Below are 144,179 nucleotides of genomic sequence, written 5' to 3'. Positions count from 1 at the left end.
AGACCTTCTGTTACGACAATTACCCACTTAATTTAAATGATAAAGCACCAACTAGGGAATGGAAGGCAATGAACTCATTAAGTGTTCCACCGGTTGAAAATACAGTTGTAAATAGTGTAGAACAAACTAAAATTGAGCCACTTATGTCAATGAAAAAATTGAGATAGGAGCAAAAATGGGACTTAACCTAATTTTACTGGAATTTACAGCTCTTCTCAGAAATCAGCAGAAGACACCAGGCAATCCCCAAACACTAACCAGACATAGACACTCACACCATCTCTGGACTTGCCTTCCTGATTCAGCTACACTCATCCAGATAAGAAAGACCACTAGGCAACCAATCAGCTTAAAAAGCCAAATAACTTACTTAATACATAAAAATCTTTTAGTCTATGAGCAACTCCGGAATTCATTACTCCCATAGCCTTGAGTTACCTCACTTTCAAGTAGAAACCCTTGCAATGAACTCATCTTTCTGCTTTGTTTATTTAGTGTGCAGAGCTTGGTTTTTTGACATCATGGGTCAAAGCTTCTCTCAATGAACTTATATACTTTCATCTTAATTGGGTGGGTAGATGAACAATAAACAAAAATGTTGTGTATCAAAGTGATTATGGTTGTAGAGAGCTTTACAATTTTAAATAGGATGATTGAGTAGCCACTTTAGTATGCAAAGTCTGGGAAGACCTCTCTGAGTAGGCAGTAAAAATCAAACTGAGATCTGAAGATAAAAAATAAGCAACAATGCACAATTCAGGGGGGAAGGTTTTTTTTCCAAGCAGAGGGCCCTGAAGTACAGTGGGGAAGTCAGAAAGTGGCAGATGAGGTAGGTGAAAAGGCAGAGTAAGCCATATAGTTCTTTGTAATCAAGCATAGGAGTGCGGATTTAATTCTCCAAGCAAAGAAGAAACTATTGGCAGATTTTAAGAAGAGAAGCAACCTAATCTAGATTATGCTTTTTTGTCATTTTTTGTATTGTTTTGTTTAATCATTCTGGAAGCTGTGTAGAGAATGGATTTTGGAGGTGAGGCCAAGGTGGAGGAGGGGAGCCATTGAGGGGTAAAGCCAATTGGAAAGCAGTAGTCAGGTCCATAGGTAACTTCTGCTCAGACTGAGATAGTGTATGGAGAGAAGATGAATCCAATTGTGAAAGGTGAGTGAAAAGAACATGCTGATCCATTGGATGGAGGGAAAGTTAAGGAAGGAAAGGTGTAAATTCATTTCAAAATACCTTATCAGATTTTGTGGTCTTTAGAAATCTTTGTAATGTCTTACAGTTTCCTTATTAATTAATGAATTAAACTCTGACATCTGTTCATTTTTTTATTTGTGTGTTTGCATACAAAACTATTTGTGACTTGACCTTTTTAAAATAACTACTCTTTAATGGATGGGACGGAATCCATTAAAGTTGCAGAGTGAATGGAAAATGAGTAGGGGCAACAGGTGTATACAACTCTTTAAAGAAGTTTGGGATAGGACTAATAAACAGTGATGAAAGGAGACTTGACTTGGGGTGGTGAACACACAATATAGTGTACAGATGACGTGTTGGAGAATTGTGTGCCTAAACTTGATTACAGGTAATTTTGTTAACCAGTGTCACCCCCAATATCTTCAATTTAAAATATAAATAAAGCAGTTTGGATGAGAGGTCATGTTCCTCCATTACCCCATTAGTGAGGGAGCAGTTACATAGCTCTGGGGACCTAGCCAATCTCCACTGCATGCAATCTCAGTGCAACCCTCAGACTAGGTGCCCCGTCGTTCCAGATAGATCCCTTTAAGGAGGCCAAAGCCATGGGTCATTATTAGCTGATGTCTCACTGGCTCCATGCAAGCCCCACTGCCGTTGATACAGCGCTGTCCCCTTCTCAAACTAGCTTCGGGATCTGAGCAGTGTGACGTCAATACCAGTAGAAAGTGTGCATGGCCTAACGTCAGTGCTACACTCCAGCCGGCTACGCAGTCTAGTGTTTCTTTGGCTCCCGCCAGGCTCTAGGTGTTGAAGACGGGTAAGCATGATGTCATCTCTCTGTATGGACAGGGGCAGAGCTCAATCGCCCCACCCTCAGCCCCTTTCTTTGGTTCTTGGGCCCCCGCAGGTGTGAGGGGAGGTCTGGGTAGTGTGTGTGTGGTTCATGCGCTATTTGTAGGTTTTCTTTGGACTTCTTGTTCTTCTGCCCTGAATCCTCACAAAACTCAATGTAGATGGTATTCAGCTTTTAAAATTGAAGGACCAAAGGTTCAGAGCAGTTCAATTTGCACAAGATTACACAGCAGAGCTGCATTCCAGATAGTCTATTAATTCTAAAAGGAATATAACCATATTTTATGAAATGTTTGAGGTGATTCACGTAAAGCACCTTACATCCTACTTACCTGTGGTGGGTCTGTCCACGGACCTCGGAAAAGCAACCAATTCTGATTTCTAACTAGGTGCGCAGCACCTCAGCACAAAAGAGAAACAGTTTGTATACCTAGCAAAAGGTCTGGAGTCCAGATTGCAGATTTTATCCAGCAAAAGGTGAGAAAATGCAGGTGTCTCAGCAGCGTCCTGCTAATCACTCACGTAGGTACACATCCAAACATGCGCCTTACCCTTTTGTTTTCGGTGGCGGTGGTGGTGGTGGTGGTGTTCACTGGCATCATTACCCTTCCTACACTCATCCAGGCTGAAAATCTCTTAGTCGAACAGCTCTTTCACGCTCTGCACATCTGATTAGTCACTGACTCCCGTCTCCTTTTCTTTCCTGTTCTCTAATTCCACTAGATAAGGCTTCATTAAATGACTTCTAACTTACTCCGACGAATGGATTCATTTGTCCAATTAATATTTATTGATGTTTAATCATTCAGCATCACCTTCATGGCACGTAATAGGATTGTGCTTCCTGGCCTGAATCAATGAGATAGCAGTGGGTGTGATGGGTTACCTCCAGACACAGCATGTACTTGCCGCTTTGAGGCGTTCCAGAGCTCTTTTCCAGCAATAGGCAACTTTCCCATGTCAAATGTTCAGAAATAGCCAAGGAAAACCAATGAATTACTGGTAAAAATTTATTGTGAACACACTAAAAAGACAGCTTGCAAGGCTGGAGCACTCAACCCAAAACATGGGAGGAGGCTCAGAGGTAAGCAGTTTGCATAGTGAAAAAGGGTGTCTTCACAGTGACTGGTAATTAAGTGACATTAATGACTAAACTGGTTTTATCTGCTCAGGGGCTGGTTTTGGTTTACTTTTGATTTTAACATGATAAGGTGGCAACTTCCTCAGTGGGCACCCTGGTTACCATAAGTAGACCCCCTTCCCCAACCAGGCAAGGCATCCTAGTTCTAACAATGCCCCTCAGTGGTGACGTGAAGTGCCCACTGGAGTACCCTGACTTCCGTTCTTTTACATGTTCTTGCTTCTTCCCCTAAGCTCCTTGACTTCCAATATAATTCGTCATTCATCTCCTTCATTGGGAGCCGTCTTAGATGATAGCTCAGCTAAACTGTTAAATATTTTTAAAGAATATATTCACTGCCAATGTTGACATGATGTCAATTTAACTCTGCACCTAACCCTGACATGACATTCACATGTAAAAGAAACCTGCCAGGCATTTACCCAAATGAACAAGAAAATGGGAATTCTGTCTTTATCCATGTAGAAAAAATAGTCCCATTCATATTGTCTGTATTATGACACTTACCAGCAAGCCCCCAGCTGTCCTCCCTGGAAGGAATTTCTGAACATGCCCAGGTCTGTGTGTCCTGTGTCCTCTGCAGAAGTCTCTTATTTCACTCTCTTCCTCTGGCTTTCTCTTTTTGCTGTCCACTTCTCATGGAGGTGTTCAACAAACACCTGCAGGCAGTGGCCTTTGTGAGCACACCACTGCAGGTGCCAAGGGGACTAGCTCCTGGGGCCCGATGCTGACCTTCCTCGCCACCACCTGGACCAGTACCATGTAGAACAGTCTCATAGTTTCCCATGAAAAGAGAGCCTTCTTCTTTAGGTTCTCAGCTCCCAGTTGCTTAAAAGTAATGCAAAAGGAGGAAAAGCACTTCTCCTCAAAAATAAGCACCAGTTTTTAGACACAGAACAATCCCAATCCTTACAAGAAAATAAACTCTCCGATCAGTTTGCTGATGAGTTCTGAGTACAGAGTCAGTTTTACCAAGGCGAAAATAGAGGTCATTTGGAGAATGTGCAGTCCTTTGCCCTCTACACATCCAAGAACAACCTTAGCACCCTTCTCTCCTACCAGCTTCTCTCCAGCTGTTGCATGGGCTTTGGCAGTTCTAATGCCTTCTTATTACTCTTCGGAGCCAATAAAGCAAGTAATTCGCTCTTGATAGCTGACACTAGTCACTATTCTCTGGTCTAAGCTCCCCCATACCCGTGGCTCTTGGTACAGTTAATGAACTCAGCTTCATCCTATGGCTTGATGGGAAACTGCTTATCTTCTGTTCAAACACAGGCATATGTATAGTATGGACTTCCGTGCATTCACATGAAAACTCACAAAGATGCAACTAAGATATTTAGCTAAATTGTCACAAAAAATAATCTACATAGCTTGTCTCTGTGGCCTTAAAATATTTATGCTATCGAGCACTTTCAAATTAATACACTAAAATACTATATTCAGAGGGAAATAAAAGGCTGAGCAAACCCCGCCTATTGACCCATGATGAACATAAGGCGCGAGAAAGAGCAACTTCTTCTGTCTTGAGGCCCAGACTCTTGGGGTTGTTGGTTACCTCAACATAAGCTAGCCTCTTCTGATTGATAAGTACTTACAGTAGTCAGCAAAAACAAATTTGGTTTCTATAGCAGAGGTATCTCTGCAAAATACAGAAGTGATTATGCTCCCATCTCTGCTTTAACACTTTAATATCTTCCCACTCTTTGAAGAATAAAGTCCAAACTCGGTGTGGCATTCTAGGCCCTTCACCATTTGCCTCCAAAGTGCACTTCTATTTTCCCTCTCCCGTCTGTTTTATGATCCAGCCAAGCTGTACTCCTGGCTATTCACAGGCTTAATCCATATGCTTTCAAACCCCTGCCTGAACCTTCATCCATGCCATACCTTCAACCTGGGATGCTCTTCATCCATGATTACATATCATGGTTCACTACGCTGTGCTTGTTAAATACTTCATGCCACCTTCTACTAACCCTTTTAGAACGCTCATACAATCTTGGTTATATGTTTCAGTCATTGTCTTCCTCCAGGGCAATAAACTGCTTGAGAAGTCATCTTATTCACCATTGGGTCAGGGATGTATAAGGACTTGAATATTTGTTAAATGAATGGATGACTTATTGAATCCTTCAAGGCTCATTAGGAATACTGTCAATTCCATGTATTAGTTTTCTATTACTGCTGTAACAAATTACCACACAATTAATGGCTTAAAATAATACAAATGTAAAGTTCTGTAGATATTGGCAGGGCCGTATTCCTTTCCAGAGGGTCTAGGGGAGAATCTGTCTCCTTGCTTTTTTGAGCCAGTAGAGGCTGCCCACATTTCTTGGCTTATGATCCTCCCATTCCATCTTCAAAGCCAGTGGTGTGGCACCTCTCTGAGCATTTTTTCATAGTCACTCCCCCTCTAACTGGTAACTCAGCCAGGAAGGTTTCTCCAGTTTGGAGGATTCATGTAACTAGATTAGGGTCCCCTGGATAATTCAGGCTAATCTTCCCATCTCAACACACCTAACTTAATCATTTTTCCTTTTGCCATGTAAGGTGACATCCAGGGATTAAAACAAGGACATCTTAGGGGGATCATTATTCTGCCTACCACATTCTAGTCTTTTCTTTTTCCTCATTCCAGCTTGGCATTTACCCTTCAACATCAGCCAAATGATGTCTTCCCTGAAAAGCATCAGGGATGTCCTAGAAGTAGAAAAACCATATATGGTCCAAACGTAGACACTTTGGAGAGTGAAAGGAGTACTATTAACATTTATATCAGGCAACAGGTATACACTGCACTAACCAGACACGGCAGAATGAAACTGTAATGGAACCCAGGCCCAGCTTCCTGCCGTAATGAAAGCCAAACTCATGAGACAGATGCAAGTAAAGGAAAGTGGTTTATTCAGATGCCAGCAATCTGGAAGATGGGGACCCTTGTCCCAAAGCCCATCTTAACATCTCAGTGCCTGCAGAGGTTTTTATAAGGAGGGAAAGGGAAAGCAGAACAAAGAGATCAAGGGAGGAGATTGGAAAGTTCTCTACATGCAGACGAGCACAGTTCATTTTGATAAGGCAAATGATGGTTCAGGGTGAGTCATCATGGTTTAGTCATCCTGGCTTCATGTCATCCTGGCTTCACGTCATCCTGATTCCATGTCATCCTGACTCCACAGTTAAAGGTCAGCGAGTCTTCCAGAGCTGAGATGACTGAAGGTCAGAGTCTGTATCTTTTTAAGTTAGTCCCTAGGATTCTTACATAGACATGCTGTTTATCTACAAGCCACATATTAGAGTCAGCATTTACAGAAACGATGTCAAAAGAATGGTAGGGCAGATTACAATTCCCCATTGTTACAATCCTCCCATTGTAAAATGGGTGTGTGACCTGTTTCAACCTGAGTTGGAGCAACAGTATCATGGACCTCTACCCTCTAGCCTAGTCTCTTAGAGAGAAATCAAGGAAGCATTGGGAAGCTTTACTTTCCTTGGAAAATATGTGCTTTAGGCTGGAGATGGGACACTTTATCTGGCTCAACAGGCAAAATAGGATCTTTTTCTCCACTGCTTTTACAATATAAAAATAACAATATAAAACAATATAATATTTATATTAGAAACATTAGGCTTTTATCTATGATATATATTATAAATATTAACTCATAATTTGACATTTGTCTTCAGTTTTGCTTATGATGAAGCCTCCTTTAGCAGGTAGTTCCAATACACCTCATAGCCTCATGACAAAAGATGAAAATTCAAGGTCAGGAAACTAGAAATCTGCTCATCTTGTTCTTGTAAAGGGGTGAATTTTCAGCTTTGGAGAGAAAGGAATAAATAAACAGAAGGAAGGATCCCCTGGATTTTCCTTTATCTGATCAAGGCTTCCATTTCAAAGTTTGCTAATCCTAGACCATACATAAGCCAAAAGAAATTTCAGGAAATCATTTTGTGATCTTAGTATACAAATAAGTATACTTAGTAAAAAAACTGGAGAAACCTTCCTGGCTGAGTTACCAGTTAGAGGGGGAGTGTTTACTCAAGGTTAGTTACTACTTTTCAGTTGCAAATTGGTGACTTTCCAATTCTATCATGCCTTCCAGTTTTCTGTATAAAAAAAAATTCCTTTTTCCCACCCCTACCTTTTCTTTCCATTTTGTACTCTTATATTTTTAATGATATTCATTAAATGGACTTACAGTTTTTGTTTTTATTTATTCAATGTATTACCATTCATGACCATCATTTTTTTTTTTCTTTTTGACTGAGCTCAGCAATGGTTTTGACTGAGTTTAACAGTGGCTTCATTAGGTGAATGCTTGAAAGTATTCAGCATTAAACTTGATTTACTTCACATTAACATGAGTGAGTACATTATTAGCAAATCTTAAATATTCCAAATCAATCAACTTGAAGTACAGAAGGCCTGCTCTGAAGTAACTTTTCTGAAGTTACAAAAAGACTGGAAGAGCCTATGACTTGTATTTGGGTCTCTAGCCAACAATCACAATGTCCTCACTGGTGAACTCATATGAGGGAACCTCAGGGCTGAGAGGCGCACGCCCCTTCCACATCCTGCCGGTCGCATCATAACGGCACCCACAGCAAGGGCAGTAAGAGCCACCAAAATCTCTTGCATTTGCAATGGCACACAGCAAGCTGAGTGCAGGCACATATCAAAATGACCCACTCAGGTGCAGGTTTCTTTATTCCTCAGTTGTGCTGTGGGTCCCTCAGCTGAGACATGCACTGCAGCTTTCAGGTCAACTTCCTTCTTGGTTCTTTGATGCACAAACAGGTTTGCCCCTGTATTGGAAAGCCACGGTCTTGCCTTCTGGGATATCGGCTAACTTGTTGTTTTAACCAGTCTCCTGTGGAAGAACATTTAGGTTATTTCCAGTATTTTGCTGTTACAAAGAATGCCGCAGTAATTAAACGTGCACATAGCTCATTTCAAATTCCTACAAGTAAGAATGCCAGACTAAGAGGTAAATGCAAATATATCTTTCTTAGATACATATGCCCAGCTCTCCACAGAGTTTGTACCGTTTTGTATCTCCGCCAGCACTGGATAGGACTGTCTCAATATCTTATCAAACTTATACATTTTTACAAACATGATAGATGAGAGATGGTATCTAAATGTAGCATTAATTTGTATTTTGCTAATAGTGAAGAAGATTTTTTCACTTGTTTAAGGATCATTTAAATAGCATTTATTGTGAACTGTGTGCATGTCTTTTGTACATTTTTCTATAGCATTTTCATTTTTTTAATTTTGTCTTATGTTTTCTTCTACTAGAAACATAAGAACTTTACTTATGATATACAGCCATCCCTCAGTATCCAAAGGGGATTGGTTTCAGGATCCCCTGCAGATACCAAAATCCAAAGATATACAAGTCCCTTAAGTAAAATGGTATAGTATTTGCATATAGCCTATGTATATCCTTCTGTATACTTTAAATCACCTCTATATTACTTATAACACCTAATACAATCTAAGTGCTACGTAACTAGTTATTATACTGTTTTGGTTAGAGGATAAATAACATGAAAAAAGTCTCTAAATGTTCAATACAGAGAAACCATCTTTGGCCTAAATACATAGTATACATCAGCAACCATGTAACTTTTTCCACAGATTTTCCATCAGTTGGCGGGTATCCACCAAGTGGAATCTAGAATCTGCGATACAGAAAGCTGGCTGAGTATTGCAGATATTAACTTCCAGTTTGTTATTTGTCTTTTCACTTTGTTTAAAATGTTTGCCACAATTTGTTTTTCTTATAGTCTAATTTATCACTACTTTCTTCTATTGTGTTTGGATTTTGAGTCATAGTTAGGCAGAAGCTGTTATAAATCCTGACATGAAGTTTTCCCTAAGTGACCTGAAATCTACAAACATATCCACTTATTCTGAGGTCTTCAACACATAATGCTGTAGTCCTCAGGCATCTAATGACTAAAAGTTTTTACATCTCTTTTTTCTTTCTTTTTAAAGAATGTACTTAGAATAATCTGATGTTGACCTCTTAGAAAACAGTTTACTATCCTATGGGGAGAAAATCCTACACCTAATACAGTGTATTTATTAGGTTTTCTGCCAATATTTGCTAAATGAAGAGATAAATACGGTGGAGGAGAAATACAGTCATGAAGATGTTTGTTGCTGAATTAGTACATAAAAAATTGGCTGCAATCTAAAAAGCCAATAGTAGAAAAATGATTAAATAAGCTATGATATATTGCTTCATTAAAATGTTATAGTACTGAAAAATGATGAACCTGAAAGATACATAATGGTATGGTAGCAGGGATATCCAACCTTTTGGTGTCTCTGGGCCACACTGGGAGAAGAAGAGTTGTCTTAGGCCACACATTAGATACATAGAGACACATAATCACAAAAAAATCTCATAATGTTTTAAGTGAATTTATGATTTTGTGTTGGGCCACATTCATAACCATCCTGAGCCACATGTGCCCCATGAGCCACAGGTAGGACACCTCTGTAGGTAAAGATACGTATATTTACTGTGATGTGTCATTTGCCCATTTGTGATATAGATTAAAAAGCAAATTACTAAATTATCAGGAAAAAAAGATCTATTGAATACATAGACACATTGAAGAAAAATGGACTGGAAGAAAATGTAGTAAAATGCTAATAGGGAATTGTATATCCCTATTTTTCAAATTTTCTGCTTCTGATAAAAAACTAAATTTTGATAAATATTCATTCTCTGACTCCTCGCTGTTCTTAGACTGAATTCAGTGAGAGGAAGTCATTTAAAAATTTAAGAGAATTAAACCTTTACACAGAGGTACAGTATAAAAAGCTGACCAAACAACTGATTATAGGAACGTGATTATATACAAAGACCACCGTAAATGCTTTTCACAATTTTAGATGGCTGTGTTGCTTTGAGTCTCAGATATCTTTTCAGTAATTGGGAATATTTTGAGTATGTCAGCTATCCTGCATGTGGTACAACATTGATTATTTTCCATTAATGTCTCAGTTTGATCACTATCAAGTCAACTGGTCTACTCAACTGTGGAGCATCGTCCAGCGAGAAATCTCCAGCACAAAACTTCGCAAACCACTTTTGACATGTTTGATCAGTCACAGCTCCTTCTCCATACACTGCACAAATCTTTTTTTACATTTCAGTTGTGTTTTCACCTTTCTTGAAATAATAAAGCATAACATGGCAAAAAATGTTGCATCTTCTCTTCCATCTTCAATATTAAAATAGCTACGCAACAATTCACCAACTTTGATAAGTTTTTTAAATGCACGATGACATGACAGCTGTCACAATACAATCTAACAAAATTGTTTTGAATGAAATTAAAGGCAACCAAATGCTACTGGAGCCATCGTACAGGTAAACCGAATGAACTTTTTGGCCAAACAAATATTGCCCTGTAGAGTTAATGTGAGTGTTAAATAATACCTATAAATTCTTAGAACAGAACATGGCCTCTAAAGAGGGTTTAATACATACAAGTTGTTTTGTTTTTTGTTTCTGGGTTATTTTTCTTAGATTATAAAAACTTGGTTACAATGCCCTCACGTGTCTGTCTTTGCAACATTTCTGATTTATAAAAGTATTTATTACTTTAGATCAATGCAGTTGAAATGACAGTTGTAAGACTATGCATTGTCCACTCATGTTTTATGTAGACCATGAAGATTAAAAAGCTCTTTTGAAAATAATGTTTTTCCTTGAATATAAAAATGACATACATTCACTATACAAAGTTTGGGAAGTACTGAGAACAATAAGGAATTTTCCCCACCTATAATAAAACCACCCACATATTTTGGTATGTTTTATATTTTCTATGTAAGTTTATATATGTGTGTGTATAGGTATGTAGGGTTGGTTTTTACAAACTAGGATCAGTGTATGTTTTTTTACAGAAGATTACATTATAGTGTATCATTTGATTTAAAACAATAGAAGAAAGGTAATTATGTAAATAATGGGGGTGATCCTTTGGAAAACAGAGAATATCTTGTCACCACAATCTCTCACATTTGCCATTAACAGGAACTATACAGTAGGTACATTGAACACGAGTAGAAAAATTATTTAAAGTGAAAATCCAACCTAATTTGCACACAATGCCACCTTACATTCAGCTTGAACAGAGATGTATGAAAATCAGTTGTACAAAGAAGTGTTTCTTTAACATAATTATGAGAATTGTTGACTTAAGAAACGTCCAAACCTGTAGAGAAATTTTATAAGATTTTATCTGAGCCAAACTGATGACAGCGCCAGGGAGCAAGATCTCAAATGCTCCAGAAAATGAGTTTTGCAGCTTCTTTTCTGCATTTGGAAGTGATGAGGAAAGGTAAGGAGGATGACGTGAAGGTGGGAGAAAGCAAGGTGGAGGCCTGGATTATAGGATAATTAACAAGATTATGTGCTTTCTTGAGGGTGATTACCTTTAATTCAGTAGTGTGCTAATCTAGATGCACAAAAATAATTGACAAGCCTTCCTTCAGGAAAAGATAAACCTTTTACTAAAGAAGTTATATGTTTGGGGTATGACTACTCACTGCAACCTGCCCATTTAGGAATTTATGATCAGACCGCCCTGTGAAGTTACTTTCCATAGAGCTCCTTTTTCATCCATAATATATTGATGCTTTCTGGAACCATAGTTCTCTGTAGGAGAAGAGAGTACAAATTGGGAATGGGGAAGATAAGGAAAACTCCTATGGTGTAGATTCAACTTGGAGCTATAAGTATTTTTAAAAATATATATCCCTTTGCTTTTACTCCTGAATGGGCCCATAAACAGGGACATCTCAGCAACAATAAGCACAGCTAGCATCATTATTTGATTTCTAAATACTATTCCACAAAGAAAGAACTGGGGTTTCTTGGAGAAATGGTTAATTTCAGGTCTGAGGCAGCCAAGTAGGAAAAGTATAAGGTGACTCCATATTCTCTCAAACAAGGAATTACTCAAAGACTAATAGGGACATATCAACAAAACACAGTAGCTGGTCTGAAGGGGCTTCCCCTGGGCAAATTTGGGACAGTTTGAGCATCAAAAAGAAGAACGACAGAAATAAGATTACAATAGTGTCAGTAATAACACAGATTCCAGGAATTTTCCCCACCCCCCAAAGACAGCATTCTGATTAATAGGTGTGGGAGGGCATTTAAGGATTACATTTTTAAGCAGCTTGCAGGTCATGCTGACACCGCTGATCTGAAGACCTCAGTTTGAGTAATAATGGACTATAAAACTTGGGATTTAAAATATATCTGTGAATAGAGAGAGAAAATGAAGACAGATACAGAGAAAGCTCTTCTTTACAGAGGAATGTCAGCTGATCTATGTACAAGAAAAAACAAGCTTGGAAAAATCACCATTTTGCAGTTCCCAGTATAATAGCTGATTCAGGAAAGGCTCATCAGTGGATGCCAAAAGCATTAAGAGAAAGGGTTTTGGGGAACAGGTTATTCATCAGTTTCAAAATATCCTACTTATATCAAATTACTTATTAAGAACAGAGGTGAAAGTTTTATTTTTACTTGGGGGCAATGTAGTGGACCTTACCATGATGGAAGTGATCAAATTGCACATCATCCATAACAGGCAAACAGACACTAAGTGCCTCCTAATGGATGCAGTGGGAAGTACACCGTTGCCTGTAAAATATTCTGGCATAAATGTGGAACCTGAATTTAACCATGAAGAAACAATCAGACAAATCCAGACTTGGAACATTCTTTAAATTACCTAGCCTGATCTCTTCAAAATTTCTAGGTCATGAAAAACCAGTAAAAGGCAGAAGAAATACCCTAAATTAAAAGTGGCATAAACAAATGCAGTAGATCAAATAAATTCTATAAATAAATTCTACTTGGGGGGAATTTGATTATGGACTATTAGATGACATTTAATTAATGCTTAAAATTTTATGTGTAATAATGATACTGTGGTTACGTAAAAGAATGTCCATTTTAAGGAGATGGATGATTAAGTACTTAGGTGTGAATCAGGATGATTGCAATTGTATGTGTGGAGAGAGAAGAAAGAGTTTGCGTGAACATGTTAAAATTGTTATAATTGGTGAATTTAAGTGAAAAGCTCACCAGTATTAATGTTACTCTTTTTTCAAGTTTTCTGAAGGTTTGTAATTTTAAAAATATCTTTGCCAATATATCTCCTTGGGCAAAGGAAACAAAGGCAAAAATAAACAAATGGGACTATGTAAAACTAAAAATCTTTTGCACAGCAAAAGATACCATCAATAAACAAAAAGGAAACCCAGTGAATGGGAGAACATATTTGTCAATGATATATCTGATAAGAGGTTAATCTTCAAAATGTATAAAGAACTTATACAACTCAAGACCAGGAAGACAAAACACAATTTAAAAATAGGCAATGGAACTGAATAGACTCTTCTCCAAAGAGGACATACAGATAGCCAATAGACATATGAAAAAATGCTCAATGTTACTAATCATCATAGAAATGCAAATTAAAACCACAATGAGATATAACCTCACACCTGTCAGAATGACTGTCATCAATAAATCAACAACAAGTGCTGGTGAAGATGTGGAGAAAAAGGACTGTTGGTGGGAAAGTAGACTGGTGCAGCCACTGTGGAAAACTGAATGGAGTTTTCTCAAAAAATTAAAAATGGAACTGCCTTCTGACCTAGCAATTCCACTTCTGAGAAGATATCCTAAGAAACTAGAAACTCTAATTCAAAAGAATATATGCACCCCTATACTCATTGCAGCATTATTTACAGTAGCCAAGATCTGGAAACAGCCACTAGTACATGAGTAGATGAAAAAGCTATGGTACATTTACACAATGGAATACTATTCAGCAGTTAAAAAAAAATCTTACCTTTTGCAACAGCATGGATGGACACAGAGATTATTCTGCTACGTGAAATCAGTCAGTCAGAGAAGAAATACCATATGATCTCACATATGTGTGGAATCTAATGAACAAACTAAACTGATGACAAAGGCATGGATACACGGAACAGACTGACAGATGTCAGAGGGGTGGGGAGTTGGAGGGCTGGATGAAAGGAGGTGAAGGGATTAAACAAAAAACATATACAAAAAAGGCATAGACACAGACAACAGTGTGGTGATAGCCAGAGGAAAAGGGGTTTGGGGGTCAGGGAAGGTGGGCAAAGAGGGGGAAATGGGGATGGGAAGAAGCTTTGCCTGGGGCAATGGGCACACGATGCAGTGTGCAGATGATGTTTTACTGAGTTGTACACTTGAAACCTGTATGGTTTGGTAAACCAATGTCATCCCAATAAGTTCAATTTTTAAAAAACTTTTAAGTTGAGGAAAAATTAATTTTTCCCCCCTCCTGCTTTGGGATGAGTCAAATGAAGATCCTAGAATGGTCCTAGGGAGACAGGGAGGAGGTTTGTGAGAAAAAGAAGACCCGGAAAAGAAGGGTTTCCAGACACATGTGAGGAACAAAGCCCACGGTCCTAGTTTATTAGTGAAATTAACAGTGATGACCAGAACAACCTCCAAACTGCCATGGCTTAACACAAAGAAAGTATTCCTTATTCTAGTAGAGAAAACTGAGACTCACAGAGGTGAAGTAATCTGCCTAAACGCCAAAACCAGCGACAAACCAGAATTCCCACCCAGTTCTTTTGCCAAAGCCCATGTTCCTTTCAGTCCAGCACATTGCTCCTGAGGAAAAGACTTGCCAGTGGGACCCTACGGTTAGAATGACACTGTCCTCTGTCCAAATCTGCCATTCTTTTTGCTCTCCATGATTGGATCAATACTCCATCCTGACTGGCAGCCTGGGATGCTGAGAAGGCCTCACTTTAGTGTCCGGACCATTCATTCATTTGTTCTACAAATATCCTTGAAATGCATTCTCAGTGCTATTCTAGGACTGAACAGTGAAAAAAGTCCCTGCTCCCAAGGCTTACCTGCTAGGGAGGGAAAGAAACAATGAGTATATGAGTCAATAATGAACTGAGACCATGATAAAAGCTATGAAAAAAAAATACAGCTGGGTAAGAAGTATTGAGTGGCAGGGAGGAGGGGTCCATCTAGATAAGGAGTCAAGGAAGGCTTCTGCATGTCGGGTTGGAGCCCTGAAAGATGTAAAGTAGGAGCGACTTGAAGACCTGAGGAGAATATGTTCTAAACTGGGGAACAGCAAGGTGAAGGGCCGTAACCAATTAGAAGGGATACGGGGATGTTAAGGCAAGCGTGGCTAGAGGGAGAGAGAGGTGGGAAATAGAGGAGACAGGTATCAGACAAAGTAAGAAGCAGAGGGTTTTAAGGCAAGGCAGTAATGCAATCTAAACTTCATTCTTAGACCTGCCCTGCAGAATTCTGCGTGTAGAATGCAGCAATCCAGGTGACAGTTGATGGTGGCCCTGTAGTAGCCATGGTGATTGAGCATTGGCCAAGGGAGATGCATTTTGAAGAGCAGCCAGGGTTTGCTGAAAGATGTGAGATAGGAGGGGAAAAGAAAGATGGCTCCTAGGTTTTTGGTCCAAGAAATTCTCTGACCAGTCCCACTTGGTTATAGGAAAGAAGAACTTCAGTGGTAAAAGAATGTGGTCTGTGTCACATTATTGTTAAATTCATTGTGTGGTAAAAATTACAGTGTTTTAAATCTGGGAAATAAGAGGACTAGATTCAGTAGCTGCTTGATGAGTTCTTCATATTGTTAAAATAATGTTGATAATATTTGTTATAAGATCTGTTATGAGACTTGGCAAGAACAAAATGAGGTAATATTTGTGAAAATATTAATCATATGGTTAAGTCACCTAATACCCAACTTTAATGTTTGTGTGGCACTGTCAAGGTAAAATGTGCTTTTTCATGCTTGAATCAATTCAATTTGCTAACAGTAACAATGTGCTACAAATCTTGTGGACTGAAACCCCTATGACACTGTACCCCAAATTATGTTAAGTAACCATTGGCACCACCCAAGAAGTCTTTCTGCCTTCTTTCTATTTCTCAATCTCCCCCTGGAAAGAGAGATCCTGCAAACAAAAGCGGTCCAACCCCAGGGTCCGCAGAAGCTCTGCAGTGCTGTCCTCGGGCTGTTCCTCCACACACTCAACACCCTGCGGCCTCTGTGCATTGTCCCTCTATGCTGCTTCCAAGGGACTCTCCACCTGAAATTCCTGGTCTCCCTTGGTTTGGGAGAACCCAGTTTGTTCATCATCAAAGCATAGTGAAAACATGAGGGTTGGTTTTTCTTTTCCATTGGGATGATGACTACCAGAAAATAAACCCCTACTTTATTAATATAATAGGGAAAAAAAGGGTTTCCAATTTCTTTTTTTTTTTTAATTTTATTTATTTATTTTTGGAGAGAGGGGAAGAGAGGGAGAGAAACATCAATTTGTTGCCTCTCAAATGCCCCCAGCTGGGGACTCAGCCCACAACCCAGGCACGTGCCCTGAAGGGGAATCAAATCGGCATCATTTTGGTCTACAGGCCAGCATTCAATCCACCGAGCCACACCAGCCAGGGTGGGTTTCCAATTTCTTAGAAGAAAAATAGCACAAACCAGCAAAGTGTTACAAGATTCAATGCCTCCCTTCATTGTTCTGAGAGCTCCCTGCCACACTGTGAACGTTCCATCAAGGACAGCTGCCATCAGAGCTGCTGTAAGAACACTTCACAGCTGACTCTTCAGACAGAAGACTGAAACGATATTCTTCTTGTCATAGAAGCCCTTGGTGTAGAGAGAATTTATTGCGGGAAACAGAGTCGTGCTTCTTGACTTCAAGGAAAACCATGAACTAACCTACCCTTTATCTCTGATACAATCTGCCAGAGTGCTCTGTGAAGAATCCTTTTTTATTCCTACCACAGGACCGCGTAAGAGGAGAAGTGAGGGTGGAGAGGTACCAGTGTACTAACAGGTAATGCAGGTGATGTTCTGCGCTCCACTCCTTTCTGCTGCCAGTAGATGGAGGGAGGAAGAGGCTGCCCACAAATGGACTGTCCTTGAGGTCATATTCTTTGTGTTTATGTAAGAGATCTATCGTGGGGCTCCCCCAATTGACAGTATTTGGGCAACCATTTCTACGGTGTACTTCTTACAATCATAGGCATCAGAGATTCCAGGGCCTCCACAGACCACACAGTGCCCCTGGCAGGAGCCACAGTTACACTCATCACCTGCACACCCAGGAGTCATAGAACACACACTTGCCATTGCATTTTTCACAGCCTTCTGATGGCTACACCAGCCTGCTTGTGGCAAAAAGATCAAGTCCAAACATCAGCTTTTTAAACTGACAAATTATTTTTAACATATGTCAATCAGTGCTGCTGGTTTGTTTGTTTCTTTGTTTTATTTGCCATTTGTTATTCTTATGCCCTGTAGGGATTATTTTTTTCCACCTGGGGATATTTAGAACATTAGGTAGAAATACTTAACTCATATTTTCTTTCAGACTCTTTACATCTTTAACCAGGAATATTTCAGAAGTGTTCTGCTTTTGGTTGCTGTAGATCCATGGCAGTATGCTATTGTGATAAATTAAAAGGTTTTTTCTTAAGTATAGATAACAGAGAATAGAATGTATGACAATAATAAATATCAAGGCATGAATATTTGCAGCCTCTTTCTTCTCACCTGCTAAGCAATATTTCGCTATTGTCCACCTAACCTTTGTCCCTTCCCTCAGTTTTGGGCTTTGTTAGTAGATCAGAGTGGAGAGTGTACAAGTGTGTGTGTGTGTGTGTGTGTGTGTGTGTGTGTGTGTGTGTGTGTGTGTGTGTGTGTTGGAAGGGAACAAGCTAGGGAAAGCAGGAGGGAAAGATGGGTAAAAATTACATTGAAAAGAAAGTAAATGACTGATGGACGAAAATTAATTTGATCCCAAGGAAGAAAGAGAAAAAGGCATGAGACTGTTCAAGTTTCTGAGAAAATACAAGTAGAGATTTTGAGGAATAGCTGCTGTGTGGAAAGGAATGTGGAACTGACAAATAGAAGAGCTACTTTATAAGTTTTGCTCTGTATTAAGTGTGTATCTGACCTCTAAACCTGCCACATACACCCAGAGCTTTCCGAAGTGAAGGTTTTAATTGCTTTCAATATTTTGGGGGACTGTTTTCTCTGAATTTTATATTCTCCTAAGACTGGGCCACAAAGGGCTTGACTTAGTCATTTAAACTACCAAAATCTCAGGACACCAGGACACATTTTCTATTCAGTATTTAGACATTTTCTATAGACATTGGTTAGTGACTACTAATTTTAAGATTAAGAGGATAAAAAAACACATAGGGAAAAATCTTAAGAGATGTTGCATTTTTTTTAAAGATGCATTTTTGAGATTTTAATCATTTTGTGAACCTTCGGAAAAAGTCTGCTACAAAGCATTTAACATTGCTACTCCCCTGAGGCCTTCCTGAAATCAGAAACTCTTTTTGCCACAGACTTTCAGTATTTTTCTTATATCTTTGTTATTATACTCAATTTATTCTGTGTGGCTTGTTTTTTCAAAGAAACTTATTATAAAAGTAATATATATTGGTCTGTATTTAGTTTTCTCCCACCCAACCCCCACAGATTTATTGACTTATAATTGATAAATTGAAGTATAAATTGATATATTATATATTGCCTTTATAATAACATATTAAAGTATATTAAAGTATACAACTTGATTTGATATACATTGTGAAAGGATTCCTACACTCAATTAACATCCCCACATACAGTTACTTTGTTTTTTTTGTGAGAATGCTTAAAATGTATACTCTTAGCATATTTCACGTATACAATACAGTATTATTAACTATGGTCACCATGCTGTACATTAGATCCTCAGAACTTATTCATCTTATGGGAAGTTTGTACCCTTTGAGCAACCTCTCCCCATTTGTCCCACCTCTAAGCCCCTGGTACCCACCAATCTTTCTGTTTCTATGAATTTGGCTTTTTTAAATTCTACATATATGTGAGATCATATAGTATTTGTCTTTCTCTGTCTGGCTTGTTTCACTTAACATAATACTTTCCAGTTTTAACCATATCATTGCAAGTGGCAGGACTACCTTATTTTTGTAGCTGAATAATATTCCATTGTGCATATATACCACATTTTCTTTATCTATTCATCCATCAACAGACGCTTGGGTTGTTTCCATGTCCTGGCAACTGTAAATAATGCTGCACTGAACATGGGAATAGAGACATCTCTTTGAGATAGAGATTTCATTTTCTTTGGATATATGCCCAGATGTGGGATTGCTGGATCATATGGTAGCGCAATTTTTGATTTAGCCTGGGTTTATTCTTAATTGCGTATTGTTAGCCTATTGAAGACAGAGACCATATCTCATTTATAAAGCAATATCATGGCAATTAACAGCATAGGCCTTGAAGTCACACATATAAATCTGAATCTTGGCTCTGCCACTCTTCAGTTAAAACACCAGTCTCTTCTTGTGGTTGTTATTGTTGTTCAGCCCTGTTTAATCTCAGTACTGTAAAATTGAGATAACACCTACCATTATTCTATGATCATTATTAATATGTGGAAAATTGAGATAACACCTGCTCCTCTCAGGGCAGTTGTGAACATTAAATGAGATGTATGAAAGTGTTTAGCACAATGTTAACTGGCACACACAAGTATTCAACCAATGGTAACTATTATTATGTGTATGTCTACATTATTATTTGAATTGCTAACACGTAGCACAGAAGTAGCTACTAATATCCTTGTTGAACAAATCAGGTTTAAAATGAGAGAAGAAAACTGTGAAAGGAATCCAGGGGCTGGCACCCTTGTCTTACTATACCTTTATTTTCCTCTATGACCATAAGAGTTGGGGTCCCGGGGACTGCTATGGAGGCCAGAAGCCTGCTTCTAGCCTAAATGAGCCCTTTTGGAGAAGGAAAGAGTCAGTACTAGGGCCTCCTTGGGCGTTCTGAGCCTCTCAGGGGAATTCCAGTTCAATCCCCTGTTCCTTCACTCTTCCTGCCCTGCCCCCACAGCATCTCTGGAGAGTCTCCTAGTGATGGGAACTTCCAGTGACTACCCTGTACCTTTGGGGGGTCCCCAACTCTTAAATACCACTTCTTTCATGAAGCACTTCCTGTTTTTCCAGGTCAGAAAGAATCTCATGTTATATCACACAGTATTCATTGCCATGTTCTAGCGATTAGCCTTATGTCACTACCTGCTGTGAATTTTAAAGTCTCCAAGAGCAAAGTCTGGCTCTGGTTCCTGTTTGATCAGTACAGTGAACTGTGCATAGTTCCCAAGGAATGACTGTTATACTGAGTTATACTGATGCCAGTCTTGGGCTGCAACTTAAGCTGAGCTATAACCTCAGGCCTTGCCCTAAACTCTACGGTGTTACCCTGATTCCAGAGCTTTAGGAGACAAAATTCTGTTCCCTATGGGAGAACACAACCTCTGTTCCATTAACAACATGGAGTTCATTGTTTGATTCATTGTATAAAGTTCCCAGCAATAGATTTCAAAAAGCTGGCAGGAATCCAGAAGAAAAATTTTATGTAGGGGGTACATTGCGATTTACACAATGGTAACATCAAAATTTTCCTCTCCATAATTTAAAGTTTATTTTTTTTATATTGCCCAGCTATTACATAGGAGTGTAGTGGAAATTTAATACCTGTAACAGCTGAAAACAATCTGAAAGAATTCTGCCTCTCTTAGCAGACAGTTTACTTAGTCATATAAAAATAATAAAGCAATATAAAAATAATAAAGCAATAATTTATTTGGTCCTAACTATGGTTTTTCTGACCTGCCCAACATGCACAAAATTATAGATTTTTAATTCTCAACTATTATTACCACAGTTTTCTAAAGCGCCTGGCCAAAAATAATATTTTATAGCTATTATCCTGAGTTGTTTAACTTAACTTAGGTGAAATAACATTTCAGGAAAAGTTTGCCATCTCAGCAACTTGCTTTTCTCACTTGGCATGGAAAGAAAACGTTACCTTTTCAACTTCATCTTTCATTGCTTGGACCTCAGTTCTGCTTGAAGAATGCTAACGCGTCTGCTCTTGATTTCATGTGGCTTTTCACAAACTCGGTCAGTTTCCTGAACCCCTCAGTCAGCCCATCCCCCGTGAGGGCGCAGCAGGGCTGCACGTACCAGTTCCGGTCGCTGCAGAGCTTCTTTATTTTGAACATCCTGGTGATGTCCTCAGCAGTCAGAGCCCCAGGCACATCTTGTTTGTTGGCTAATAGAACAACAGGCACATTTTTAATGTGTTCATTCTTCAAAATGCGCTCAAACTCCCTCCTGGAGTCTTCCATTCGCTGTTTATCCGTACTGTCCACAACATACACCAGCCCGTCGGTGTTCTCACAGTAACAACCCCACACGGTTCTCATTTTTTTCTGCCCTCCCACATCCCAGACTGTGAGAGGAAGGCTCTTTTCCAACTCGATCATCTCCACGTTGAAACCTATAGTGGGGAAGGTCATAGTATCCTTAGCAAGCTTTAATTTGTAAAGGAGAGTAGACTTCCCAGCAGAGTCAAGTCCCAGAAGAAGAATCTGGGCTTGCTTGACTTTAGGGTTTTTAGAATTCAACAGACCCATTTTAAGCTCTTTTCCCTTAATGAATTTTTGTCCAGGGACAATGTTTCATCTCCAGGTTTCCTCTCCAGAATAAAATTGTAGGAGGAAAGAAGAGAGCTCATGCTTTATATGATATTCTAAGAAGAGAGACTTGTGTGTACTTACTGTTGTAGCTTATCAGCTTGATTATGGACAAACAGTGTTTTATTTGCGTTCCCAGCCAATCCTGAGGAATCTGTGGTGTGAGTAACCGGGCAATGTCATAGTAGCTCAAGGGGGAAATTCTTTCTGAGTGAGTAGGACTCAGGAGGGGCCTGTCTGGGTGATGCTGCAGCTTGTTCTTTTCCAGGTTTGGGAAGCCTAATGAAATCAAAGGTTCAGGTGTGCATGGGAATATGGTTCGGCAGCAGAGTAAAAATTTAGCTTTACGAGTGGTTCGTAGAACTTCTCTAGTTATTTGACCATTTATCTTATCCCAGTTGTAAATTAGTAATCAGACTTCTAAAATCATAAAGAGAGAGTTTATCTCTCACTTCCCGATGCGGTATCTTCAGTACTTTCCCCTTGTCCAGATTACTCAATTGGAAACGTAAAACCACCCAAGGTTGTCTGACCCTTACTCCCATAACCACATAGAGAATCACTTCTTTAACCCTCTAAGCAGGAAATTTACTCTATTCACAAGACCAGATGTACCGAAGAGGAAGTTTATAATACAAACTTAAAATTAAGCACGCAGTCTGATTAAAGATAACAAATTAATTTATTTGGAATTTATATCTTCAAAAATTTCTCCATGTATTTATCTACATTCTTTCTCAAGATTCCACCAATATGATGGTAAAGAAATAAAAAGGACATATAGCCCCGGCTCGGTGGCTCAGTTGGTTGGAGTGTTGTTCCATACACCAAAATGTTGCAGGTTTTATTCCTGGACAGGTCACGTTAGTATCTAGGTTGCAGGTTTAATTCTTGGTCGGGGCACATATGGGAGGCAACTGATCGATCCCTCTCTCCCCCCTCCACCCCCACTTCCTCTTTCTCTAAAATTAATAAACATATCCTATGGTGAGGATTAAAAAATAATAATGATAAATAAAAGAAATAAAAAAGAACATATAAACCCATTACAAGAAAACAGGAGAGTCCATCAAAGGGTGAGAGATTTTAACAAAATTCTGGCAGGTGGAATATTGGTAGAAGAGAATGATAACTGATTCCCCAGGATAAAGCTGAGGCTTGGGGTGCTGTGAGCAGGTTTCAGAGGGAGAAGGTAACAACAGAAGGGGTCAACTAAAAGTCTGAATCAGGAACAAAACACACACATACACACATGCAGTCCTCTGCTGAGTAACACTTCAGCAATGAGAAGTTACCCTCCAGCCAAAAAAACTGAAGTGTTCTTTTCTAAAAAATTTGAATGACGTCGGAAAAACAGGCCTCCATGCTTTGGCAGTTGGGAGTTTACACATCATAATGCCTAACTCAACATTCAATAACCTATAGCTGTCCTGGGAGTTGGCAGACATTGCCCTTATGTACAGAGTTCCCAATCAGCTTTTCAGAGCACAGACATTTCTATACCTAATATTTAAATGCCTGTAATATAAATGAGGAAAGACCAAGATAGAAATAAGAACATTTTAAGAAAATTTAAAAAGACATAGTACAGAGAACAAAAGAAAATAAGTTTTAATTAATATATCCAGGGAGATTTAAAAAGATATTGCATCCATAAAACAATAAATGGATGCTATTAAAAAAGGCCACTCAAAAAACAAAAACAGAACTATTGAAAATTAACAATATGATTTTTAAAATCGAAATAAAGATCAATGATAGGTTGGGAGGAAATCTTTTAGAAAGTGTAAGATAGAAAATATGAAAGAAAAGATAAGGGATGTAGAAGATCAACTCCAAAAGTTTCAGGATCTGACTTATAGTATTTTATTCCAAAGGGAACAGAAAATATGTAAATGAGGAAATCATCAAAAAAATAATCTAGCACTATTTTCCAAAGCAAAAGAATAAACTGTCCACATCAAAATGCTTCCCTCAATGCTTAGCAAGTTGATTTATAAAACAGCTATACCAAGGCATATAATACACATATTTTATTTTTATTAAAACTAACATTGTATTTTTTTTTAAATTAAGCAGGCTATTCTGGGTGCAGAAAGTACACTTATGAAGAAATTATTCACACCTTTTAAAGAAAAATTAAGTGTTTAACCACCTTGCTGTATCTCAAAAACCAGAGATAACATTTTTATTCATTTATTCATCCATCTAGTCATTCGTTCTACAAATATATATATATTTGTATCAGCCCTTAGGAGGCTTTCATTGGAGAGGAGGTAAAAAATGTGTGAATAAATAAAAATAATAATACACAGTTTAAAAAACTGTAAATGCTGTAAGTAAAAAAACCAAAGTATTCTGGATATTTAAAGATTATTTCAGGATGGAGGGTATTAGGGGAATCATCTAGGGAAGGTTAAATACTGAACTGAGACTTGTAAAGAGGTGGTGGGGGAAGGACATTAATTAAAGAGATGGTCTGTGTGAGCAAAGTCGCAGAAATGGGAAAACATAACATATATATGGGAAAACAACAGGAATGCACAGTATATGCCCGTGTATTTGTTTTTCCTACAGACATGGTTAACTAGCACGACAAAAACCATCACACAAATCTAGATTGTAGGACATGCTACAAGACAATAGTATGTCCATGTCATGAAAGACAGAAAAAAAGAGAAAAGAAAAAATGAGCAGGGGAAAAATATTCTAAATTACAAGATACATGATTTCCTAAATACATTGTGTGATCTTTGATTGGACTCTTTGTCCAAAAAAAATGATTAAAGAAATTATGACAATCGAGGACATTCAATGCTGTTATTTATCAATGTTAAATTTTAGTTTTTTTCTTTATTATTGATTTTTAGAGAGAGAAGGAGGGAGAGAGAGAGAAACATCAATTTGTTGTTCCACTTATTTATGCATTCATTGGTTCATTCTTGTATGTGCCCTGGCTAGGGAATTGAACCTGCAACTTGGCTTATTTGGATGATTCTCTTACCAAATGAGGTACCCAGCCAGGGCCCAATGTTAAATGTCTTGAGTATAATGATGGTATTTCTTTATGTTGGAGGATGTCCTTGTTCTAAAGAGACACAGGTTAAAGTACTTAGGGGTGATATCAGCAAGTTAATTTCAATTGATTTAGCAAATACCCATATATACAGAGAGAGTGCCCAGAAATATGGAAAAGTTAATAATTGATGGAGTTAAGTGAGAGGAATTGGGTGTTCACTATGCTATTTTTTAACTATCCTGTAGATTTGAAAATTTTCAAAATAAGTTGAAAGAAATGTAATGAAATGAGCTAATGGATTAGCCTGAAGTCTGAAATAATGTAAAGAAATTATTTAGTTTCCACATGTGGTAAGACTGTACTTCTAAAGGTTAACTTAGGAACTCTGACTGCATGACCACTTGAGCTCTTCCCAATGCCATATATTCAGTAAATTACCTTTTTAAAGGTTTACCATTTATTTTTTTAAATTAAACTTGATATGTTCTTTATGAGATCTACTGTCAGTATGTGTATGCCTTCACTCTGTTTTCCATTTGACCAATTTTGCCCTGTTTTCAGGATAGCCAAGCAAACAATGGGTTAAGTTCTGGGTGAATATTATATCCAAGTGAAACAATAGTTCTTCTCTGAAAGGAAGTAAAATAACTTCTTTCTCCATGCTAATTTTCATGAAAAAGTCTGCAAATATTTTAACATCCTTTGCTGTTGTCCCACAACATTTACGGATTCATTTGTCCCGGCCAGACTTGAGGGAAGGCAAAGTATTTGTTTTTTGTAAATCATTGTGAGATTATACAAAAGAAAAAAGAAAGGTAGAATTGTGAGAGAGTTACTGGCAAGCTCTGAGTAGCACAGGAAATTTGTTTTAAAATACAGGAATGAAAGAAATATTTTCTTTAATTTCTTACTATGGAGGTGGGAGGCAAAAAGCCCTAAATTAGAAACTCAATCATGTAGTGACCAGGTAAAGATATAGAAACTTTTTTTCTTGGAAGAAAGTGGCAACTTATTCCATTATTGTTATTTTTCACAGATAAAAAAAGGAAAGAATCAGGATATGATTATGTGGCTTAATTAGCTTATGCAGAATTAGAACATACTCTGTTTTTCCAACGATAACTTGTTTTTGCCAGCCTTTTAAAAAATAAACTTTAAAAAAAATGAAGTCTCACATACATACAGTAAAATGTAAATATCATACATGTACAGCTCAATGAGTTATCACAAATTGAAAATACCCATGTAACCACCACTGAGGCTAGGCTTAGTTTTTAATTTTTCATTTTTTGTTGCAAGTGAAAATTCCAGACTTCAAATGTTTCTACACCAGTTATCAGAAATGTACTCTGTTCTCAAACATGTAATGTGAGCAACAGGTACTCATTATCCTAGTTGAGATTCTTTGCTGTGAAGAATGATATAGTCCAAACTACAAGTGCCATTTTTCCAGGACAGAACCAACACTTTTATTTATATCACCAAAGGCAAGGAGCTTTTCTTGTCACATGGTAGACCATTGGATCTGAATTCAAATCTAGCCTCTGTCGGGTGTTGAATGGTGATAAAATCAAGGATGCGGTAATAATTACTTATGTTGTATAAAGTAAATGTGAAAACACATTTCACAGAACCTGGTACATAATTGATGAAAATTTTCTTTCCTCCTACAAGTTTTATATATTGGCTAATATTTAAAAATACTTGCAATTCTTAATCTTTTTCAGACAAGGAACAGTTTGATGATTACCATCAGAGTATTCCCTGGCAGAATAAATTACTGTGTGCTGGACCTCTTTCCCAATACCCAAACAGTTTTACTCCTCCTCCCCCAAAATAAGATTAAAATGAACAAGGAGACTAATACAGCAAAGGGGCCGTCTGAGAGCTTTCTGGAACTTGGGAAAGGCGGTCACACTCTTTGCCTTGATGAAAATGGAGATTTATATTATAATTTGTATATGCTATTCTCTGAATGTCTGCCCGGCCGGCAACCAGGGGCTCCGAAGAACTGGGTGGTGCCACCTGACCACCTTAACCTAACTGGTTCCCTTTTCACTTCAGCTAAATAAGGATGCAAACCACAGGTTTGCAGAGATTCCATTCTTTATAGTTTCTCATTTCTCTTCTAACCTGTGATAAATCTGTAATTATTCATTCAACATGTATTGAATACACACTAAGTGGCCAGCCCTGTCTGTCTGTTCTGTTCAGAATAGCAGAGTTCACCCTTTAAGAAGTAACTGTGGGTTGAACTATTTTTTTAATCTTTCAGAAGTACTCTGTGTAATGCTGATATTTTAAGACATAAAATTTTTATTTAAAAACAATATTTAGCTTTGGCTGGTGTGGTTCTGTGGACTGAGTGCGAGCCTGTGAACGAAAGGGCCTGTGGTTCGATTCCCAGTCAGGCAGAGCACATGCCTGGGTTGCAGGCAGCGTCCCCAGTGGGGGGTGCTCGAAAGACAACCACACACTGATGTTTCTCTCTCTTCCTTTCTCCCTCCCTTATTCTCTCTCTAAAACTAAATAAATAAAACAGTATTTTAAAAAATTTAAATCATCCGAACACCTAAAAATCTAATGTAACTATGAATTTCATTTTTGTCTATTTTCTTCCTGTCCTTATTTATGTACATATATAATTTTGACATGCTTCATTCATTCATCAAACTGTATTGAGCATGTAGTATGCCTGGATATAATGAAGACACTGGCGATATGGATATAATCAAAATAGACTCCATTTTCAAGGAACTAATAGTCTAATAAGGAGAGAGACACCAACACGGCATGGATATTGCTATAATAAGGTAAGAGGATCTTAAGGAAGCACAGAGGTCATCAAAAAGAAGGCTGAAATAGCAAGTTGTGTCCAAGAAACTGGAAGCAGCTTCACGGCTCTGGAGTTGAGAAGTGTCATGGCAGAGGAAAAAGGACAGGAAGCTGCAGAAGCAAGTGTCTCTCATGCATGGGGAGCTCACATCATTTGTCATGCAAACTTGGACTGTTCTGAAAGCAGAAGGGGTACTTATAATGAGTATGTCAGAAAGCAGGACTGTCCTGGAAAACCTAGGCCCTCTGCTTGCCCTGAAAGAGGCCGCACAAGACTTGCCTGGCTTCACCAAGGCTTATCCTCTCAGCCGTGATCCAGAATACAAAACAATTAAGTTTGTAGTATAGAAAAATCATAAGATATTAATGTGAATAGCATCCAGAGAGCCCAAAAATATAAAATAGTCATCCAAGAGTCCCATGTCAGAGGGAAAGTGCAGATGACGTGACTGTTCACCTCTAAGACCCAGAGAACTGGATGACAAATCAAGACTTATATTGTGGCCAGAAACAAGATCGACATACAAAGATGAGTAGCGTTCCTCTTACCCAGCAATAACTGAGACCCCGTTCTCACTAGCAATAAAAACTGTAAAATACGGAAGGATATATAGTCCTTGTTATAAACTACCAATGTTCTAAGTTTGTTATTGTTGAACAGCCTAGTTTATTCTGGTTGACATGAGGAAGCAGGATAAATAATGCCCCTGAACCATGTAATACTGTCCAGCACAAAGAAAATAACGAAGTACTTGTCCATTTATAAGGAAAGCTTGCAAAGAGGCACTAGGAGGGGATGGGGGGAAAACAAATTCTAAAATAGTACAGTTAGTATAACATCACTTACATGAACCCCTATCCCACATGTCACCAGTGGCTACTATATTAGACAGTGTAGTGCTAAATAAGCTGAAGAGAAATAAGTTTGTATAAGAGAGCAGGAGAGCCCTGGCCAGTGTGGCTCAATGGTTGGGCGATGTCCTGTAAAGCAAAACGTCAGGGCGCAAGCCTGGCACAAGCCTGGGTTGTGGATTTGGTCCCTAGTTGGAGCACCAATGAAAAACAGCTGATCCATGTTCTCTCTGACATCAGTGTTCCTCTCCCTCTCTTTATCCCCCGCTTCCCTTCTTTTTAAAAAATAAATTAAGATATTTTTTAAAAGAGAGAGAGAGCATGCAAAAGAAAGTGGCTCAAATATGGCTGGAAAAAAAAGGAGAAAAGAAAAAAAAGACCAAAATAAGGGAAAAAGAAGAAAAATAGAAAAAGGAAAAAAGAAAAAAGTTATGGCTGGTGGCGGGGGAGGCGTTGGGGAGGGGACAGAGAGGAGGTGGGGTCACAATAACTGGCCGAATCCTCAGACGTGTGTGGGGATCTGAGACCACAGGGACCTATGGTCACTTCTCAGGTGGGGCCAGAGCAAACAGGAAAGGGCAGAACCGGCCACCAGATCTGTCTATGATAGCCCCCAAGTCTTCTACTCCCCTCACCCCCTCAAAAGGCTCCAGAGTGACCCAGGACGGCACCAGTTTGCCAGTCCCTAAGAGGGGTGCGGCTCTGGCTCAGGGAGAATCACCACAGTCAGGGTAAGGTTGCTGCAACTGCTGGACTGCTGATAGGACAGTGGGAAGGACGACAGGAGTAGTGAGATCCAGCCTGGAACCCTATTCGCCACCCCGTGTTCCCTAGAACTTAAGATGCCTCTCTAGGGAGATGGAGGGGAAAGAGGAAATTCTGAATTCAGGGACTGCAACAGAAATAATAATTTAAGAAAAAACGAAATGAGAAGTAAGCTTATCTGCAGTCTACTGACTATATTTCTGCTATCAGGAAAAAAAATGAAAGCTTGAAACAGACATTTAAGTTCAGTTCTAGATTTTTAAGTTCAGTTTTGTGAAATGAAAACAGGCCTGTCGACCCTGGACTCTGTGCGAAGGAGAGCAATAACTACCGAGAGGGTGAACAGCCTCTCAGGGCGTAGCCAGGGCTCTACGACCGCCTGCCAGGGCGGCCTCCGCCGCGAGCACGGGTGCCCAGCCCCGCAGAGGGAATATTGACTTAGGAGGAGCCCCGCTGCCTGGCCTTTGTGTACTCAATTGATTCTGACCTTGCTTCCCCTCCCCCCAACACCTTATTTCTTCTCTGCTGTCCTCAAACTGACCTCTAGAATTAATTGTTCCTTCCTCTTTGTGGGTGCTCTTGAGAAAGCAGGAAATTAGAGGGGGGCATTAGGCTTGTGAAACTGCTGGAATCTAGTCCCTACATCTAGAGGCAGTGAACAACAGAAAACTTCTCCGTCCAGCTCTTCCTTTGTTTTGACTGGCTTCTCCAGCTCGCACTGCCAGCTTGGAGATCCCCAGGTTTGTGGCTGGTGTTTTCTCCCTGGCATAGGCCTTGTTAAGACCTTTTCCCAGGACTGCGCTGCTAGGGTACCAAATTCGAGGCGGCACTCCCTCTCAGGCTGCCCCTGACGGCAGATGCCTCGAAATCTTGCGTCCCAGGTGCCTGGCGCCTCACCCTAGCATAGGCCCTGCTGCCTTCTTCCACCTGAAAACCGAACTTCTTTCTGTCCTGGCCCCACTCTCTTTGTGGGCAGCCTTGTTATTTGCACCTCAATGTCCCAGGTCTCTCCCCAACACACCCCCACCCTCATGGAACAATGAAGAAATTGCAAGGTAGCGGCAGGTCAACTCTGTGTGTCATCCACTGAGCAGGATAAATAGAAACTGCCAGGAGAGCTTGTCTTTTTTTCCTTTATATTGCACGATTACAGCATTTGGGTTCTAGAAGAGAATTATTGATCATATAATTTTATGTGCCTCCTAATAATATTCAGGATTTGGGGACTTTATACTTGTTTGTTTGTTTTACTTTGGCTATTCTCAGAAGGGCTATTAACAAAGGCATTCTGGTGGTTTAGAGAGGAAAAGTCACAGTAAAACCCATGTAACCAAGTCAGCGAAAGACTGGAGCTTCCAATAATCAGTGACACAATAATCAGAGCCTTGGTAATAAAAGAGTCGCAATATATAGTGGAACAATTTACGTTTCTGTGATTGGATTTAAGCAAATGTCTCCTGCCCTTAAGTATTGGATGAGACCAAAAGTAATATTAAAAATAAATAATTCAAAGTTAAAATTATGAAATCTCCATAGGACCAGTTTGAAAGACACCGCAAGTAAAGTCAAGTAGAGGATGTAATTCTACACTCGTGTTACATTAGACACTGACATACTGTTGCTCAGTGAGTCTAACTTAGCAGTTTTCCTCTGAATGCCAGCAACTGGGCTCTATATTTAGCTAAGTTTCCCAATCCTAGGAAATCCATTCAAGCATGACAGTAATGAGTGAGCAGTTTTTTAATATCTTTCTACTTGGTATATTGTACTCTAATAACATTTAGAACTTGCAACCTTCAAAGCATTTTCTTAATATTCTTCACCATCTACCTAAGTCTAAATATGTCGTCACATTTTATGAGTGAGAACCTGATACCAGACATTAGTGACTCATCATCAACAGGACAATCACTCTGTCCCCAGTCTAGTGACTACTTCACATGGACAGCTCACTCCCTCTGCCAAGAAATGAGTCTGCTGACTAATCTGGTAGCAGAAACATCATTTTTGTAATTCAGTTTTTCCCAATAAATTCTGTGAAGACTAAAATTCATCACACTAGAGCCATCAATCAGAAATGTTTGAATTTAGGTTTATGTAAATTTCAGATACATATGTTAAGTTTCTCAGCTGCATAAATTTACTTCCTTTTGTTCTGATTTCCTAAGAAATGTGAACTTACATAAATATTTTAAACAACTAATTTAACTCAGAAAATTAAATAAAAATAATTAAACAAAGTATCATCATAATTAGTTTTAAGAAAGTATCCTTAAAGGACAGTTCAGAGAAAAATTAATTGCAAAGGGGACTGCTAGTAATTGTCAAATAATGAAATTATGTGTCTTCCAAAATTTCTAAACTATGCTTCAGAGAAATTACTAAATAGTCCACCTGTAAAATTACCAATAAATTGATATAAAGATTATTGTTCAGATATTACCTAATAAAACATACTAGTGCTTTTGGTTCTGGAGTTTTATATTTCTGATTCTAAATGTACAAGATGACACAGCTTCTTACATAAATCTTGCTGGTGTTTCATTTCCTTTGTAGCTATGAAAATTATTGTCAAATTATCATATGACCTAACATAAAATTTTAAATAAAGTTAGCATTTCATTTATAATCTGATCCTGGAGAGTCTGCTTATTAACTACAAATCCAAAGCATCATGAAATTAAGTATAAAATACCACAATCTTATTTATTAGCCATATAGCAAAGATTTACTGCCTTCTCTTAACTATGTAATTTTTCATCCAAACCAAAGGCACATTGAGTTTAAGCATCAGAAAGGTCAAAAGACAAAAGCTCCTCTTGTCAAGAGTGCACAGTAAAATGGATCAGAAAATATTGATTTAATAGCAGGGACCTATGTTCAGGTGCATCTGGCCACAAGTCAAACCCAAGAGGACTTCTGGGTATGGGTAGAACAGCAACTCTTCTCTCACACTTCTTATTCAGCATCAGGCCTTATGTTAATACAAGACTGTTTTAAAAAATTAAAAGCAGTCCAAAAAGGTGGCAAGAAAGCCTATGTCATAAAATAGCATTGTTTCCCTCCTTCAAATTCGTGCAAAAAAAATAAAGATAAGAATGAAAAGCTAAATCGGTTAACTCAAGGGAAAACACTTGATTGCAAGGAAACTGGAAAATAAGGTGATTCAATTCTGAGCAGTAAATTGCAAACTCTAGATTTTTTTTTTAAAGGCACCTCTATCACTGAGTCATTTGCAAAGTGGGCTTTCTGTAATTACTGGATTTGTGCTACTGTTAAATGGTTTCATTCAAAGATCAGAGTTTCTGTCCTAATAACCTAGGATTGCTCCAGCTTTCCGTTGACTGTGTCTGTGGCAAGTCCCCGTGTCAGTCACTCTGGCCAAATTAATTAACATATCTACACCTCATTTTGATGTTCTATAAAATACTGGTCTCTCCAGAAGCTGTTGGAAATGTTTGTTAGACAATAATTGTAAAAGGTTTTGCAAGTCTGATGTAGCAGTTGTACGCTAAGTAATATAATGATTACAAATGAGGTACCCTTCCAAAGAAACTGCTCTGAGGTTCATCTGAGAATGACTGAGACTCAGAAAGAAACTTTGACTCAAAGGTTCTTGAGAAGCTAGGGGTTCGGGGGGAAAGCTCTTATTTACCTTTCATTTTAGAAAGATCCATGGGAATGACAGATATAAAAGGAATTATTTACGTCCTAAATAATGATGCTTTCTACTAATGACAGGGCATATGCAGGTGCATGTGTGTTTAAATAAGACTAGATTTTAATTAAGACTGTATTTTAAACTTCATTTGGAAAATTTACTGGTTTTGACCACATCAGGATATGAGAAATTAGTTCAAATAAGATATGATTATTATGATGAGGGGAATATCAATGTTAATTAAGTCTGATGAGAGAGATCTGCTAAATAGGTTGGAATGGAAGGAGCATGGACTTTGGAGTCAGACCTGGGTTGAAAAACTGGCTCTGCCGCTCTGCCACTTGCTAGCTGGATGGCTTTGGACAAATTACTTAACCTCCTGAGTCTCAGTTTCCCTCATCTGTAAAACAAATAATAATACCTCCCTTATTAAAGCTGCTGTGAGGATTATATGAGATTTCATTTGGAAAAGTATGTTATTCAGAGGCTGGCTGTCCATAAGGCCATACAAATAGCAGCAGAATTCTCTTTCAACTGAATCCTGTACCAAAACAGGATCTTGTACCTAAATGATTCCATTTGAGAGAATTTTGTCCAGTTGTTCATTAGCACCTTCACAGAACTGAAACAGATCAAGACTTCCATACTATAAGTATTACAGATGACTTTTCAGGGGTAATTGTTCTTTTCATGATAGATTTTAAGATTATATTAGTACTTCATGCATTTTATACAGCATACCTATTTTATACTTTTTTCAAAGCAAATATCATTCATATCTATATGTGTGTATATAAATATACCTATGTATAATAAATATGTATAATTATTCTTTTTTTAAATAAAGAGTCACTGGTAGGCTGTGGAATATTTCACCTCTTTTTAGGATGTTAGCAATGAGGAAGCTGAGCTCTCAACCAGTCTGATAACTTTCCTTCACAGATGAGGAAACTGAGGTCCAGAGTTTAGGTAATTTGTCAAAAATCACACAGGGCTAGAATTGTGAATAAAACTCTAGTTTCCTGACTATCAATCCTGTGTTCTTTTGGTGCCTTTAAATAAAACTTAAAAAACAGTCCAGCATACTGTTGCTTTAAAAAAAAAAAGATGCTGATCAGAGATTTAAAACCTTTCCTTGGCAGGAATCACATGTTATACATTTGTTGTGTATAAACAGAGTTCTTCGGAAGAGTGTATGTTCAATACATACATTTTCAATGAATTAATGGGTTTTTCTTAAGGCTAATGTACATGTGACTTTTTCTTTTGGGGGGACACTAGTTTGATACAATTGGATTTTGCTATTTATAATAGTTAGAAACCACATTACATTTATGATGACATAAGCAAATGAATAATGGAACAGTTATCTGGACTTTTTAAAAATGTCTGGCGTTGTATAAAGTAAGACTGACTGCCAGCATGGATGACACATATTAAAAGTTCCTTTTTCTAAAGAGTGAAGAGTATGATTTTGTACTTAAATGAAACAAGTGCCTGAAAATTTCACATTTCCTTCCCTGTCTACATTGAGTCTCAGACTGTGTCTCCGTGAGGTCAAACATCTTGATGTAAACTTCAAAATAAGGTAACTATTAAGATGTTGATGTAATTGCAGTATAAATGAAAGAAATCAGTTTACAATTGTAATCAGAAAACTTATATTATATTTACATAGTAAATTTACATAGTAAAGCCATTCCAACTGTTGCAATATTGCACAGCCATTGAAATTCATTATCTTGAAGATAACGTAGCAACATGGGGGGAAATGTTTGTGTTCTAATATTTCACTAGGAAATCAGTATTCATTGTCACATAATTTCAAAGAAAAAGAATTCTGCACAGAAGAGCACAAAAGGGAAGTGTACCAAAATAATAAGAGTAGCTGTGTTAGGATGATGGCAATATGAGTGCTTCTTTTGTATCTCTAGTTATATTACTTCTGTAACAGAAAAAAAGAAATAACAAGCATTGTACAAAGAAAATGAGTTCTATAAAAAAAAGTATAGTAAATATCTATGATTCATAGCAGTTCCAAATCTTTTGAAAAAACTCCCCCACATTTTTATAGGTTTCCGCAGTGTGAATTCTGTCTTCCAGAAGTAAATGCTAAAACTTAAAATATCCTAAACTCTCTTGCCTTTTTCTGAGTCTAGGGTGAGGTTCTAGAATTCAGTTTCTGCCTTCAGTTGCCCCTGTCAGAAACTACCTGAAGAACAGACAGGGTCCAGATATCCCTTCTGCTGGCACGAGTGGTTTCAATGTCATGGATCTGGGGACAGCAGTGGCAGCAGTGGCATCCCCATTGCAAGGAAGGCAGTTTAGTTCTGGGATTGGTAGTTTGCCCTAGAACCAGTTCCTCCAGCCTTTCCAGTGACTACCTGGGCTTTCTAATCTCCCTTTATAAACCCCTTCTCATTTTAATGATTTAAGAGTTGATTCTTTTGTGTACATCTAAGAATGCTAACACATAAAACTGGTTAACGAAACTGGCCCTCACTAAAGAGATCATCTTGAATTTCAAAAGCATGCTGCGATCAAATAAAAGACCTTGCCCTGGCCAGTGTGGCTCAGCTGGTTGGACATCATCCCATAGCCCAATGGTTGCAGGTTCAATCTCTGATCAGGGTACATTCCTAGGTTGTGTCTTCAATCCCCAGTCCAGGCACATGCAGGTAGACAACCAATCAATGTTTCTCACTCTCCCTTCCTTTCTCCTTTCTTCTCTCTGAAAGCAATGAAAAACAACAACAACAACAACAAAAAAAAAACACCCTGTCATCCGGTGAGAATAAAATTAAATTAAAAGAAAAGACTTTTTGTCAGGCATGAGTGGCATTTCTGGACAAAGCACGGAAGAGTTGGGCTGTGACCCCATAACTCTCTTCTGTGGCAGCAACCAGGGGTTTCATGTCCCAGATGACACAGCTACACAATGTCAGACTCCCCATTAGCCCAAGTACTGGAAAGACTGTGTGGGAAAGAGCTCCCCCGCGATCCCAGTAGGACATGTTATGTGATCAAGAAATAAATTTCCGTTATGTTAGCTCACTGAGATTTGGGAGTTAATTTGCTATCATAGTATAGCTTAACCTAGCCTGATTAGTACACAATATCTAAAATGGGGTGTGTTTCCTGATCAAAATAAATGTGTAAGTTTAAAAGCCTTGTATGATTAGAGAACATTATCTCTAATAAAGGTAAATCAGATAAAGAATGGAGTGAAGATTTGTTGTTACTTTGCATCAAGAAAAGATTATCTCAGTTTGCTTAAAAGCAAAAAACAAAAAAAGTAACATGTTATGAAAAACCCTAAATACTTAATGATTTTAACAACTAAATCATGCTTTTCAGTTCTCACACTATAAAAAACAGAATTTGTAATGCATATTAATTTTCTTAAAATACTCCCCCCAAAGCAGTATACCATAATAAAAAATATATATATTTAGATCTTGTGAAATTCTTGATTGTCTGAAGAGAAGTGTGAGAGAATTGCCCCTGCAAAGCGAAAGGAGGTGTGAATGCCATACTCATTTGAACGGGTTCATCTTGCTTGTTTTTGCCACCGCTTTCCTTTCCAAATGTCTATTTTGGCCTATTAGAACAGTAGTTTTTTCTGCTGATTAGTAAATGGCCCTTATTTCAATAGATGTATGATGTTCTTTCACCTGAAATAGCCAATTGTTTTCTACATGTCCATTATAAATTACACTACCCTGTCTGCACGGAGCGATCTGGGGCACTGGGCTAACACTGGCGGGAAACCATCATCCCAGTTCTGCTGTTTGAATGTGTCCAGGGTTCAATGTCCTAATATCCGGTAGGCCAAAAAGTCCATTACGTTGTTTCCATACAATGGCTCTAGTAGTATTTGGTTGTCTTTAACTTCATTTGAAACAATTTTGCTAGATTGTATTGTGACAGCTGTCATGTCAGTGTGCTTTTTTTAAAAAACTTATCAGAATTGGTGAATTTTTGTTCAGCTGTTTTAATACTGAATATGGAAGAAGATAGGCGACATTTTCGGTGCATTATGTTTTATTATTTCAAGAAAGGTAAAAGTGCAATTGAAACACAAAAAAAGATTTGTGCAGCGTATGGAGAAGGTGTTGTGACTAATCGAACATGTCAAAAGTGGTTTGTGTAGTGTCTTGGTACGATTGCCATTTTGTCCAAACACTTCTCTGTTGTGGGGCTGTCTTATGCATTGGAAGATGTTTAGCAAGACTAACATCATATCATAATTCTCTTTGCTTCTCTTGTTTTCGTGTGTATCATTCAGTATCTCTTGTATCTGCATTGACTGGTGTTGGTGGAAAATGGTCTATGCCTCTTCCCTAGCCAAGTGAACACACAGATGCACACATACATACACCTAGAAGAGGAGACAAATCATTCTTACATAATCCCACAGACAGATTCCAAACTGTAGAGAAAAGAATTCACCATTACCTTCCTAATCGAACTGATTCATCTCTGAGCATGGTCCATGAGTACAGGCCTCACTGACCAGACCTTGGATTTGTGCCCCCACCGATGTTCCCTTGGCAGTGCAAAGTGTTCTCATAAGCCCTGTCTCTCATCACAGCACCCTTTTCTCTTCCAGCATCACTGTGCTTTTACTTACTTCTTTTCACTCATATGTGGTGTCCACGTTTCCTCTCCAGGAGTGACCCTTCCCCAACGTTAGCAAGTGTTTCTCCTCCTCCCGTGTCCTGGAAACCCTCTTGGTCCCTGCTCGGGTGCTATGAGCCACATTGCTTCCTTCCACCTGCTCCTGCTGCTGGGTGGGAGAAAACGGAAGGTTTATATCCTGAAGGTGGAGCTGTGGTCAGAAGGACACGGGCTGGAGAGATTTGTTTTCTGTTTCTCCCCACGTCCTCCACCTCCCTCTGTGCTGGCCGTCCATTGAAAAAATTCAGACATCTTGCATCAGACTGTCAGTCTCCTGCCAGCAGACCCCTACAGGCCCCCATATCGGAGTCAGTTCCCTTGCTACTATAACATAGGAACTTATTAATCAAACAAGTACTGCTTTCTTGTCAGCCTTGTGTGACATTGCAAAGCCCTCTTTTGTTAGCTAGTTTGGGGCCTAGCCATTGCCCTCTAGTACGGAAAGGCAACCTCACCATACATGTAAGGTGTTAGGTAAGTTGCAGAGGTCAGCATATGGTGGCTCTGGCCCATGAGCCAAATCCAGCCCTCCTCCTGTTTTATCGGACATAGCCATGCCCCCATTGTCCGTAACTGCTTCTGATCTACAACAGCAAAGCTGAGGAGTTACAACAGTGACCACATGGCCCACGAAGTTTAAAATATTTACTATCTGGTTCCTTATAGAAAAACTTCACCTGCCCTTGATATAGTGTATCACATCTAAAAGGAAGACCATTTCAACCGAAGCTACTGTTTTTAAGCGTTTTGGATAGTTTTTCCTTTCTCTTTTTTTTTTTTCTTTTGAGTAGGAGACTTAGGCTCTGTAGATGTTAATCCTTCCATTTTTCACTCCTTGTACCCTGTGTGCCTTCATTGAGGCTGAAAGAGTTGTCATATTTAAAATGGCAGAATCTATAAAATTAACATGTTTTTGTCACTACCAAATATTTATGTTAGATGGCAAGTTCATAAATGTGAAACCTTGAAGTTGCCCTTGGTCCACTCTCCTCATCCCACACTGGTCATCAAGTTCTATTGACTCTACCTTCCAAATAGCTCCTACATAATCCCCATTTCTCTATTCCCAGTACCTGATTTGAAGCCTTTATCTCTTATCTGAACTATACCTGATCTAAGTCAATGGACTGCTACTCTCCTGGCCTTCAAGCCATCCCACCCTTACTAAGTCATTCTTACTGCAGTATAGCACCCGCACTCCCTCTGGTAAATCACTCACCACACATACAGCCTCCCTCAACACATGGTAGTCATGTATACCTCACCGCATGTATGCCTCTGATCTCAGAATTGAGGCTTTTATATTAAATCCAGAATATTTAATTATTCTATATTAAATGCCACCATTCTTCACCTAGTTACTCAAGCCAGGAACCTAGGTATTATCTTTGGTTTATCATTTTCCTTCATATTCCAAACCAAACACCAAATTAATCATCAAGTCCTCAACTCTTCTTCCAAAAATTTATAGTAACTCTAACAGTCTAAAAACAGTTAAATTGACACTTATGTTCCCGGGCTGATTTATGAACCAACTGAGAGAAAGACACGGAAGGCACACAAATAGAAATCAAAATATCACCTTCATTCGTAACAGAGTTAATATAGATAGTTCATTCTTCTACCTGCACATGCATGAATTCTAATAATAAGATCCCACAACCAGGCAGTCACAGGTCTCCCTGCAAAGAGCAGAATGCCTGCCCTTGTAACACTAACAGCATGGAGGAACAGGGCAGAATACACACATGCAGCAGGAAGGCAGGTCTCCAACAAGAAGTGGGGAGAAAGTTGGGGAGCCTCCTGTCATCGTCTAGCACTGCTGGGCAAGTTCGGGGAGGAGTGAGTGATAATGGAAAGACCAGGAAGGTTACCAAGACGTCACAAGAAAGAAAATCCCCTTCCACCAGCATTCCCCAGATTTTTGTTCTCTTACCCCATTAAACTTGACCATGAACCAGTGTGGCTGCCTTCCTCGGGAGGCAAGGTTAACAATCTACCTTAACAATCCTGTCCCCACTGTCAAAAGATTATCCCCCCCAACACCAACCATGGCTCTTCTGCGATGCTGGTAGGCAGTGTTTTATTTTTAACTTCAGGAAGGTCATCAAAGTTTGGCAATGAAATAAAATAACCACATAAACATATTCCAATTATAAAAATGCCATCAACATACAAAGTCTCAAATTTGAATATTAACTGTCTTTTTCAATGGATCTTCCTGGGAGGAAATTGAAGTTAAAAATTAAATTCCATGCAAATTAGTTAAAAGATTTTGGAGATCAAAAGAATTAAAAGTTAAAATTCTATCCACTTGCACTTGTGAGTTAAAGATCCAAAAATTGAAGTCCAAACTTTATTCTCTCTGAATTCTTATTTCTACCCACTCTCAGCTAAAAGGGGTCCTTGCTATCACATAGCGCTAAGCTGTCTTTGGAAGTTAAACGAGGGCTCTCTTCTATGGAATGGATACAGGTTCTTAATGGAGTACACTGAATGCATCTCCCCTATGTCCTGTGTTTAAAGACTCCAAGACTTAAACCAGAATGCAGAAGACTATCACAGCACTGACCCCAACTCACCAAATCTAGGAAACACATAAGTAAAATTATGTGTCCAGAGCCCAGAGTTAGTGTCACCAGTGACTCTAGCAGAGATTCAGTGGTACTAGATGAAAGGAAGCCTCTTCAGGATGCCAGTGAGTAGGCTAGTTACCTGACGTTCACAATCTCTGGATTTACACTGAATCCCGATCAATCTTCCATCTGGTAGTCAATTTTGACACCATGTGTCTACATATTGTGCCCAGGGGTGGTGGTAGTGGTACTGGCGATATGCTCTGAGCCTTGTTTCTAAGAGAGTAGCATTAGAGACATTACAATCTTCTTGCAAAGGTAGAAATTTGTGTTGGTGGCAACCCAAGTAACCAGGCTTTTTTTGATGTGCTCCTGCCTTTCTAGCTATTCATAACTTCAAATTTTCCATCTTCCCTTTGAACTCCGTGTTTCTGGCATCCCAGCGCTGAACTGAATGCGGGCCTCATCAACACCCCATCAGCAGGCCCCTCAGTCCTAGGCCCCAGAGGATACTTTCCACTGCCTCTTGCTATGAAATTGCTTAGAACTATAAAATCTGTCTAGAAAAGAGATTCCTGAACTGAATTACTGTTGTTGCTTCAAAGCTTGTGTTTCTCCTGGTCTCTGGGAATCTTTTCCTCTCCCATGGGCTCCTTGATTCCCTGCCTTTCTTATACTTTTGAATGTTCGAAGCCTTGGATAGCATTTATTGCTGGAACATCTTAAACTGAAGTACTAGTGTGTTTCTCTAGTGCTTCATTTCCCTCTATCATTACCCTGCTCCTTCCAGGATGACTCGAGTGAATTTCTAAAAGTTTAATTACTTCTTAAATTGGTTACTTTCTTTTCTAACACACAAAGCACAGGAATTAAGGGCCTTTTAAAAATTTCTCTTTGCCTTCTAACCCAGAAAATAAATTGTCTAGCATATGCCTTTAGGTGTTTGATGCGTAAAGGTCCACCTTACTGAGACATATGAAATCAATAAATTCTAAGGCTACTAAAAGCTACACTGTTCAAACAAATCTTGGCCACTTTCTCCCACTCATGTTGGATAGTCCCACCTGGAAACTATTATTCCATCAAACCAACATCCAGTCTGAGCTTAGACTTAGTTGATTATTGTCAGCATGCCAATTCCATAAATTTCTCCAACACGCACCCTAAAGGCACAGGCAAAACCTGCTTGCCACCTGCAATAACTGCCTCCAGATCTTACCCATATAAAGATCAGTTGAGTATTTTGTGCTTTTCCCCGCTCAAATTGATCCAGATTCTTTGTGACCACTTGGTATAACTACCCAGTCTCCAAAAGGTGTTCCCCAATTGCTCTTACTATGTATTTTCATCTGCTCCTATCGGAGGTCCTATCAGTTCACTCCTGGGTCTGGCTTCTTACAGGCAGAGGGAATGAATTCAGTCAGAGGTCTTACTTACCTCTCTTTATTTGCTTTTTTTAATGGGCCCAGTCACCTACTACTAAACCTGTAATAATTAAAACATCTTTACCTGTTCTAACACCCTCTTTATGAACAACCTGACCTGAGTACAATTCCTATTCCTTCTGTGCATATCCACCCTTGACTCCAAGAGCTCATACTGATATTCCCGTATGTCCTGTCTCTACACTAAGTGCTCGTTCTGTTTCCGCTATGGACTGAATGCGGCCTTACAAATTAATGTTAAATCCTAACTCCCAATGAGATGTATTTGGAGGTAGGGTCTTTTGGGTTGATTAGGTCATGAGAGTGGAGTTCTCATGAATAGATTAGTGCTCTTATAAAAGAACCCCCAGAGGTGTAGGGATCGAGTGAAAAGGAAAAAGGACTCATCAACATAGACAACAGTGTGGTGATTGAAGAAGGGAGGAGATTATAAGGGGGTTAAATGGTGATGGAAAAATACACTTTAAAAAAAATAATAATTATAAATAAATAAATAAATAAATAAAAGAGCACCCAGAGAGCTCCCATTCCTTCCCCTACATGATGTTACAATGAGAAGAGAGCTGTCTGTGAACAGGACACTGAATCTGCCGACACCTTGGCCTTGGACTTCCCAGCTTTCAGAACTGTGAGAAATAAATTTCTGTGGTTTATATGCTACCAAGTTTATGGTATTTTGTTATAGCATCCTGCATGGACTAAGAGAGTTACCTAAGAAAAGTTTACCCTCCCTCTAGCTAATTATTGTGCCTTCCTTTACTTTTATTTCATTTTTCTGCTTCCTTTACTCTTACAGTCAAACTGATGCATAACTTTCAAATTATTCCAATTCCTCCTTGATTTCCTGAGGAAACTATTACAAGGCAGGGGGTGGGGACGGGTGGGAGTTCAGGCACAGGCCTTCAAGTTGTTTTTCTACCTCAACCCAAGAAATTGCTTATTCTCTTTACCTTAAGAGTTTCTATTCCTATGTATGAGTTTACTAATAAAACTCACCACCTCTTTATGGGAGATTTGCAATTTGGGTGTCCCATATCAAAAGCCATGGCTAGAACTTGTATAACAAATTCAGAGCTACTTAAGGTCACATGGTAGGGCTGATTCTTGAATCTATGGACAAGCCATATGAATGTTAATTGTATCACAATTTTCTCCCTTAGGCTCAAAACTATATAAAGTGGAATAAAATCTCAGGCAGCTGGTCTAACACCACCTAGAGCTGGTAATAATTTCAAGCCAGAACCTGTTCACCATTCAAGCCATAATTATCTCTTGTCTTGATCACTATAGTAGTTCGTAACTCATCTCCCCACCACCATTCTTGCCCCCTCAAATAGCTGCCTGAATGATCTTTTAAAAACTTATTATAAGGTCGAAGGTCACTGTCAAGAAAGTGAAAAGATAATTCATAGAATAGGAGAAAGCTTTTGCAAATCATGTGTCTGATAAGGGCCAGGTACCCTGACTCGAAGAACTTTTACAACTCAACAGTGAAAAGACCAATAAACCAATTTTAAAATGCGCAAAGGACTTGGATAGACATTTCTCCAAAGCAGATATACAAATAGCCAATCAGCATATGAAATGACTCTCAACGTCGCTGTCACTGGGGAAATGCTAGTCAAAACCACAGTAAGATATCTCGCACCCGCTAGAATGGCTATAATAACAAAAACAGGAAATAACAAGTGTTGGCAAGGATGTGGAGAAAGTGGAATCCTCAAACATTGTTGGCAGGAATATAAAATGGTGCAGCCACTTTGGACATGAATTTGGCAGATCCTCAAAAAGTTAAACACAGAGTTACCATAAGACCTAGCAATTCTACTCATAGATATATATGCACAAAAAATGAAAGCATATATTCATACAAAAACTTGTACTCAAATGTTCATAACAGCATTATTTATAAAAGACAAAAAGTTAAATAGTCCAAGTGTCTATTAACAGATAAATGGATAAACAAAATGTAGTATATACATACAATTGAATATTGTTTTGCCACAAAGAGAAACGAAGTTGTGTTACATGCTACAAAATGAATGACCTTGAAAACATTATGCTAAGTGACAGAAGCTAGACACAACAGGCTGTATGATTGTGTTAACGATGAACAGCACCAGAGATTAGACATTTGTCCTTGAGTTCAGCTAAGAAAAGAATTCAGAGCCAAGGAACTCAAATACAGGTGAAAATTTATTGAGAAAGTCACAGGGGTAGAAGAAGGGAGCAATGGAAGAAGGGAGCCAGCGGGGCAGCGTGGACTCAGGAACACGTTACAGAGGAAAAACAAGGGCTCTTGGAGTTTAGGAGAAAGGAAGGTAAAGATAATGCACCTGGGAGAATGGGGCAAGCCTGGGCGAGAGAGGCAGGCAGACAGACAGACAGACAGAGAGTTGAATCCCTCATCTTAAGGGCTTTTATCTGGAGGTCTCGGGGAAGGATCTCAAAAGAATATCTATCAGCTTTCCAGGTGCGTGCATTCAGGGTCATGGTCTCTACGGATTGGTCAGCTCCGGGGCAGAGGCTCCTTAGTCTTCGCAGCTGGTCCTGATGTCAGCTGTAGTATTGCCCCACCTTGCCTTGCTGCACTTAGCTAAACACAACTGAGGCCTAGATGTTATCTCTAGTTTGACTAAAGCTCTGTCTCTGTGGTCAATAGACCTGAGGCTTTGTTCCTAAGATTATTTGATGTGGGTCAGAACGGCATCGTCTTAAGGGCTTGATGCTTGAGGGAGTGGTTGTGCAAGGACTTGCCTGGGAATCCTATGAAGCTTTTGTCCAGCCCCCTGTTCCTCCTCTAAGAGGGTCTACTGCACATTTAGCAACATGCCAGGGGAGGAAACATCAGGGGAGGGTCTGAACCTCATGACCAAAGATAGGAAAAGGTCACAGGAGTGAGGTCCCACCTATCATGCTCATTGCTAGGCACCTGGGCCTTTCCATCCAGGGTGACCTTCTGTGCCTGGCCTATTCCTCCTCCGCTCATGTCTGTGTAACTGCCTGCTCTGTCAATCCCATTTAGGTGAAATGTCCAGAATAGGCAAATTAATAGAGACCAAAAACAGATATTTTGCCAAGGGCTGGGGAAATGGTCAGGGGAAATAACTGCTAACAGACACGGGGTTTCTTTAGGGGATGATGGAAATGTTCTGGAATTAGTAGTAACAGTTGAACTCATTATGAATTGCTAAAAATAAAAAATAAAAAACCAATGAACTGTGTATTTTAAAATGGTGATATTTATATTATGTGAATTATATCTTAATTTTTGAAAACACTAATAATGAAAAAAATTTACATCAGATTATGATCTTCCACTGGTTAGACTCTGCAGAGGCTTCCTACAGCACTCAGATAAAATCTAAGCTCCTTACTTAGGCCTGTAAGGCCCTGTGTGCTTGTGATACGACCCCTACCTGCCTCTCCTATCCCATCCCCACCACTCAATTCACTCCCATTTCCTCAGTGACTTTGTGTTGCAGGCTCACAGGCCCTCACACTTTTAACTCAAGTTTAACACTTGATCTTCCTCCTGCTTGGAGTATTCTTTGCCTAGGGCTTCTCGTGGCTGCCTCCTTCTTATCATGGGGATCTCAGATCAATGTCGCCTCTTCAGCTAGAGGCCTTCCTCACCACCCCCATCGCTGTCTTTCATATTGCTTTGTATTATTTTCCTCACAGCACATATCATGTCTGAAATTATTTGTTTATACATACATTCTCTGAGAATAGAAATTTTGTCTACCTTACTCACTGCTGTCACCCAAAGGCTAAGAATAATGCCTGGCACAGAGTATATTCTCAAAAAATAGATTTTGAATGAGCAAATGGGACCTAATTTGTACATATTGGAAATTTAGATATTTTTATTATATTTGGGGTGCGGAGAGCTACAACTGCTTTTGAATGAGAACCTCAGAAACTTCACTCCTAGACATACTGCAGCCATGTGTATATCATCTAGGGTAAGAAACAGGAGGCACAGGGAAATGTACTCAATCTCCTACTTCCCTGCCCAAGAGATGCAAACAGAAAAACCTACTTCAGGAAGGAACTCTTAGAATGTTTCGTTCAGCCTGAATAGCCTAATTTTAATTAGGTATGGTAAATAGGAGGGGTTTGTTAGCTCCATAACCCCTGGGTCTCATTGTTCTGGATCACCTAGCAAGGGTTTCTCTGCCATGTGTGTTCTAGTCTTCCTCAACTACCTGTAAATCACCCATCCTCACTTTTGAAATGTAAGAACCTGGTCCCTCCCCTACAACCCTAGTTTTTCTCCTTTGTCCAAAATGTCATATACACTCAATGTTGCCTCACGTTCTTTGGTATTTTTGTGCATATGTGAATTCCCTATCCATAGGCATTAAAATTTGAATTTTCTCCTGTTAATCTGTCTCTGTTGATTTGATTTAGCCTAGCTAGGAGAACTTCAAAGGTGGGAGGAAAAGTTTTTTGTTTTTTTTTAGCTCCCACAGTGTTACCGGTAGAAGTGAGGCTCTTGCAGTATCTAAATTCAAAGAATTTCCTGACCCCCACACAGGAGGATGTGGCTCTGTGGTGTGGTTTACTGATGATGTACAATTAAGAGGGTTCCCCTTCTGACTCCCCAATTTCCCATCTCCGACTGTCTCACTATAGAAAATATCCAATCTTGTCTTCAGTAGGGCCAGGATGAAGGCCACTAGCCAGTTTTAAAGTACAATCCAGTTCAGCATACGGCTAGCATAGCGTGTTGTTTCCAGTTGTACTCCATTGCTGTGCTGTGGTATTCAGGCTCCCTCCTGGAGGCCATGGGCCACGTGGCTACTAAGGCCACATGGCTGTGGAGAGAACTTGCACCATGCAAGTGTGAGTTACAAGCAAGAGAGAGAGACTCTAGTCCTTCTGGAGTCCACACAGACTGTTGTGGGCCCTGGTAGCTGATAGACCCACAGGGTTGCATGCTCCTGTGCAAGAGAGCACAAGAATGCACAGGCTAGCACTTTGCCTGGTTGCGGGGGTAGGGGGAAGATATGCGGTTCTTTTTTCCCCTAGGGTTATATTACCTTGGGCTTGGGATGGGCCAGGTGCCTTTTTCAAAATGACCAGTCAGCTCCCAAGTTTTCATGGGCTCTGGATGCATCCACTGCCTAGTTAGACTGACAGGCCTTATGGTCCAGCACCTCCCCTTGTGCCCCCCAATAATCTGGTATGGAGAGGGGGTGGGGGAACTGTTAATTTTCTAGGCAGAGAACAATGCTGTGGTCCCTGGAGTGTGAAGCTGTAACTTTCTGGCTGAGAAACCAGGCTTCTTCTTCCCAGTTTATTAAAATCAATGTCTAAGTCCCACTTTGTTCCCCTTCTCAATATCTAGGTAAATGCCAATGGTAACAACAGTACTTCACCATCATTTCAAAATTACTCAAAGTCAATATTTTAAAGTTGTGAAAACCATGGTAGAACTGGGCATATTGGAAGTCAAAGGGCGGTTGGCAATGAAGCAGCCCACTGAGGTGACCCTGTGATTTCAGCTTAACTCAGCTTCCAGGGTTGTGCCTTGTTCTTGGAAAGGAGCAGTATTAAAAAGCAGAGCCTCTGAAAACTGCAGAACAGAAACCACATCTGCTTTGGGGCCCAAGAAGGGGGTAAGTGGGGAGAGAAGGGTGACATGACAGCCATTAAGTGAAATTAAGGAGCAAGCATGAACGTGGCTGTGTTGGGAGTGAGGGGGCCGTGAGGGCAGTGAGAACCACAGGGTTGGCCTCAGGAGGGCAAGCGAGGATGTAGGAGCCAGGAACACGCCCCGTGAAGCAGATGCCCTGCGGTTTCTATGGAGGATCTGAGGCCTGGCATCTGAACATTTTGCTGGTGAAGACTGAGGCACATGCTGCTGTTTCATCGTTATGAACTAGGGACAATGCTCACATTCCTTTATTCAAATGAGGAAAATATTCTATGTTTATCCTGAGATGATCTATGAATCACAGACGACATAAATGGAAGCAACATTGGGGGAAAATCTGTCACTGTATATTTTATCACTAAACTAAGCCAGGTGGAAAAGAATATAAAGATAATTTAGGTTTAGATTACCAAATGAAGAATAAAGCTTACTGAGGTAGGAAAGAAAAGGTAGGAGAGATGAGAAAGTGAGGTAGTACAAAGATATTGAAGGCTGGTTTAGAAACAATAACCGACAATGTGAAAAAGGGAGAGTAGTATTTTAAGGTGAAAAAGATAAAGCTTTATTTAAAATCAGTGTGAACAATTACATGTAAAGTTTAGAAAGTAAGTGAAAGTGGTTTTCAGAAAGTTTAAATAGAAGAAAATGAACAGAGCATGGTGTGGCCCTGCTTGCCTAGACACACCGAGGTATTAATGTCTAAGGATGTCTTAGATCATGAGTTAGACATATTTCAGGTTATAAGGAACTGACTGCTGGCTTGCACAGATTTGAATTTCCAGAACAGCCTGCTGGGTGACCTCCACTGTCACGCCATCCCACATACTACATCACTTAACAAATCAGCCCGAAGCAGGTCTTTAATCGCTATAAACCTACATTACCTTCCCATGTCTTAATAAATCTACTCGGAACTCTGCCTGGCTTTCTAGCCCCACCCTACCTATTCAATCTTCCTTCTCAGTTCTCTCAGCACACACGCCTCTCTCAGGCCTGTCTCTCCACTTGTCCTGGCTCTGGGCCTTTGCCCAAGATATTGCCTTGGTCTGAAATGTATGTTGTCTCCCTGTCTGCCTAGCCAAATGCCATTCTTCTGGCAAGGTGGAGCTTATGTTTCAATTCCACCATATGTGTTTCTTCCTTTCTTTCTTTCTTTCTTTCTTTCTTTCTTTCTTTCTTTCGTTCTTTCGTTCGTTCGTTCGTTCTTTCTTTCTTTCTTTCTCTTTCTTTCTTTCTTTCTTTTTCTCTTTCTCTTTTCCCTTATAGAATGTATTTAATATGGACCTTAAATAAACATACAAATAGATGTATAACAAAATATTGCCAAAGGTGACTTGAAGAACAAGAACTAGTAGAGCATATAGGTAATACTGGAACTAGTTGCTCATCTGTTCGGTGCAATAAGAACAACATCCAACAGATGACAGGCACTCAATTTATTGTTAAATCAATAATACTCCTCTATAACCTACTAATTATAATAGCCTGTAACATAAAGACCTTTTCTTTCAACTCTTTTTTAATCCCCTTGCTCTTTGAATAACATCAGCTTATGTGAAAGAGGCACAACCAGAATGTTCTTTCAACTTGACACCAATGCCACCACTATAGCAGCCATTCCTCCAATGCCTTCCTAAACCTGCCATATGTGGCCTCTCTATGTACAAATAGGGCTTCAGACACTTAATCTGGTATTTTCATAGTAAAGGTCAGCGGCTGGGAGAGGGTGGGGGAGATTTCATCTGAAAGCATTAAGATGAAACACAGAATTACACAGAAGCACTACCAGAAGAGGCAGTCTATCATATGGTAGGCCTTCCTGCTCAAATGGGGGCTTTAAATACCTGCAGAGGACCTTTCAGCATCCTCTCACACTTTTTCTGGTTGGAGCCCCACCATTTTCCTAGAGAGGAACCACTTCTTCACTGTGGGTCAGAACTTTCTGGCTTAAGAGAAAGGCTTAAGCAACCACAGCCAATGGTACTCATGTGTGGACACTGGTAGAAATATTTGAAAAAGAGGCACTTTATTTCCACTGTGATTGCTGACAGGAAAATAGATGAGACACGATTTGCTGACAGTTGTCTTATAACAACAACAAAGGCGTGTTTTCCTGAGAACAGAGCCAACCTAGAGGGGAAAAAATCAGGGCAATGTATTGATGATATCATCTGAGTCCCAGGATCCAGCAATGCCTAATTCTAGATAACCTGGGTGCATGTGTTTATTTGATCTAAATCATACTATAACTAAGTAAAATTGAACACATATGCAGTCCTGAGCTAAACCGATTAATCTTGCAGATAAAGGAGACATGGTCCGGCCATTAAAAATTTTACATTTATTAAAAGAAATAATTTTACTTGTGAGCATCTACCATGTTTTAGTCACCATACCTAGATAGTGCATAGGTGCAAATAAAGTAAGGTCTAAATTATTTTCATTTTATTAGACATATACTTAGTATCTTCCCCAAAGGCACAGAATAAGTAAGATATCATCCAGATTTTTGAATCCAACCCTTTCTGATTCTAAGTCTACCATACTTTGTTCCATATTATGTTGTACCTCTGCATTACCATACAAAAAATAATTTAATTGTAAAAACATTCAAAGAAAGTTCTATTAGAAAAATATAACTGTGAAAATGTTTCACAGACCAAGTTTTGAAAGTACAGGATATAGAAAGGAGAAAAAAATGGAAAAGGGTCTTATAAGGAGATTTATTTTTACTGGTCAAACATTATTTTAAGAATATTACTATATAAACTCATTTATCCTCACAGTAACCCTATCAGTGATTGCTATTATTATCACCATTTTTAAAGTTAACATGGGGATGAAGAAGTAAAATAATTTGCCCATATAACCCATTAGCAGACTAGGATTTGAAAATAGGTTGTTAGTCTAATTCCGGAGCACACAACTTTATACCCCGTATTGCCTTCCATCTGAGTATAACTCCTGCACGACCTTACAGAAGTGACAGAAAGTGATAGGAACTTTCATGGCAAAAATTAAATGAATATTGTGAATAAATATCAGTCCAATATTTTCTTATATATAAATCAAAGTCATCTTTAAGTTGCTTACAATAATTTATCAAAGTTTGTTTTTCAATCTTTTATTTTTTAAGATTTATTTTTATTGAGTATATTGGGGTGACATTGGTTAATAAAATTCTATACATTTCAGGTGTACAATTCTATAATATATCATGTGTATTCTGTGTTCACCACCCCAAGTCAAGTCTTCCATCACCATTTATCCCCCCTTTACCCTTTTCTACCTCTCCCACCCCTTTTTCCCTTTGGTAAATACCATACTGTGGTCTGCGTCTATGAGGGGTTTTTTCTTCTTCTTCTTTCCTTAATCCCTTCACCATGGGTCTTTCTTGATTGCCTCTTTCTTTGAACTCCAAAAATACAATTGCTCAATTATGTACTGCCACGTATTACTCACTGTCCTTTTATATGTATTAGCCCCAGGAACAACGGGAAAGAGAAGAGAGAGAGGAGTGAAATCCTCATTTTAGATTCTGATTTGGAGGTGGGTGTTGGTAGAGGATAAAGGAAGTAGAGCAGATTGATCCCAGAAGCCCTTGGTACAAGAAAGGAAGTAGGGCCAGTTGTAATGAGCATCCTTCCACGTCACTTGGCAATAACATCTGAAGTTTTAAGTTCAGTATAATGAGGAATGAGAAAGGTATTTGGATGTCCCAGATAACTGAAGCTTACCATGCAAATTCTTGGGCTCTGTTCCAGATCTACTGAATCAGAATCTCAGGGATGGTCCCAGCAACCTGCTTTTTAAATTGCACTCTAGGTGATTGATACACAGTAATAGTGTTAGAGAACCATTGCTTTAGACCAGAAAAACTTAAAAACTGCTCACTATTTGGAACTGTTTCTGTAACACATTACATACTTCCTTGTCTTTTGGAACAGAACAGACTAAACAAAAAGTGCTTCTTTCTGGTGGGGCCAAAGTCTCCATGATGAACATTATTACTTCCTGCTCAGTGCCACTGTAACAGGCCACACACCAGAGAAATCACTCTGGTACCACACTGCCAGGTCACCTGGTCACTCATGCAGGCAACTGACTGCAACTATCATTTGGATCAACCCAGCCCTGATCGTTATCTATAACAATACTGGAGGGGTTCTTTAACTTGGGGCTTTATGAAAATGATACAAAGACTAATTGCAACAGAGTTACAGCGTTAAAGAAAGTGTCTGCAGTTTACTAATTATACCCAGCCCTCATACTGCAGAACAAATATGGCACAAAGGCATTCTGGTGTCATCTTTCAATGTCTCCACTAAAGTGGACATTTAAAGTGGGCAACTCTCAGGAAATGTTTGCTTTCAACTGAACGTCACTATTTATATCACCAAGGCTTCACTGGTCCTCCTTCATATAACACACTCCATTCTTACCACATTTGCTGGGGAACAACTGCTGCTTCACAAATCAGTTAAAAGAATCCTTGAAATCTGCTATTGTAATTGCTCGAAGTTAGGACTTTACTAAGACATCTCTCCCAGCAATGGCCAGGAGGGGTGAGCTTTCCTTAAATACACTGTGTTGAACCTGCCACCAGCTTTTTACTGCTTGGGAGGGAGCAGCGCCTTTTCCACATTCACATCTTTGTGTGTGTCTCCAATCAACATCTCTGTGCTTTGCCCATATTGAGGTTTTCAGTAAGATTTATAACCAGTTGAGTTCCTTGGAGGGAAGAAATAACTTCCAGACTGAGGTCAAACTGAATATAATTTCCCTGGAACTGAAGGCAGATGCCTATGAAAAGGTGACAGATACGGGCCACATTGCCTCTCGGAGAGTTTAGCGCCATTCCCTAGCAATGGGGAGGATGCTTGTTTCCCCACAGCCTCACCAGCAGGGACAGAAGTATCTTCTTCCTGTGGCTATCCCAGGGACCTGTGCCATCTTCCCACGACAGTCACCATCGGGAAAACTCCAGCCATCTCCTTCAGTTGCTGACCCTGCCTCTTGGATGCAGGTTTCTTTTTCAGTTTAATTTTTTTAAAAAATGAATTGAGAGCTTACTTTGAAACTAGTTCTCTCAAGTGTGAGATCACAAAACTTGAAATCTTGCTATGGTATTTGTAATGACCTCTATCCTTTTTTCTGCCCAAAGACAAGTCAAGAGTTTTAAAATCAGAAGAAAATTTTAAATGATCTAGCTCTATTTGTAAAAAGAGTTTGGAGTCCCCTGGTGTCTATGTCCACATCCTAAGACATCCCTTTTATTTCCATTCATAGGAAAGCACTGTTATTTATTGGGGGTCAAAAGGTTCCATTATCACACAGCACTGTCCTATTCTTCATTTCTAAGACAGCGAAAGTTCAAAAGTTAATCGCTAATGCAGGACAATAATAATAGGGGGAAACAGGGTGGGGAGAAGAGGTGTATATAGGATCTTTCTGTATTTTCCACTCAATTTTTCTGTAAACCTAAAACTGCTCTAAAAAAAAAGTTTCTTCATGTTTTAAAAATGAAAAAAAAATAGTCTATGTTACAAAGTGCTGTTTTTATAATTGAGACATACATGTACAGAAAACAACAAAACACATTATAAAAGCACATACAAAGAGAAGATACTCATTCAATACATTAGAATGGTGCTCTTTAGGGAGAGTGAAAAAGGGTGTGGAGTATGATGACAAAATGGAATTAACAAAATTAGAGGAGGACACTGCATAGACCAATGATGATCACATGCTGTGAACTGAGTATGATAAAATCTGTCCTATGAACTTGAAGTTAAAGAAAAAAAAGTAGAGGTCCTCAACTTGGGCAGGAGGGTAGAATTTAAAGAAAGTTAAAAAGAGAACACATGCTTCAGCCCCATTTCAAACCAACCACATCAGAAATGCTACGCTTGGAGCCCAAGCTTATACATTTACAAAAGTTCCTGTATTAATCTCATCACCTATAAATGTCCAGAAGTCCATAATGATATAAATGATTGAAAAACTCACCAAGGGTGAAAAAACAAATCTTCTATTAGATATCCAAATAATTTTTATAGATAGTCCCTCTACAGGAGATGGAGCTTAACCCCTCTTTCCTCCATGGTTGTGGGCTGTTTAGTCATTTGCTTCTAAAGAACAGAATGTGCGAAAAGGGGGAAACTTACTTTATAGTGAAGAAAGCTGGCAAACACTACCTAAACGAGGTGATCAAGGCTAACATAACCAGTGATGCCATATTGCTAGCAGATACCCTTGACGCAAGGTGATGAGAATGATAATTCCCTTCTTTGGCCACCCTCCCCAAGACCCATAACCCCAGTCTAACCAGAAAAAAAAATCAAATTGAGACGCATGGTACAAAATACATGACTAGTACTTCTCAAAACTGTCATGAAAACTAATACTCCTCAAAAGAGTCAAAAATCATGAAAAATAAGAAAAGACTAAAAAATTGTCACAGATCAGAGAAGGGCCAAGAACACATGCTGACTAAATGTAACACGGTATTCTGGATGGGATCCTGGAACAGAAAAAGGACGGTAGTAGAAAAACTAGTGAAATCCAAATAAAGTCTAGAGTTAGTTTAGTTAACAGCAGTGCACCAGAGTTGGTTTCTTAGCTGTGATAAATGTAGCCTGGTAACGTGAGATGCTAAGAGTAGGGGAAACGAGGTGAAGGGCAGACAGGAACTCTCAGCATTCTTTTTGCAACTTTCTTGGATATCTAAAACTATTCTAAAATTAAATGTTAAAAGAATGAAAAGGTTCTAACTTAGCAGGCACTTATAATGTAATTAAAATCCAGAAACCAGAAAGGAAAAACATTGCACACAGATTCAGCAGGAGAGGGAAAAAATATCTAATTCTTATTTTTCATATGAGTTATTGTATACTTCCTTTTTTAAAAAGGTTCTACAATGGTGTTACTGAAAGATTGTGAATGAAGAGAGAAAATTGAGAGGTAAAAGAGAGTAAGAGGCAGGGCAGAGATTGGGGTAAAGGCTAAGGACGCCCAAGTGAGAGGTCAGAGGCTGCCAAGCAGGAACCACAAGGTCGGAGTCCAGAGCCAAACACACTGCCTGGCCTTGTCCCGTCAACACCTACTTCACTCAGCACCGTGACCCAGTTGGAATTGAGCTCGGTACAGAGACATTCTGATGTATGAGGGAAGACATTATGGCCTGGGAATCGCCACATCCCAGATGACTCAGGACTGTCCGGGTCACAATCTGGATATTGGTGAGAGTACAGAGCTGAGCTACTGAGGGAAAAACTCAGTTAAGATTCTATTTGCTCTTTTGCATGCAGGAGCTCCGCCCCAGCGCTGTCCAGTGCTCACCACAGGAACTGCAGCGCCATCCTCCCTCTCATGGACGGTGGCACTGCTGACTCACAACTAAAACTTAGAAAAAATAATTACTCCCACCTATAACACTGATTTTAATAGAGTCCGACAGCTTAAATGACTATAAATGTTACTGTAGAGGAAAACACTAAAGAATTAAAAACTTAGGTTATATTTACTTCCATGTTACAAACTGATTATCACAGAAAGTTGATACTTTTAAAAAACCTCAGCTGACTTTATCATATCAAGCCAGTGATAGAACAGGTATTATTTCTATCTTATAAATGAGAAAACATGATGATCTGAAATAATAAGTAAATGGCTGAAGGGCACACAACTAGTAAGTGACTGAGAGAGGTTTAGACATTTAGAACCCAAGTCGTCTGGTGGCAGTTCTGGACCTGATGCTGGTCACCCTATACCCTCAGCCTGCCTGGCACAGCCAGGTCCCTTCATAAGCTCAGAACTCCCAGCTTGAATGCGGTGAAGGTGCATTCAGGGACATTCTGGGGAGAGTTTCTGCCTCTCACGCTGTCTTCATCATGTGTTGTCAAGTGGTGGGAACTGGCCTTTTTCATAGACACAGTTCCATAAAAAGCACTGAGTTCCAGGGAAAGTGGAGGAGGTTTCTTACATAACATTTTTAATGCACGCAATGAAAGGATATGGTGTCTGGGATTCTGAGCTTTGCTTTAAAATTATCCAGGAGGGAGCAGAGGGGAAAGAGGGTACCAATGACATAAGAATGGCCACACATGTGTAGGAAATGGCACTAACACATAAAGATAGGAGTGGCTTTATAACATAAATGTTGAAATTTAGTGATGTATTCATAAGGCTTCATTATACAATCACCTGTACTTTTATATATTTGAAATTTTACAGGATAAAAAATTAATATAATAACAAACAAATAATTAGGCATCTAAATTTTGAGGGACATAACTAATTACAATAGTTAGGGTAGGCTTGCTTGTTTTAACACAGAGCCTGAAGAGGTAATGCCTCAAACACAACAGAAACATAGTTCTCTCTAACACAATGGTTCCGAGGGGTGGCCCAGCCTGGAGGGGCAGAGGCTCTGCTGCGTTGCAGTCATTCAGAGACTCAGCCAGGCAAGAGTTCCTGTCGTCTTCAACATTTGGCTCATAGAGTCACTCTGCTCGTCCCCATCCTGGCCGATGAGAAGGAAGAAAGGAGTACCACACCCATCCTCTTGAAAGCACCGTCCAGAAGGGCACATATTCCTTCTGCTGAATCCCATTAACTAGAGTTTAGTCACATAAAACATTTGGTTGCGGAAGGGTTGGCATTGTGGCTCATAGCTGGACAGGCATAATGCAGTCACAGCCTCTGTGGAAGAAAGAAAAAACAAATTTTTGTGAAAACTAGCTCTCTCTGCCACAAAATTCTAGCTTAGCCATTAACATAGGCAGAGTCCAATTTATCATAAAGCTTATGAAAACTCAAACTTCTAGGCCTCTGCCAAGGTTCTATGAGGGACCAGTATTAGTTACCAATTTCTATATAACAATTTACTCCAAAATTTATCAGCTTAAAACAATAACTTTATTATCCCAATTTCTGAGTCTGGGATCTGGGAAGAGCTTCTCTGGTGGTTCTGGTCAGACTATCTCACAGCATTGTAGCTAAGGTTGCAATTATGCAAAGACTTGACCAGAGCTGGAGGATCCCCTTCCAAAATGACTCACTCGTATGGCTGTGGGCTGGAGACTTCAGTTTCTCACCACATGGGCTCCCCCAGTGGGCTGTCTGAGAGTTTTCCAACATAGCAGCTGGGTTCCCCAGAGTGAATGACCCAAGAGGGAGGAAGATAAAAGTCATAATGTCTTTTATAACCTAGTCTCTGAAGTGACACCACTCCTACCATATTCTACTGGTCTTGCGGAACAATCTCAATACAATATGGGAAAAGACTTACACAAAGACGTGACTACCAGGAGGTAGGGACACTTGAGGGAATCTGCATAATGGGAGGCTGGCCACTTTCAGGACTCAAAATATGTTCCCATGTTTTTGTACCATTTGCAGAAGTAAAATATTTTTATATTCTTTTTCTTGATGATCTCCCTCTCACAATTAAATGAAATTTTGGCCCCTCAAAACATGAATCCTTTTCTTACATGCCCTTGTTTGACAGTTTTAAAAATTGTTTTAGAACTTGGTAAAACTATTCCACAAACCAAATTCATAGCAAGTAAATGCTGAAGAGAATGAAGTATTTTTTCAAAACGTGTGTTTTGATTACTGTTAACTTTATCTAGTTTGTGTAGTGCTGAAGAGAAGTTAGGAAGTCTTGATGCCAATCTAGATTTTACCTCTAACAAAACGGGTGACCTTCCTTTCATAAGAGGTAGTCTGCTTTCTGGGCTAGCTTCTTTGTTCAGTACAGTGAGGGGTTACATTAATTAATCTATACAGGTTTTTCATCCAGTTCTTTAAAAGTCTATGATTTACTATGTCTTTTATGCCACAAATTTCTCATCCTTAAAATGGGGATAACAGTATCTCCTTCACGAAGCTGTCATGATGATTGAGTGAGGCAGCCTACTTACAGGGCCGAGAATATACCTGGCAAGCAGCGCATACCACATAAATATTAGCCATTTTCATTATTTTATGCCTGAAAACTAACCCATGTTAAGAAGCCTATTTTGAAAGCTTTTACACTATCACAGTAATTTCAATTTTCATTTCAGATGATGGTGAAATTTTTATAAATTTGTAAAAGATACTATGAAGTAATATCAAGGAGGTGGAACAACTGTAACTCTCATACATTTATTGCAGAAAGTATGAACTGGTATAATGACTTTGATAAAACATTTGGTAATATATCCTGTTAAGCTACACTTCAGCATATCCTATGATTAAACAAACTCCCTCCTGTCTATACCCCCTATATAAATTAAGGCTTAGGTCCACCAAAATATACATATAAGGATATTTATAATAGCTTTATTCATAACAGCCCAAGCTTGATACAACCCAAATGTCTTTTAACAGTAAAATGGGTAAAGAACAACAGAGTAATACAATGAAATGAATATAACAATGAAAAAGAACAAAACTCACCAACATGATGGTGAGCAGAAGAAGCCACTTCCTTATGGGGAGTTCAAAATCAGGCAAACAAGCCTGTGATGATCAAAGGCTACCGTTTGGGAGGGGGCAGTGCGGGCGCCTTCCGGGGTGCTAGAGGTGTTCTACATATTGTTCTGAGTAGTGGTTACCCAGGTGAATGCATGTGTAAAAACATCAATCAAGCTTTAGATTTAAGATTTTTATATTTTATTTAAGTCGTACTACAACAAAACACTTTCTAAGTTGGCAATGGTATTGAGAAATGCTTTGCTTGCATCACTGATGTAGGCAAAGAGGCCTAAGCGACCGTGTTTTAGACTTAGGTGACTCTGTTGACAATTATGGTCACTATGCAGTAATAAGTGAACAATTAATTATTTATTACTCCCTTATCACATACCAACATATCAATTATGTCAACTGTTCATTCACTTCACAAATATTTAAGTGCCAGTACTCTGCTAGGTGATAGGGCCATTAACAATGAACAAAATAGACATTAGCACTTGCTTCCACAGAGTAAGGTGTATTGGGGCAAGATAGGAAAGTAAATCAGGAGTTACAACTGCACATCACAAATGTATTGTGAAGAAGCAGAAGGTACTTTCCTGCTATTGGAGACAAAGCAGAGGCAACAACCCACAAGGGGAAAGACTCGCTGAAGAAAATAATACCTACGTTAAAATCAGTTCCTTTAGAGCAGGAATAGGACGCTGTTCCACAGGTCAAAGAACGTAGGGTGTATTCTAGAACCTGAGAATATGTCCTATTCTCAAGCTTCAGTATGGCTGGACATGCAGTGTGCTGGAGAGGAAACAAGGAGTGCAATAAATGACGCTACAGAAGCCAGCCATGGGAGACACCGCAAGCCTGGTGAAGGGGGATAAGATGTTATTTTACGGGCAGGGAAAAGACATCATTTGGCATATGTTCTGAATGTATTAGTCTATCTTCGATGTAAAGAATGAACTAGAAGGAGGAAAGATTGGAAGAAGAGACTGGTTAGGAGGCTGTGGCAGTCAATAGTCTGGAGATGATGATAGCTAGAACTGAGGCAGTAGAGATGAACTGAGAGACATTTGGGAAGAATAAATGGCGGGACTTAAAAGACTGACCAGCTAGACAAAGGAGAGTGAAGGTTGACACGCTGTTTCTGGTTTGAGCAATCCTGTACAGTGATGTCATTTACCAGGATGGGGAATAAAATGAAGAAGTAGTTGGCTAGTTTGAGGGATGTTGATGAGGTGAGAACAGAAAGCTAATGAGTTCCATTTCGTCATCCTGTTTAAAGTGCTTATGAGCCACCGCATTAGAGATATTCAGAATGCAATTGGTGTTTAGGAGAGGTAACTGTCCTGAAGAAATAAACTTCTTGGAGGTCAGAATCATACAAAACTGAATGAAAGCCACGGGAGTAGAAAAATCTAGAGTTATTTCTGAATAATATGTGGAGTAAAAAGAGAAGCAGATTTGGTATAAAACACTGAGTAATATTCATCTTTAAATGATCAGCAGCAGAGAAAGAAGGTCCCTCGATGGATACTGAGAAGGAACAGAGGAAAAAGAAGGAAATCAGAAGATTTTTGTACACAGATGCTAAAAGAAGAAAGAGTTTTTGAAAAGTGCTAGGTTGGCGTCAGGGTTAAATGCTGCCAAGAAGTCACACTGGGGAACTCTTGGTGGCCTGAACAACAGCAGTAGCAGAGGAGGTAAATGCCAGGTTTCAGTGGTTAAGGACTGACTGGTAGGTTAAGAGTTATTGTGTCTGATTCTCAAACATCCCCCCTCCCTGAAACTGGGGACTCCTATTCCCCTTGCAATTGACTAACTTAGAAACATAGTAGAGTACTAATTAGAGATAATAAGAGTATACTTTCACTAGTGTAAGCAGAAAGGGATTTATTACAGGGTATTAGTTAGTTTACAGGATGTCTGGGAAGGCTGAGGAACTGAGTGTGGTTGTGCCGTCATTGACCACACAGCCAGGAGAAGGGCCCAACCACATCATGGCTGTCAGAAAGGAGGGGGTGTGGGGATGGATGAAAAAGGGGAGGGAAATATGGACAATATTGTGATAACTTTGCATGGTGACAGATGGCTACTAGACCCAGTATGGTGATCACATCATAAAATATAAAAATGTCAAATTACTATATTGAACACCTGAAACTATATAATATTATATGCTGGCTACACTTTATAAAAAATAAAATAAAATGGCCACATATGAGAGGGAGCTGATTTGGAAAACAAAGGAATGATTTGGGGATAATTTTGAAGGTGTCAAATTCCATAGTTAGGTGATTTTTTTTTTCCCTCCAGAAGCCTTACTATAAGCCACAAAGCAGCAAAAAACACCGCAATGGACAAATACAGCATGTGTACTGCAACTCAAAACTATTCATCCACCTCTGTTTTGAAAGAATTGCTAGTTCACAAAATCAATTAACTGGTAATGCTAGCTAAATGAATGTTATTGTTTAGATATTAGATTTTTAATAGCAGCTTTTGTCTAAGGTATAAGAGTAATGTATAAAAACTAATTTTTAAATACACATTATTTGGGATAGTCATCTTCTTAAATCTGTAAATCAATTGATAACCATGGTTGTCTCTGGGAAGGGGAACTGGGTGGCTGAAAGACAAGAGTGGAGGGAGGTTTACTTTTCACTCCGTACCCTTTTGTAGCTTTTGAATTTATACCCAGACAAAAAAATACCTATATAGTCCTTGATGTCTCCAGCCTTACCTGATACAAGTCCACTTCCCTGAGAGGACAGGGATATGTGCAACTGTGGCCTTTTGCCCTTTAGGTCCACACTATACCAAATAACACCTATTGGTAATTTTCTAAGCCATTTCTCAATATCAGCTAACTAGAGGGATAGTATCCAAAATCTCTGTGGTAGGAATATGAATTACTTTTTTCCAAACTTTCTACAATGCACATAGTTAGGAAAAAATACACCATAAATATTTTGTCATGTATTTATCCATTCATCTATCTATTCAGTCAATTTTTATTGAGTAGTAATGTGTATGTATATGTTTTCTACAAACCCCTATGTGATGTGTTCTAGAAAATACAGAGCTAAATAGAGGAAGCTTCCAATTGCCTCAACTTTTTTAAGTAGGGCAAAGTAAAAATAAGGAGTGATCCCTGCTTCCCAGATATTTCTACAGATATGTAGAAAAGTACTCAATAAAACAGAATGATGTAAATACTATCTGTAACAAGCACGGTGCTGTAAGAGTAAAGAAAAAGAAATAATTTATCTTTGGCACATCAAGAAAGCTTTCTCTGAAAAAAAAAAAAAACATTTTTGAGCTAGGTTTTGACAAGAGGATTAGCATTTTAGAGGGGGGAAAAAAACAATAAAAAGTGTACTTCAAGTTGAGGGAACAGGATGGCAAAGGCATAGAAACATGAATAACCATGGCAAATTTGGAAAAATGGTAACCACTCAGTGAGATAAGAACACGGTGAGCATGAAAGTGCTAACGGGAGCCGGGTGAAGAAAAGAATGGACAAATCATTTGCCTGAGGAATGCACTGGGAAGCCACTGAAAGTGTGTGATAAGAAAAGAACAAGTTTCACTCATGTTTTAGGAAGATGTCATGTTTAGGCAGCGTGGTAACATAAAGATCACAGGCTTTGACGTTGAGCAGACCTAAGTTTGAATCTTGTCTACTACTCATTAGCAGCGACATTTAACTTCTTTGTTTCTTGATTTCCTCATGTCAGAAAAGAGTTAACAGACAAATGAAAGCACTCAACATTTGCATAACACACAGTAGAGGCTAAGTAAATGATAGGAGTTACTCTTTTTATGATAATATGGAGGGTGTATTAACAAATTAGTATTCTAGATTCATGGGCCAATTCAGGGACTGATGTAGAGTCCAGGTGAGAGGTGATGAGGACCCAAAATAAGTAATAACTCTTTGAATAGAAATGACAGAACATGAGATATGGCATCTAGTGGGTAGAGGTCAGGGACCCTACAATGTCCATGACAGCTCTCAACAAAAGAATTAAGTGGCCCCAAAAGTTAGTAATGCCAAGGGTTGAGGAACCTTGTATTAATGGAAAGAGATCAAAGAACAAGTTGTATGATCTTTTCTCAATATTTTTTAATCCTCACATGAGGATACGTTTATTGATTTGAGAGAGAAAGGAAGAGAGAGAGAGAGAGAAACAGAGACAAAGAGAGAAAGATGCACAGGGTGACGCTCCAATCAACTGAGCCACCCCGCCAGGGCGCCTTTTCCCAATTTTTAAAAAATTTTCATGAAAATTATGAAACTTTAGTTCCTTGACAGGTAACTAAAGTTGGTTGGAGTATTGTCCTGATACACCAAGACTGCAGGTTCAATCCCTGGTCAGGGCACCTACAAGAATCAACAATGAATACATAAATGGGTGGAACAACAGGTCAATATTTCTTTCTCTCTCTCTCTCAAAATCAATACACAAAATTTTAAAAAAAATATGAAATATGTAAAACATACTTAAAATATAATAAGCATCCCCATACTTACTAGTTAAGAGATAGTCATCATATGGCTCTTCTACATCAAGGAGAAAGAGGTGGAGCCATAAATCAGATAATCCTTGAGAAATATTCTAGCTGTTTATGACTAAGAATCAGTTGTATCTGATGGAACAGTACTGAAATGTCTTCAGGTAAAGGTTCTTCATTTTACCTTCACAGAACTTTAAAAGAGAAAGTTTGGGGGAGAAATAATTTATTAAACTAAGAGAAAGAATTTTCTCTTCGGCTCACTAAACAATATTAACAAATAACATTAAGATAGCATACTAGTATCTGGAAAAGAAAGAAAAATTGCAATGCACTATGATAAAAACTTTCAATAAATGGAATATAACATTTCATGGAGATTTTGCTTAAATGGAATCAGACAGAAAAACACAGTCTAGTCTTACAAGCCCCTCATAGCTCTATCAAAATCTGACATTGGGGAAAGAGGCAGTCTTAGTCTGTATAGTCCACTAAGCACGTAAGTTCTCTCATAAAATGCCACAAATATAAATGATAAAAATTAAGTGACTCCTTCAGGATTTTAGTGAACATTAATGTTTATGAGATAAGTTGGGAAATACAGACACAGGGAGGTCAGACAGATTGACACACCAGCCAAGGGGCTGCTCCTGCAGTCAGGGTGATTCAAATTCACGCCACATCAAATATACGAGAATCACTCTTTGGGGCAGGTAGTACTACAAATGTAAAATCTGTCCATGTCAAGGATTGTATGTCTATTAAATCATAGTACGTACCATGGCTCCCTGCTTTGATCCACATCTTAGATCGTATTATATTACATGTATAATAATATGCTTTTTTAATCCAGAAGGATTTGGCCATATCAAGCTGAATTTTATGTGGATTATTTTATGTCTATAATTTAGCATGCTCATGTAACTATCTAAAGCTGTACTGTCCAACACACTAGCCAACAGGCACATACTGAGCATGTGAAACATGGCTAATCTAAACTGAGATTTGCTGTGAGCATAAAAAATATGTGAGATTTTGAAAAGTGAGTTTTTTTAATGGAAAATACATTATTCATTTTATTATATTAATTGCATGTTAAATTATACTATTTTGGATATCATGATTTTTGAGTAAAATATATTATTAAAATCAATTACATCTGCTTCTTTTACTTTTTAAATGTAGTTTCTAGAAAACTGAAAAGTAAATACATGGTACCCATTATATTTCTACTGGATGGCACTAACCTAGAGCTTACCCTACACATATGGCTATTTTTAGGATCAGGTACATTCCAATTCAGACACACTGCAGATATAATATACATGGTATGGAACCAAACATTCACACGCCATTTTTCCAGAGAAATATCTTTAGAGTACACATTCTTAACAAGTGACACCGTGCTAGAACAGAAGTTGTCCCATTCATGAGAGAAACTTTATCAAGGAATAAGTAGCTACAGCTCTACTTCCTTAAGACAGAAACTTGTAAATCAATTACAAAAGGAATTACTCAATACGTACATATATTTGATCTCTGGGGGCAGAAGAAACAATTATGCAGATTCTTAAAAAGTCATATTTAATTAGACATTTTGGCAGATAATTACATGTAGGAAGAGGAAGCTATAATATCCGTTTTCCCAAAAAGCTTTGACCAAATTCCATGCTGAAGAAACCAATCAATGAATGGGAAAAGAATGTGTCAGTAAAACATTTTAGTCAAGCAGGATAGTTGTATTTGTTATCTATTCCTGCCTAAAAATATTCTATAACTTAGGGACTTAAAACAACACACATTTATTATCTCAGTTTTTGTGAGTTAGGTGCTGTAGTGCAGCTTAGTGGGGTCCTCTGCAAGACCACAATCACAATGTTTACCAGAGCTGGATTTTTATCTGAGACTCAACTGGGAAGGATCTGCTTGCTTGCTAACTGAGATCCTCAGTTTCTTGCTAGCTGTTGGCTGGAGGCTGTACTCAGTTCCTTGGTACATGATCCTATCTTTAGGGAAGCTCATAACACAGCGGCTTCCTTCTTCAAAGCCAGTTATAAAGAGGTCTCTCGGCAAGACCCATGGTGTACAGTCTTAGTAAGTAATCACATGTGACCAATCCCATCATCTTTGCTTTGTTTTTCTGATTAGAAGCAAGTCACAGGTCCCACTCACACTCAAGAAAGGGGGATTGCACAAGGGCATTAATACCAGGAAGTAGGATCATGGGTCTTCCTTGCAGTCTGTACTACACAACAGGGAATTTGCTTAGGGATTAAAAACTAGGGGGAGATGACACAGTAAAAAAAGATCTGTGTTAGGACTATTTTTGTTTATTGCTTTTAAATTATCTGGAAGAGAGAAAAATAACAAAATTTCTGTTTTCAATAGAAATTTCTAGAGAGTAAGATGTCATGACATTGGGAACAAGACTGGCCAATGGAAATCATGAGCAGCAACTGTACCAACATCATTCGCAAACAGCATGTGGACTTACACCAAAGAACCAAGAAGACATGGAAGCAATAACTGGACGTCTTGGTGGAGTCCAAGGGCAAGACAAGGTGGCTCCCTTCAGGCCCGTCAGATAGTGCTGCCCAGGGAGGTCAGCGGCAGCAGAGGAAAACATGCAGGCGAGCCCCACAGCAGAAAAGAAGTGCATGGTGGTGGTCCTCTTCTCAGAGATGCAAAAAACCTCCCAGTGAGAGGCCAGACAGGATAGATTCTGTGATTGCTTTAAAAAAGAGAAAGATAAAAAAGCGTTTGTATTCAACTCAACAACTCAGGGGTATTTAATGTGCACAAAACTGACTAGGCCTATAGTATATGGTTATCAAAGCTCAGAAAAGATAACTAATTGATTCATTTCTTACAGATTGAGTTGATAAAAGATATGCTTTAATAGAAAAACTCCCATAAACAAAAGCTTAATTATGCTCTGTTTTAATGACTATCTGCTGTCAGTTGTCTTTAACAAATATTTATATAGCAGCTACTGTGCTAGGAAATGCTCTAGGTGCTCGGAATACAATGTGAATAAAAACAGATGTGGTCTCTGCTCTCGTGGAGATTGTAATAGTGAGAAAGATGGACAGTGAATAAATAATTACACAAATAACTATATAAGTACTACTAGTGACGGTTATAAAGGACAAGAATAGAGCCCTTTGAGAAAAATATAACAGAAGAGTCCAATCTAGCCTGCAGAATCAGGATTAAAGGAAAAGTGACATTCAAGCTAAGACCTGAAGGATGGGTGCTCCCATCATGTGGAGAAAGGACAGGGCCGCGGAGAAAACACGGAAGAAGGCCCTGAGACGGGAAGGAGTTTGAGGTGTAACAGAGAAGGGAGGCCAGTATTGCTGGGACACGGTGACCAAGAGCTCAAAATGACAGTGGCAATCAGGTAGGACCTGGTAGAACATGCTAAGGGTGAGCAATGAGAAGCCACTGAAAGTCCTAAGCAGAGAAATCTGAATGTGTGTGTCCCCTCGGCCCTTCAAAATTCTAATATTGAATCCTAACCCCCAGAGATGATGGTATTAGAACGTAGGGCTTTGGAGAGATGATTAGGTCGTAAGTGCCGACCCCTTATGAATGGAGTCAGTGTTATAAAAGAGGCTCCAGAGAGATCCCCAACTCTTTAGCCATGTGAGGACACAGTGAGAAGACACTGGCTGTGAGCCAAGAAGAAGGTTCTCACCAGAAGTTGAATCTGCGGGCACCTGGGTACTGGACTTCCCAGCCTCTAGAACTGTGCGCAGTAAGCACCCACTCTGTGGTATTTTGTTACAGCAGTCTGTTTGGAGTGCTGTAACAAATGACATTATGTGATTTCCCTTTAAACCATCATTCTCATAGCTACTGAGGACTGGATTGGAGAAGCAGCAAGTGTGGACATGGAGTGACCAGTGAGAAAGTTTTCACAGTTGTCCAGAGACACGGCATTGGCTTAGGTGAGGACGGTGGCAATAGAGTAGAGAAGTTCAACAAATATTTTGAGGGTGGAAAGGTTATTTATTGGACGTGAAGTACCCTTCACAGGGAGATAGAATTTTCAAGCATGACAACTAGGTTTCTGGCATGATCAACTGGGTAGGCAGAATTAAACTTTATTGATAAAAGGAACAACTACATGGGAATGGATCTGGGGAGAAGTTCGATAGGCTTCGGTTAAAAAATGTGAGATGCTCCTTCTCTTGCCTATGGTGGTGGTAATATTAATAATAATATTGTAGTGATTAGGTAAAAATGAACCACATGATTTTTGCTTTTCAATGTAAAATTGCCTTAAGAGTTAGGAGGTAAAAGATATATGCTACAGAAGCACACCACAACATTAAAGAGCAACCTTTGGACTTTTCCTATGATTTATTTCTGAATGGGAATGCTAAGGACACTTAGTTTGGCAATATTCTTCATAATCAACTCCAGCACCCGCCAGGTGACTAATCTTTCACTTGCTGAGGTAGTAGTCACCAGACAGAAAAACCTTTGGGAAAAGGACCAATTTTTTCGGGGTTTGTGAAACAAAAATTAAAATCATGAATAATCAAATACTTCTCTTCCGAATACAATGGAATATTTCTGAGCTCTGTCCAATTACCTGAGGATAGCAGGAGACTGTTTCTCTAAACAAGAATACAACTTGTTCTTCCAACATTATTATTATGTTTTATAACCAAGGTGGTATCTAATTGTGAACATATCTTCTGTATTAACATTTCATAAAATTGATTTGTTCAAGTGTGTTTCTCTTTTCCAGGTTGGTCGACCTCTCAAGTCAAACATTGTGAGGCTGCTAGAAACAGCACTATGTCTTACTCAACTTTGAACTATAGTAGATATTCAATGTTTGCCAAATAAAGAAATGAGTGTTGTGTTGATTGTAAAGTGCAATTAAAATCAATGGCTCTAAACAATGAGAAATATGACAGCTAAATTCAATATAGACAGTGTTAAGATAAATGAATTGGAAGAAAATAAGTCAGATTACACTAATGAAATATTAGGCTCTGAGCTACAGAAACACAAGTAAAAAATAGTCTAGACTACAAATAACTGTTTGCATAAAGTATCTATTCTCCATTCTCTTTAAGATAGCAGCTTAATGCAATTAACTGTAAAGGGAGATTTCATTCACCATAATTTTAGAAATGTAGTATTTATATATCAAAGACAAGTGGGTATTGACCATGAAAAGAAATTTGTGTGAAAAAAAGTCAGATAGTAGATATTTACAATTAGGTTTATAAAAATAGAAAATGAATTTATCTAAATGCATCTATCTCTTTGGAAATTACTACTCTATCAGAGATAACAAATTATTTTAAAGTTATTCAAATTCTTGACATTGAGGGAGGAGCGCTATTCCATAAACTATAAATTAAAATGAAATTGTTTCAAAACTCTGGTGAATGTTTCACTTATTACCATTTGTATCCATGGTTTGGTTTCCTTAGCATGGTTAAATTGTAACCTGAGTGGTACATATTCAGTGATCCACAACAGGGCATTCTCATTTTTATTGTGCAATCATTTATAAGCCTTGGATCCTATCCAATTTACATGTAAGCAACACCAATGATGACTCTTAGGAAACCAGTGCTGAGTGGTTCTTTCCAACAGTACAGAGGGTTTACAGCCCAGCATGTTGTTTTAAGTCCTTAAAGGCAAAGATTGAGTTGCAAAAGGATTAATTCACCACCTGCTCATTGACCTCAGCTTCAAAAACTGTTGTACATGTCTTTTTTAGAGGGAAACTTGAAGATGATGGAGCAAATCTAGAAGATTTGATTTTTACTGGGTAACCTTTTACTGTTTATTTTTTTACCACATGCATGTATTATCTTACAATAACTACAAGTCACAATTTTAAAAACTACGTAAGTAGTTTCTTGTGTCTACTTTAAAAATAGTTCAGTGTTTTCCCCGAAGTTCCTTGGAACTTACTGATATTATTACAAAATTCTATTTTATATAATGTAAAAACAAAGCCGAATCTCGATATAGTTAATGGTAACAAGTTAATTCTCTGTATTCCCAGAGTCATGGTACTAAAAATAAACTGGATTCTTCAAAATTCAAATCTTTTTAATCCAATGTTTTTATCCCACCCCAACAACTTTTTTGTTAAACCTACCTTATTCAGAAGAAATAAATGGGCTGAGCAGAATGTTTTTTTGTAATTTTTTTATTGCTGTTCAAGTATAGTTGTCCCTATTCTCCTCCCACTGCTCCCCCTCCCCACCCCACCCATCCCTGCCTCCACCCTCAAACCTACCCCCTTTGGCTTTGTCCATGAATCCTTTATACATGTTCCTTGATGGTCCTTCCCCTATTTCCCCCCATTATTCCTCTCCTCCCTTCCCTCTGGTTACTGTCGGTTTGTTCTTTATTTCAATGTCTCTCGTTCTATTTTGCTTGCTTGCTTGTTTTGTTTATTAGGTTCCACTTATAGGTGAGATCACATAGTAAGCTATTTCTTATTTCTTAACCTCCAAGCTCCAATGAACGTGCCATGGGCAGTGAAAATGCATTAAAAATAAAAAAAGGCAGAGAGCATCTGGACAGTCATGAAAGGATTCGGTAACTGGGTAAGACAGGACTGGCTGTGTAAGGCACTGAGGTTAAGGTGCTAGGAAAAAAAGCAAGCAGAATTCACATGGGGTCCAGGGTCCATATTCACTCTGGAAGTGAGCCCCAGGTCAATTGGCTAATGTCATCTGTGCTCATCTGTGGCTCAGCTGTACTAGTAAATTAACTCATTAATAAATAGTGGCCAAAGAGATCTGAGTCCCTTCCATTTTCATTCCTCTCGAGGTAGGCCCAGGTAGGGCTCCAAAGTCAAGATCCAAAATTGTTTTGGAGTTGTCCAAATGAGAACCTAGGACTTTCATTTTCATCGAAGTCTGATTTAAAAAATGTTTTCTTCCTTCAGCTCTATGTTGGTTCATAAAAACAGAACCAGTTATGGAGAACTTCAAAACAACTTACTGACAAAGCCATCTTTTTTCCTTTAATACTTTTCAACATTCATTTAACTTGATGTTTTTGTGCAAAAAATTTTAGGGGAAGGAAAATTTTCCAGATGATCTATGTTAGAATACGCCACCTCTATACATAGTCCCAAAATCTCTTCAATTACCCTTAATATTTTATATTGGTGATTTTCAGCCAGAGTGGCCTATACTATACTATATTGGCCTATACTATAGTTTGGAAAATCTACCAAAATGATTGGAATGTATGTAGTCTGTATCTGTTCACCTCCATCATACACATTCTCTCTCCCTCTCACACACACACACACACACACACACACAGACAACTAGGGTCTATATTGCTACGTATCAGATTTTATCTCATTCTATCAAGTACCTTCTCACTGTAGAACAACTCTTCCACCAACTGAACAGATTTTATCAAGCTTAATTTTCTTGAGTTGTATTAAAAAACAGAATAGTCATATTCAATACATGTTTTTAAGTTACACATGCTCTCCCACCCTGAGAATGACTGTCCTACATTTACCATTTAATTCTGCTAATAGCACCCTTTTCTTAAACATATTCCTCACACCTTTATGATGGCAAAATTCCAATTTATAATAATGCACTGTGACATTACAAAAGAATGCTCTAATAAATTTTGGGTTTCTTCATAAGTATGTCTCCATAATATATTGTGACATTTGCTTCCACTTATTAAATTCACTTTTATGGTTCTGACTTCTTAAAAAAATTTTATTTGCTTTTCACAAAATTGCACTGAATGCAGTAAGGCACCCACAGTCTGGGTTACAGCTGCAGGACCTGACCTTCTCAGCCTTTTGGCTCAGATCAAGTTAGTATCTGTTCTTATCAGTTTAAAACTGCAGGGCCTGAGATCTAAATTATAATACTCTACTGAAGCAGTCACAAAATTATGAAATAAAATTTTCATATTTTATTTAAAATCATCTTTACAAAAATTACTCAACATTATCTTAAAATATTTTCAAGCCATTTTTAGAAGTAAAGAAATTCAGCACCTTTATGAGTAACCCAGGGGCAGCTGCTGCAGGCGGCCCGTGGGGTGCTCCTCGGCACACGACCCCTGGAGTCGGGCTCCAGGCTGAGCCTAATCTCTGCTACTTTATTTTCCAATTCTTTCTTGAGTTCTGTCACTTTTTTTAAAATTCTAATTTGCTTTGCTCTTTCATTTCTTATATAATTTTTTAATGTATTTTATCTAATTTTGAAATAATATAGTGCTTCTGATCTGCTTTTTGAGCACATCTTTCTGGTATGCTTTTACTGTTATTTTACTCCTAATTCTTATTCCTTATAATAACTGTATGACATCAGACCTGTTGCTCATTTTTACGTGAACTTAGTTTTCCTTAAGAAGGTAGCTTGGGTCAGAAAATTTTTATTTATTTCCTGCAGGCCATGGGGTTTGTTTGTTTCTGTTGTTGGTTTTGTTTTTTTAAATGCTCACCAAGGTCAGAGGGAAACACAAGAGTGACTGGCCTCTCCTAAGGAGCCCCAACCTAGGCACATGCCCTGACTAGGAATCAAGCCCATGTCCTTTCAGTTTGCAGAACAATGCTCCAGCCAACTGAGCCACACCAGTGAGGGCTGGTTCAAAAAGCTTTTGTAACTTTGTTGGTTAAAAATACGGCAGCTTGCCTTCAGCGGTGTTCTGACTATCGCCCTGTTATGTTAGTCCAGACCCTCTTTCCTTCTTCACTGCCCCGTGCTGCTGAATTTGGATTGTCCTCCAGCCTCAACATGAAACTGATAGGTCAGATTTGAGATTTTATGGGGTTAAACCACTCTGGACCCTGCAGGCTTTCCTTTGAGATCCTGTTTCCTAGCTGTGTGACTTTGGACAACTTGCTCTGCCTCTCTGTGCCTTGTTTCCTCATTCATAACATAGAAAATGTAATAGGATAATGAGTTTTCATTCAAGGTGGTTAAAACATTGTTTGACATGCAGTAATCATTTTTTGAATGTTTGCTCGATAAGTAAAATATCCATCCACACTTTCTTTATGAACTTACCTTTAAATTGTAGAAGCTCTCAGGTGAAATGATCACACCTATTCACAAGTGCCTCAGGAAGTCTATTCAACTTCTAACCATAATGAAAGATTTAATCTACCCAATCAACACACCTCACATTATTTTGGTTATTAATAAAAGATTTAAGAGAAAGGAAAGCTGTTCACTGTCATCCCACAAAGAACACAAATGCCCTTGTCGCTGGTGTTGAGTCATTTCTCATTACATCTGTTTCATTTCCTTCCCCACCCCCCCACCCCGACTTTATTTGTATATAATCAAATAGGACTTCTGAACACCTGGTACCATTAGTAAAGGTGGCTAACTATTTTGTTAGAAAGGCCCTCGAAAAACTTTTCTTAAAGGTTTTTAAAGGTCCAGTCATTTTTTGAAGGTTTTTGGAATTTTCATTTTTTTATAGCTTATGATTACTGCTGCAAATGTCAATTATCTATAGTAAGAGGCTGCCACTTCTTTAATGTGTTGAATCATATTTTTTTCCTTTTAAGCAACTTTGCTTTAAAACATATGAACTCAAAAAAGGCTAACCAATCAGATTTTCAGAATTTGGGTTGCCAAAAAGCATTTTTCTACATCAGCCTAGGATTTATCTAGAAAAAATATGACACAAAAAAGTATGTGTCGGGGAACTCATTACAATTAAATGTAATGTGTGATCCTGGTTTGAATCCTGAACCAGAAAATCTTTTTTCTTCTTTTTCTATAAAGGAAATTCTTGGGAAAGTTGATGAAATTTAAATAATGTCTATAGATAACAATTTTTCTATCAAATTTCCTGATTTAGTAATTTTACTATGATTACATAAGAGATAAACTTAAGTCCTGGCTGTTGTGGCTTAGAGGATTGAGCACCAGCCTGCAAGCCAAAAGGTTGCTGGTTCGATTCCCAGTCTGGGGATATGCCTTGGTTGCGGGCCAGGTCCACAGTTGGAGGCACGCAATCTCTTGCAAATTGATGTTCCCCTCCCTCTAAAAAATAAATAAAATCTTTTTAAAAAAAGAGATGAACTTAAAATATTTGGGGTAAAAAGGCATCATGCCTGCAACTTTTACTCTCAAAGAGTTCAGAGAAAGAGAGCATGCGAAAGCAAATATGATAAAATGTTCACATTTGGGGACTCTGGGTGAAGGATATATGGGAATTCTTTGCACTCTTCTCCTACAACTTTAGTGAAAGTTTGAAATTATTTCAAAATAAAAATGGTTTTTAAAAGTTGGGGGTTTTGAGCAAAGAGCAAAAAGATAGTAAGATTAATGTCCCTGAGGGTCTCTTTGAGCACTTACAGCATTACTGAATGCTACATGTGGAAAACAAAAGCTTTATTTTAAAATAAAAGTTGGGGGCTTAGAGTGCCTCAAATACTTGGCTAGGAAGGCCAATACAAAATCACTTCCTAAAAAGTACTCACATAGATTTTTTATTCAATATCCTGCCGTTCCAAATTAGCAGAATCAGTGATATCCTAGTGAGCTAATAACTCAGGCTAAGGCCATTTAAAGTAGCAGGCGCTATCAGCTTGACAAAGGTGAAGGTGAATTATTACGCTCAGCATGTGGGACAACCATGGTACTTGCAATCTGTTGGTGGGATTTAGGCTGGTATAATCTAGTACAATATTTTTAAGGAGCAAATCAGGTAGTATCACATTTTAAATGTTCAAACCCTTGAACTCAGCAATTCTACTTCTAGAAATTTATCCTAAGAAAATAGTGGGCTGAGTGAACAAAGATGTATATTCAAGAATGTTTACTCTGTCATAGCAAAAAACGGGAGACATTATGTGTCCATCAGAAGATTAAATTATGGTTTATCCATGTAACAGAATATTCTTCAAACATCACCAAGTATGAAATGATAGAGAGCAATATCCCCTTATGTTAAATAAGACTGCAGAACAGTATGTACAGTATGATCCTATGTATATTTACATCACTTACTTACATTTAAGTCGGAAATATGACATAGGCATCTTTTAAAGATTGAAAGAACATATGCCAAAAAAATTGTGGGTAGGTAGTTAGAAAACTATGTCTTACATTATTCAAGGCAGACTACATAATTTGCAGGGCCCAGTGCACAGTGAAAATGTGGAGCCCCGCCCCTCTTTAAAAAATCAAGAATTTCAAGATGATGACAGCAGAGTATTAAGCCAAGTGAGGCCCTTCTAAGTATAGGGCCCTGTGCAATTATATAGGTTGCATTGCCCATGAAGCTGGCCCTGGCTATATACTGTATTATACACTTAGATGTATGCTACACTATCCTATACAAGGTAGGGCAAAAGTAGGTATACAATTGTTCATATGGGAAAAACATAATAATAATACAAGAATAAACTGTGTTTCACATACTCACAACTGTAAACCCACTTTTGCCCTACCCTGTACACCACAGTACAAGGTAAATGCTAGGATATAAACCACACTCAGTGGTAATATATGGATGAGCAGGTGGAAATACACATGCTCTCTATCTCCCTACCACACGGACACACACACACACAGCTCTTTGTTATTTGGGGAATTAGAATAAGTGAAATACTTTGTGAAAAATGCAATCTAAAATGTGTCTAAATTATCCCTAAAAGCAGCTAGCCTGTTAATAATGCTGAGATCAGAGATTTTCCAGTGTACCCTTTGGATTGCTTTGCATGCCACGAGAGTGCCTCCAAGAGGACTGACAGAGAGTCAACAAGGAGACAGGGATGTGCAGCTCTCAAGAGATTTTTATGGCCTTTAAAGAGGTTTTACGACAGTGTCTATCAGGACAGATCCACAATGGGTAATTTTCTCCCTCCTTTTATGTGGCAAGTAGAAGTGTAAGAAAAAATAAAAATTATGAACAGAATTTCCTACCTGTATAAATCAAATAGCTTTTCTAGGTCACATATGTATCAGTAAGTATTTTTTCTACTGTTCTAAATGGTTCTGATATCCTTGAATATCCAAATAATAGTATTACTAGTCATAAGTTGACTTGATATGTCTGCAAGTTAAATGTCTCCTCTGATGCTTCTATTTATAAGTAGAACTAAAAACCTGGCAAGTCTAATTTGGGATCAGCATGGTAGCTTATGTTCTGCCATTTAGAACATCAGGGTTTGATTAGGCAAATCTTAGGGTTGTAGCCAAAAGGCAAGAGAACACAACATTCTATATCTAATGGGCTCTAAGTAAGATGGTCTAACACTTATCAGACTCTGATCCTTATTAGTTATGAGGACAGCAACTTTTAACAGTACCTAATGAGTGCTGGGAGAAGCACATAAGTGAAAGGACAAGGGCTTGCAGGACATTAAGTGATTTGTTGTTAAAGTTTTCTTTTAAAGTCCATCATAAGGTAGTAAAGTGGTGACTAAATCTAAATGACACACCAGGAGTTATAGACCTTTGACTTCATAGGCATCTGGAGAATCTGTTGAAACGATCTGAGAAGTTCTCCAAGAGACTTCAGGGTTTTGTGTAACATAGTGACAGAACTATAAATAGAAACTGATAAATCCTATGAGGTAGCGTGTATTTCAAGACCACATTCTGTGCCTTGAAAGTGTTCAATCTTGTACTATTTTTAATTCGTTTTCTAGAATTATATGTATACATGGTACCGTATGTCACATATGATCTATGCTCAGTGATAAGGAAAAACAATTAATAAATACATCAGAATCCTCATTCGATGTGATTATCCAAGGCAGTCATTTGTCTTAGGACATCAGTTCTGCCTTTACTAAAGTTATTAAAAGCACTCATAGTCATGAGGTTTAATTTCCAGCAGTCTGACTAGCACTATTATTCTCAAATTTTAAAACAGGGTCCAAAATCCAGGTATTAGTTATGAGGAGAGGTATTAGTTATTAGTGAAGGTAGGAATCTATCATTTTCACAAATGCAAAAAAAAAAGCTCTATTTAATGTAGTTGCCCTTTGTAAACTCCATAAATACTTAATTCCTTGTACCTTAAATATGACAATAACTTTTTCTTTTAAAAGATATTATACGCACACGTGTCTGACATAAAGAACTTCCTAGTGATAACCTCTGAAGACCGAATGGGTTATGACTTAAAAAATACTGAGTTTGCCAGTAATGAATGTGTTGTACTAGATGAAAACATTGAGGTGTGAATTCAAACACAATATAAGTAGTTGAACTAGATAACATTTGTGAACTAGATAACATTTGTGAGACATCAGGAATATGAAACAATTCTTATCAGTCTTGAACAGGGTTCAGGATGGTAACAGGGAGAATGGAGAGGAGGCATATGAGGCACTATGAAGATACTCTATTTACTCAATACAATTTGTCATTGATTGAATGTGAAACACAGGAGAAAAGGATGAAGAATTTTTTTTTTTTTAAAGTCTCTCAGGCTCAAGGAATGGAGTAGCACCATTAACAGAAATGAGAAAGAATTAAGAATTAACAGGGGTTTTTTTCATTCCTTTACTGTAAAGGAATCCCCCTGAGCAGGGTGACTAAAAATACAGAAGTTAACTCTGCATTTCTGTTGTTTGTTGGTATCAGAGATGGTTCTAGGAGAGCACTCCAGTTGCGGCTCGTGGCCCCACTCCTGGCTGGACCTGGGAACACACGGCCCTCAGGAGCAGGCTGGTGGAGAGAAACCAGAATGCCTGGCAAAGCAGCTAGAATTCAGGAGCAGATCAAGAACAATTAATTGAGACACGTTCTGCCTTTTTGGGAATTGACTCAAGAGCTGGGACAGGCCTGAACCTTCAAACAGCTGGGGAAGGCAGTGGGAGAGGGTATGAGATTTAAGCTAACAAGGAAGAACTCGGACTAGACTTCACAGACTCAATGAAGCCAGTCTTTTAGAAGAATATCATTAAGAAAATGCTACTTGAAAAAACTCAAGGGAAAAACTAAAGGCAGAAAGGGACCCAGGAGAATATTGCGAAAATCTATTCAGAAAGTAAAATGGAATTGGATATTACTGGCCTATAGATTCTGTCCTTGAAACATTATTTGGTATGTTTTTAAGGAAGTGCTATCTAGCTGTTATTTTACATTTGCACTGCTTTAAAATTTTGCATGACGTATCATCCTCTATTACTGTGATGTCTAATTATGCTTATTTTAACTCTGTCCATTCCTTAGGCTGAAACCACCTTATATGAGCTGTTAGACCAGATCTAGTAGCTCTCAAAGTTCATTCCGTGAACCAGTAACATCAATATCAAGTGCACCCATGTTAGAAATTCCATACTTCAGATTAGCTCCCAGAGTTACTAAAACAGAAACTGGGGATGGACTTCTGGGCAAGATGGTGGCATAGGTAAACAGAGCTTGCTTCCTTTCACAACCACATCAAAACTACAACTACACTACAGAACAACCATCACTCAGAACTGTCAGAAATCAAGTTGAATAGAAGTCTGACAACTATGGAATTAAAGAAACCACATCCATCCAGACTGGTAGGAGAGGCGGAGATGCAGAATGGGTTGGTCCCACAACCACGTGTGGTGGATAAAAATTCAGAAGGGATGTCTCACAAGCAAGGAGTCCCAGCCTCACACAAGGCCCCCCAGCCCAGGGTTCCAGTGCCAGGAAGGAAAGTCCTGATAACTTCTCACTGCAAAAACCAGAAAGGACTGAGTCAGTGGAAGAAACTCCTAGAGTCCCAAGCAGTTCCTCTTGAAGAACCCACACACAGACTTACTCGGACTCACTCCCTCTAAGTTCCAGCACCAGGGTAGCAGCTTGAAAGGCACCAGTGGCTTAGAGAGAGAAAATGAAGTGTCTGGCATCAAGGCGAGAGCTGGGGGATAGTTTTCTCCCAGACAGAAAGGCACGCAGAGGCCATTGTCCCTTTCCTGAATCCTCCCCCCACAACAAAGACACAGAGCCAGCAGGCAGCAGATAGGTGCCATATCTAAGACTCCATCAACCTGGCTAACACAGTTTGCCCCACCCTGGAGATCCTCTGAGACTCTGTCCCACCCAAGCTGTTTACAGAGACTTTTCCATGTGAATGGCTGGTCTTGGCTCATGCTTCACAACTTCCTGAATTCTCTCAAACAAGCAACAGATGGCCTCAGTGAGCCCCCAGCCCCTGTACCTCTTGCTAGTGGCCCCAGGCCCAGCAATGGCAGCAGCCAGCACAGATTCACACCTTGGCTTCACCTGGGAATCTTCAAGCCCAGCACAAGTAAGCAGCCATCTCAGATTGCTTTATAGTTCATGCAGGGTGGCCCCAGGCAGAATACAAGGTGGGGCTGACCTTGGCCTGCACCATCTGGAAAAACCCAGAGCCAGCACACCCGGTGGACAGCTACAGATCACATAGGAACACCACCACCTTGCTCCTGCACAGCTGAGCCTCCAGAGGGTAGAGGTTGGTGGTCAGTGGTAAGAGCCAGTTCTTGCAACTGACTGGCCTCAGTATATCCTTCCCATTGACCTGCCAACAGCAATCAAGGCTCAACTACAAAAGGAGGGGGAACTTGGGCACACCTTGAGTACCCAGCTTGGTGTGAGGGGAGGCTGTGCCACTGGACCCTACATGACACCTATTACATTAGGCCACACTACCAAGGTAGTCAGTCATAGCAGTTCTACCTAATACATAGAAACAAACAGAGGGAGGCTGCCAAAATGAGGAGGCAAAAAATCATGGCCCAGATGAAAGAACAGATCAAAACTCCAGAAAAAGAACTGAACAAAAGGGAGATAAGCAATCTATCAGATGTAGAGTTCAAAACACTGGTTATAAGGATGCTCAAGGAACTTAGTAGGACCTCAACAGCATAAAAAAAGATCCAGTCAGAAACAAAGGATACACTAATTGAAATAATTTTCAGGGAAACAACAGTAGAATGGATGAAGCTGAGAATCAAATCAATGATTTGGAGCATCGGGAAGCAAAAAACAATCAATCAAAACAAGAAGAAGAATAAAGAATCCAAAAGCTTGATAATGTAAGCAGCCTCCGGGACAACCTCAAGCGTTCCGACATTCACATACGGGTGCCAGAAAGAGAAGACAGAGGAAGAAAATGGAAATCTCTTTGAAAAAATTAGTGAAAGAAAACTTCCCTAATTTGGTGAAGGAAATAGACGTGCAAGTCCAGGAAGCACAGAGGCCCAAACAGGATGAATGCAAACTGGTCCACGCTAAGACACATCATCATAAAATGCCAAAGGTTAAAGATAAAGAGAGAATCTTTAAAGCAGCAAGAGAAAGGAAGCTAGTTACCTCCCAGAGAGTTCCCATAAGACTGTCAGCTGATTTGTCAAAAGAAATTGTGCAGGTTAGAAGGGACTGGCAAGAAATATCCCAAGTCATGAAAAGTAGGGACCTACAGCTAAGATTGCTCTACCCAGCAAAGATATCATTTAGGATAGAAGAGCAGATAAAGAGCTTCCCAGACAAGAAAAAGCTAAAGGAGTTCACCATCACAAAACCATTATTATATGAATGTTAATGGGACTTTTTTAAGAAAAAGGTTAAAACTATGAACAATAAAATGGCAATAAGTACATATTGATCAACAATTGAATTTAAAAAACAAACTAAGCAAAGAAGAAGACAGAGAAAGAATCATGTATATGGAGAGCATTTTCATGGTTGCCAGATGGTATTAGGGTTTGGAGGAATGGGTAAAGAGGTGAGGGGATTAAGAAGAACAAATAGGGAGTTACAGAACAGCCATGGGGATATAAAGAACAGTAGAGGAAATGAAGTAGCCAAAGAACTTACAATCATGACCCAAGGACATGAAAAATGGTGTGGGGATTTGCCTGAGATAGGGAGGTATCAGAGGAAGGCGGGGAAAGGGAGAAAATGGGGGAACTGCAATAGCATTATCAATAAAAGATAATAAAAAAAGTGACAAAAGACATTAAAAAGAAGAAACAGGTGATGGAGTCCACCAATTTGGGTTTTAAGTCTTGCAACAAAGCACATTAAAGTCGACAACTACCACCTTAAGGCGCTTCTGAACTGCACCTTTAGAGCCTGCTAAGGAAAAAATACTGTTTTCTTTATTCACAGCACTATTTTCACTTCTGATCGCCAAATGTGTAGTTGTTTTTCTTTTTCCCCACACCAAGAAATTCTGTGACAGATTAGGTGTCCTATAATTTAACTCAATTTTGATACTACTGGGAGATAGTGTCAGATCCCACAGATTAAGGCTTCCCCAACCTCATTCACACACCAATCACAAGTTCAGGTTATCACCTGTGCTCCTGGCTGACCGGCTATAAATTGGAGAATCATACAACCCCTTCCTGGGGTTCAACTAATTTGCTATAGCAACTCACAGAACTTAGGATAAGTTTGCTTACTGGATTTCCAGTTCACTCGGAAAGGATCTAGCTCAGGAATAGCCAGATGGAAGAGAGACACAGGGCAGGGTTTGGGAAAAGGGGCCCAGAATGTCCTTCCCATGCCCTCCCCGGGTCTGCCAACTTCTCAGCACCTCCACACACCCACCGAATGGAAGCTCTCTGAACCAGCCCTGTCTGGGGTTTTAAGGGACGCTTTATTCTGGGGGCATGATTGATTAAAGCACTGGCCATTGATTCAAACTCCTGTCCCTCTGGCCTCCCAGAGGTCAGTGGGGGGTAGGGCTGCAAGTTTCAACCCTCTAATCAAACAGTTATTTCCCCTGGCAACCAACCCCCTATTCTTAGGGACTTTCCCGAAGTCCCTAAGGACATCTAATTTTCTCTGGAGCTACTTCAGCATCTGAAAAGAAAAGATGCCCCAGTAACTCTTATCAATAAGGAAACTACAAAGGTTTGAGGCAGTATGTGGCAGAAGCCATGGAGGAAGACCAAATATATATGTCTTTATATAAATTACATCACAGAGGTCCAGCACATGTCTGCTATAGGCCAGTGTAATTGTTTTGTCTGTTCAGGCTGCTATAACAAAATACCATAGACTGGATGGCTAATAAACAAAGTTATTTCTCACAGTTCTTCAGGTTAGGAAGTCCGGGATCAAGGCAATGGTTTATTCGGTGTCTGGTGAGAACTCTCTTTCTCACAGACTACTGTCTTCTCACGGTGTCCTCACTGGGTGAAAGGATGAGGGGTTTCTCTGGGCCTCTTTTAGAGAAGTACTAATCCCATTAATGAGGGTTCCACCCTCGAGACCTAATTATCTGCGAAAGACCCTATCCCCAAACACCATCATATTGGGGATGAGGTTTCAACATATAAGGGTTTTTTGGGGGGAAGGGGTCACAAACATTCGATCCATAGCAATGGTCAACTAAAAGGGGGGTGGGGGAGGTTGCAGCTAGTCAGGCCTGGAATCAAACGGGCGCTCCAGAGTTTGTTAAGTGTATAGGGCCTTTAGCCTTTACTGAAGCTTAGGCTCCTCATACAGGAAATGCAAATTATAATACCTACCTTTAAAGGTTACCATAAACACTGAATTTATGCACCTACATAGTAATCAGGAGTGCTGGCTCTGGTGTCAGACCCAGTTCAAATATCAGCTCTTCTATTTATTGTGTGATCTTGGGCAAATTACTAAATCTGTGTTTCAAATTTCTCACCTGTAAAGTGAATAATAATATACCTGTGAAGACTAAATGAGTTAATACTCATATATATCAACTGCTTAAAAGGCTACCTGCCACACAATTGCTCAATTGTTATCTGTTCGTAACAGCAGAAATACAAATGACAACAACGATAATAACAAAATACTTCACACATGGTTGGTACTCAATATGTAATAATAATTATTATTACTGCCATAAAATTCTCTCATAAAGCATAGGGTTATCAGAGATTCCAGTGTATAGGCACCCTCTGATACTTTCATATATTCTTTACATTCTACTGTCTTTCCTCCCCTCTAAAGAAGCTCTATGGATTACATCAATATCAATTTCCTGGTTCTGACAGTGTATTATAGTTATATGAGGTGCTACCATGGGAGGTTGGGGGATTACTGAAGGTATATTAAAAAATAAAATTAAAAAAGAGGTATGGGGCTTGCCTGAAGTGAGAATATCCGGGCAAGAAATTGGACTTACTACCCATCTACTACTCCCCAGTTCCCTACTTCCCAGTCACCAGAATTCTAACCTTCTTCCTTACCAGCATGGGCTACTGGAAACCATGGGCACCTGACTGAGGAGAGCTAGGCCAGGCTCCCATTACATCAGGTCAGGTATGAATTTGTAAAGCGTTTGATCCATGAAATTCTAAGTGCAAGGGCCAATGGAATCTTGGTAACTTCATCACTAACACACCTAGTTATCTGTTATATAATAGCAGAAATACAAATAACAAATACATGGGATGTACTCCTCCTGACCAAAGTTGTAAATCCAAGTATTTTCTTCATGGAAATATTTCTCTCATGTTGTGACTAGGTTCTGCGACATTCATATACGTACCTTACAGATTAAATAAGCCCTTGTGGGCTAATCTGAGCATCTACGCCCTAGTCACTACCATGTTTTTATACATGTATTTCAAAGAACTGATCTGTAAGCAAACTTTCTAAATACCACCCATTTGTAAGTCACTATACTTGCTTGATGCTATTAACACAACATTTTTAAATTGAAGAGCAATAGCGATCTTTCACTGACTTCACGTTTCCAAATAGTGTTCTACTTAACACTAATGTCAGAGTTTTCACTACTCTCCCCCCACCCCCAAGTTGCTCAAATTGTTAGACCAAGGAAACTCTTTTTTTTTTTTTAAGGAGCACTTATTAACATCTAGTTCTGGGGAATTCTCCGTTTGAGAAACACTGCTGTAAGTCATATGATTGTCTGCTTGATTATTTGGTTTCTCAAGTTGCTCCTTCTGTCATATTTATATGTTAAAAATTAAAAATAAATAGTGTGTACATCCTTTCATTTTCCAATAATTTAGACTCAAATAAAAAGTAAAAAGTTTTAGAAAATCTATGCATGTTTGCCTGGTAGCAATAAAAATAGATATCAACCAATGATTTGTACACATCAATAATAAGTTTCTCTCCAATTAATTAGTCAAAACTAAACTTAGAAAACTAAGTTTAAAAAAAACTAGTGGTTCATCTCTTTCAATCAAGTTAATATCAACAGCTAGCCTTTTAAATCATCATCTCTTACCATTCAGTTACTTCACTGAAAATAAAGAAGTAGTTTTTCCCAGGCTCCCCTGTTTTCTTTTTTCCAGCAATTAATACCTAGAGTTTTGCTCAAGAAATTACATGCAATTCCCCAAAGAGTAACAGAAATTATAAGATCCATAGTCTAGATAAAGACAGATTTCACAATCTTCAATTTAGTGTATGTATCACGGGAATACTCCGAACCACTTAAATAAAATAATTATCAATTATAATTCTTTTTGAAATTACATTTGATCAACTAAAATCCTCTGTAAAGCATCACAAGTCTTGCTCTCACAAATCTCTCCCACAGAACAGAGTTTCCTTATTCAGAAAAGTGACTCTAAGAGAATTTCATGACACGCTGAAAGCAATTATCTTTGTAATACTTTAACTTTTCCTATACCAAAGCAGTAACAACTCAGGATATGAGCATCCTATTGGAAAACAATCTCATAAATAAGCATGTCTCCTTTTATCATGCTTCACTTCATTTCACTTTACAGGTGTTGCATTTTTTACCAATTGAAGGCAAGACCCTCCACCAGCAAAAAAATTATAACTTGCCTTATTGCAATACTTGCTTTATTACAGTGATCTGTAACCAAATTTGCAATATCTCTGAGGTATGTCTATATAGGTTTTATAGTGTTTGGTTATAACTTTATTTCATATACACACAGAAAGGATTGTTAAGTCTGTGTTAAAATGGTGTTGATGGCTAAATTTTACTATTAGTTCAGCAAATTGAATTTCTGATATCTCCTAACTACAGTTAGAGCTACCATATAGTCCCAATTAGGTGGCCAATCTGCATTTAGAGCTATTACCAACTCCCGGAGTAACTCCTTTACGCCTCTGATATATTAAGTATCTTCTGTCTAGAACAATTTTAAACCAGACATATAAACTGGATGGCAAACATATGACAATTTCAAATGAAACATTTAGGCCAGCAAAGACTACCTAAACATTATAGTTAAGGGTAATTGTTCATCTTAGCAAAGTGTGTCACAACTACTTTTAAACATGTTGAGGGCATTTACCCTGAAACTCATGTCTGATCTACTCCCGGAACCTCAACCCCGGAATGAGCATGATATCAAGTTAAGAATTCTTACAAGGAACCCAGTTTAAATTAAAAGCAAGAACAACTCAATCCACATTTGTAATCAAAAAGTGTTAACATGTTTTTAACCTTATGAAACATACACTGAAAGCAGCTTAGATTCAGATCTTGCATTTGACAGATAGTCACTGAGAGCATATGCCATTTACTAGGAGGTGCTGGCTACAGAGAGAACAAAAGAAATACGACCCTTGACTTCAGAGAGCTTATTGTCTAGAGAGGAAGGCAGGCCTTAGACAGACATTAAACAAGTAATAATACAAAAAAGAACTGAAATTACACATTATGGTATTTCCTGTTTGTACTATATCTTTCTAAGTGAGTAACTGGGATCACATCCTCCTTTTAGGAGTATTCTGCAGCGATCTTCCAGTTGTTCAATCAGAGACAACTAGTTGCCACTGGGACACATACATAATGGTAGACAATTTCATAACTTTTATCATGAGAGCTATGATGAAATTTATTCCAAAAAGTACAAAATACTTGTCTTAACACAGCATGTTAGCAAGATAACTTCTGATTGTAGGGTAGGAATTCACTAGTGATTTGTTTTCTTGAATTCTGCTTATGACAAAAATCCATGTTGGTGGAAAACACAGACATATTCCAGCTTTTCAACTGAATTTTCTTATCCTAAACACATATTTAAAAACAAAACAAAACAGTGCTCTAATGTGCAATGTTATTTCAATTAAATGGTTCTTTGGTTTATAAAGATTTATAATGAACATTATCGTTAAAATCCGCACTGAATTTCCATTCAAGTTAACCTTCAGGGTGAATTATTTCCAAGTACTGCTTTTGTTTGCCTAGACAGCTAAAATATACAAAATATTGAGGACTTTGAAGGTATTATCCCCATTTTAAACGTCTTATCTCTGCACGTTCTACTTTTAAAAGTGTTACATATACGTATAACGCACAAATACACATACACAAGTATGGACTGGGAGGGAAGGGGGACATCGCCCAATTAAACACACCCAAAGCTTCTATACACATACACACGCATACAAACGTTTTCCTCCCTACCTCAGTTGTTGCTGACTACTGTACTTCGTTTTCCTGCACATTTGAAGTGCTATTAGTTGGTATTTAAATATCCGAACTAACTGGTAAGAAATTGATATTTAAGCCGTTTCCTTCTTCCTTTTTCTGAAATATCTGAGTACGTTCTTTTGTGGTGTTACTTCTGCCTCTGGCAATAATATTCCTGATAAAGATGTATATCCTTAAATTTCGTTTCTCGACAGTTAAAAATAGTTCATTACTATGTAAGGTGCCACGGTACCCGCCTTACAGAACTTAGTACTTTGTGGCCAAGTAGCTACTTTATCTAGGACGAAATACCTAGGAGATGGTATCATCAGCTGTCCACAAGTTCCTACCTGTTGCGGGGACTTGGTCAAGGGGATGAATCAGATTTGCCTAATGAGTCCTTTTCCACCCATCGTCCCTCCAGCTTTCCGCTAAGCCTCTGGAACGCAAGTCACCCCTGCCAGTCTGCTCCCCAAAGCCCGGTCCTCGGAAGGCAAGGACCCCGTGCCTTAGAATGGAGCTCGGTGGGGACCGGGACAACGAGGTGTTCCGACAGCGCAAGAAGCCGAGGCACTTCCTGTAAATCCAGCGGAGCGCGCAAAGAATGCCCTGGAAGAGAGGACGCAACGCAGAAGAACGTAGTTTAACTCGGTTTCTATCTTGGACCCCAGAAATCTGGGGCGGCCCTTACCACTGGAGCTAAAGAAATCGTTCCCGGCCCTCTCCTTCCCCTTCCTGCCTCTCAAATCTAATTCTCTCCGCTTCCTCCCCCTTGTTCCGCAGGCACGTGGTCCCTCCCTGCCCGGCCCCCACCGTGCCCCTCCCCTCCCCTTCCCCCATACTACTCGTCCCCTCCCCACGCACCGCCCCTCCTCTCCTAGTTTTCAGGGCCGCAAGCCCCTTCCTCCCAGTGCCGCTCGCTTCCCCTTTTCGTTCGCTGTTCCGCCCCAGCTCTCCATCGTCCTTTCTGATTGGTCAAGTGCAGTGGGGCTTGGTCGGCCAATCGGCGAGCTGGACTAGCGGCGATGGGCGTGGCCGCAGTGCCGGGGCCCTCAGATCGAGGCTGTCTCCCCCTCTCAGCCGGCAGCACATTCCGCCGCGGTTGCCGCCGCCCGGCCCCGCAGTTGTCTTTTCTGGAGCTGCTGTCGCGCTGGGGTTAGGGCGGGGGGTGGGACGGGTGGGGAGAGGAGGAGAAGGCCGCGGCAGAGGCAGGTGAGAGGAGGAAGGAAGCGGCGGCGCGGGGAGCACAGCAGCTCAGGCGGCGGCCCGGTTCCTGGGAGTGTCGGTGCGGCGTGGTGGTTGGGGCGGATCCCGCGGGGCCCGGGCGGGGGAAGGAGTCACCGGCCCGGCCATGGCGGACAACGAGAAACTGGACAACCAACGGCTCAAGAATTTCAAGAACAAAGGCCGCGACTTGGAGGTAAACTCGGGGGTGCGGGAGGGGTGAGGGCTGTGGACCTCGGACCGATCTCCGCCGGGACTTCGAGTTTGGGGAGTAGGGGCGGGAGCTGCCGCCCGGCCGCGGGGGAATGGCGCTGGGGGCCGGCCCGTCCGTGACGCCTTTGCTAACGCGCCGGGAAGTTTGTGTCGGGCCTGGTCCGCCTCTGCCGGGGAGCGAGGTGCCGGGGTACCGCCGGCGCGGCCTAGGCCTGCCCGGCAAAGCCGGTCCGTCGCGGGTGCGAGGGGCTGGGCCGCGCCGCGGGGACGCCGGGCGCGGCGAGTGCGGAGGAGGCGTGCGTGCGCCGCGCCGCTCCGGCCCGGTTGCGGCCCCCACCCTGGCAGCGGCGAAGATTCCGGCTTTCTCTCCGGCACCGGCGTTTGGCGCCGCGGGAAGGAGTGCAGTGGGAGGTGCGGTGGGAGGGGTGTGAGCGTGTGGCGACCGAGTGGGGTTCGGAACTTCCTCAGCGAGGCCCGAGGCGTCTCCACTTACAGGCATTTTTTTCTGGTCTTCCCGATTCCCGCTTTACCCCTGCCTCCCTCCAATATTCAAACTACAGGAGTCAACTTCTCCGTTGAAAAATACACCCCCGGCGTGAGTGGCCATCCTGGTGATGCTAACAGTGCCTTCCTGCGGCCTCTGTTTTGCTATGGACATAGCTGATTCAAGATGTGGCTCACCGTGTGCCCTCTTCAGGCAAAGGATGCCCCTTAATTCAGCTTATTCACAAATCTCTTTACCCCCCCTTGAGAGACCACCAGCTGCATTCTTACCTATAAAGTCCAAAGGGTTATACAAAGCTTTCATCCTCTAGTCTACAGTATCCTTTCCCTCCACCTGCTGGCGGTGGTAGTGGGTGGTGGGGTGGGCTAGGGAATGGCACCATCGCGTTTTATTATTTTAAAAGAGTAGGAAAAAACCCTTCATTACCTCATATACAGCTGCTCCCCGAGGTTCTTAGGACACATAAGGTGTGAGGGTTAAACACACACACCCAACACAGATTTTTGATAGACTTTTTCCCTTCAGTTTTAAGAGTTTGCATCAATAGGGGTGGCGGGGAGGGGGGGGGTGTGTTTAATCCATTCTGCATCGGAATCAAGAGTTTAGCTTTTAAGAGAAAGTGGTGAAGTAGTATTTTTTATGTTGTCCTTCTGTACTTTTGTATGCTGAAATCTTCAAATTCCCATCACCTGTTTCTGAACTTTGACCATTGCTTGACTGACATGGTAACTGTTTTTTGGGCTTTCCCCAAAGCCATTTTATCTCTGAAGTGGGTTTCAAAGTTTGAGGAACTATTGGTGGCGGGGTTTTTAAAGAAAAGAAAAGGTTAAAAAGAAAAAAGAAAAAAAGTCGCAAATGACAAAACTTAAAGACAAATACTACACAGTCAAAAAATCCAGAAAAATAGTATCGGTGCTTGACAAATTCTTGTAATCCTTTTCCCACCGTTTTTGCCTACATTTTTTTAAACAATTTTGTTGAGACGTAATTCTCATACTTTATAATTCACACATTATTTAATGCGGCTTTTGATATTTTCACATAGTTTTACAGCCATCAATACAATCACTCTTAGAACATTTTCATCACCCCAGGAAGAAACCCAAACTCATTAGCAATCACTTTCCATTTCCCAGTTACTCTTTGTCTTTAAGATTTGCCTACTCTGGATATTTCATATAGAGTTATACAATATGTGATCTTTGTGGCTGGCTTCTTTCAAGTAGCATCATGTTTTTAAGATTCACGCATGTAACAGTGTATGAGTGCTTCATTCTTTTTTATGGCTGAATAATATTCCACACTATGGATATACCACATTTTGTTTATCCATTTATCTGTTGATGGACATTTGCATTGTTTCCACTTTCTATCATACATAATGTTGCTATAAACATTCATGTACACATTTTTGTGTGGACCTATGTTTTTATTTCTCTTTGGTTGTATACCTAAGAATGGAATTACCTGGTCACATGGTAACTTTATATGGAACATTTGATAGAATTACCAAACTGTTCTCTTAAGTGATCTTTATTTTTTAAATTGATGTTCTCCCTTACTGTGTATCTCATATTACTTTAGTCAAAATAAGATAAGATTAAGTGCTGACTCTGTATTAGAACAATATTATGATATGTGACTTATAAATCCACGTTAGGCAGATTTTTTTTTTTTAAGATGTCCTTCGTGCCTTATGGGCATCCTCTGCTGACTTTTATAAACCTGTGTGTACATTAGAATAGGAATATTTTTACTTTTCCACCTAAGGAAATGGCATATAACTCTAATGGAAAGCCATACTTTCTCCTCACTTGTGACTTACTCAAAGTCTCACATGCCTGTATTGAGATAGAATCATCTTTTATTATGAGATAGAATCATCCTTTATTATCCTTAGAGTACACTAGAATGGCCTATTTTATGTATTTGTTAATAACATTTATGTCTGTGTCCCTCAAAACACTTATGCACATTTCCTCCCCACCCCCTTCAAATATGGTTCTGTGTTGTACTACGATAAATTCTAAATACATACTACTTACGCCTTGGTCGCAATCACATGTTTCATTGAGAGGTCTTTGGAAAGAAGCATGTATGGACCAGTGCTGTCCAATGAATTTTATTTAATCCAATATTTCCAAAATACCATTGCAACATCTAATTGATGTTAAAAATTAATGAAATATTTTATATTTTCATACTAAGTCTTCAAAATCCAGTTTGTGTTTTTTACATGTACAGCTATCTCAGTTCAGCATATCAGGTGCTTAATAGCTGCATGTGGCTAGCGGCTACCTTATTGGACAGCACAGATACAGAGGGTAGTACTTAGAGTAAGGTAGCAGCATTTTTCAGTTTAACCCAACATTTTGAAATTACAAAGAGTACAAAGTCCTAGAGTTTAATGTGATCTCTAACTTTGTGACCTTAGGAGAATCAGACTTACAGGTCTTTTCTCATTAAAACTAGAGGTACTCTGCATCTGTTTCATGAGTGTTGTGTAGTTTAAGAGGTTAATCTTAGGAGGATGCCTAGTGCTCTGAGCATGTTATCACCTTCAGCTTTTCTGGTTGAGGGGAGAAAAAGAGTTTAAAAGGATTCAGTAATTTTTTCTTTTACTAATTTGTGACTCTTACTTGTTTGGGGGGGTTTGTATTTGTTTGTTTGTTTTTTTTTTTTTTTTTTGGTGTTCATATATAATTTAAGTTGAACTCAAAATAATAAGGAACATTTTTTACTTTATTTTTTAACTTTTTTTTTTGTTTACACTATTACAGTTGTCCCCATTGTTTTTCCCCCTTTGCCCTCCTCCACCCAGCCCTTGCCCTCCCTTCGTTCAGGCCATCACCAACACTGTATTATGTGTCTATGTTACTTTATTTTTATTGTTGACACTATTATGTAGAAATAATGTTATTGCTCATGGACGGGCAATTTGGGCACAGGGAATCCGTGACTTCTAAAGTCATAGTTTCTAAATGTTATAGTTAAAACTGATTCACAGTTTCCAATCTGCTATTCACTCCTATATTTCATTCAACTATTCTGGCTCCTCCAAAGTGTGGTCATGTTAACTTCTTGAAAGACAAAAACATCAAAGAAAGCATATGCCAGTATCCATTTAAAATAATTTACAGAAACTGTCAGATGATATCCAGTGCTTGGCTTCTTTTATGTAGTGTGGAAGGGGATCATCATTGAATTAGTTTGAGAATAGTAACCATAGGATATGCACAATGCCAACACAGGAAATGATAGTGACCAAACCTCAAAGAAAAAATTTGTCAGAATAAAGCAAATTAAACTCATCTAGTTTATGTTTTAAAAGTAGATGGAGAATTCTCTAGTAGATTTTCTGATAAACCTACATAATTTTTATAGTTCTGAGTATTCAGGTTTGACTAGAGCATACAATAAGTTAGAAGAATAATTAGATATTTTAAACACACAACTTTAAGTGAAAAAAAAATCCTGAAAGCAAAAGAATATTAAAATACTAAATAAGTGGGAACTTGATTGTCCATGTAGCATAAAATATGAAGCCAGCTTGAACTTTCAAAAAAAAGTTCTTGGCTGGCAGAAGTTTAATAAATTGATCAGCTGTTTTGTTGTTTAGTAATGGCCTTGGTGATTTGTTAAACTGTACAGAGTGAAAAGCATTGTTAAGCTATTAAGTCTTGTTAACATTTAGAGACTGACCTCTCTCATCACAAATCTTGGAACATATTTACTATACTTAAAATAACTACTGTCTAATTTTTCATATAATAGTCCAAGCATGTGACAGTATGATATATCTGATAGAAATATAGTTGGGAATTAAATAATTGTTTTTGTACTTCCTGGCAGCTTTCCTGGTTCACAAGACAATTTCAGAATTGCCTCATTGATAATTTTCTTAGGTATACCAAGATGTCTTTGTTTTTCATAGATATTAGTATGTCAAATGAATACACAAGATAAAAAGAGTTGTAGAAATGATTTAGCTTTAGAAGAACAAAACTACTTTAGAAAGTGTATAAGTAGTTTTTAAAAATGTATCCCTATACTCATATTGGTTGTGGCTTCCTAAAATATTTTCAAATGTTTACTGGAGCAGCATTCATCTACATTAGGCCTAAAATAACACAAGGCAAGTTTGTGGAATTTAACTTTGAACAATGGTTTTGATACTTGTTGGTTTAGTTTTCGAGCAAAGGAGAGGTAGGATTGAAGGGAACAAATTTTTTGAGTGCCTCATATATGCTTTTAATTGTATTCTCATTTCTCTTAACCTTATAAATAGGAATTATTATTCACCTTATAGGAGAAAAACTCTGGAGTTAAGAGACTTAATAGCATAACACTCAAGGGAATGATTTTAACTCAGATGTGTCAAAGTAAAGTCTATACTGTTTATACTGTGCTGTAGTACTACCTTCCTCTAACTTCTTTCAGCCTTAATACAGATCTCAAAGTAGATTAAAAGCTTCTATGTGAAAGCCTCTACCATAGTCCAGGGGGTATAATAGGTATTCAGTGTTTCCTTTTTTTCCCAGAGAGATTTTTAGAAATTGTGCATCATTTGTGGGCTTTAAACTCCAAAGAACACAATTGCTATACTATACCCCTCATTCAGGTTTATTAAAAGACAGGGCTGGGGAAAACTCCCTTCCGCAGTTAATATGAGTACAATATTTGTATTAGCACATACTTAAACAAGGACAATATATGCATGCCTATAATGGTCTTCGTTCAGAACTTTTCAAAGCTTTAGGGCTCAACCTGTTTATGCTGTTAAAAATTAAGGACCCTCAAAGAGTTCTGTGGGTTTTACCAATTTTTACGGTTTTAGAAATTAAAGCTTATGAATTTTAAAAATCAACTAATATGAAAATAATAATAAAGCTATTTTATAGGAACATAAGTTCCTAATAAAAATTACTTATTTTCCAAAACCCCAAAAATTTTGTGGGAAGAATGACCATGTTTAACTTTTTTTTTTTTTTTTTTTCAGGACTCATTAATATTTGACTCAGAAATACATAGCTAGCTGGATTTTCCTATGTCTGAATTCAGCCTTTTGTGGAATGCTCTTTTAGTTGAAGTATATGAATACTATCCAAGTTGAAAAGAGAGGCAGTTAAAAAGCAATTTTTTAAAAAGATTTTTTAAATTTCTTTTTAGGGGAAGGGAGGGAAACATCAATGTGTGGTTGCCTCTCACGCGCCCCCTGCTGGGGACCTGGCCAGCAACTGATGCATCTGCTCTAGACTGGGAATTGAACTGGCAACTCTTTGAGTTGAAGACCAACACTCAGTCCTCTGAGCCACACCAGCCAGGGCTGAAAAAGCAATGTTTTAATAGACCTTTTAGATAATTGTTGGAATTATCTTTGATACTGTACCATAACATCAGAAGTAGTAGTATCTTAAAGTTCAGTTTGGAATCTGAAGCCACACCAGAGAACTTTTCTCACTGTTTGTTACATGGAAATTCATTGGTCTGTCTTGCATTTGGCATATATCTTTTGCCCATGCCTGATTTTATAACATCATGTATTGGCCATTTGGAAAATGTTAGTTCTCTGAATTATGTAGCTCTTCCAAATGCAGACACATTTTATTATACAATGAGAATCCACAATTATTAGTGTCACCACATAGTTCATCAGAAAAACCTTACATATTGGGAATCTGTCAGGCTCCCAGTGGTAGATACAACTTTCCCAAAAGTCTTATTTTCACTCAAAAGCTCACATTTTATCATTACCCAATAAATACTGTAAGTTGTTTTCCTTGAAGCTATAAGCTCACTTTCCTCATTTTTTGAAAACATCTGCCAGACACTGTTTAAATAACCATAATTTGTCATTCTTTCAAGTAAAAATGATATTCCACAAAAAAAGTGGTCAGTTCAATTCGCAACTCATGCAATTGCACAAATACTTTCTCATTGAGGCAGTCATCCATCCCACTGCAGAAATGCATAAATTGCAGAACTGGTTTATGTGTAATATGTATGTTTTCACAAAATTTTAGAAAGAAAAGGTCAGTTTTTCATCAAGGACATTCTAACTGTGCTGGTTTTATGTTTTTTTGTTTTTAATTTTTAGAGAGAGGAGGAGGGAGGGACGAAGAAAGAGAAACATCAATGTGTGGTTGTCTCTCACATGCTTTTCACTGGGGACCCGGCCTACAACTCAGGCATGTGCCATGACTGGGAGTTGAACCAGTGACCCTGTGGTTCGCAGGCCAGTGCCCAGTCCACTGAACCACACTGGCTGGGGCTGGCTGTTTTGTTTTTGTTTTTGTTTTTGTTTTTACCTGAAATACAATAACGTAATAGAGCTCCATGACACTGCCCTAATTCATGCTAATAAAGCACCAGTTTTATCCACTGCATTTCATTGCAGTGCAAATGTTAACACAATAAGGAAATAGTAATACTATGAAATAGGTTTGATCTTATCAACCTTCTAGAAAGGCCTCAGTTGCCCCACAAGGGCCCCTTGGCCACTGTCTTTACTTATTATTATTGTTTCTGTTACTAGTGACCATTGCTTAATAAATAATGGTTCTTAAAAGGCTTCTTAGTATTACAGTTAAAGAACATGGATTATGGAGTCACTTAATCTGGAGTTGAACCATGGTTCCTCCATTTGATAATTATTGAAGTTACCATAATTTCTCTAAAACATTTAAACGCCTAATGGTACCTGGCATATAGAATATACAGAGTGAAAGGAGGCTCTTTTTATTTCTATCAACCTGCTTCATCATACATTACTCCAAACCTCCTTGTCGTGTTCCCTGTTAGAATAATTCAAATCACATCACATGAATTGGAGGCTTCCTTTATACCTTTATTAGCACTCAAGTGAAAGCCTACTTTCTCCTGTGCTTCAACCAAATTTTTTCAAAATTACTACTTTCTGGCTTTATTTTTCTAATCCTATGCTAGTTACTAAATACCTTATGTAGATTTTGTAACTGTTTTCCCACAAGATTGTAGATTTAACCAGAAAATAGCTCTAATTAACCCTGTTCAGTACTCATAATGAACAATGATCTAAGGTCATACACATGCTGATAGTATTGGATTAGTTTTATTTAAAATGCTAAACTTTCCTATTACTGTTTATTTACTGTTGGAACAAAATTTGATTAGATTTCACTTTTACCCTAAATTTAATTTACATTCAACTTAAAAATTACATTTTCATTAATGGTTAATTCTATTTAGGCAAACTGGAATTTCATTAAATTTTTATTAACAAAAGTCATAATCCTAAAATAATGTTTCAAAATTTGGTGATAGAATATGATTTGCTTTCGCTTTTTAGTGTTTTTATTTTTTTAATTTACTTTTGTAAAAAAGATTTACTTATTTTAGAGAGAGGGAAGGGAGGGGGAAAGGAAGAGAAATGTTCATTGGTTGGCTCCCCTTTTTTGTCTTGACCAGGGACCAGACCCACAACCCAAGGCATGTGCCCCAACTGGGAATCCTTTGCTTTGCCAGAGGAACTCCAACCAACTGAACCATACCAGTCAGAGCTGTCTATTTACTTGTTAATAAGTTTGAATCCTTGAGAGGCACAGCATTACATGGATTCTGTGTCCAGTGGCCTTAGCAGGAAGGTGTCTTTGGAATTTAGCACAAACCATGGCATTGTTTCCTCTAGTTTTGCTTGGTTTACTACTAGGAGTCACTGTGTTGTTCTGTACTTTCTACACATAAGCGGATCTCTTACCTAAATAGAATTCAGTTTCATCTCCAGTATAAACACCTTCAATTTTAGGAAGAGCTGTGTGCTCCCTCTGATTTTGGAGACTCCACTTAGAGTCTGCAGAAATGGCCTTGGACCACAGCCTTCTAGACATGTTTGTCATCGTAAAAGTCCTGTTCCTGGCAGGCCTCGGCATGCTCCAAGACGGCAGAAAAAAAGAAAGCTAATTTTTAATTTTTTTATTGATGGGGGGGGAAGAAACATCGATTTGTTATTTCACTGATTTATACATTCAGTGGTTGATTCTAGTATGTTCCCTGACTGGGGATCAAACCCGCAACTTTGGCATATTGGGACGATGTTCTAACCAACTGATCTATCTGGCCAGGGCTGATATGCTTTCAAATATTAAAATAAATTGCCTGTCCCTGTTTCCTATTCTTCAGTGTAATCTTTATTTACGCAGTATCTACACTCAATACTTGTTTAAATTTTTATAGCATTTCTTATTGGTTTCATAGACAATGTGTTATTTAGTTATAGTAGTTGCATCCTGAAAGACCTAGCAGTAATCTCTACTTGGTTCTATTAAATGACCCTCTCCTGTTTGCCACCCATCCTGCCTATTTCTCCTGGACCTCTTTAACCACTTTCCACAACTGTTCCTAGTCCAGAAAAACAAGGAAAGATTTTTATTTAAGATTTTCAAATAATTGTTCATCATTCTTGGTTCTTTATTAAGTATGAAAACCTTTGTTTTCTGGCTTTCTTTAGAAGAGGGACTTTAAGGATACTATAAACTTTTTTCCCATAGTGTTGATATTCAAAGGTAGGTCTGATAGCTTTCAGCTGAAAGAGCTGACTTTAACTTTATGTAGTTATGTTTTAGGCAGCAGAAACCTAGCTCAAATTATTTTTAGCATAATGGTGGGTCCAGGGCCACAGCTGGCATTAATCATAAGAGTACTAAGGAAAGTCTAGGGAGGATTATGATCGAACAAGATTTTATTGCATGCTTAGACCTGAATTAATCGCTATGGGCAGGAAAATATGGTTCTGTGATTGGCTAGCACAGGGTCATGTGTGTTGAAGATTGAGAAAGGTGTTGGTACCTCCACTTACACAAGATTTGCCAAAAAAATGACGAGTCTTAGAGTAAGAAGAAAGGAAGAAAAAGCCTGTTGAAGACATATTTATAAAGTACTACCATCCAGTACAGATGTAGAATAGTTTCTTATTTTGCCTTTGACTATAACGTGGAGATGTTCACTGTATTACAAGTATGTCTGTAGAAATAAATTCATTGTGGTCAACTTTTTCCTTAAACATATATCAAAATATTCACATTTTTTCCTCGTAATGTCTTGAATAATTTTTTCCAACTCCCTTTTGTTCTTATGCTTTAAAATAGTAACAGTATTATCTTTCAATGGTGAAAAAGCTTATTTAGGGCCCATGAACAAATAAAAAATATGATGAGTATCATTTGTCATTAATGAAATGTAGCTCAAAACCATAATGAGACACCACTTCACACCTACTAGGATAGCTGTAAACAAAAAGTCAAATAGAAGTGTCGGTGAGGATATGGAAAAAGTGGAACCCTTAGACATGGCTGATGGGAATGTAAAATGGTGGAGCCACTTTGGAATGCAGTTTGACATAAACCCAAAAAGTTTAACAGTTAGCAGTTCCACTCCTAGGTATAAACCTAAGAGAATTGAGAACAAATGTCTATACAAAAGCTTGTACATAAATGTTCTTAGCAGCCGTATGTATTATAGCCAAAACATGGAAACCCAAATGTCCATTAACTGATGAACGAATAAACAAAATGTAGTGCATCTATACAATGGAATATTATTCTATCATAAAAAGGAAGTACTGTCCTGGCTGATGTGGCTCAGTGGATTGAGCACTGGCCTGCAAACCGAAAGGTTGGCAGTTCAATTCCCAGTCAGGGCATATGCCTGGGTTGCGAGCCAGGTCCCCAGCTGAGGGGATGTGAGAGGCAACCGATCGATGTATTTCTCACACATCGATGTTTCTCTCCTTCCCCTCCCTCCAAAAAATAAATAAAATATTTTTTTTAGAAAGGTACTGCTACATGCAACAACGTGGATGAATCTTGAAAACATTTTGCTACCAGTAAGAAGCCAATCAAAAAAGATCACATATTCTGTAATACCATTTATATGAAATGTCCAGAGTGGGCAAATCCATAGAGAGAAAGTAATTTAGTGGTTGCCAGTACCAGGGAAAAAGGGAGATGGGGAATGGCTGGTAATGGGTATGGGGTCTTTGCCGGTGAAGATTAATATGCAACTTTCTGAATATAAAAACCACAGACTGTACACTTGAAATGGGTAAATTATATGGTATGTGAATTATGTCTCAGTAAAGTTGTATGTTTAAAAAAAAATCCCGAAGCTTGCTTAAGAGAAATAAGCAGGGGCGCTGACAACTTACTACTACCTAAGAGTCATAGGTGAACTCTTGGCAGCTAATTTTAACTGACTTGTTTACTCTTTCCTGTAGTGAATTCATTTGTTCAGCTTCTGTGTCCGAGGTTCTGTTGTAAGCAGTCAGGATAGAGCAGTGAATAAATTCCTATTCTCATTGAGTTCACATTCTGGCAGGTCAAGGTTTCTCAGATTCCTGTTCTAAACTGACCCTGTGGGGATAGTCAACCACCGTGAACTAGTATTGTAGTAGATCCCTTATCTCTTTGCTAAACTCAGATTTACATAAATATGTACCTCACATTTGAAAGGAAAGGACATCCTAAATGTTTGGCGTTTAGTACTGTTCCCTTGAGATTTGTGGGATTGCATCTCATTAGCTGTTACGTCATTAGGAAAGCTTAATGATAATTTTTTTATTTCAATTTCTGTAAAATTAAAATTCCACTATAGTGAGTATTTGTTTTGATGAAGCTTTTGAGAAGCAGGGAACGCCCTTACCCAGACTAGGTCAAAAAAGGGTGGGGTGTTAGGAAAACTAAAGAACCAATTCTTTCGTTATCCAAGATACTTCAAGTAGGAGTGTCTTAGTGATAGGAATTCATGCATCTTCTCTGTGCTGCTCTGCCAGCCACTAACTCAGCTACTGTTTTATTTTTCTAAATACTTTTAGTCTTTATATTTGTGTTAAGTTATTGAGAGAATCTGACTGCGTTAATGAGCTCAGTCCAATAATTGCCAAATGTCCTATTAATGGCAAAATCTCCCCAGGTGAGACCCACTGCGATGCAGTATTTCAGTAAACTTCCCAGAACACCATTGCTATTTTCACTTTTCAACTTAGAAATCTTCAGTGGATTTCTGTTGTCTGTAAGAGTCAATAAGCTAGATATTTAAGGCTCTTGGTTCAGGTTGGCAAATACTTGAGTGTTTGCTGCATAAATGCTGATGGAGGGACATGCACTAAAGTACAGGCATACCTCAAAGAGACTGGAAGTTTGGTTCCAGACCATCACAATGAAGTGAGTCACATGAATTTATTGGTTTCCCAGTGCATTAAAAAGTCTACTGTCTATGTAGTTTATTAAGTGTCCATTGGCATTATATCTAAACAAAAAAAAAAAACAAATGTACATATTTTAATTAAAGAAATACTTTTTGGCTAAAAAAAAAAAGATACTAACCATCATCTGAACCTTCAGCAAGTTGAACTCTTTTTGCTGGTGGAGGGTCTTGCATTGATGTTGATAAAAACACAGTATCTGCAAAGTGCAGTAGAATGAGGTATGCCTGTATCTGACCAGATTAATTCTTACCTTTTTAGTTCATAATCCCCCCCCCATCTATATAACTTCATATCAGATTCTTCTCCCACTTCAGGCAGGTCAGCCCGCCTCACCTTTACCATTCAGTTCTGCTTTTCTATCTTTGCTTTCATTGGGCCCCTACTGGAAAAGCCTTGTAGTCTTCCCTTAACCTTGCCATTTCTTTTTTATATTTCCAGGTTGAACTTAAGTGTCCAGGGTTCAGTTAGGTTTTTTCTTCATCACACTAATTCATATTGATTATTCGTTTTTCTTGAACTCTTAGTTATTTTAGTACTCATAATTTGGTGTTTCGTCATGTAAGATATTTTTACTTGTTAAGTATTTTATAGAAGAAAGACTATTGCAAAATGATATAATTGACTTAATACACCAACAAATCTGATAACCTGGATGAAAGGGAAAATTCTAGAAACACATAACCTACCAAGAATGAATCATGAAGAAGTAGAACATTTGAACAGACCTATAACTAGTAAGGAAATTAAATCAGCAATTAAAAACCTCCCAAGAAAGAAGAGGCAAGGACCAGATGCCTTCACTGGTGAATGCTACCAAACTTTTAAGGAGAATTAACACTTCCTCCCTCTCAAACTTTTCCAAAAAAAACTGAAGACAAGGGAACACTTCCAAACTCATTCTATGAGGCCAACATTACCTTGGTACTAAAGCCAAGCAAAGACACTACATAGGAAAACTGACAATCAATATCCTTGGTGAGTAGCATTGCAAAAATTCTCAACAAAATACTAGCAAATTGAATTCAACAGTATATTAAAAGGATTATACACTATGGCCAAGTAAGGTTTATTCCTGGAATTCAAAGACAGTTCAATATATGAAATCAGTCAACGCACTATACCATAACTTAACAGAACAAGGGACAAAATCACATGACTTCAATTGTTAGAGAGAAAACATTTGACGAAATTCACTCTTTCATGATAAAAACACTCAACAAACACTGAAGAAAACTGCCTCAACATAATATAGACCAAATATGAAAAGCACCAGCAGACTTCATCCTCTGTAGTGAAAGACTGAAAGCTTTTCATAATAAGATCAGGAACAAGACAAGAATGCCTGTTTTCACCCAGTCTGTTCAGCATAATTCTGAAAGTCCTAGCCAAAGCAGTTAGTCAAGAAAAAGAAAGGCATTTAAATTGGAAAGGAGTAGTAAAATTATCTGCTTGCAGAGGACATGATCTTACATGTAGAAAGCTGTAAAGATCCACACACACACACACACACACACACACACACACACACAAATTAGACATAATAAATGATTCAATAAAGTTACAGGACATAAAATGAGCATACACTAGCCCTGACTTGGTTGTTCAGTTGATTGGAATGTCTCCCCATACACCAAAGGTTGAGGGCTTGATTCCCGGTCAGGGGACATTGAAAGGGGACTGATCCTGCAACCATTTTTAAAAAATTAAAAATATAATTATAACATGATCCAGCAATTCCACTTCTGACTATATACCCATTGGGGTACATCCATAAGGCAGTCGATCAGTGTTTCTCACATTGATGTTTCTCTCTCTCCCTCACTCCCTTTCTCTAAAATGAATAAACATCAAGTGAGGATTAAAAAAAAATGAGTATACACTAACAAGGTATACAACTTGAAGAGGAAATTGGGAAGTCCATTTGCAATAGCATCAAAAGGAATAAAATACTTAGGAGTAGACCTAATCAATGAACTGAAAGACTACACAGAAAACTGCAAAACCTTGCTGAAAGAAAGAAAAGACAAATAAATGGCAAGACATGTTGTGTTAATGGACTGGAAGAGTTATTGTTAAATGTCTGTACTAAACAAAATGATCTACAGATTTAATACAATCCCCTTCAAATTCCCAGTGATACTATTTGCAGAAATAGAAAATTTTTTCCTAGAATTCAAATGGAATCTCAAGGAACCCTGAATAGTCAGAATAATCTTGGAAAAAGAAGAAAAAGTTGGAGGTCTCACACTTCCAAATTTTAAAACCTACTACAAAGCTACAGTAATCAAAACAATGTGATACTGGTCTGAAGTAAGACATATAGGTCAATGGACTAGAATAGGGAGCCCAGAAAGAAACCTTTGTGCATGTATGGTCAAATTTTTTTTAATAAGGGTGCCGAGATCATTCTCTCGCTCATTCATTGGGAAAAGGACAGTCTTTTCATTACATGGTGTTGGGAAAATTTGATACCCACAAGCAAAAGTAATGAAATTGGACCCGTACCTAACACCATGTATTAATACAGTAATTAACTTGAAGTGGATCAAGGACCTAAATATAAGACCTAAAACAGTTAAACTCCCAGAAGAAAACATAGGACAAAAGCTTCATGACATTGGGTTTGGTAATGATTTCTTGCATATGACACCAAAGGTATAGGTAACAAAAAATTTATTGTACTACATCAAACTTCAAAACTTCTGTGCATCAAAGGACCAAATTAACATATTGAAAAGTGAGCCAATGGAATAGGAGAAAATATTTGCCAATCTGCTATGTAGCTAATATCTAGAATTATGAAGAGATCCTACAACTCACCAACAAACAGCCCTATTTAAAAATGGACAAAGGATTTGAATAAACTTTTCTCCAGAGAAAATACACAAGCAGCCAACAAGCATATGAAAAGGTCCTCAACATCATGAATCATTAAGGAAACACAGGTAAAAACTACAATGGTGTACTACCTCACACCCATTAGGATAAAAACTGAAAATATAAGATTAAGTATTGGCAAACATATGGAGACAGTTGGTACACGTGTGTACTCTTAGTGAGAATGTAAAAATGGTGCAACCTCTATGGAAAACAGTATAGTGGTTCCTTAAAAAATTAAAAATAAAGTTATAACGTGATCCAGCAATTCCACTTTTGAATATATACCCAAAAGAATTGAAGGGGATTCGGAGGTATTTGTATGCTGCGTTCATAGCAGCGTTATTTACAGTAGGCAAAAGCTAGAAGCAACCCAGTTGTCCTTTGATGGGTGAATGGATAAACAAAATGTGATACATACATAAAATGGAATGTTCTGACTTAGGGAATTCTGGGACATGTCACAACATGGATGAACCTTGAGGACATTATGCTAAGCCACAAAAAGCAATATGACTCTACTCATATTAGGTACCTAGAATAGTGAAATCCATAGAAACAAAGTAACGTGATTGCTAGGGAAGGAGGAAGGAAGAAGTAGGAAGTTGTTTAATGGGTATAAGGTTTCAGTTTTTGGAGATTGAAAGGGTTTTAGAGATTGGATGCACAGCAGTGTGAATGTACTTAGCACTACTGAACTGTATACTTAAGATGGTAAAAATGGTTAAAATAATAAATGTTACACTGTGTTTTTTTCTGCCTAAAAATATTTTTAAGTTCTAGAAAAAGATTAAGATAGTAAACTATATGTTATGTGTATTTTACCACAATTTAACAGAAAAGGAAAAAAAAACTGAGAACACTATACATATGCTAGAGAGAATTTGGTGGAATAAAAATTCATATATTGCAAGTGGGACTACAAAATGGTACAGCCACTATGGAAGATGGTTTGACAGTTTCTTACACAGCTGAACATACTCTTACCATATAATCCATTAATCATGCTTTTTGATGCTTATGCAAATGAATTGAAAATTTAGGTCCATATGAGCAGCTTTATAATTGCCAGAACTTGGAAGCAACCAAGATGCTCTTCAGTAGATTAATAGATAAATGAATTGTGGTTCATTCAGACAATGGAATATTACTCAGCCGAAGAAGAAATGAGCTATCAAGCCATGAAAAGACATGGGACAACCCTAAATATACATCGTTAAATCAAAGAAGCCAATCAAAAAGGCTTACGTTATTCATACTGTGTGACATTCTGGGAAAGGCAAAATTATAGAGACAACAGAAGATCAGTACCCAAGGATTATGGGCAGAGTACAGAGGATTTTTAGGATGGTGAATCTAATCTGTATGCTATTATAATGGTGCATGCATTTGTCAAAACCCATAGAAAGTACCCTAATGTAAACTGTGGACTTGGGGGGGAAGTAATGTGTCAGTGTAAATTCATCAATTGTAACAAATGTACCACTCTGATGTAGGATATGATAGTGCTAGAAAGGGAAAGAATTCATGGAAACTCTACTTTGAGCTCAGTGTAGCTGTGAACTTAAAACTGCTTTAAAAAAAATAATAAAGATTATTTTTGAAAAGGATATAACTGGCATGATATGTAAAAAATCATAAACATATGAAACTATTGTAAATGTGTTACTATGCAGTGAAAATGCCCATAAGAATTAAACAAAATTTTTAAAATGATTGATTCTGGGGAGAATATAAAGAAGAAGAGGCTGAGTTTGGAGTGAGATTTTAGCAATATCTGTAACGCTTTGAACTGTTTATTTCTTTAAAAAATAAAGCAAATATGTTACAATAGTGACACTAATACATGGGTATCCATTGGGATTTTCTTTACTTTTTTGTATATTCAGTGTATTTTGTGGTTGAAAGATTTTTTAAATTTTTAAAATATTTTATTAATCTATTTTTAGAGAGAGGAGAAGGGAGGGAGAAAAAGAGGGAGAGAAACATCTCTTGGTTGCCTATCACAGACCCCTGCCAAATGGGGGCCTGGTCTGCAACCCAGGCCTGTGACCAGGAACCGAACTGATGATCTTTCAGTTTGCAGGCCAGTGCTCAGTCCACTGAGTCACACCAGCCAGGGCTTTCTTAATTTAAATTTATGCTTGAAAAAGTGGTTAAATTGAAAGTATGTATGTTAAAGTCTACTCCATTAGCTGCATTAATAGAGGGGGAATGATTATGGCCTGTTTACACAAATTTAGTCAGAGTGTTGTCCCAGCAATTCTGTGACCTAATCAGAAATGGGACTCTGCTTAAGGAAAAAAAAACAAGGAGGGGCTAGAGAGTGAGTTTTGTTTTTATTTGGAGAAATCTTCATGTTTTCTGGATACTAGAACTTACAGTTCTGTAACTTACTCAGGTACAGTACTAAAGCACAAAAAAATGAGGTGTAGATTAGCAGCCTTAAGTCTTATGTAGTATTATTTTTCAGGGATGGAAATAAATGGTAATGGAAACAAACCGGAATTCATAGTAGATGAGGGAATGTATTGGAACTTTTGTTTCTGTGATAATGAGTAGCCATATTAAAATGTATATTCAGTACTCTAATGATTCTCAGTCCTAATCTTACTTGACCTATCAGCACCATTTGATAGTTAATTATACTTGCTTGAAAAATAATTTTTTTACGTGATCCCAGATTTGCACAGATTTCTGTAGCCCTCTGTCTTGCTAACAGTTCCTTTTTTGTCTAATGCATTTTAATTTTGGAGTGCCTAAATTTTTACTCATTCAATAGGTAATCTCATCAGATCACCTGATTTTCGATATTATTTATACACTGACAGCTTTCTAAATTGGTATTTTTAGTCCTAACCTCTTCCTTGAACTCCAGACTCAATTGACTACTTGACATCTAATTTTGATTAATTGTAAGCATATTAAACTTAGCATGTTCAAAAGGATGTTATTCCCTAAACCCGCTAATCATTCAATCTGCCCCATCTCAATAAATGATATTTCCATCTTCCATTTGCTTGAAGGCATCATTGTATCCTCTCTTTCGTGGCCCATTTTCTACTCCTCTTTGTTCACTACGCATCAGCCAATCTGGACTCTCTACCTTTCCTTTTTTCTTAGGTCTGGGCCTTTCTTACTTGCTAATCCCTCCACCTGGAATAGTTTCTTCCAAATATCATGACGGCTTATTTGCTCATCTTACAGGTGATCTTAAAAGCATTCCTCTTCTGGACATATTTTTTTCTTTCTGATATTTGTCACCATCACACATGCTATATATTTTAGTTTTATCTGTTGTCTCTCTCCCACACTAAAATATAGGTTCTTCGAAGGCAAGGAGTTTTGTCCTTTTGTTCCCTGATGTATCCTTAGCACTGAGAACAGTTTGTGGCACATAGTGGGTGGTCAGTAAATATTTGCTGTGTGAAAAAATGGCTTTCTATGATTGTAGATGTACACATCTGTTTAGTATGTGAGAAAACTAGAGTTAGGCTTTTTAATTCAGTAATTTGCCTTTTAATGAAGATTTTATTTTTAAATTTTTAAATTGATTTTGCAGACAGTAAAAGAGAGGGAGTGAGAGACATGGTGCTTTTTTGTTTTGCTTTTTATTACTCCACTTATTTATGCATTCATTGATTACTTCCTTGTATGTGCCCTGAAAGGGATCAAACCTGCAACCTTGGTGTATCGTGACAATGCTCTAAACAAATGAACTATACATATTCAGGGCCTAATGAAGATTTTTCTATTATCAAGATTGAAGTCTTTGAATATAAGTTCACAAAGAAAAAATAAATAATATTTTGTAAATAAAAAGAAGAAAAAGTAGCTTGTTTGAAGAGATATGTAACAGAAGCAGACCTAGGATCAAAAGGTATGTAGTATAGTACAAAAAACAATGGACTGGGGCCAGAATAATCTGAGCCTTGTTAGTGGGGAAGTCACTGGGACTCAGTTTCTTTATAAAATGAGATAATTTTAAATGATTTGTATTATTTCTATTTGAAAATCTTATAATGCTATTTGTGTAGTTTTTCTATAACAAAACCATAAATTTGAATTGATTATGTTTATATAGCACAGAAAGAAAACATTCCTTAATCTCTTTTCATACTTCATTTTAATCTGTTGTTTTACAAATGGAATAAAATAATTGTTTTTCTTATCTGACAATGCACCAAAAAGGGAAATCAGATTTCTACAGCAGTAGTGTAAAGCTTGGGTTCTGTTGACTTCCTTAGTTGGCTGAATCTCATTTTGTGTCACATTCTCCATAATTTTCCCCAGTGTCTTTCCCATGTGTTCAGTTTTTTTCAACCTGCCATTCAGTTTGTGAAATTTTATTTCTTTTGTGCAGTACTCAAAACATTTCAAGAGAAATAATCATTCTTGCCAACATTCCATCAGTCTCTTGTAATCCATTCATTCTAAAAGGGGAGTACCTTCCCTTTTGCTCATGTAAAACTTAATTATGTACTTGTTTAGCGTAACGTTTCTCACTGTGTTGTCCTTAATCACTTTCTATAAGTAATTCTGAAAGTTTACCTTAGCAGCCTTTCGCATCTCTGAGGTTATATATGTGTCTCACCCACCAATGGTCATTTCTTAACCATTTTTCTTTCCTTACAAGACACCTCCTCACCAACAACACATGTGAACACACAGCACACATTTACACAAAGTTCATTTGTTATACTTCAAGGCAAATAAAAGTGCAAAATGTGAAAACCCTGAACAACTGTACCAGAGCCACAAAATAACTCTTCATTGTTTAGTTTTGAGCTATAGCTTTTTCAAGATTCTTAGCATAGAAATTATTGCTATACATAATAACTTGTACAAATAGCAGTTAAATATTTTTGATGTTTTTTGAAGTTGATAAAATTGATACAGTTTATGAGACAAAAAATGTTAGAGATCTATTGAATTCCCTTACTTTACAGGTGAGGAAATTGATGCTCATAAACATGGTAACTTGCTTAAGACTCTTGTTAATTACAGGTAGAACTGGGACTGGAAGCTGTATACTAGTAGAGTGGAAGCCATATATTAGTATAGTAATAACTCATGTTTGGAGGAGATACATGTATGTATACGTGCATTTTCTTCTACCTATTCCTCTCCCCAGCAGATATACCACTCTTCTTATACAAGATAGGTGAATAGGAAATGCTGGAAATTCAACTTTTTCTTGTTCTTTTATACTTTTAGTCTCTAAATTTTCCAAGAAGATCTGTGTAACTTTTTTAAACATTATATTTTATTGATTTTACTGTTACAGTCATACCAACTTTTCCCAGTTTGCCCACCTCCCCCCAGCATGCCACATTCCCTCAGGCAGTCCCCACACCATTGTTCATGTCCATGGGTCATACTTAAAAGTTCTTTGGCTGCTCCATTTCTTGTACTGTACTTTAGATCCCCTTGGCTATTCTGTAACAACCTATTTGTATTTCTCAATCCCTTTACCTCTTTACCCATTCCTCTACACCCCACCCCTGTCTAGCAACCATCAAATCCCTCTGTGTATCCATGAGTCTCTCTGTGTTCTTCTTGGTCTAGTGTGTTTTTCTTTTATTCATTTGTTGATAGGTATGTATTTATGGCCATTTTATTGTTCATAGTTTTAATCATCTTTTTCTTAAATTAAGTCCCATTAACATTTCATATAATAATGGTTTCGTGATAGTGAACTTTAGTTTTTTCTTGTCTGGGAAGCTCTTTATCTGGCTTTTGATTCTAAATGATCGCTTTGCTGGATAGAGCAGTCTTAGCTGAAGGTCCTTGCTTTTCATGACTTTGGATATTTCTCACCAATCCCTTCTAGCCTACACAATTTCTTTTGACAAATCAGCTGACAGTCTTATGGGAACTTCCCGGGAGGTAACTAGCTTATTTTCTCTGTCTGCTTTTAAGATTCTCTCTTTAACCTTTGGCATTTTAATGATGTGTCTTGGAGTGGGCCTCTTTGAATCCATCTTGTTTGGGACTCTCAGTGCTTCCTGGACTTTCATGTCTATTTCCTTCACCAAATTAGGGAAATTTTCTTTAATTATTTTTTCAAAAAGATTTCCAGTTTCTTGCTCTTTGTCTTCTCTTTCTGGCACGACTATGATGTGAATGTCAGAACACTTGAAGTTGTCCCAGAGGCTGCTTACATTATCAAGCTTTTTGGATTCTTTATTCTTCTTGTTATTCTGATTTCTTTTTTCCTTCTTTGTGTTCCAGATCATTGGTTTGGTTCATCTACTATTGTTTCTCTATAAATTGTTCTTCATTTCAATTAGTGAATCCTTTGTTTCTGACTGAATCTTTTTTATTCTGTTGAGGTCCTTGCTAAGTTCCCTGAGCATCTTTATAACCAGTGTTTTAAGCTCTGCATCTGATAAATTGCTTATCTCCCTTTTGGTTAGCTCTTTTTCTGGAGTTTTGATCTGTTCTTTCATTTAGGCCTTGTTTCTTTGTCTTTTCTTTTTGGCAGCCCCCCTGTGTTTGTTTCTATGTATTGCGTAGAGCTGCTGTGACTCTGTGTCTTGGTATTGTGGCCTAATGTAGTAGATGTCCTGTAGGGTCCATTCGTACAGCCTCCCCTAACACCCAAGCTGGGTACTAGAGGTACACCCTGTGTGGGCGGAGCACACCCTCCTATTGTAATTGAGCCTTGATTGCTGTTGGCAGGTCAATGGGAGGGATTTACCCAGGCCAGTCAGCTGCAAGAACTGGCTGTGACCGCTTACCACCAACCACTACCCTCTGTGGAGGCTCAGCTGTGCAGGGGCAGGGTGGTGGTGCCCCAGTGTAACTTGTAGCTGTCCACTGGATTGGCAGGCCCTGGGCTTTCCTGGGTGGTGCAGGACAAGGTCAGCTTCCTCCCAACCCCTATTTTCTGCCCAGGTCCACCCTGCCTGGGCTACAAAGCCATTTGAAGTGGCTGCTGCTAGTGCCAGGCCTGGGGCCACTTAGCAAGAGGTACAGGGGCTGGGGGCTCACTGAGGATGGCAGTTGCTTGCTTGAGAGGATTTAGGAAGTTGTGAAGCATGAACCAAGACCAGCCATTCACATGGAAAAGTCTCTGTAAACAGCTTGGGTGAGATGGAGTCTCAAGGGATCTCCAGGGCAGGACAAACATTGTTAGATTGATGGAATCTCAGATATTGCACCCACCCACTGATTCTGTGGCTCTGTGGGGGGAGGGTTCAGAAAAGGGACAATGACATCTCCTGCCTTTCTCTCTGAGAGAAAGCTGTTCCTCAGCTCTTGCCTTGATGCCAGACACTTCAGTTCCTTCCTGCATGCCACTGGTGCCCTTCAAGCTGCCATCCTGATGCAGAGGCTCAGAAGGAGTGGGTCTGAGTAAGTCCATGTGTGGGTTCTTTAAGAAGAACCTGCCTGGGACTCCAGGAGTTTGTTTCACTAACTCAGTCCCTTCTAGTTTTTGCAGCCTGAAGTTACTGGGACTTATCTTCCTGGCACTGGAATCCTGGGCTGGGGGGCCTGGTGTGAGGCTGGGATTCATTGCTCCCAAGATATCTCTCCTGAATTTTTATCCACCACATGGATATGGGACCAGTCCATTGTGCATCGCTGCCCTTCCTACCAGTCTGGATGGATGTGGTTTCTTTAATTCCGTAGTTGTCAGACTTCCATTCAACTCGATTTCTGACAGTTCTGAGAGATGGTTGTTCTATTGTTCAGTTGTATTTTTGATGTGGTTGTGTGAGGAGGTGAGCCATGTTTACCTATGCCACCATCTTGACCAGAAGTCCCCTAATTGTTTGATTTAATCCATATCCTTATTGTTTGAACTTTTAGTGTAATTGCATTCCTTGAAGTTAACAACTGTTAGCAGTTCCCTATGTTTTTTGTGATTTTTAAATGACACTCATGTAATTAAGTTTTAGTGCTTATACTTTCGATATGGATCATTTAGAACATGGGATCTATTGACTAGAATTATTTCTTAAAAATGCTCCGGTAGACTTGCCAAGGTTAAATCTGGCCTCCTACTCTGAATTTACTTTGAAACTCCTCTTATACTCAATTATCATTAGTCTTTTTGCTTCTTAGAGTTAAGAACTTGAATCTGCTTATGTAAACTTTGCCCTCCAGTAGTAGTGCTAATTAGAACTTTTCTCTATTACTACTGTTAACAAATACTATCTCTGAGAAATAAATCCACAGTTTGAGGAAGCATTTAAGATTTCTGTTTTATTGTCCTAAATGTCAAGTTGAGATTTCTTTGCTAACCATAATATAACTTGACAACACGTGTACTGTTGGGCAGAGGCATGAATAAGCAGTATGATGACTGCTGCTGGACAGATCCAGTGGAGATGAAAAGAGGGAGAAATAGGAAAGGAGTGTAAAAACAGACTTTTGTAGTTATATACTTTTAGTATTTTGTTTACCATATTTGTGGGTTAAACAACCATTGTACTTGCCAAGTATGTTTAGAATGTCATGTCCATTTGGGTTGAAAATACCAGTAACTCATTTTTCTCTGAAAATGTTTAGGTTAGCTTTTCATGGCATTGATTTGGCTCCTTACCTTTCCATTCTTGCCTCCTGACATTCTTCAGCATATCCTGCATATGCCATCTTTTATGGTTCTCTCTTTTTGTATTTGCTATATTTTCTACCTGGAAAGCCTGTCTCTAAATGAATTTCCATTCAGTCTTAAAGATTCAGCTCATATTTCATCTCTATTACTCAGTTTTTTACTCTCAAGAGCACCTTTTGTAACACATTATATTTATTAAATGAGTGAAATCAAGTAACATGTTTAGAATGGTGTTCAGCATTCATTGTTTCTAAATGTTAGGTATTATTACTATTTTATAAATATTCCTGTGTCATAAGAGTACTGCCTCCTTAAGGCCATAGATATGCTATGTCTGGTCCATCTTTATACTTTTCTAGTCTTAGCAAATAGGCAATTAGTAAATATCTGACTGACTGAATATTTTCCAGCAGGTTCTAAGTGGTATAGTAATAATCCATATAGAGGGAGGAGGGGTATGTATGTGTATTTATAACTTTAAAATGCTTTATTGAGATACAATTTATATTATGTAAAACTCACCTATTTTTAAGTGTACAACTCAGTGATTTTTAGTAAATTTTCAGAGTCGGACAAACCCTGCCACAGTCCAGTTTTGGAACATACGTCACCACCCTGCTAAAGATCTTGTACCAGATTTTTTTGTTTGTTTTGTTTTTGTGGTATTACCTAAGTAGTAACATTCCTAAGGTATGAATGGCAGGCTGGATGAAATAAATTCAGAGCACTTATATTTCTTATCCTTTGTACAACTAACTTTAGAATTTTCTTTAAACATTTTTCTCCATTGAGATTGAGTGAGTCCTTACTGGTTGAAACCCAAACTTTTTTTGCAATAAAACTTAAAACATTCAACTTTCATACAGTTTATTATTACATTATGTTTTACATTAATAGTTTTAAAAGTTTTAAGAAAAACTAGACATTAGTAAAAAGTGACTTAGAAATTACATCGCCACTAATTGAAAATTGAGCAGCTGTTAATTTGAAAGAAAATACTATATCCTTCCTACACCTCATTACAGCAAAAAAAGAGTTTAATCCCTAGAACCTAGCACAGTGATGGACACACAATAATTATTTGTTATATTTTAAAACTGAATTTTTTAGATAGAAATAGCATTCTGTGTTTTGTAAGATTAACTTGCTTAAATTTTTTGACAATGTCATTCATGTCTCCTTTTGCCTGAATTTAGAAGTTTTATTGTATTACAGGCAAAAAAAATGTAGAAATCCTGGTTGATTTGTCTGAACGCTCCTCTTTTACTCATTACCTTTCTCTGCCTCTCCCTCCCCATTTACAGCCTTTGTTCTTTACATAGCTATAAATAAGCCTTTGGCCAGTTTGGCAGCCTTTTGGAATTCTAATTGACAGTTTATTCCATCAGTGTAGGTTATGTGAATTCACAACTATTATAATTCACATGTAATGTATAAACCCCCCACCCCCCTTTAGATTAGGAAAGACTCAGAAAAAGAAGCCTTATAGACTATACCCCTTTCATGGGATCCTGGAGAAATAAAGTCTTTGATTGATGGAGTTGTGAGTTGAAAATGTCTGAATATGTGATACCACTTTAAAGGCATTTGTTTTTTTTGCAAGAAAAATCAAGGGTAAAAATGCTGCTAGGCTGGTGCATAGGATGTCTTTCTGCTTTGTCATTCAGTCTTCTCTTTACCTTGGAGGTAATAGCTTTTTTTCAAGAGGAGAAAACTTTTGCTTTTTTGCTATCTAATAAACAGATTGTCAGATCTCCTACTTTGCAAGTAAGTTTCCGTGAGTGGTTATTAACAGTAGTTGTTTTGGATTTATTTAATAGGTTGCTTTATCATGAAGTTAAAGCCCATCTACCTGCTTCTTTAGATGGAGTAGTTACTAAAAAAACTTTAATTCTCAGGCTAAAAATTTCTCCATCCCTCAGAATTCTATCTTTTATTGGACAATCTTTTAAATAGGGTATTTTTACCGATTTTATTTTCTGTGTGAGACATAGTTTTCTGTTGTTGTTTACTAGAGTTCATTGTTTACCGATGCAATGCAAACCTTTTTGTCTGGATATAACTTTTGCCTTAGTATGAACCCTAGGCTCTAAAATTGGATTGGACTCTTACTTGACTGTAAGACTTCTGGGTGACAGTATGGCTTAGTAGTTAATTGGCTTGAATGAGACTGTAATTCTAATCCTGACTATCCTACTTTCCTACCTATGTGACCTTGGCCAAGTAACCTCTCTAAATTTCAGTTTTGTTATTTGTTTAAAAAATATATATATTTCTTCTTACCTCTTACAACTGTAATGATCAATCTATAATGAGTGTTGAAACTCTTACTGTAATATTTGTTTAATTATTTTTATTCTCTTGGCAGCCTATTTATCAGAATTTTTTTTTTAATGAGTCTTGGTATTTTTTAAATCCCTCTCGGTACCAAAGCATCACTTAATGATAGCATGAGTTGGTTTGGTCAAAAATTGAGGGGAAGATTTCAGTACGTATAAGATTAACCAATACATCTTGAGAAGCAGTACATCTTGGAATACCGAATCCAAGCAGTTTCGCTCTGGACTCCATCTTTTTAGGAGCTGTTGTATGGTGAGACTTGCTTAAAAACCTTTCACTCAGTTGGTTAAGAGCATTGTCCCCATATGCCATGGTTGTGGGTTTGATCCCTGGTCAGAGCACATACAAGAATCAACCAGTGCATACATAAATATACGGAACAAAAAATCAGTGTGTGTGGTTTTTTTTCCTCGCTCACTCTCTCTCAAAATCAGTTTTAAAAATTATAGGCCTGTGGCATGACTAACCCTCCATGACTTAGTTAGGAATTTATGATCATATCACTTGTGAGGTTACTTTCTATAGAACCCCCTTTTTCCTCCACAGGAGGAAATGAGGTGGGAAGATTTGAGTGGACTTAAGCCATTGTAATAAATAGTGTTTTACTCCAAAGCAGAGAGCAGTGGGATGATTTTAACCAGGAGTGTAATATAATATGACTGACTTTAGAGAGGGGTTCCTTACTGAGTCCTTCCTCCCATGGAATCTGTGTGTACAATTCAGGCATACCTGGGAAGTTAGAAAAAATTACATCATTTTCACTAACTTCTAACTGAAACCGTATTCCCTTTTGTTGACAATGAACGTTCAGACCTGTAGAGAATTTTTATAAGAGTTTATTTGAGCCAAACTGATGACAATTGCCAGGAAGCAAGATCACAAATGCTCTGGAGAGGGACAGTTTTGCAGTTTCTTTTATGTATTGGCAATTAGGAAGGGAACGCAAGGAAGATTACAAGAAGGTAGAAGAAGGCAAGGCAGTTATTGGATTATAGGATAATTAACAAAGTTATGTACTCTCTTGAGGGTAGTCACACTTCTTCTGAAAAGAGGCATTTCAAAGGTGTGTTTAATCTAGATGCACAGAAACAATTTTTGCTTAAGGCAGAGATAAACCTTTTACTAAAAAATTACATGCCTCAGGTGTGATGACTCATCATAACTTGCCCAGATTGGAATTGATGATGAGACCATCCCGAGAAAGTGTCCATTGATTTCACCAGGTTCCCAAAGGAGTCCACAGCACACAAAAATTAAGATTCCCTATGAGGGTTCTTTTGGTTGCTATGATAAGAATGGGCTGGGGAGGAGGATGGAAAGAAAGAGTGGAAGGAGGAAGTTGAACCGATAGGATTTGCTAACAGATTTAATATGTGAGAGAAAAAGAAGTGTCAAAGATGGCTCTAAGATTTTGGGCCTGTGCGACTGGAAGGATGAAGTTGCCATTTGCTGAAATTTTTTTGAAATTATTAATCTATAATTTTGGGTGTATCATTAAAATTTTAAACAGTAACATAAGTTTTATAAAAATACAAAAGTTACAAAGAATAAAAGAACCCATAATGTGCCCTGGCTGGTATGGCTCAGTGGATTGAGCACTGGCCTGCAGACCAAAAGGTTGTGGGTTCAATTCCTGGTTGGGGCACCTGGGTTGCTATCCAAGTCCCTGGTTGGGGGTGTGCAAGAGGTGATGGATGTTATCTCACACTGATGTTTCTCCCCGTCACTTTCTCCCTCCTCTCCTCTCTAAAAATAAATAAAATATATTTTTTAAGAGCACATAATCTGCTCCACATATAAAAACTGCATGAGGTGAGACACAGTACATATGTTTTTTAAAGATCAAAAGTTTGATTTTGGACATAAATTGAGGTACTCATTAGATACCTAAGTAAAACTTGGTGACTTACTCTTTCCACTTAATATGTTTTGACATGTGAACCCATACATAGAAAGAGTTAGAACTTGTATTGTTTCTGAACATGTGAATGTTTTATAGTAAGCATATATCCCATGTTAGGTGACTTTAAAATGGGAAAAATATGAGAATAGTTGCAATACAAAATAGAACAATTATATGGTCATTAGGAAGAATGAAGTTGCTCTGTATATACCACCATGGAAGAGCTCTAAAAATTCACAAATGAAGTGAAAGTGAGGGGGAAGAACAGAATAAATAGGTAAGTGTGTCAGAATCATAGTGAATCTAACAGTGTTTATATTTAGAAAGAGACTGGTGGATGGGCAGGAAGACTGCCTACCTTTTTTCGTAAAGCAGTTAATTTACTAACCTTGTACATGTATTACTTTTTAACTTTTCACATTTCATATGGGGGAGGAATGAGATCATGGATTCTCTTATTCTTTGTGTCTTTGTACCTTTATAATTCTTATGTTACAATTTTTTAGATTTCATCATTATCTGACATTATAGGTCTATTAATAATTTCACAGATTTTCAGTATTTGAGAGTATGAATGTGAAATGAAGATAGCAAATTTTCTACATAATGTAATATCTTTATTATGAGTAAAATATTGTATGTACATATGTGACTAGAAGAAAAGATAAGGAGATGTACATCAAAATGTTAATAGTGGTCTCTGGGTCATGGAATTTGAGGTGATGTTTTAAATATTTTTCTTTAATTTCTTGTAGACTATGAGAAGACAACGAAATGAGGTTGTAGTTGAATTAAGAAAGGTGAGTCTGATTAATAATGGGTACTTCTAAGCAGCATTCTAATAACATTACAGCATGTATAGAAGATATCAAATATTTATAAATCTCAAGTGCTTAGCATTTCTTTTTCTTTTGAAAACTGAAAAATTTTGACTAAATTTGACAAGCTTTTGAAGTTGGCAAAATACAACCTGACCATTATCAAAAAAACAGAGAAACAAGTTACCAGATGGCAACTCCGTAGTAGTTACCTGAAAGGAACCTGTTACTTAAAAATTTCATTAACTTTTCAAGTATTTAAGTAGTTGAGAATATATTTCTTAATTTGTCCCAAACATTTTAATGAAATTCAAGTGACCCTTGGTTTTTGTCTGATTTTTGAAATACTCAACCTTTGTTTTGACACTTTAGGTAATAGAGAAGCTCCCAGATGATGTATAAAATGGCTTAGTATTTTTAAATAAATACTTATGTTTGATTCTGGCTTAAACTGTACACTTTTTTAATCAAATATTTCTGTTTTGTAGTTTGTTTTTACATAGTTCACACAGTTTATTCCAAATGTAATATTTGGGGTTTGGGACTCAAATTAGTGTTGCTTAAGTGTTTAATTCACAGTTCAGTTTGATTACCCACAGTTGCATTTTATTTTAAGTCACTTCATATTTCAGTTTGTAGGCACAGGATAGCCTACCTTGTATTAGAGTATTTAGTTTAGCTTTATTTAATTAAAGTTCTTTTCTTTTTTTTTTTAAGAACAAAAGAGACGAACATCTCTTAAAGAGAAGGAATGTACCACATGAAGATATCTGTGAAGATTCTGATATAGATGGTGATTATAGAGTGGTAAGTTATTGTTATTTTGGTGACTTAAAACTACCAGTGAAAGATTTATGTAAATATAGAATTTTAAGGTGACTTTTTAACTTAGTTTTTTTCTTTAACTTTTTTCCCAGCAAAATACCTCTCTAGAAGCTATTGTTCAAGTAAGTCGAGTTATTTTTTTCTCTCTTCGTTATACTTCTTGGACTTCACTAATGATTTTGTACCTATATCAAAACTGTTGTTTGGTGTTTTTTTTTTTTAATAGAATGCTTCAAGTGATAACCAAGGAATTCAATTAAGTGCAGTTCAAGCTGCTAGGTAAGTTAAATTTTGAGGATATATTTAAATTGTATAGCTTATACAGGAGTTCTCCTTTAGGATTTCACTATATTCTAGTCTTGACACTCACTTGACATTGATGACAAACCATACAGAATAGTCATAAACCAATTGACTTTATTAAAATTAACCCCTGATTTAGAGTATTAAAATAAGCAGCAGCATTCTCAACTCACAAATACATTTAAGGTTTAGTGTATTTAATACACACAGATGCTTGGGAAAAGTTGATTTGACAGGTTATTGCTATAGACTAATAGGAAAATATTATTTTAAAAGTTTTACCTTTTACTAATAAATAGATTTAGTTTGATAAAAACTTAGATTGTTCAGATCCTGCCCAGGTAGCTAATTCTCACAATCCTCATATTGATCAAATAATAAATCAAGTTACAAGCTTAATGTAGCAGTGTATAGGCAAGTAGACATTAAAATTTAGAACTTCAAAGATTTCCTGTCTCTTTTAAGGTAGGAATACTAAGTAATCTTATATATTTCTGTCATACAGTCTATGCTCTCATATTTTAAGGGAAGAAGCATAAGAACTTATTACTGAAACCTTTGTATTAAAAAACAGTTTGGGAATGATAGGTTTGAATCATGCAATATAGTAGTTGCTTTGTATACTTACAAATATAAGAATAACATAACACCCTGTGTTGTGATTTGCAGTAGGAAAGGCTTAAGCAAGAAATTGATCCTACCTAGAGAATTTCAAACTTGAAATTATAGAATTAGAGTGTTTAGCCCACTGGAGGGAAACAGAACTTCTTAGAGAGAACTTTGTTTTGTAGAAGAAAATCAAAGAAATTTTCACATCTCATAATGGCAAATTAATGTTTATAGGAAGAATGATTAAGAAATTGATACATTATGCTCACCATTGTCAGAATTGATTATTTTATAGTTTTTGGAGCGACTCTTCTCAATATGAGTTCTGTAAGATAATTAAGTCCTTAAGGCAGGGGTTCTCAGTCTCCCTAGGAGATCCTGAGACAATTTCAGGGAGTATATGAGATCAAACCTATTTTCACAATAATTCTAAGGCTTCATTTGCCTTTTCTCACTGTGTTACCATTACATTGATGTTGCAGAAGCAACTGTGGGTAAAACTGCTGGCACCTTAGCACAGATTGACTATGGCACAAAACTAATATTATTGATATTTTGTAGATACTTGTATTATTATGCGCTCAAAGAGTTTCTCTTTGAGAATGTCTTCAATGGAGAAGTAAGAAAAAATTTTTAATTAAACCTGCCACCTCAGTTAAGACTGGGTTATTTCCTACTTTATGCAAAGAATTGTGCCATGTGTTACAGAAAATACTGTGAAAAAGCATGTGATATAATTCTTGCCCTTAAGTTTAGAGCCTGATTAGGAAGGCAGAACTATATAAAAATAGTGATACTTAAGAGCATACACAAGCATGTGCTGTGTGAATATTCTTTTAGTAATTCAGAGAATTTAGAATTCAGAGAGGGTACTGTGAAAACAGAACTTGAAGTGGACATTGAATATGTAGAGTTGGACTAGACAAAAAAGAAGAGCATCCCAAGTGCAAAGAATAGGATGTGAAGGGCCTGGACGTGCAATTGAAATGGTGGGACAGAGAACTGACCTTTTATCAAATTACGGAGAGTAAGATTAGTTAGGTAAAATGAAGCCAACTTTTGGAGTGGTTTAAAGCTAAGTAAAGGAGTTAGCATTGATAGGGTAGTAAATAAATAGGCATCACTTGGTTTATTATATAGGGATGTGATCTCATTAAGCTTTCTTAAACATTGAATTTATATAATAGTGCATGGGATTTAAATGGGTAATGACTTGGATTAGGCCACATTGAGGGCTTAAGTTGACCACATGTGTAAATAGGCACCAATTTTTGTTGTTTTACCCTCTAAGCTCAGTGAGAGCAAGGATGTTTGTCTTGTTCACCTTAATATCTCCAATATCTCTTCGGACATTTTTCTATGTATTGCTGTGTTTATTTCATTTCACTTGAGAGAATGTTGTTGAGTTTATATGACCTTTGATTTGGCGTGTACCATGGGATGAAGTAGTGGATACTAGTATCAACTATAAACTTGTATCAGCAGCCTACCTGCTTTTGTCCTTTATTTTTTTCTGTTGTGACCTGCTGTGAATAATTTGGGATATTTTGGTGACCTCTTAATTCCTTTGTTAGCAAGGTAAATGACATGATGAAAGAGCCTGGCCACTTTTTTCCTTTGATCTCAAAATTAAATCTAACGGTAACAAATGTAAAATATTTAGTTGTCTTTTTATGTCATTTGGGACTTTATTGAGGGAATAATATTACTGTACTAATAAAAAGGCAGTAAAGTGGTTAGGTCTACCATTTTTTTCCTAATTACTAATCTATGAATTAGTCCTTCAATAGAGAAAAGGTTATATTACATAAATTAAAAAGTAGTTCTCAGAGTCTTTGTGCCAAATTTCAGACTTACTATAGTCTCTATAGCAAATATGAATTTCAATTTAATTATACGTAGTTAAGTTTCACAGGAGGTACTTACATCTCTTACAGGAAGCTTTTGTCCAGTGATCGAAATCCACCAATTGATGACTTAATAAAATCTGGAATATTGCCTATTTTAGTCCATTGTCTTGAAAGAGATGACAAGTAAGTACATTATTTTAAGAAATAATTTAAGGAGTGTCCTTTGCAGAAGATAAGATTTTCTAGTAATTAGTTTGATCTTTAATTTTTTTTTTTTTTTAAAAAAGGGGTCCTACAAAATGGAGTTGAAAAGCCAAAGTAGGAAACAGTGCGAGGTGTGTTGATACCAAGAGATAATAGTGAAAGCCAAAGAAGAACTTGAGAATGATATATGTAACTCTTAAACTTTGAAAATTGGCAAGAAATGGTTTGGCCAGATAGGTACTTGAGAAAACTGTTGGGAGAGTAATGTATAGGTATCTTATTAAAGAGTTCTTACTAAAAAATAAGGTTACCTGAGTAGGTTGTATGCCTTTTATACTGAAGAGAAATTTTACATAGGCATTGAAAGTTTAAAAGACGTTCTGGATGCATAGGTACCTTTTGAAACTATTCAACACTTTTATAATGCTCTAGAGGGAAGGAATGGTTGCTTGATATTTGGGCCAATGTAAAAATCCCTACTGTTTAAAATTACTTGTTTTTTATAGTCCTTCTTTACAGTTTGAAGCTGCATGGGCTTTGACAAACATTGCGTCGGGAACCTCTGAACAAACTCAAGCAGTAGTTCAGTCAAGTAAGTTGGTTAACGGACAAAATTGTGATTTTTTTTTTTTTAAGTTAGCAAAAATAAACAGTCATTCTACTAAAAAGGATAGTTATTTATACTATAAAATACTAGCTATTCAGTAACACATAAGATAGTTAAAATAGGCCAACTTAAGTATGTTACTTGAACCATCTTGTATCAATGACTGGCGTTTTCTATTTCCAAAAATTCATTTGATTCAAAATCTCACATTTCCTAATTATAGTAGCAGACTACATTATTATAATTAGACTTTATTTATAGGACGTTATAGAAATAAAGGTGTTTTTCCCATTTCCATACTGCCTCTGGGCCTCTTTTAATGATATTTCTATCATACATTTCAGAAAAATCTTTTGTAAAGTGGTCCTGTTCAAAGAATAACTTCACATTTTTTTCATTGTTTTATAAGAAGATTGTTTTTCTTTATTGTTCCAAGAATTAGGAAGTCATTATTGGAAGTAATACCCTGTATTTTTTTTCATAAATACTATTTGATTCTTCCACCGAATTATTTTTTTTACACAGTTATTTTTAACTACCAGAAATTAATTTTAAAGAAGGTACTTCTAAAATTCTTTTCAAGCATGTCAGCTTGTACACTTGTCTGAAATTGTGAAAATCTTAGGCGCCAACTTCTACATGACTTTGAAGGGGAATAAAAGTGTTACCTGAGTAAACATTTCATTATGTAGACACTTGTATCATCATACTACATAGAAAAGTTATTAAATAATCACATTAAGTCTAGTAAAACTGGTTTAATGTTGGGTTCAGGTAGTTTCATTTTTGTCCTTTTAGGGGTTTTTGTTTTATATAGTTGACTATGCAATAAATTTTTTCTTTAAGATTTTATTTATTTTTAGAGAGGGAAAGGGTAACGGAGAGAAACATCAATAGGTTGCCTCTCACACGCCCTCAACTGGGGGGCCTGGCTGGCAACCCAGGCACATGCCCTAACTGGGAATTGAACCAGCAACCTTTCAGTTTGCAGGCCGGCACTGAGTCCACTGAACCATACCAGCTGAGGCTGACTAGTCAGTAAATTTTATATAGTCTCAAGACAGTGTCTTAATCTCTTACTCTTTTTCCCTTTATTTATGTGCTCTTTAAAGATTAGAAAAGAGACCTAGAATTTGTTTTAACACTGCTACTCTGTCTTAATATACCAAAAATAATGGATAAATTAATTACTTTTTATTAAAAGTATGATTGAAATGCATGTACTCAAATAACATTTTTGAAAGGAAATAGAAGAATTACTTGTTCAGTGCTGTATTCTGTTCACATATAAACCTTTCTCTGTGTTTCCCATCCTTGTTAAACAACAAAATCTTTCCTGATTCAGAAAGTCTCAGATGGCACAGGAATCATTGACCTAAGGATCCATGTGATATTTATTCATGTGATATAATTCAAAAGTTAATTTAACAATTGGACTCTTTATTTTTTAATTTGGAGATAATGCTTAATCTATAAGGAATTAATCTTAAAATTGGGATTAAATTCAAGTTTAATTGCAAACGAAATCTTACCATCTTTGACATTTTTATGTTAAAACTAATTTTGGTGCTAAGTAGTCTGCTAGTCAGTTTTTTTCTACTGTTACTCTAATGAAAATTATGTAATAAAAATATATTTCAAGTATTTTTTGATAGGCTTTCTTTTAAGGTTTTCGGGAGGGAGATTGATTTTGGTTTAGATTATAGTATCTTCAACCTTTTCTTCAATTTTATTGAGACATAATTGACATATAACAGTGTATAGACTTAAATGATCTTAATGTTTTCCTCCTTCAGATGCTGTGCCACTTTTCCTGAGGCTTCTCCATTCACCCCATCAAAATGTCTGTGAGCAAGCAGTATGGGCATTGGGAAATATCATAGGTTTGTCTTAAACTTATAATAGTACTCCAACAATTGTTATCATATACTATTGTAATAAAAATGACTTCTAGTTGTTGAAAAGGAAAAATTGTCTTTTACTCATTTTTGTGAAATAGTTTACAAAAACTAAAGCTGTTTAAGTATAAACCAATAGTAAACATTTGTTTTAAAGATTTTATTTATTTATTTTTAGAGAAAGGAGGGAGAAAGAAAGGGAGAGAAACATCAGTGTGTGGTTGCCTCTCGCACGCCTCCTGGCCCACAGACCAGCACTCAGTCGACTGAGCCACACCAGCCAGGGCTGAACATATTTATTGTGTATTATAATGTAATCTTTTTGTATGCAATCAGTATTTAGTTATTTGAAAATTATGAAATACGTGTATGATTTAAATTGTCTCCTGCTCCTCCTTTATTATGTTGTGATCATTTTATTCCTTAACTCTCTCCACTGACTGTAAAAGTACATAATAAAAAAGGAGACAAAAGTTAATTCCTCAGTGGCAGTTTTGAGAAGAGTCTAAATTAAAATTTTTATCTCTCTTCTGGATTTTAGTCTTTTTTTAATTCAGTTTTTTTAAATTTTTTATTTTTAAATCATGTTTATTCTATTATAGTTGTCTCAGTTTTTCCCCCCTTTGGGGATTTTAGTATGTTAAAATAATGCTGTCTACTATAATCATGAGGTCATCACCACATAAGTATCTGTAGCTTGGAGATGATCTCATTAAATGCTGAGCATCATGATTACCATTTTTTCAGGTTTACTCTGATAAATAATTGTAGGAAAAATAGTTAAAGACCCAATTCTAATATTTTAAGAATTGTTTTTTAAGATTTTATTTATTTCTTAGAGAGGCGGAAAGGAGGGAGAAAGAGAGAGAGAGAAACACTGGTGTGTGAGAGAAACATTGATGGGTTGCCTCTCGCCAATGGGGACCTGGCCTGAAACCCTGGCATGTGCTCTGACCAGGAATGGAACTGGCGACCTTTCCATTTGCAGGCTGGCGCTCAGTCCACTGAGCCACACCAGCCAGGGCAAGAATTGTTTTTTAACTTGAGCATACACTTTACCCAAATGCAGAAATTCAAAAAACCATTTTCTAGTGGAGAATAGGAAAAAACACTGGGGTCTGAACTGTGTGTTCTTTGATGTTAAAATTTATTTTTGGCACATAGTTGTTATTGTTCTTGCAAGGAAATATCTTCTTTTTATATGATATTCCTCCTTTTTATTACCCTTTTGGGGGGCCAGAATGGAAGGTATGGGATGATAAGGGATGAATTTTCAGAAGGCAGAATTTCTCTGTAACCTTTTCTTGGCCACTGAAATACAGTGTGGGGCAAAAGTAGGTTTAAAGTCATGAGTATGCAAAACACACAGTTTATTCTTGTATTATTTATTGTATTATCTTCCATATGAACAACTGTAAACCTACTTTTGCCCCACCCTGTATTGTTAGCAAGAATACTATCATTTGTGTATCCAAGGTCCCTCTCTCCTTTGCTTTTGATACCAAATTTTAGATTTAGAACTGTTACTGCAGCATCTCGGTCTTTGATTGTTAGTTCCAGTGACATTGTAAAATTAATTGGCATACATGGATATAAAAAGAACAAGCTTTTTATCTCCAGATATTATAGTACAAGGAAAAGTGTTGTCACTTACAGAACGTAATGCTTCAACATGGCTTTCATCCTGAAATTACAGTGACACTCTAGATAGAGAAATGAAGTTTGGCAATTGTCTAGGACAGTGATTTCCAAACCTTAGCCTGTTATCAGAATCCTATTTATTCAAAAGCAGAATCAGAAACACACGTTAGCTTGTTAAAACACACAATCCTGGACCTGCACGTCTTCTGTTTCCTTAGATCTGAGATAAAGCCCAATCATGTGTTGGCCATCTCCACCACCCCTTTTTTCTTTATTTTCTGAGTACATAGAGTAACTTACAGTTAATACTCTTTTTTTACATTTTTATATATTGTTTTTTAGAGAGAGAGAGAGAGAGAAACCTCAGTTTGTCGTACCACTTATTTATGCATTTAGTGGTTAATTCTTTTATGTACCCTGACCAGGGATCGAACCAACAACCTTGGCATACTGGGGCAACACTCTAACCAAATGAAGCTACCTGGCCAGGACTGTAGTTAATACTCTCAGTGCTCTGATACTGCATCATCAGTATAAATTCTAGAAATATTTTATCTCTAATAGTTTTTGGTACATCTTTTTATTACGTGAAAGTTTGTTAAACTGAGATTGCCATTGAAAGAGAAAATAAAAGCAACAGTTCTGTTTGCAAAGTATTTTAAAGACCCCTTAGATTTCTAGTGTTTAGATGGCATAAAAATGTTTTATAGATGGAACCCTGAATATATGAGTAATGTGCAAAAAATAACTTGGTACCTTATGTTTCTTCTCTTGACTCAGAGACAAAATGTAAACTTGGTTATTACCATCTACAACATTCATATAAAACTAAATAGTATGACCGGTTAAAATACAGAAAGCAGCATATCGAACCCAGTGCTTTAGTCTCTGAATTGCTTATTGTCAACATATTTTATTGACTTCATAAATTCTTCCTACAGGTGATGGGCCACAGTGTAGAGATTATGTCATAAGTCTTGGAGTTGTGAAACCTTTACTTTCCTTCATAAGTCCATCTATTCCTATAACATTCTTAAGAAATGTTACTTGGGTTATGGTCAACTTATGTCGGCACAAAGACCCACCACCCCCAATGGAAACCATTCAAGAGGTAAACAAGTGTTTTTTTGTTTTTATTTTTAAACTAAAGTAGATACCATTATGTTTATGTTTTTATCTATGTACGTTTTTAAAAAATTATATTTCTTTCTTCAGATTCTTCCAGCTCTTTGTGTTTTAATTCATCACACAGACGTAAATGTGAGTAAATGCTTCACACATTTTTATGTGTGTGTGTTTGTATGTGTGTTTAGGGCTCTCCCGTGACATGGGGAGAAAAGGTTACACTGGACGTCGTGTCAGTGTACTCAATCAGGTTTTTCCATTTCAAGAGCTGTAATACATAGTTTGACGTTTCTGTATTTACTGTGTTTATTTACATCACTAAATATAATTTCAGTCAAGAAGTAAGCCTGTTATTTTGGTCTGAACAATAAAGTATGTACATATATATCAATATTGTAAAACTTATATTGGAAGCTCTGTGATTGTTCATTAGCTTTCTATAGAAACTCATTTTGATAGCCCAGCCAATAAAAGAACAGACACACTAGGTATTTTTGTTTTTTGAAAGATAAAATAGAGAAATATTTCTGCCTTTATGCATAATTTTGTATTCCCATACATAAACCAAACCATGGGCATTATTTGCTCTTTCATTTTATTTTTACGCTTATTTCTGCATTTATAGTGACCTTGATAGTGGCTTCACTTGATACAGAGATAATTCTTGAAATCCAGACAATAAGGGAAAGAATCAGTGCAGACTACATTTTAAACACAATAAATAATGTCATACTCATTCTTAACACAGATGGCAAAGGAAGAAGCAACCCAGGAAGTATGAATGAGGCTGAAAACTGCTCTGACTGCTTCCAAAGCCGGTGTAACCCTAAGTGTGTTAGAAAAGCTAGAAATATACATAATGGGTAAAGGAAATCACATGGATAAAATGCAGAGCACAAATCAGGAACTTATTTAGGTCTTTAAAAACACAGTTTGGTAGGATGTTTGATAAGCAGTTCCATTCCTTTATAGTTTCTAGGGTAATACCGTTTTTCCACGATCTCTCTAAAGCGTATGGAACAAATTAAACTCAGAATTATACTACATTAATCAGTGACATGATGTACATAACTCATTAGATGAATGAGTTTTCTCTAATGATATTAATGAATATCTTTTCTCTAATGATGTTTTTTTGTAACTCCGTATAGTCTAGGATCTTTAAAAAAAAGTAAGCAATTTTTGGTTTTTCCTCCTTATAGCCAAAGGCTTTGATAAAATTGTAAATGAATAAAAACAGAACTGAACCCTGACTGGTGTTGGCTCAGGGCATCATCTCACAAAACAAAAGATTGTAGGTTCGATTCCTAGTCAGGGCACATGCCTAAGTTGCAGATTTGTTCCTGGTTGGAACCCCATCAATGTTTCTCTCTCACATTAATGTTTCTCTCCCTCTCTTTCTTCCTACTCCCCACCCCTTCTCTCTGTGAATAGGTAGGTAGATATATATATGCGTACATGCATACTTCATACATACATATGAGGGGGAACCCTAAAAAAAACTGGAATTATTTTCTGGAGGGCAGGCCTCTTGTAGTACAGGATTCCCCTGCTAGGTGAATGTTCTAGGAACCCATCTGTATCAGTGTACCAGCAGGCATTGTGAGAGGCTGTATTCAACCTCAGTGAATTGTTTTTGAAGACTCTTCCAAAGCATTTTGCCCTTTTAATGAATGGTGATTTGCAGGCACACCTGCCCACACCATGCTGAGTGTTCAGCAGTTTTTGACCAAAAATGGCATGACCTCCATGTCCTGCCCTCCTTATTCACCTAGCCTCTCACTGAGTGACTTTTTTTGTTTCTCTGGATGACAAAAGTCCTCAAAGGAAAACACTTTGCCATTGTGGAAGAGGTGAAACAAAAAAAATGGCAAAAACACTAAAAGGCATCAAAATCAACAATTTCAGAAACTGTTTTGAGCAGTGGAAAAACATCTCCATAGATGTGTTGCATCACATGGAAAGTACTTTGAAGGTGACTGAAGTTTAAACATGTTAAGAAAAATACACAGTTTTTTAATAAATTCCGGAGGTGTTTTGGAGTCCCTCTCGTAAGTAGGTAGATAGGTAGGTAGAGAAATAAATGTTTAAAAAAAACTAAACTAAACTGCTTCCACAATCATAAATGAAACACTGAAATTACATTGAAGTTGTAGTTAGTAAACTTATCATGGAGTATTTGTTACAAAAAGTATATTTGAGATTGGGATGATTTAAATTGTGATTTTGATGAGTGCTGTGTGTATGAATTCTGTCATTTGCTGTTTTGTTTTTACATTAAAAATACTCATAAAACTTTCTTAAATTCCTGAAAGGAGCAATGGCATAGTAACATATCCTCCTTCTAGGAGATTCTTGGGTGTTTTAAACATAACATTGGTTTAGAATTTAAAAGGTTTCAGGCTTATCTGGCTTGTCTTTTGACACAGAGTCCCTGTTTCATAAAAGCTTTGAAAGTTCCAAGAACAATTTTTATTCCTGTGTCATAGTCAGTAATTGTATTATTTATGTAGTAGTTTAACAATTGTTTGTCATATTCCTTTTGACCATAACTAATTAGGACTTACATACAAAAAAAAAGAAATACAGTGGCCAGGTATAATTTAAAATTACAGTTCTTTAGCATAAGTTGTAAGGGCACATGTGTGCACTCTCTCTCTTCTTTTTTTCCCCTTAGAACTCGGTTTTTGATTAAATATCTCACAGGTTGCTTTCAGTGTCTTGCTCTACAGCTGTGGGAGACTTCCACTATTTGGAATGTTACCTCTGGTTTTATAAGGCAAAGCAAACTGGTTGGAAAAGATGAAACTACTGTAATCCTAATACTGGAATATTGGCTTTAGACATACTACATGATAGTAATGATACGAGAGAACACCTTGATTGATTATGTTCATCTAGCCCAGGTGTTTGGAATCACTCTGTATGCTAAATTCTTTCCAACAGTATGCATTTACCACAACATCCTTGGATCTATTATTCCTCAGTCTGAGCATTAGGAAAAAAGTCTTTTGCTTCTATTTCATGTGCTATGTGTATGTTTGTGTCTTAATGAATTAAGATTGGATACTAATCTGATAAGGACCATAATTAACCTAACCATTCTGAATATGACTTAAAATGTATTTACTTGATACAAACATTCATAGGTAATGATATTTAATGTAATAAATATTAAGATTCTAGCAAATTGAGGTGAGAAAAAGAAAGACCATAATAAGACAATCATAGATTAGTATGTATGGTTAAGAATTATTGAAATAGGGAAATATTTAAAGGCTATTTTAATTTTCATTTTATTCATTAGATATTGGTAGATACGGTCTGGGCCCTCTCTTACCTTACTGATGCTGGCAATGAACAGATACAGATGGTAATAGACTCTGGAATAGTCCCTCATTTGGTTCCTCTGCTCAGCCACCAGGAAGTTAAAGTTCAGGTAAGTTTGTTGATAGAAAATGTAAGTTTTTCTTACCACTAATTGTTTTAAGGTAATATTCAAAAATAGACAATGAAATACAATCAAGAGTCTGAACATCAGTCCATGTATTTATGTTCAATTGATTGTCAACAAGGGTGCCAAGAAATTCAATGAGCAAAGAGAAGTGTCTCAACAAATAATGCCTAGACTGCTGGATCTCCATATGTAAAAGAATGAAGTTGATGCCCTGGCTGGGTGCTCAGTTGGTTAGAGTGTCATTGCATACACTTCTGTACACCCAAAAGGTTGTGGGTTCGATTCCTGGTCAGAGCACGTACCTAGGTTGCAGATTTGATTCTGGTTGGGATGCGTACAGGCGATAACCAATTGATAACTCTTTCACATCGATGTTTCTCGCTCCCTCTTTCTCACTCTTTCTTCCACCACTCTCTAAAATCAATAAATACATCCTCAGACGAGAATTAAAAAAAGAGAGAATGAAGTTGAACCCCCTACTTCACACCATATTTTAAAAAATAGCTTAAAGTGGATCGAACACCTAACGTAAGAGCTAAAAGTATAAACCTCTTATAAGAAAAAAACATAGATCTAAATCTGTATGACGGTCATGTTCTTAGATATCTAAGAAGCTATGATACCACAAGCAACTGAGGGAAAATATAGATAAATTAGAGTTTTCCAGATTTTAAAACTTGTGCTCCTAAGGACACCATTAAGAAAATGAAAAGATACCATGCAAATTGGAAGAGATTTTTGCAAATCATATATCTGAAAACAGACTTGTATCTAAAATATAGAAACAACTCCTTCAATTAAATAATAAAAAGACAACAATTTAAAAATGGACAAAATATTTAAATACAATTTTCCCAAGAGGACGTACAAATGGTCAATAAGCACATGAGAATGTTCAACACTATTAATCATTAAGAAAATGCAAGTCAAAGCCACAAGGAAATACCACTTCATATCCACTATAATTCAAAAGACAAACAGGTGTTGGCGAGGATGTAGAGAAAGTGGAATCCTTATACATTGCTGTTGGGATTAGAAAATGGTACAGCCTCTTTGGAATACAGTTTGAAAGTACCTCAAAGAACTAAAGAGAGTTATTATATGACCCAGCAGTTTTACTCTCAGGTATATACTTAAGAGAACTGAAAACACATTTTCATATTAAAAATGTGTACACAGATGTTCATGGCAGTGCTATTATTAATAGCTGAAAAGTATAAACAATCCAAATGTCCATCAACTAACAGATGATTAAATAGAGGTGTATCCATACATTGCAAATTATTTAGCCACAAAAGGGAATGAAATAACTGAAATATGCTACAACAGGAATAGACCTTAAAAGCATTAGGTTAAGTGAAAGAAGCCAAATCAAAAGACCATCTACTGTTTTATTCCAATTATATGAAATTACTAGAATAGACAAATCCACAGGGGCAGGCATAGTGTGTTTGCCAGCAACCTGGGGGTGCAGGCAGTGGGAATCGCTGCTAATGGATCCAGATACTCTTTTCTGAAGTGATGAAAATGTTCTGGAATCATATACTGGTTATAGTTGCACAACTTTAAATATACTAAGAAAAACTAAATTGTGCACTTTGGAAAGGATGAATTTTGTTATGTAAATTATATCTCAATTTAAAAAAATAAAACCAACCCTGTGTGGTTTGTCTTGTAGAACGAAAAATTAGCCAAAGGAAAAAATCTTCAGCTACTATAAGAAATAATTGATAATTCAAATTCCCGAATAGTGAAATCTCATATATAAAGCTGTTTCCTGCTTTCCTTCCGAAGGGCACTATGGTTTTGTTAACTTACTGAAACACTAAACCTAAAATCTAAGGTAGTACTACTTTTCCCTGGCTAGGTAGCTCAGTTGCTTAGAGTGTCATCCTGATAAACCAAGGTTGCAGGTTCAGTCTCTCATCAGGGCACATGCAAGAAGCAACCAGTGAATGCATAAATAAAGTGGAACAACAAATTGATACGTTTTTTTCCTCTCTCCTATCTAAAATCAATTTAAAAAAATTAAAGTACTGCCTTATTTTCTCTATGGCCCTAATTATCTAAAATTATCCTCCTTTCGTGTTTATTGACTGACTTTTACAATAATGTAAGCTTCATAGAGCTGGGATTTGTGTCCTCTTCACTTCCTATTCGCTCTTCTGTTTCTAAGTCCAGTGTCTAACACAGCTTGTTCAAAAAAAAATTAGGTTGGCATGAATGAATGAGTCAGTGAATGAACAAATAAACATGAATGAATGAATGAATCTAACTTTCATAACCTGCCTAATATACCTCTGTGGTAAGAAGGAATATTTCATGTAGGACAACATTTCATTCGATCTTTTTATGTTTCAGACTGCTGCACTTCGAGCTGTAGGCAATATTGTTACTGGAACTGATGAGCAAACACAAGTAGTTTTGAACTGTGATGCTCTGTCACATTTTCCAGCACTTCTGACACATCCCAAAGAGAAAATTAATAAAGTAAGTATTTTTAAATACTATTTAATAAACAACATACAGAATGTCAGCAGTTGTCATCTGTAAAGTCAGGGACTCATAACTGTCTATAATATATTAATATAAACTGTCATTTAGACATCAAGAGAAGGTAAAATATTTTACTATTTGTTACATAGATCAGCATGATTTTCCATGAATAAATCAATTATAAACGTGCAGATCCGGCTCTCTTGGAAATGATGAAATAAAGATAATTGGGTGCTGAATGTTGTATGATTGGAAATCTTTAATATCTAAGTTAATTAATCTAGGTTTAATATTTTATAGCTACTTAATGGAGAGATTGTGTGTGTGTGTGTGTGGGTGTGTGTGTACACGCGTGTGCGCGTGGAGGCTATGGATGGGGGCACTGATTGGTGATGCTGATATTGGAGTGCATCTGAGGCTGTTGTAGACATACATGGGTTATTGATTACAACATTGCCAATGATTATAACCCAAGAACAGCTCACCAAAGTAGCCTAGCACCCTAAAATCTTTAACAGGTTCATTAAACGTGCTCCTGTGATCTGATCCAAAAGAGCCTACTGCACACTAGCTAATACTAACAGTTTTTGGAGTAAAACTTGTTTACTAGTTTCTTAAAACAGAGAAAATGTTTCTCTTTAGTAAATTGATAAATCTGTTAAATTTGATAAATTATAGTGATGTGCTACGTAGGCTATCGAGTAGCTATTTCGCCTTGTTTCACACTGATTGTGGTTTCAGTGTACATTTATCTGTGAAACTTGTAACAAAAAGAAAAAAACCAAACGTAATCTTGGCTAAAGTAACACTGTTGTGATAAAAGGAGAGCATAAAAAGATCATTAGGGTAGAGCAGTAAAGGAATCATACATCTGCTGCTGCTTTAGTTTTTGAGAGACTTGATGCAGTGCATGACTATTACAAATAAGTATATTAATACAACCCACTATTTCATTTTTTCATGTCTCAAGTTGGTCCAAAGGTTGTGGGTTATTGTTAAGCTGATTAACATTTTTTCATGTCTCAACTATCATGGATAATTGAGATTTATCTACCTTGGCTAGAACTCAATCAGAATAAAGAGTAAAGCACATCATGTAAAGGGGATGCTGAATCCTATTTACAGTAGTTTTAGCGTTTGTATTTGTTTTACAGCCTGTTGATTCTTTAGTGTTTGTTCAGCCAAGTTTCTTTTAAGTCTTAGTGTTTGTGAAATTACTTTCAAGAATTCTCTAGAAGGGTTAGTTCATTATGACTTGGATTGGGACAATTAGCAATTTGTCCACAGAAAATATGAAAAGGAATAGTGGAGTTGTGATTCCTAAAGTTTTCATTATGGAACTCACTCCATAATAAAAATTATTTGGACATTGTAGTGAATATATTTTTTCTTAGTTCAGATGCAAATTTAATTTTTTTTAATGAGAAATATTGAAGGGGTCTTGTTCTACAGGAAGCAGTGTGGTTCCTCTCTAACATCACCGCAGGAAATCAGCAGCAGGTTCAGGCAGTAATTGATGCCAATCTTGTCCCAATGATAATACACCTTTTGGATAAGGTAAGAAAATCATCTTTTATGTATGTGAGTAAAAGTAAAGGGATTTAAATTTTAACAAATTACATGAACATATACTTTTTATTTAATTAAAAGTTTGCATAAATACTACACCAAGTGGTATTAATATTAAAACTTTCAAACCCAGAAGTTTTTAAATACAAGAAACATTTCTTTTTAGGAACCCTTGCCCCTTCTGTATCATTCTTTTACTAAAATTACTATTATCCTGGGATTTATTAAACATTCATTATTACTAATGATAATACACCCTTAAGTATTGTGCTAAGCACTTAAAATATATAACCTCATTTAATACTGTAACTCTGTGAGGTTAAGAATTGTCCTCATTTGACAGATGAAGAAACTATGGTAAAAACAAATTACCCAAGATTAAACTGCAAGTGTGATATTTAATCATACACTGTATCATAGCTCATGTTTACATTAATGTTTGGGAAAGAGACATTTTAAAATGTCACAGTTGCCCTGGCAGGTGTGGCTTATTTGGCTGGAGCATGGTCCTAGCCTAAGGGTAGTAAGTTCGATTTCTAATAGGGGCACATGTCTACATTGCCAATCTGATCCCTGGTCCGGGCTCCTGTGATCCCCCTTCCACACCTCGCGGTTGTGCGAGGTGACCAGTCGATGTTTCTCTCTTGTCCTTCCTCTCTAAAAAAAAGCAAGGAGAAAAATGTCCTTGGGTATGGATAGAAAAATAAAATGTCACAATCACAGCATGAGAGTTTTTTCCTGAACATTGCTCTATAATTAAAGAGAAAAATATTTTTATCTTATTTTTCTCCATATTTCTACATACTGGTAGAAGAAGCTACTTTGCTATAAACTGGTAGATCAGTCTTGCTTTGTTAGGCAAGAATATCCTTGCACTATTCTATACTTCCTAGTGATTCACATCAGGAGACATGTTCTATCTGTCATACTTCTAATGACACTAAGATTAATAAGTAAACTCTGGTATTTTCAGCCTATACCAGCAGATGATTATAAAATTAGACATCAATCCTTCACATAATGGTTTATAGGCATTTATTGATAAACATTGCCTGGATCCTTTATTTTACTAGGTACTACAAAATGCTGACTTTCTAATTTTGTTATTCTTTATGTATTAGCTATTATTCTTCAGTAAAGAGCTTTTGCTTATTAGTTATTCATTTACCTGGGAATATATTTTATATAGGAAAGGCAAGATAAATGTTTGATTCTTCCTCATTACTCAGTTTTCAGAATGATGTGGTTTCCTAACAACCTCAAAAGGAGACTAAGGTAGAGCTTTAGTGTTATTAAGAAATTATAGCTATATATATATATCTTGTAAGTTTTAGTCCATTATAGTTCTTTCTGACACTCAGGTGGTTCTCTGGCCAATAGGGAGCTCTTAAATTTGGTGTCTGTTTTTTGTTGTTGTTGTTGTTGTTTTGTTTTGGTTTTTTTTACATCATCTTGTAGTTTTTGAGAGCTTCCTTCCTTTTGGATACAACATGATTCCCAGGCTTATCTTGTATATTTTCTGACCTAGACCTTGAATGAACTATTTCTCCAGTGTGTCCTAGTTCCTTTTTGTAGGGAATGGTATTTAAGGATAATAGTTCAGGTACTAAGGATGAGCATTGCTATAAAGTTGTCATTGTTTCTAGGCCTGAGTGAACAAAATAGGTGATGAGATATATATATAATTTTTTTTTTTTTTTTTTTTAGAAAATGGAAAAGTATATAGTAATGTGAATATGACAATTCATGAAAAACAAATCATAAATGAAAGGAAACTATTGGATATTACTGAGTATTTAAGATAACAGTGATTTTATTTTTATTTCTTGGATTTTATATTTTCATTTCTTTTCTCTTATGCTGGAAATCTTCCTGAAAAAATTGAGGATATATTGAGATACATAATATAGAATCTATCAAAATACCAAGACCATACAGCCAGTAATAACATGATTACCTCATTTTTTATTCTTACTATTTTTTTACCCTCACCTGGGGACATGCTAATTGATTTTGATTTTTTAAAATCTTTTTTTAGAGAAAGGGAAAGGGAGGGAGAGAAACACTGATGTGAGAGAGAGACACCAATCTGTTGCCTCTGACCAACCGGGGACCAAATCCGCAACCCTTAGGTTTATGGGATGATGTTCCAACCAACTGAGCCACACCCTAGGGCATGACTACTCCTTTTTTTTTTTATTAGTTTTTGGTTTGTTCCTCCATGGTTTCTTCTTTAAACATAAGCAGATGCCTACGTACATTCCTATTCCCACCTTACCATTTATTCTTCTTGCATTGCTTTTTTATTTTATTTACTTACTCTTAGGGGAGCAAACATCGGTATGCAAGAGAAACATCAATCTGTTGCCTCTTGCACACCTGCAACCAGGGACATGACCCACAACCCAGGCATGTTCCCTGACTGGGAATTGAACCAGTGACTTTTCATTCACAGGCCGGTATTCAACCCACTGAGCCATACCAACCAGGGCCAAAGCCTTATCTTAATAAGTAAAAATTATATGTGGCTATAGAAGGGCTAGCAGTAAACCTGTTGAAATATTCAGTGGTTGGAAAATTATTTCAGAAAACATTTTTCCAGTTTACTTTATCTTGCAGTTTGTATCCTTTGCTCTGTTTTTGCAGGGGGATTTTGGCACTCAGAAAGAAGCTGCTTGGGCCATAAGTAACTTAACAATTAGTGGAAGGAAAGACCAGGTAAGTTCAGCTCTCATTTATTTCTCAAAAGTGGTACAATAACAATATAGATAATTTAAATTTTAGATTTCAGTAAATCATAATTTAAAATAATAGTAAGACATTCTGTGATTTTTTTTTTTTTAATATGAAAGTGTCACTTTGACTTCCTTTAGTTATACTTCATAGATGAGAAGTGTTCCCTTTCCAACTTCTTGGCCTACAAGAATTTTCTAATGCATGGTAAGATCGAGCACTTATAGTCAGGGTTGTTTTTTTTTTGTTTGTTGGTTGTTTGTTTTATATTTTTGCTTTTTGCTTTTTAACAGTATTTTAAAAAGAGGACTTTTTTGGTTACTTGGACAGAATGAAACTACCTTTTATATTCTCCTAACAAGTGAACAAAAATTGACAAGCCACTTGGTAGCCATTAAACTCAACCACAAGGCTGGGAGTACAAACTACAGGAATGTGAGGTGCCTGGGGCATAAAATTTAGAGAGGCACTCACTCTCAAATTGTGCAAGTGTTAAAGCTTACCATTGTGCCTATTGGCAAATAAAACGGGTTTTAAAGGTCCAAGAAAGATACGTTTCACAAATAGTTAAACAGAGTGAATTTGGAGCTGATAAACAATAAACTGATAATTATCACAAATAAACTATAGACTAGTGTGAGCAGTGAATCAGTTTAAATGGGAATACTGAGCAGAATATGAATATACATTCTATACATGGAAATAATAACTAACGATAGGAAAATATTACAGAACCTATAGAATGGTTAATTGAAGGAGGCCAGGTATATGAGAATGCTAAATATAATACTAAAGAGCCAGTGGATGCTCTCACATTGAATGGTTAATAGTTTTTTTAAAAATATATCCAGCCTATTAAAAAAATAAATAGCTGGTGTTTTAATTTCTTAAAGGGGAAAGGATCTTTGAAAGAAGTATTCCTTATGACAAAGAAATGTTTCATATGAAATTGAGTGATTTGTTCACTTTCACTTAATTTTTTCCTAAGTTCAAGAAAAACATACTACACGAAAAGGAAGTTAGAGTAATGTAATCTAAGTTAACACGTGAGAGATGAGGTTGAGTTTTCATACTTAAAATTTTTAAGTCAGAATTATTTCAGTGAGGTAAATATATAAAAGTTCACTTACATTTACTATATCATGGTGTTTTTATTCTTCAGGTGGCCTACCTAATTCAACAAAATGTTATTCCACCTTTTTGCAACTTGCTGACTGTAAAAGATGCGCAAGTTGTGCAAGTAGTACTTGATGGATTAAGTAATATATTAAAGATGGCTGAAGATGAGGCAGAAACCATAGCCAATCTTATAGAAGAATGTGGAGGTAAGTTTACTATAAGTTATTATTACATATTTTAATGTTCTTTTTGTAACTACATTTATTTTCTGACTGATACAGCACTTCTGGGGTTTTTTGTGTTGTGTTTTTTGTTGTTGTTGTTTTTTTTTTTTTTTTGTCTTACATAATCAAGTAACAGAATAAAATAAATACTATGTTCTGTGTATACAGTCCTTCTCAGCTTCTTGCATATGCTTAGGTAACTTAATTGCTGCCGTATATTGAACACGCACTGGCACTGTACTATAAGGTACTTGGAAGACAGTGGTAAAGCAAGACACAGTTCTTGCCCTCAAGGCATATAGTCTAGTCATGGAGATAAATATGAACTGATTTAATGTGCTAATTACCCTAATAGAAATGTACAACAAAATGAAATACGTAATCCATCCTGGAAGAAGCAGGAAGTCACACCTGAGCTGGATTTTGAGAGATGAATAAGGATTAATAAAGTAAAAAGGGATGAAAGGTGTTCCAGGCAGATATAACAGCATGAGCAAAGTCTGAGGTGAGAAATAGCATTCAGCAAATTGTAAGTAGTTCATTGTTGCTGAATCACAAAATATGGGGTAGAAACTGCCAAAACATGAGGCTGAGACATGGCCAATAAGCAGGTCCCTGTACTCTTACAAGCTTTGTAGCATGGTAGATACAGTTATACCTTGGTACTTGTCAGCTTCAGAACTGGTCAAACCCTGTACTCATCGCATTTTGACAAGAAAAATATATTTCGGCATTCAGCCCTTGGTCAGGACTCGTCGCACTTGTATAAGTCATGGCCACAAGAGAACGTGCTTCATCCCTTGTTCCTTGCTCAGTACTCATCAGTTTTGACCCTTGTCATGACGTATGGAACGAATTAATAATGAGTACTGAGGTACCACTGTATTTTATTCTAATTCTGTAGGGCACTAGTTCCAAATCTGGCTGTGTATCAGAGCCACCTGGAATGTAAGCAACACATCTTAGCTTTCAGCTCCTAGAATTAACAGGTACACAGAACATGAATGTCTGAAATGTGGCTGTGGAACAAATTGTAAATGTTGACCTTGATAAACATAAAACTAAAGGTATTTCTGACAGAAGTTGAGAAGTAAATGAAGGGAATAATGATAAGAGTAGGAGAACTGTATCTTCAGCTTAGTAGAGGAGTCCATAGACTTGAAAATTAGTAGCAAATTAGTATGTTTAAAGTTACTAAAATGACAAATAGAATTTAAAAAGAAACCATGTGTAATACCAAGTTAGGAACAGAAGGTGGGGAATAGTGTTAGGGAACTAACTGGGAAATGAGTACCAGAAAAGTAAAAACAGGCATAGATTAAAAGTATTTTACTGCTTTTTTTTTTTTAACCCATGGAAAACATTTTAATTATTAAAATATTATTTTTATGTGTTAAAATTAAAAGAAGCTTTTGAGTATTGTCTTCCTCACTGGAGGTGAGGTCCAGAAATCTATACGCTCCCCAGTGGATTCTGCCACAGGGTATGACAAGCCATTGGAAGATTTTGGTAAGCCATTAGTATGTTCAAATGGAGTGTGCTTATCAGAGGAATGGGACCCACTGGAGATACAAGACAGAAAACTAGTTAGGAAAATATAGTAGTTGGGCCACAATAAATGAAGGCAGTGATAATGGAGACAAAGGGGACATCACAAGGTTCAAGAAATGGATAGAGTTTGAGGCATTCTAAGATTTAATTGTAGAGTATTGAGGGAAGGGAAACGTAGGCTTTCTTTTAGATTTCAAACTGTTATCATCAAGTAAGAATTCAGTAGAATAAACAGTTTAAATGAGTAAAGGCAAATAACAAACTATGTTTTGGACAGTTCAGGTTTTAGGTAACTGTGCAATGTCCTGGTGAAATTATCATAGAAGCATTTAAATTTTATGTATCTGAAGCTCAGAGAAAAAATGAAGCTTTAGATTTACAGGTCCTCAGCCTATGTTAGTAGCTCAATTGTTTAATGAAAGGGTCCCATAAGGAAGGTGTGTATACAGTGAGAAATGAGCCCAAAACAACTTTCACCATTTGATGAATAGAGGAAGAGCACACATGAAAAGACAATTTCATTGTTTTTCAGTGACCTTAAAATTGCTGCTCCTAAAAGGCAAAACGAGGTCTAATTTGCATGTCAACGAATTAACTTTATGTAGTTTCAGTGGTTCTGCCTATGGTTTAACAAACTCATTAACGTTTACAGGGAAAATTCATTTTTTCCTGAAACACTATCATTGATCCTGATTATAATGAACAGATATCTTAACATTTATGTTTATTAATCACCAGTCTATTAAATTTTTTTCACATATACTAGAAAAATTTGGCAGATGCTAGAAATTAGAATGAATCTGCTTATAACTTTTAACAAAAGCAATTTTATATGATATTACTTCTTTATAAAAATTGCTTATATAATCTTTTGAATAGATAAATGGATTCCATTGCTTATTTAATCATTTATATGCATTTAAACACTCAGATTGTTAGTTTTTTAAGATAAACATGCTATGTATTTGTACATAAATTTTTAAGATTTTCACCTTTAAAATAAATTCCCAAAAATTGTAGATTTGCAATTCAATACTTGGAATATGTGGTCCCAAGATTATTGTAACTTTTTTGTCATTACTTTTTTAATATTACCCTGTTTCACTTCACAAAATCTCTTGCAGGACTGGAGAAAATTGAACAACTGCAAAATCATGAAAATGAAGACATCTACAAATTGGCCTATGAGATCATCGATCAGTTCTTCTCTACAGATGATGTATTTAATGACTTTATAGTTTTTTTTTTAGTTATCTTAATAAATATAAGTCTGTATGAAATAATATAAGCTAGACCATACATGTATGTATTTTGGGGGAAGTGGAATTAAAATAGGTAAATGACAGTAATGTCAGTTATTTCAGAAACAAAATTATCTCAACATTTAAAAGTCCCTCAGAGCAAGGAAGTTAAGGATTTTTTTTTTTTTACACTGGACAAGCCAGGCTTTATTTTTCATTTGATGTCTTTATAGTTTCGTGTTTTATATTGTTACTAACACAGCACATTTATAAACAAAGCAGTGATACAACTATATCCTGTGATAAATCCTTTATGATGATAATTAGTTAATCCACTTTTGACTGTATTCTCAGTGTTACTTTTAGTTGGTGACCAAAACCAAATATGAACATACATAAATTGGAAAAACCAAAAAAAGATAAGTTTCCATATAATGTAAGGTGTAGTATACAAAAGTCTTCAGATTTATTAGTATATGGTAATGGAAATCAAAGTATTAGCTTATTTTTAGTATTGCCTGTTTGGAAAGTAAGTCTATGATTAAAGCAATTGTTCTTAGAAAATTACAATGATTTGATGTAGTTACCAGTGAATTTCTTGAATTATTTTCTCAGCTTTTTATCAAATAACTCACAGTGCAAACTTTTCCACATTATCGAAAAAGGGTAGAATATTATCAAACAGTTTTAAGCATGTATTGTTTGAACATTAACCTGACAAGAACAATGCCAGTCATGCACCACATAACATTTTGGTCAGTGATGGACCATATATACGACAGTGGTCCCATAAGGTTATAATGATGGAGCTGAAAACTCCTAATTGCCTAGTGATGTCATAGACATATAATGGGGTGTACTGTTGTACCCAGTTGCATTACTTAGGTGAGGCTGGCTTTAAATTAAAAGCTAGATCCCCAGTTGGGGGCATGCAAGAGGCAACTGGATTGATGCTTCTCTCCCTCTCTTTTTTCTCCCTTCCCCTCTCTCTAAAAATAAATAAAATCTTGTAAAAACTGAAAATTGGGGAGGAGTATAGCACATACAATTACAGTATTAGGCTATATCATCTAGGTTTGTGTTAGTACACTTCATGATGTTTGCACAACAGTGAAATCACCAAACAACGCACTTCTCAGAATGTATCCCCATTGTTAATTTGATGTATGTCACGTCTGTACTAAAAAAGAAAATTGTAGTCTCTAATTTTACAGGGTCCAGCACAAATAACACCCCTTTTTTATTACAAAATCATAAGCATGTAATTCTGTAACATAACAATATCACACTCAAGCACACTATGACATTTTAGGTGAAATGTTCAAATTAAAACTGTAAGTTATTACACCCTTATCATTACCCTACCAACCACACTCAAGCAGGCCTTACTTCTGCAGGACCCTGTAGATGATTGAACTATTTCGATATCAAGTCCTTTAGATGATCAATTACTATTTAGAATATAGTACCAGTTAAATAAATCAAAAATAAAATTCAGAAAAGCATACTCTTTTAAGGGTAGCTTTTATCGCATATCTTTAAAGTTGGATTTTTGGAAGTCCTAATTTGCAATTAGATATACACAGGGCCTTATGATTTCTAACACTTCAACATGCAGTTCTTTGTTATTCTCATACATTGTGAAATAATTCACGTGATATGCACATTTATAGGAACTTCACTATAGACTCGTAATGTGTTATTTCAGAAAAGAACCTTTAGATATAAAGCATATAGACTATTTATTCATTAATAGCTGTTATTTAAGCCCAACTGCTATTAAAAATTAACCAAGGATTACACTTTCTGAAAGCAGTGGATTAATTTTTTTTAAGATTTTATTTTTTAAAGATTTTATTTTTTAGAGAGAGGGGAAGGGAAGGAGAAAGGGAGAGAAACATCAATGTGTGGTTGCCTCTCATGCACCTCCAAATGAGGAACTGGCTCACAACCCAGGCATGTGCCCTGACCAGGAATCAAACCAGCAACCTTTTGGTTTGCAGGCCAGCACTCAGTCCACTGAACGACACCAGCCAGGGTGGTGGCATTAACTTTTTAATGTCATCAACTATTTTGTATTTGCCCAGATATAAGGGAAATTATAGTGTCCTCTCATTTTGAGATACATGACCATCTTTAATTTATTCTATTTCATTCTTTTAAAAGATAATTTATCCTGCATATTCTCAAGTTTCTTCTCATTTTGGCTTCCTTAAGAAAAAGTTTTTACAAAATGTTTCAGCTTTCTAAAGGGATAATAGGACAGTGTTGATGTTTATCATTTCATGTTTTTAGGGGAAATGGGGATAGTACTATAATGCTATTTATGTATACTGTAAAATCAATCCTCATTTTTTTCCTTTTTTCCTTAGATTGATGAAGATGCTAGCCTTGTTCCAGAGGCAATACAAGGTGGAACATTTGGTTTCAATTCATCTGCCAACGTACCAACAGAAGGGTTCCAGTTTTAGAAAGATGTTGTGGAAGTTAGGTACAATGCAGCACTGAGATACATATATATACACATATATATAAAAAGGTTTGATCCATCAAGCTTGGCTCATGGGATCTGCTGCTGCATTAAATCGGGAAAGAAAATGTGAAGATTTCATTTGGAATCACAGAAAATGCCCAAATGAAGTCAAGATGGCGAGTGGGTGCGAGTGAGAATGAATGGCAAAATGTAATGAAAACTTTACATGAGTGCTTATTTAGGTTGATCAAAGTAAAAAGGGCTACAGGTCACAGAACTTCAGTGCCTGAGAAGGAACATTGACTTACTCTATATCAATTGAGGAGAAAGTGCAGTACCTGTCATCTTCAAGCCTTGTAAGCATAAAAGAGAATAGGATGCCCATTATAAGTCAAAGGAAAATGAGCCCAGGCCTTGCTATGAAGCAGTGTGTGAATGGACAATGTTGAATGAATGTCTGGCTCAGTGATAGAGAGTCAGGTTCATCTTTCAAACCTAGGGCTCTTCACTTGTGAAGCTGACTCCTAGTCCTGGAGCGACTGTGTATGAGAGTATGGTTGTGGTGCTGTATGTGAATGCATGCAAGCTTGATTCGCCTTCAGGGGGCTGGTAACAAACCTAGTAAATCATCAAAATGAGATCATAAGTGTTAATGTACACTGGACATGAAAACAAAGACCGGTTTAGCAGCAGACATTGGTTTACTCTGCAGCCTGTGTTTTCTATTCCCCCTTCCCTTCTCCCACCCCCCTCCTTTTTTTTTTTTTTTTAAGTTTTTATTTACTTTACCTACTTGGCTTTTTAGTTGCTTCTCAAGTCAGAAAACTTTTCAGGAAGGTTTCCCTGTGCATTTGCACCAGATGAATGTTTGATGCTATGAAAAGTTTTCCATATCATCAAAACTAATTTGTGTAGATTTTTGCATGGAAAAAAAATCATAAATTTCCCTCAAAATAGAATGTGTTGCAGTACACAAGTTGCCATAATAGTATAAACAGTAAAATGTGCTTTAAAAAGCCATCCTTTTCATTTTCAGAGACAACATAAAGATCTTTGCATGAGGTAAATCTACAACATAGTTCATTTTTAGATTTTGTTGAGTCCTGTAAAGAAGAAGAAAAAAGTTTCAGTTGTGGTAGAATACCGTGCTGTGTTTAAATGTTACTTGTTTTCAAACTTTGTTTTCTATGAAAATGATATGGAAACTTCTAAAATGGAATTTGGTGCATATGTACTGCTGAATAAAGACTGATGAAGAGGTTTGAATAGATGTACAAATCAAGTAATGGTTTGAACACCTTTAATAATATGCCTAATCTGTTCAATTGTTTTAGAATCTTTTTATCTTAGATGTAGGCAGCCATGAACAATCTATTTTGAGCCACTTTAGGGAGAAAACTTTGTATTTTTAAAACTTGCATAAAAGTTATGCAAGTGGTTTTTATAAATTGGAATAATACCTCAGTTTTGAGGTTATGCACACTAAATTAAATGTGACATAAATTAATTTGTACAAAAAGAACTCTTTATAAGGTGGCTCATTGTAGGAAATCCTGTGCCTTCCCCTTTGAGCACAAGTGTTGCATGAACAACAGTTTGCTATAAGAAACATACCAGATTAGCCACCATTAGCATCTATCTATACTTTGTGTTTAAAAATCAACTGGTAAATCTGAAACACTGTAGAATGGATAAAAATTATTTTGTGATCATAACTCTTTGTTGAACTAGAGTATTTTTGCAGCATTCCTTGTCATCAGAAACATGGTTAAAGTTTAAAACTAGAAGCAGCAGAAAACTAGCTTGTAAAATTTATCCAAGTAGAGTGCAGGCTAGGCTGTCTTGGGGAAATAAACATTAAACTTAAGCAATGTTTTACATGGGGTGTGTGTGTGTGCTGTGTGGATTTCTTACATATATTAATGTAAAGTTAGTATAACTCAGTGGATTTTTATTAGCTTGTCTTTCTAAGCTTTTGACCCAGAACCAACGTAATAACATTTTTTCAGTTCTGTAGTTTCAGTATAAACATTTTAATATTCTAAATCACTGAATTTGTTCAGGTGACACCATCTGTGCTTCTGCTTTCTCCCTATCCAAACCAAGGTTTTGGCCTTTCTTCATTTTTCCAGCAAAATGGACTGAGAGAGACAATTTGAGCTATATATTTGAAGTATTACTATAACTGCAAGTATAGCTCCAAATGATAGATTGCATACAAAGCATGCTTTTTATAGAAAGCTTAAGTTACCACAAGGTGAACATAACAAAACTACATGATTCATGGTTTTTAGTAAACAAAAATTTGGTTCAGAGTAAGCTGATGAGGTTATAGTAGGCCAAATGATTTTACAGAATAGTTATCCTTATAGACATACTAATTGTAGATGATATTAACATCTCTGAGTGCAAAGACTGCCTGATGGTCTAAATATTTCATTTCTATCCATAGTCTTATACTGGACATTGATATTCCTACAGAATTCTAGTAAGGACTTTCCCATGTCTGAAATTTTTTTCAGTACAGTTAACAATTCATCACAGCTAGTGATCTAAGAAACTGATTTATTTTTAACATAGAGCATTATTTGTGAAGAGGGAAAATGAAATAACAATCCCTTATAAGCTTAATCTTCTTGGCTTCTCATGTCTTAAACTGCCTTTTAGGGGCATTGAGCCCTTCTCAAGTGCTATGAAAATAACAATGTTGTATTACAGGTATGTGAGAGCCCTGGTCTAAAATATATTTTTAAAGATACTTTTTCCTTTCTATTATGTGTCATGATGGGTTTAATACTTTGCACATCACTCTGAACCAAACCCAGAACATTCCTATAATTGAAGCTGTTAACTAATTACTAAGAATACGTCAGAAAGTTTTTCACATCTACTTTAGGCTTACCTTGTTTCTTTGTAAAGTGACTGGGTTTATTGTAACATTAATATAATTTCCAGAACACCCTATTTGAATTCTCCATTGCCTCAGTTCTCTCAAGAAAAGAGAAATTAGCCTAAGCTTTGGCTTTTAAAGAGTGAAGTATCTGTTGCTATCTAACAAATTACAGTTTCAGACAACATGTACTTATTATTTCACAGTTGCAGTGGGTCCAGGTGCATCTTAGCTAGGTCCTAGGCTCAGGATCTCACAAGGCTGTGGTCATGGTTTCGACCAGAGCCAGAACCTCATCTGAAGCTGGGGTTCTCTTCCACCATCTGTGGCAGAATTCATTGCCTTGCAGCTTTAGAACTCATGGCAGCTTACTGACTCAAGGCCTGCAGGAGAATCTCTGATTTCAGGGAAGACCTGAAACCCTTTCTTTTGAAGGACTCATCTGATGAAGTCAGGCCCACTGGAGATGATCTCCCTCAAAGTCAAACTGATAGTACCTTAATTACACCTGCAAAATCCCTTCCCCTTTGCCCTGTTATGTAACCTAATCACAGGATGACATCTATTATATTCACAGATCCTGCCTCAACTTGTGGGAAGGGGATTAAAAAACATGAGGTACATCAGGGAATCTTGGTAGTCATCTTAAGAGTTACGCCTACCACAAGGGAATAACATTAAGATCTGGAGCAATTTACAAAATGAAAAGGTAATTACAAGTTTATTTTTAGATCAAAGTCACCTGTGAGAAACTAATGACAACTAGAAGCAACCCCTACCTCCCAAAATACATAGAATTTTAGGGGATCAATAGTGCGTTAATGATCTTCACTAACTCCCCCTCAGATGATAGATTGTTGAGATGCGAATTAACTCTCAAGATTACAGAATAACTAAGGGTCAGATAAGGCCCAGATCCTCAACCCCCATACCACTGGAAGCTGTGCTTCCAGTTACTGTTCAAAAATTCCCTTAAATTTGTGAACCAATGCAAAAA

At 37.5% G+C, this 144,179-nt stretch overlaps 2 protein-coding genes, 1 long non-coding RNA gene, 1 other non-coding gene and 1 pseudogene across 6 annotated transcripts; 3 read left to right on the top strand and 2 right to left on the bottom strand.

The window, feature by feature from the left end:
* Positions 1-21,234: 21,234 nt before the first annotated feature.
* Positions 21,235-21,813, bottom strand: ARL14 (ADP ribosylation factor like GTPase 14). The gene has a single exon (XM_054576845.1). The coding sequence runs from the start codon at positions 21,811-21,813 to the stop codon at positions 21,235-21,237; it is 579 nt and encodes a 192-aa protein (XP_054432820.1).
* Positions 21,814-55,643: 33,830 nt separating this feature from the next.
* On the bottom strand, positions 55,644-85,600 carry LOC129075955 (uncharacterized). 2 transcript variants are annotated; one of them, XR_008529688.1, is made up of 5 exons: positions 85,547-85,600; positions 85,033-85,291; positions 64,845-65,081; positions 62,370-62,544; positions 55,644-56,074 (listed from the first exon to the last, which is right to left on the bottom strand). It is a non-coding gene; the product is annotated as an uncharacterized LOC129075955 (long non-coding RNA). The 2 variants fall into 2 exon arrangements; XR_008529687.1 differs by lacking the exon at positions 85,547-85,600 and having other exon boundaries at positions 85,033-85,435.
* LOC129077220 (uncharacterized) lies at positions 70,163-70,298 on the top strand (annotated as a pseudogene).
* A 249-nt stretch (positions 85,601-85,849) lies between the features above and the next one.
* Positions 85,850-142,620, top strand: KPNA4 (karyopherin subunit alpha 4). 2 transcript variants are annotated; one of them, XM_054580185.1, is made up of 17 exons: positions 85,850-86,102; positions 114,305-114,349; positions 115,085-115,174; positions 115,285-115,314; positions 115,419-115,471; positions 118,042-118,137; positions 118,665-118,750; positions 120,562-120,648; positions 123,246-123,415; positions 123,520-123,564; positions 126,737-126,868; positions 129,248-129,376; positions 130,835-130,939; positions 133,598-133,669; positions 134,847-135,009; positions 137,703-137,797; positions 140,192-142,619. In XM_054580185.1, exons 1-17 carry the CDS (start codon positions 86,034-86,036, stop codon positions 140,288-140,290), a joined length of 1,566 nt encoding a protein of 521 aa, XP_054436160.1. In that variant the 5' UTR covers positions 85,850-86,033; the 3' UTR covers positions 140,291-142,619. The 2 variants fall into 2 exon arrangements, with proteins under 2 accessions (XP_054436160.1, XP_054436169.1); XM_054580194.1 differs by lacking the exon at positions 85,850-86,102 and adding an exon at positions 86,640-86,815 and having other exon boundaries at positions 114,303-114,349; positions 140,192-142,620.
* LOC129077186 (small Cajal body-specific RNA 7) lies at positions 129,587-129,933 on the top strand. Its single transcript, XR_008529785.1, has one exon. It is a non-coding gene; the product is annotated as a small Cajal body-specific RNA 7 (non-coding RNA).
* Positions 142,621-144,179: the final 1,559 nt, after the last annotated feature.

This window comes from Pteronotus mesoamericanus, unplaced genomic scaffold, assembly GCF_021234165.1.
Source record: "Pteronotus mesoamericanus isolate MK-2021 breed Mesoamerican mustached bat unplaced genomic scaffold, CSHL_Meso_final contig_116, whole genome shotgun sequence".
In the NCBI taxonomy this organism is placed as follows: domain Eukaryota; kingdom Metazoa; phylum Chordata; class Mammalia; order Chiroptera; family Mormoopidae; genus Pteronotus; species Pteronotus mesoamericanus.
Note: the sequence above shows the minus strand (reverse complement) of the source record. Positions and strands in the feature narration are given on the sequence as shown.

Coding starts and splice junctions, on each gene's coding strand:
- ARL14 (XM_054576845.1), bottom strand. CDS start 21,813: ATGGGTCTGTTGAATTCTAAAAACCCTAAAGTCAAGCAAGCCCAGATT.
- KPNA4 (XM_054580194.1), top strand. CDS start 86,734: ATGCTAACAGTGCCTTCCTGCGGCCTCTGTTTTGCTATGGACATAGCT. Junction 86,816..114,302: donor CTCACCGTGTGCCCTCTTCA/GGCAAAGGATGC, acceptor TTAATTTCTTGT/AGACTATGAGAAGACAACGA. Junction 123,416..123,519: donor CAATGGAAACCATTCAAGAG/GTAAACAAGTGT, acceptor TTCTTTCTTCAG/ATTCTTCCAGCTCTTTGTGT.